A 144,179-nucleotide genomic window follows, 5' to 3' on the forward strand; every position below is an offset into this window, starting at 1 on the left:
AGGGGAGGTCACCAAATTTAGAGGAGGAATTGTCTACCAAGCAGATTGAGGGAGCGGACAACTCTTCAAGCTCAGTTAAATCTCTTAGTCTAAAAACTTTGAGGACGTCATCATACCTTACAGCAGAAGTTAAGGCAAAGAGAGGAAGGAAACGTAACAAAGCTAAGCTCCTTGCAGAATCCAGCGCCAAAGTCACCCCCTCCCTGCGGTCCTACTTTAAGGTTGTCCCACAAGTTTTAGAAATAGGACAAGACCACCCACAGAGAGATTTCACCTTTCGGAAGCATAACTTTGGGTTAAGGGCTATGGCATCTTCCGAGCAGGACTCTGCCCTAGTCTCAGTCTTAGCCACAGCTACAGCCACAGCCTTAGCCTCAGCCTCAGCCTCTCTTCCAGTCTCTGAACATATTGATCCTATCAATCCCATAGACGACATGGTGCTACTGGAAGAACTACAGGAAGAACTTGATGCTGATTCTACATCACAAACAGTAGCACACCCCAGCCTAATAGAAGGTGAAGGAGTACACGGTGTACACAGTGATCAACCCGGGACTCTGGTCCATAAGGGGGAGCCCACTGTCATGACGAGCAAACAGGGAGACCCCTCAAATAATCCAACTTCCGTTACTAACGGAGGAAAAGAGAATGTCGAATCCCTCTCTGCTTCACATACAGTCCCGAGTACACTGGATGATAATCATCAACCATGTCAGAGAGAAGAGGGAACTCTAGTCTCCACCCTGGTACCTATTTCAATGGCATCCTTGCAACAGATGTTTGCTTCATTGTCTGCCGAGATCAAGGAAGGTTTTGCAGAGTCTGCATCAAATCAAAGGGACATAAGGAGTTTTTGTGAGACTCTTGATGAAAAGATTTGTAACTTGTCTATAAGAACACAAGCCCTGGAAGAAACTGTAGGCCAAATATCTATGCGGGCAGAAGGTGCTCAGGAAGACATACAAAAGCTAAAAAGGGAAGATCTGGCCATCTCAGAAAGAATGGAGGTCTTGGAAAATAACGCCAGGCGCAGTAACCTGCGTATTTTGAACGTTCCGGAGGGCAGTGAAGGAACAGACATCAAAGGATATATAATCTCGTTATTAAAAGATTCTCTTAACCTCCCTCATACTCCTGAGGAACTTGCTTTGGATATTCAACGAATTCATAGGGATCCTTTCAGACACAATCCACAAAGGGCCAAGCCAAGGAAAATCCTTGTCAATTTTCATACCTATTCTGTCAAGGAACACATCTTGAATTTAGCCCTAAAGCAAAAGTCGCTAGCAGGTAAAGGCTTTAATTTTCAGATACGCTCTGACCTGTCAAGATATACCCTAGAAAAGCAGTGGGAGCTAGGAAGAAGAATGGAAGCCTTTCGCAAACTAGGAGCAACAGTGCAGATGGGCTTTCCCGCATCTCTAAAAATAATGATGAACAATAAAATGCATAATGTTCGATCGGTACAGGCAGCGGACGAGCTTCTAATGTCGTTAGGTGGTAGGAAGGAGCAATAAAGGTTCTAGCTCGGATCTGTGAAGAGGTAGGAAATAAAAGGGAAAACAAATCACAAATGTACACTATTCACAAATAAAAAAAATAAAAAAAATAAAAAAAAGGGGTGGATAGGAAAAGGGACATTCAACATAAAAAAATAAATAAATAAATAAATAAATAAATAAATAAATAAATAAAAATATATATATATATATATATATATATATATATATAAAATAAATCTACATATTGTCACTTACTAATCAAACGTAATAGCACTAAGTAATTCATGCTTGTTATACTTATAATAAGGCGAGCTATCACATTCTAATAAATAGCGGGGCACATGAGGTGGGGTCGGGGGAGAGCTAGGAGCACTTACTTCCGGAATCTTCCGGGTAGTGAGTTCAGGGGTTTCCCAAGGGAGGGATGGTCACAGGGTGGTAGCGGGGGGTGGTGAAAAAAGAAAAATATCCATTTCCAATAATGCTCCAGTCGACACACTTTGTAGCTTTGTTCTTTTTTCTGTTCTTTTTTCTGTTCCTGTTTTTCATAGACGGAAACATTTGTTAGGTTTAATGGTTAACATTTATTTTGGAAGACATGAGTAGGCCTAGAATCTTGTCCTGGAATGTTAATGGTCTCCGCACCAAACCTCGAGCTAATAAAATCATACAATACCTTCGGGATGTGGATGCCGAGATCATTATGCTCCAGGAGACACATTTAACCGAAATTGAGATATTCGAATTAGTGAAAAAAAATAGGTGGATAAATTTTCCAATTACAACGTCTCAATCACTAAATACGCGGGGGGTTACAATCTTTTTTAAAAAATCTCTAAATTTAAATTTGAAGATTTTACAACAAAAAGTGGATAAGGGAGGGAGATGGGCCATAACAGCGGTAGAGATAAGAGGGGCGGTCATAACATTGCTGGTTACTATGGGCCTAACTGCGATGATACTTCCGCACTAGAATCCTTATTTCAACACCTCTTGAATTTCCCAGAGCCGGTGATCATAACTGGCGATTTTAATATTACCATTAACCCTCTACTGGATAAATCAACAAATAACAGACAACTAGTTCCCTCCAAATCTAGAAATTGTCTACTGGGACTAATGAAACAATATGGTTATGTCGATATTTGGAGGCTGAGAGAGGGCCAAAAGCAGTGTTTTTCTTTTAAAAATCTAAAATACAGACACAGCTCAAGAATAGACTTTATCCTAACAAGTAGATCTCTGGTGGACTCCATAACTTTAGTAGAGTATATTCCATCTCATCTATCGGACCACTCAGCAATGAAGCTAGAAATGGAGTGGGGAACTAAGTCTTCTTCCCCGAAACTCTGGTCATTTGACAGGTCATTTCTCGCATCGACAGAAGATATAGAATTCCTTCAATCCGAGACTCGTGAATTCTTTACTTTCAATAGGGATTCAGCCCCAGTAGGTATTGTATGGGACGCTTTCAAATGTTCTCTTAGAGGAACAGTTAAAAACAGGGTAGCTCACAGAAGAAGGCAGTATAGGGAAGAAATTTCTTCTATTGAGAACAGTATGTCAGATATTCAGTCCTGTATAGACACTGACCGATCTCTAGACGATCACAATCTAGCCCTAAAACTATCAGAGCTCAATGTGCTTAAGAATAACCTGTCCTCTCTAATGGAGAAACGAGTATTGCAAAAATGGGAGACAAGCAAACTCTCTCATTTCCAGTATGGTGAGGGAGCGGGAAGGTTGTTGGCCTGGAAAGTTAAATCAGACCGGTTTTCGGAATAATATTGCCTCAGTAACTTCGGATAAGGGGACCTTCACCAGTGACGCAGAAATTAGAGAGACCTTTAAATCATTCTTCCAGTCAATATATCGGGAAAATCTTAATATCAATACCAATGATATTAGTAACTGGTTTGAGGGTATTTCCCTTCCCTCTCTATCAATAGAACAGAGCAAATTTTTGGAAGAGGAAATAAGTCTTGTCGAGGTAGAACAGGCCATAAAAGGTTCTAAAGGGGGAAAGGCGGCAGGTACCGACGGGTTGCCGAGCGAGGTATACAAACACTTGATCTTAGAGATAACCCCAATTCTAACAGTTTTGTTTAACCAAATATTGAGGGAAGGGGTAGCACCGCCAGCCTCCTGGGATAAAGCCACTATAACGCTTATTCTAAAGCCAGGGAAGCCCCCATCTGACTGTGGCTCATATCGGCCTATCTTAAATGCCGACTATAAAATCTTTGCCACTATATTAGCCAAGCGGCTTGGCCAGGTTGCCCCTAATATACTTCATTTGAACCAAAAAGGGTTTATAAAAGGGAGACAACTAAATGAGCTTACATACGAGTTAATTGGATCTATTGATGTGGCGATAAAGGAGACTCTCCCGTTGTCTGTTCTGACGTTGGACGCCACCAAGGCCTTCGACAGGGTAAATTGGTTGTACCTGTCGGAGGCCTTGAGGGGGTTCAACGTTGGCGAGAGATTTCGAAGGGCGATAGATCTGTTATATAGAAGTCCTTCTGCTTCAATTTTGATCAATGGGGGTCTTACAGCGCCATTTGATATAACCAGAGGAACCCGGCAGGGTTGTCCCTTGTCTCCTCTCCTTTTTGATTTATACATAGAACCTTTTGCACAAACATTAAGAGACAGCACACTTATTAAACCTTTTATTTTTGGTGAGTGGGAAAAAAAGGTGGCACTCTATGCAGACGACATAATGATTTTCACGTCAGACATTGATACAGCCTATCCAGAAGCGATAGATCTTGCTCTTAAATTTGGGAAAGTTTCTGGATACGAAGTTAATGCTTCTAAGACGGAATCCATGACATGGAACGCAGTCTTGGATACGGTTAACGAGTCATCTAGACCTCAATTACGCTACTTAGGGTTAAATATAGTTAAAGACATTGATCGTATCGCTTCATTAAACTTTTCCACAATAGCAGCACAGTGTCGTAAAAACATGAGGGATTGGTCGCATCTTCCACTTACCATCCTAGGTAAAGTTAATCTAGTAAAAATGTGTATCTTACCTAAGGTTTCCTTTTTATTTAACTCAATCCCACTCTTTTTTGATGCTAAATTAATCTCTAAACTACAAAGTGCGATTTCAACTTTCATTTGGAACAGTAAAAACCCAAGAATATCTTGGAAGAAAATACGACGCCGCAGAGAGAAGGGAGGGCTAGCGGGACCAGATCTTCAGATCTACGCATGGGCTTTTCAGCTCTCACACACCCGTATGTTGCTAAAAGTGCCAGCAGCAACAGGGGTAGGCCAAATGTTCTCTATGTTATTAAACTCAGAGGGTATCGGACAGAGCAGCTTCTTGCTTAAATTTGGAGACCCAAAATTTTAAAAAAAAATAAAACTAAAGACCTTAAAGGGGATAGCTACTACATGGTACAGAATGAGGCAGGCAATTAAACTAGGTTATTATTCAGAGAGAACTCCAATATGGGATTTACCATCTCCCCCAGCTTGGGCAGAAGATACTTTAACCCAACCATTAAGAGTAGCAGGCATCAACACCTGGGGTGATTTGTTCATGGACGGTATACTACTGCCTTGGGACTACTTAATAAATAAGGTGGGGCCAAATTTATCCAGATTTAAATTTATACAAATTTCAAGCTGGTCCACAGCATATAATACACAGACATCCCGAAATAGCAGATTACCTATTGGAGTCAGCAGCGATTTAGTAACGTGTCTGCTAGACAGCCCCCCTGCAAAAAAAGAAGTTACTTTGTGGTACAAGAAGATAATGGAGGAAATAGATGGTAACTTCTGCCTCCCAGTAACACTATAGGCCGACGCATTGCCGGATGTTGACTTGGAGGAGCTTTGGTTAGCTTCATGTGAAACACTGTGGGACCTGGTGAAGCCAGCATGGCTGCGTCGTAATCACATCTTCACTATCCACAGGGCCTAATATTCTCCTTTGAGACTGTCAAAATTTTCATCGACAGGCCCGGATTCGTGCCCAAGATGTCAGATGGTCGAAGCATCTGATATTCATATGTTTTTTGAATGCCCAGAAATTACATCATACTGGGAGTCAATAGGAAACGATCTATCCCTGGCCTTGGGTTCTCATCTTTCTATAGATCTTGCTCTTGTCATTTTTGGCCTGAAGAACAAAATACGGAACGCAGCTTCAAACCTCATTTTTTACTCCATCTTGGCAGCCCGGAGAGAAATCTGTAGACATTGGAAGGATGCCCAGCCTCCTACAATTCAAGAATGGCGAACCTCGGTGCTTCAGATCTCTAAATTAGATCTAGCTAGAGGTGGAAATATAAGTCGTAGGGCTTTTTGGTTACAGTTGGCACGGTCACATTGAGCCTGGGTTTTTTTTTTTTTTCCCCAGGAGTCTATGATTAATGCGAGCATTTCCAGCCATTGTTTTTTAATAAGGAACAAATGGGGCTACGGTGTCACGGGCACTATCTTCCAACGAATAGCCCTATACGGGAATTTCCAGGTCTGTGTGAATGTACTGATGGGATTTGGTCTCTACTCCCCCCAATTAAGATTTCCCTCCCAGCTTACGCTGAGATGGTATTGAAGCACAGCCGGTTCTTCCTATCTCTGTGGCATATTCTGGTTTGGATAGATTGGAGCTATGCACGCAAATGAGGATAAAAAAAAAAAAAAAGAGTTCAATCATTTCATCCTCTTGTTTCCCTCCACTTACTAAGGGGAGCCCAGATTTTTTCCCCAAATACTTTCTTCTTCTGTCCCTTAAATTTATATAAACATTCCTCGATATTATGAATTCCAAGCAATCTAGTCAGCCAAATCTGGAATGAGGGGGCAAGTGAGTCTTTCCATGCCGCCGCTATTAAAATTCTTAACACTGCAACACACAGAAAGACAAAAGCTTCCGCTTCGTGTGTAATTTTCAGATTTTCATCCCTGCCAATTAACACAGCCGTTGGGGATAGAGAGATTTGTCCCTCTAGCAGCCCCGATACAAATTTCTCCATTTCAGTTAAAACAGGTTTCAAGCTTGGACAAGAATAAAACATATGAGTTAAATCAGCTGGGCTTTGGTCACATCTTGGGCATCTATCTGTATCCCTTTTACCCCATTGGAACAGCTTTGCTGGGGTGTAGTATAGATTAAAAATCATTTTATAATGTTGTGTTTTTAAATTAGTTGCTCTTAAAATTTTCTTGCTCAATGCCAATGCATAATCCACATCTACATTTGGATCCCCAATTCTAAGAGCCCATGCGTTTTCCACTTGCACCACATCATCTTCCAGACTCTGTAACAAAAAACCATAGCCTATTTTAATCTTCCTACCCCCATTCCTTATATATTGAACAATCGGATTCATCTCCTGGATAGAGATCCTAGGTCTTATGGATTTCACTGATTGTTCTAATTGATTGTACAACATCCAGTGGTTCGCTGAGATGTCATATCTTTGTTGTAGAATCTCAAACCCCAGCAGCTCTTCCTTACTCATAACATCACCCAAATGTCGGATACCCAGCCTTTTCCAAAGGGCGCTATTCCTATTCTGTCCAAGATGTTTAAATGGGTTTGAATCCCAGAGGTCTAGAATGCCATTAATCTTCGGGATCTTAAGAAATTTCAACATTTGCTTCCATACACCCCATGCACCTAACATCAGTTTACTTTTACTCTTCTTATAAAATTGCACATTTACTTCCCGTGCTAAAATCCCCTTGGCTTTTTCACCTATTACTAATTCATAGATTGTGGGAATTCCGGGAAAGCCAGGCTGACATACGGGAGTGTTAAGGCATAATAGCTGTTTCATATGCAACGCTAAACAGACCCAGTGATATAGTCTGAGATTAGGGGCTGCTAGCCCTCCTCTCTCTAAGGGTAGTGACAATTTAGCTAGCGATCTTCTTACTTTACCATATTGCCATAGAAACTGTGAGAAGACTGATTCCATTTTTTTTATCAGAGTTTCTTCAATTAGTAAGGGAATAGCACAGAATAAATACAGCAATTTCGGAAACATTGTCATTTTAAGAACATTAACTCGTCCAATCAAAGATAGATGTAGAACATCGATTCTCCTCAAATCTTTCTCTATCACCGCCAATACTGACAAATAATTTTCCTGAATTATCTTTCCCACATCTACATTTATTTTAACTCCTAAATAAATTGCAGCATCGACGTATCTTTGATCTCTTTTCCGGATATTCTTTGTACAGATTATTATAGTTTTCTCCGTGTTGAGTTTATACCCTGAATATACCCCGAACTGGTGAGCAAAATTATTTAGTTCCTGTATTGCCATATCCGGCTTATTTGTAACAATTGCCAAATCGTCCGCATACGCTAATATCTTAGTAGTGTGACCATGTGAAATAACAGGGGATATTCTATCTGAGGCCAAAATTTTCCTAATCAACGGATCTATATATAATGCGAATAATATAGGTGAACAGGGACAGCCCTGGTGTGTACCTCTTTTGATTGTTACCTCCTCTGATTGAAGCCCCATAGTAGTGATTCTGGCAACTGGGTCTGCATACATAGCCTTAATATCTTTCCTACAGTTTTCTCCGAAACCTCTTTTCTCCAACACTTCCCACATAAAATCCCATACTACACGGTCAAACGCCTTCTCGGCATCTAATAAAATCATAGCCATATCACTCCCTGTAATAGTAGCAGCATCAAATAATGAAATAGCCCTTGCAGTGTGTTCGGTGGTACAACGCCCTGGGACAAACCCATGTTGCCAGGGCGATACAAGTTGATCTATAATCACTCCTAATCTTTTAGCCCAAACTTTTGAATATAGTTTCGCATCTGTATTAATTAAAGAAATCGGCCTATATGAGCCCGGGTTCTCCTCTGGCTTTCCCTTTTACTACTCACTCTCTGCTACTCTCTACTACTCACTCTCTGCTACTCACTCTCTACTACTCACTCTACTACTCTCTACTACTCACTCTCGTACTCTCTACTACTCACTCTCTACTACTCACTCTCTACTACGCACTCTACTACTCACTCTACTTTCTACTACTCACTCTCTACTACTCACTCTACTGCTCTCTACTACTCTCTACTACTCACTCTCTACTACTCTCTACTACTCTCTCTACTACTCTCTACCACTCTCTACTACTCTCTACAACTCATTCTCTGCTACTCACTCTCTACTACTCACTCTCTGCTACTCTCTACTACTCACTCTCTGCTACTCACTCTCTACTACTCACTCTACTGCTCTCTACTACTCACTCTCCTACTCTCTACTACTCACTCTCTACTACTCACTCTCTACTACGCACTCTACTACTCACTCTACTCTCTACTACTCACTCTCTACTACTCACTCTCCACTCTCTCTACTCTCTACCTCTACCTCTCTCTACCCGCACACATATGCACACACACACACACACACATATATATATATATATATATATATGTATATATATATATATATATATATATATATATATCACTGAAAAAACCATAGGTTATAGACCATATATAGTTAGGAATTAGCATTTACAAAACCTTATTTTACTCGCACAAAACCATTGAAATTCCATATATAGTTAGTTGCACTAACTATATATCGCGCACCCGCAATCCACTGCTGATGATGTCACATATTACATCATTCATGACATGGTCAGTGACATCACTGATGACATCACTGATGACATCTCAAATGACATCACTGATGACATCACTGAAAACATCTCATTTGACATGACTGATAACATCACTGATGATATCATTCATGTGATAATACCATGAACCTCTTCAGACTCTAATATAACCTTAGATACAATCAGTGTAAACAGACAGTCACAGACTGTCACTCATCCATGGAGTTACTCACACACCTAGTCAGTTATGCCAAAAATCAATCACACCTCCATTTTCTCAACTATACAGTTATACACACCTTACTTATTCAAACATATACTAACACATATTTACTTTACTCTCTTATACAATCTCTGATACATGTTCACAATGATCCATACAGCCACTCACACATTCACTGGCTCTTATGCACAGTTATTTATAGATGTCAACTCTCACATGTACTGTGTTTTACATATGTACTTATTTTGACATGTAGCACTGAGATATCCATTCACTCACTAATACACTCATGCACAGTCAACCGCCCATACAGCTGTTTGCACATGCACTTTTGAATCTATACATATAGTGAATCAACTACTCACACATCTATGTACAGAGTCACACACCTTCCAGCCACCCATACACACACACTCAGTTTCCCATACAAATACTTGGACAACCAATCAACCCATACAGTTACTCATATAGCTACTGATCAACATATGCAGCAGTTTGTAGAACAACAGATATAATGATGCACAAATTAAAACAGTTTAGTCACTAACCCATGCACTCAGTGAGACACATTTAATCACTCACTCAATCAGTCAGTCATGCACCTACTAAATCCTTCATCCAGACACTTATACATCCACTCATTCTTCAAAATATAAGACATATTTTAACTTTACAGAAACATACAGTCACTGGATGTTGTCATCAGTGATGTCATCAGTGATGTCATTTGAGATGTCATCAGTGATGTCATCAGTGATGTCACTGACCATGTCATGAATGATGTAATATGTGACATCATCAGCAGTGGATTGCGGGTGCGCGATATATAGTTAGTGCAACTAACTATATATGGAATTTCAATGGTTTTGTGCGAGTAAAATAAGGTTTTGTAAATGCTAATTCCTAACTATATATGGTCTATAACCTATGGTTTTTTCAGTGAATTTTCAAGGTTTTGTAAATGCTAATTCCTAACTATATATAGTCTATAACCTGTGGTTTTTTCATTGAATTTCATTGGTTTTTTAAAAGCTAATATCTGTAGCTGTAAAATATACTCTTTATTACGTGACGTATCACGTAGCCACGTGAGACGCCTCATGACGCGTCGCCTCTGCAGCGCAAACCAAACCCGTAACGTAAGCGCGCCGGAGCACGCTTACAGATATATATATTTTTTTAACCTTAATTAGACAAAATCCACACATGCACATATCTTGAGGCCTTGCAAAGGCACATCAAACAAACAATCCCTACCGCTCTGGACTGTTTAGAATGTTGACAGACACCGGAGAGCCAATCAGCTCCGCTTCGCAAAGTTCCGATACGCGAAAAGTTCGCGAACCGGAGCGCTACCCGGAGCGCTGTTACAGATATAGCTGCCCGGTTAGCTGCCGGTTAGCTGCCTGGTTAGCTGCCCGGTTAGCTGCCCGGTTCGCGTACCAAGACGCGTCTCTACGGCGAAAAAATCGAATCTTTTTTTTTTTTTTTTTTAGCTTAGCTGCCGGTTAGCTGCCTGGTTAGCTGCCCGGTTAGCTGCCCGGTTAGCTGCCCGGTTAGCTGCCCGGTTCGCGAACCAAGACGCGTCTTTACGGCGAAAAAATCGGATTTTTTTTTTTTGCCCCGCGTGGCTCTATAATATCCCCCTCATCAATCCTAGGGGGTCAGGAGGGGTCTACCTTGCCCCCTTTCCTTCATTTCCCCCTTCGTTTTTCACCACATCTTGTCTCTCGAGAGACAAGATGGCAGCCGCTCCGGACTGTTTACAATGTTGACAGCCAATCAGCTACTCCTCCGACTCACGTTACGCTGCCGGTTAGCTGCCCGGTTAGCTGCCCGGTTAGCTGCCCGGTTCGCGAACCAAGACGCGTCTTTACGGCGAAAAAATCGGATTTTTTTTTTTTGCCCCGCGTGGCTCTATAATATCCCCCTCATCAATCCTAGGGGGTCAGAAGGGGTCTACATTGCCCCCTTTCCTACATTTCCCCCTTTGTTTTGGCCTCCTCTTGTCTCTCGATCCTACCGAGAGACAAGATGGCGGCCGCTACGGACTGTTTAGAATGTTGACAGACACCGGAGAGCCAATCAGCTTCGCATCGCAAAGTTCCGATACGCGAAAAGTTCGCGAACCGGATCGCTGCCCGGAGCGCTGTTACAGATATATATCTTGATTTAAACGTTAATTTCTCAAAATCCACTGAAGCACATATATTGAGACCTAGCAAAGGCACATCGGGCTAACAGTCCCTACAATTTTGCCAAGTTTCGTGTAAATCCATTCAGCCGTTCGGGCTAAAAGTGAGTCCAACCGCCCTATGGAAATTAACATGGGAAAATCGCGTTTTGGGACCCCCCTTTTTTCTCAGCCCCCCCTTGACGAACCCCCCCCAAATTTCCAGGAGCTGCTCAGAAACAAAATGTGCCATTTTCCTGAAAATTTCAGCCGATTCCGTCCACAAACGCCAAAGTTATTAGGCATAGAATTTTCAAAAGTCCCATAGAGAAAAAATCCTAACTATATATACCTACTGGCTATCGCCAGTAGGTAATATATATATATATATATATATTTGCATATGCATTTATATATATATATGTATATGTATGTGTATATATATATTTACATATATAAACAAATATCAGGTTACGCTCCAAAATGCATTGCAGGCACCATCAGAGAAAACGGACACTTGGATGCTCTGTAGGTTGCTGGTGAAATAGGTTTTTTATTTTAAACTACTCAGTGTAAAGTGGTAAGACGCATTTCAGCGATCCCAGTCGCCTTGTTCACATAAACACCGGTCACGTGTTACACAAAATATTTAAGCCCTCCCAGATCATCATGTGATGTGCTGTCACCTGACTGTTAATTAACATGGCAAACATACTATATATGTTAAACATAGTTCAAAGCAGGGCACTGGCAACATAAATGCAAATAAATTATAACAATAGTGAAAACGCAATATAACAGTACAAATACTACAACCAGGTCTCCTTAGTATGTTCGTACCTGGAATAAATAAATGTAAAATTCAAAATTGCTGTACAAATACTTGAAATCATGAATAAATGCACGATCACTAAAATATACACCCACTACAAACAACATGTAAAACGCAGGTGTATACACAATAAAATATAAGCTATGGTAGCCCTACCTATAGTTGACAGCCACAAAGTGTATAAAGTGCAAGTGCTAAAAAAGTTAAAAAAATCCCATCTGGGGAAAATTCATGTAAACCTATATATAATAAGAGAGAAAACAAGCAGTGGCTATTTAATTATATGCATTTCATATTGGAAAACTTCCCAATACACCACAGTATAAACATATATATATATACATCTGCATAACTATATAAATACAAATATGAATGCATGCATACATATACATATATGCATACTTATGCAAGTTATGTACATGAAAGTTTGAAAAACACTAATAAAAGCAAAGCTAAAAAGCCACCTAATTACAAACAGAATTGCTTTAACTTAAACGAGGGCGAGACCTATTGCATTTTCAATGCTTGTTTTCTGTATAGGCGAGCCACAGCATTCTTGGCAAAAGTGAACTGGTTATTAAGATTTATTTGCCTTGCAGTAATAGACCTTCTTTAGCAACCAAGAATTCTTCTCATACATTTAAGAGGACTTGTTTTGCGTCTGACTTGTAGTTGCAGTGCCCTTGTGCTCGTATTACTAATTGCCATGTGTTGTTGAGGGTAGAATACTGTGCAGCCTCAAGGCTAAGCAGCCGCCATTCTTTCCTCCATTTTCAGTGAACGAGGCTTTGAAGCACCAATTGCAATTCGTACATGGTCTTCAGTGTCTGTAGCCTGTTAGAGAGTTGTGAGCTGTGAAACACAAACGTGACTTTCTCAAAGATTTGTAGGAAGATATTTGCACTCCCATAGAAATGCCAGAATATTTTATTTGACGTTAATATTGTTGTTGTGCTTGAGTGACGTTTGTCACCGGAGTCTACTGTTCATTTTCCTATTGCTGAAGGAGGACGATGCTTAACCCAGTAGTACTAGCATTGACTGACAGCTCTGTCAGTTTAGAGGGGGGCGTGCATTTTTAGGGCTCGTCCCTTTCCTATTCTGCAGGAATAGGAAAAGAGCCCTAATGCAGCCAAACCATACTTAAGGCCAAGGGCTCTCCAGCGGATTTTGGGAAGTGCACGCCTCGTACACGAGCTTGCCGCCTGCCTCCACATCAAAGCCATCTGTTGCTTTGCGCTCGGCCTCAGGCCGGCATTTCTCCTCCCCTAAATATTCACTGCATGGCCGGCCGGCACATCAAAGGCTGCTGCTCGCCATGCGTCTCGTCAGCCCCCCATTAAACAGCAGAAAGCCCTCCTCATCTATTGGTGTCTTGTAATTCAGGGTTTCTCCCGACCACTACAGCGCACAACATGGGGCAATGGGTCAGCCCATTTTAGCCATTAGCTAACTTGTCTGTGAGTGATAGCACTCTGCCACTTCAGAAGGAGCATATTTGCTTCCAAAGAAGATCTTTTGTGTTAGGGACAACTGTGGCAATATCTGCTCTTTAAAACAAAACAATATATTTAGCTGTTAGCCACTTTTTGATTTGTTTGTTGACGGCACAGCAGCTTCCCCAACAATACAGTTTTACAAAGAGCATGACAAAGCAAAGTATTGACAAAGCCAAACATCCTGCTGGAATTAATTTACTGGGTTACATATATCGTATTATTCTCCATTGCAAAGTCCTGTAGGTGAATTGCATCAGATGTATTTTCTTTTGGGAATCTTTACTAATACCAAATTTCTTTTTTGGGAGGGTATGAGGTACTATCCCCCGCGCTCTCTCTCCACTGAGTCTGCTGGAGGTCTCTCTATGACTGTCTGTCACCCCCCTCGCGCGCTCTCTCATCTGCAGCCCGTGTCTGCCCCGCTCCCCATGCCGCAGTCTCTCCCTTTATCTTTCATTTATGGCCGAGGCGCCGCCAGCCAGAACCAAAACAAACCGCAGAAATATTTCCTGTTTCCATCTCTCCTCCTCTTTCTCTCTCTTTCGCCGTTCTTTCTACTCTAATTTATCTGCCTCTCTCGTGCCCTCTTTTCCACTGTCTAGCGCTCTCTCTCTCTCTGCCTTTGCTTCTCTATCTTTTCCACTAAGCCTGTCTCTGTCTCTCTCTTTTCAGCTGTCGCTATCTGCGCCCCTCTCCCATGCGTCTCGTCAGCCCCCCATTAAACAGCAGAAAGCCCTCCTCATCTATTGGTGTCTTGTAATTCAGCGTTTCTCCCGACCACTACAGCGCACAGCATGGGGCAATGGGTCAGCCCATTTTAGCCATTAGCTACCTTGTCTGTGAGTGATAGCACTCTGCCATTTCAGAAGGAGCATATTTGCTTCCAAAGAAGTTTCTTTTGTGTTAAGGACAACTGTGGCAATATCTGCTCTTTAAGACAAAACAATATATTGAGCTGTTAGACACTTTTTGATTTGATTGTTGACGGCACAGCAGCTTCCCCAACAATACAGTTTTACAAATAGCATGACAAAGTAAAGTATTGACAAAGCCAAACATCTTCCTGGAATTAATTTATTGGGTTACATATATCAAATTATTCTCCATTAGAAAGTCCTGCAGGTGAATTGCATCAGATGTATTATCTTTTGGGCATCTTTCCTAATACCAAATTTCTCATTTATTGGGTTACATATATCGAATTATTCTCCATTGCAAAGTCCTGCAGGTGAATTGCATCAGATGTATTTCTTTTGGGGATCTTTACTAATACCAAATTTCTTTTTTGGGAGGTGTCGTGTCTTAACCCAAAGAAGGACAAACACCTCTTTCATATTTTAAGGAGCCCTATTCATTGCATCCTTCTCTGTCCCTGTCCCTATCCTATCTGCCTCTTTCCTGCCTACACTCCTCCTCTTCCCCTGGCCCCGGCTAACTCCATCCACCCAACTACTAGACTGCTGACTCTGTTACATCTCCACCTTTCTTAACAAACAAACAAAATAACAAACTGCCTCAAATTTCTTCAATGAGTCTTCTTGGTCGTTGAATGTCTCGGCAGTGTCGCAGAGACACACTTCCATTGTCAGTCCCGGAGTTCACTGGAGGATCTCTTGTTTGACCCACACTCTCTGGGTCAGATCGATCATGTCCTTCGTTGACCGGCACTTCAGTCATCTTTGTGAGAGCTCCTCTCATATCTGGAGTGCACTTCTTAAAATGTGACACATTCCTGGTGATTCGTCGATGATCGGACTCCGCTGTTATCATGGTGCCCTTCTGCTGGGTAATCAGTAAAGGTTCCGCTCGAAAACGGCAATCAGTCTTTCTTTGCTGTTCTTGTTTGACAATGACACAGTCTCCTTCATGTAAAGATGGTGATCGCGCTCTCCTCCTGGCATCTGCGTATGATTTCATTTTGTCTTTGCCGTGACTGTCCGCCGGCATCACCTCTCGATGGATACAAAGAGGCAACACTGCTCGTAGGGCTCCTTCCCATGTCGGTATGCGTGTTCGTATGGGTCGCCCTAGCATCAGAGTGGCCGGACACTTTCCAGTGGTGGCATGAGGGGTTGTTCTGTATGCCCTGAGAACTTCGTTCAGAGCCACTTGGAAGTCCTTTTTCTCAGTGGTGGCCTGTTGAAAAGTCTTTTTGAGTGTGGCCATAAACCGTTCAATGGTGCCATTGGCCTGCGGCCATAGAGGTGTGACTTTTCTGTGTTTGAAATTCAAATGCTTTGCAAAGGCACAGAGCTCATGTCCATTGAAAGGAGGGCCGTTATCTGTTTTCAGCTCTTTGGGAACAGCCCATGCCGCAAACACTTCATCCAACACGGTGAGGGTGCTGGAAGCACTTGTTGATGACACAAACTGAGCAATGGGGAACCGGGAATATTCGTCAATTATGGCCAAGATATATTTGCCTGATTGCAGAGGTCCATAAAAATCTTTGGCGAGTTCTTGCCACGCTCCACTAGGTAGCGGGGTCATTTGCAATGGAGCTGGAGGATCTCCACGACTGACCAACTGACACTGGGGACAGTCTTTCAGGGTTAGCTCTACCATCTGGTCAAGGAGGGGAAACCACACCCGTTCCCGGAGAGCTCGTTTTGTTGACACCACTCCTCTGTGACCTTCATGAGCAAGGTTAACAACACCCTGTCGTAGTTGCCTTGGAATAACGATCCGCTGACCTCGCAGTATCAACCCATCTGTGATAGCAGAAAGTTCATCACAGACATGTCGGAAAGCTTGCATTTCTTGCTTGACAGTCGGATCACCAGCTTCTTCTTCACTTTCATGTCTCCACCTGTTTGTCTGGAGCCGACGTAGCACCTTCTGTAAAATGACGTCTTGTGCAGTGGCCTCCTGAATGGCTTCCACGGGAATGGCGGGTGGCTGTGCTTGGTCTACCACGAAGTGGATATACTCCTCTGCAATGGAGGACTTGGACTCAGACGATGCTTGCGGGTGTCGTGACATGTAGTCCGCTGGGTTCTCTGATTTCCCGGGCTTATGTATGATGGTAAATGTATATTCTTGTAACCTCAGACCCCATCGTTCAATCCTCGGTGGCATCTTGGATCTTGGGTTGCCAAAGATTGTGACCAGCGCCTGATGATCGGTGATCATGGTAAAGTCCTTGCCATAAATAAAGACCTGGAAATGTTCACACGCCCATACCACCGCAAGACTCTCCTTCTCGGGTTGAGAATATGCTTTTTCAGAATCTGAAAGGCTGCGACTGGCATAGGCAACAATACGTCTCTGATCAGAGTCATTTTCATACTGAGCCAGAATCTCACCCAAACCCACGGGCTGGCATCTACTGTTATCTCTGTTTTCCTGTGGGGACTGAAGTATGAAAGATTATCGACAGACTCCACCGCCTGCTTGATTTCTCTGAAGGTCTGTTCACACTGGGGGGACCACTCAAACGGTTGACTTTGTTTTGTGAGAGTTCGAAGTGGAAGGCTAATGGTTGCATAGTCTTTTATGTAGCGAGCAATATAGCTGGCCATGATCTTAGTTCGCTAACATCTTGAGGGCTCTTGGTCTCGTTCAGAGCAGTTATCTTTCCTGGGTCGGGTTTCATCCCTGCACCGGAGAATATGCGACTGAAAATTTTTAGAGTGGATTGGTGAAACTCACACTTGTCTTTGTTAAGTGTCAAGTTGGCTTCTAGGAGGGCATGGCACACCCGATATAGAGCATGAACAAAACAGGGATTGGAGGGTCCAAGGGAATATTTATTGACCACACACTGCTATAGCCCCCAGGAATACAGTAACAACAAATAATAGCGGTGGGTCAAGGCAAAAGGGAGTGACTAACTATGCAACTGACAGACTGTGCCCTCAAACCATGTGGTGTAAACTAACAAAACTAGAATTAACAGGGGTAATTCATTCAGGTTTGAAGGAAATACCCATCAGTATTCGACCTGTACCACCCTTTTCATCATATGGGTTCCTCCATACCACGAAGGAAGACTACAATAGTTGTTTTTTGTTGGTAGACTAAAGTGTAACCCAGTGATGTATAGCCAAATAGTTAGGGCGACAGGAGACTACTGTCAAGCAGTGCATGTGAAAAAAGTGTGAAAATAAACAAAAAAGTGTTATTAAAATTAGATAGACAGGAGGAAAAGAACTTTAATAAACACCTCGCTGCTTCTAAGTCAATAAAAAAGTAGTGCGAATCTAGTAGTTTTAACTAATAGCTACTAGTAAATTCTTAACTGGTCAACATGTTTCTGCAGATTTACTAGACCCAAGTGGTGTCTACTGCATTCTTCAGGACCGGCGACGCTACTGCTTATAACACAAAACTGTGAAACTCATAATGAAAAGTTATCACCTGGGAATTTTTTGAACATCATTCTTCCAGCAATTTGTACAGGAGAGAAAGACTCCACCTCACCTGGCTATGGCTCAGGTAGTTGAAGCACCGCTCTGGCCGTCGGTACTCCAGGCGTCCCTCCGAGCCATTTGGGGAGGTACAATTGCTGGGAGAATGATGTTCAAAAAATACCCAGGTGATAACTTTTCATTATGAGTTTCACAGTTTTGTGTTATAAGCAGTAGCGTCGCATGCACTGCTTGTTGTTACTGTACACCCGATCTAGACACATCACACATGGAGCTAAGAGGGAAATACAGACCTAGGTCGCCCTCCACTCAGAAAGTCATCAATACACAAATGACCTAGGTCAGTTTAGGGCATTCAATTTTGAAAGAGCTGGTGTATTGCTTATTGCATTTTTTTCCCTCAACACACACCTCCCACTTCTTGTCAGTAAGGGGTAGGGAATACACCAATCAGTAGCCCATCTTAAGAAAAGCCCGCTCCCTATCCAGACAGAAGCGAAACCCACACCCAAATGTGATAGAAAAAAATTGATAGAAAAAAATATGTGATAGCGCGATAACACCTCGTGGGCGCACCACCAATGGGACCCCTGGTAGGTACTCTCCAGGACGGCCCTTTTATCATCATCGGTGCTATCGGGCTTAAAGAAACGTGTCCAAATGAAAACCAACTGTGTTACCAGTAATAGGTGCAGTGGAAAAACATACAAAAACAGTGATGTCACACAACATAAAACATATATACACAAAACCACGCACACAGCATGAACAGATAACTTTATTCTTGTTCTTCTATGCTGTTTGCGTATATTAAAAAAGTGAAAATGGCTACTACCTATAGAGCCAAGTTCTCCTTGCCAACATGTTTCATTGCCATGGTGATATTCAGGCAATTTCTTCAGGGCAACAACTTTTTATGCCACTGCATTGGACACCAGGGTTTCAAATTACCTCTATCGGCAGAAGTTTCTCATACCAGCCGAGAGGTCTTAAACAAAGGGTTTTTGGTTATCTCCATTCGTGAGTAACCTAGCCACTCCTTCCGTTATCCTTAGCGGTAATTGGAGTGCGGTCGGAGTTCTATCATCCCTCAAGCCTACTGACCCCTTACTGACAAGAAGTGGGAGGTGTGTTGTTGAGAGAAAAAATTGCAATAAGCAATACACCAGCTCTTTCAAAATTGAATGCCCTAAACTGACCTAGCAATTTAGAAGGTACACGAGTGCACACCTCCCCTTCGAGTTGATTTTCGACTTTTAAACAAGAACTCCTCAATTATGTGCGTGCGGTCGGAACTGTGAGCCGTCCCAACTCACAGAAGTTTACATAACGGGCGAAAGTGGTGCGGTCCTTTCCACACCACTCCGTCGCACTGCTGAGTATCGGGATTGTCCCTTTCATTAGGTTGAGCTTTGTTATCTTGTCAGTATACATCTCGTCAACCATTGTTAATCATCCGTCTTCATCCAAATCTTAAACCATGTATTTAAGACCACTACAGAGACTGCATAGTTCCACTTGAATGTTTTATTTATCATTTTCAAATGCCACCTGGCGTCATCTTGACTTTTACAAGCAGCACGTGTTCACAAGGCATCCATATAGAGCAGGTACTTTACAATCCACCCAATGCATTTCGAACCTTATCTGGTTCTTCGTCAGGGGTTACTACAAGAATGAAAATGAAAAAAGTGACTATGTCATATATGCGATAAACTTATTGCAAAATCATACAAACGATCTGTGTTTCCTTAATTACCCACCCTCGTTGTTGTCATGATTATTACACAGAAACTACCCAAAATTTTCAATGCGAATGATGAACAGTTCTACCTGACAGTGGGCGCTCGTCATCATAAATATCTAGTCAATGCATCTTACAAAGAACGTCCCTTAACAAGAACAGTTAAAAAATGACGTGAATGCTCTATTACTTTCTCCTGCTACCTCCCCTAGGATTCTACTAAGTAACGGCCCATTCAGTTATAAGCGTAACCCTCCTCACATTTTACCTTTAAAGCCACATTTTGGCGCTACGTCTTTTTCTTTCCAGTTGCGCTCTGACTGAACTCGGTTGCTTTTCACCGTTATATAGTCAAATCCCGTTAACCTGTGAGTAATCAGTATCACGTGGGACGTTCTTTGTAAGATGCATTGACTAGATATTTATGATGACGAGCGCCCACTGTCAGGTAGAACTGTTCATCATTCGCATTGAAAAATTTGGGTAGTTTCTGTGTAATAATCATGACAACAACGAGGGTGGGTAATTAAGGAAACACAGATCGTTTGTATGATTTTGCAATAAGTTTATCGCATATATGACATAGTCACTTTTTTCATTTTCATTCTTGTAGTAACCCCTGACGAAGAACCAGATAAGGTTCGAAATGCATTGGGTGGATTGTAAAGTACCTGCTCTATATGGATGCTTTGTGAACACGTGCTGCTTGTAAAAGTCAAGATGACGCCAGGTGGCATTTGAAAATGATAAATAAAACATTCAAGTGGAACTATGCAGTCTCTGTAGTGGTCTTCAATACATGGTTTAAGATTTGGATGAAGACGGATGATTAACAATGGTTGACGAGATGTATACTGACAAGATAACAAAGCTCAACCTAATGAAAGGGACAATCCCGATACTCAGCAGTGCGACGGATGGGTGCGGAATGGACCGCACCACTTTCGCCCGTTATCTAAACTGACCTAGGTCATTTGTGTACACCCGATCTAGAGCCTTGTCATGCTCTTGAATGGTAGATCCATACACAAGGATGTTGTCAATGTAATTTAAAGTGTTGGGGATGTGTTGAATGACTTGTCGAATTGCCTCCTGAAAGATTTCTGCAGCCGAGGAAACGCCAAAGCTTAGCCGTTTGTACCTAAATAGTCCAAGGTGGGTTGCGAATGTAGTGATGTAGCGAGATTTGGCCTGCAACTCTAGCTGGTGATACCCCTTGTTCAAATGAAGCTTTGAGAACACCCTTGCTCCATTCAGTGCAGAGATCATGTCGCTGAGGTGTGGCCCAGGGTGACGTTCCCTCTCAATGGCTGTGTTGGGGAGCCGCATGTCGACACACAGCCTCACTTTGCCAGGGGTGCCTTTCTTCGGTACGATGACCACCGGCGACACCCATGGAGTTGGACCGTCGGTCCTTTCAATGATGTCTGCTGATAACAGTTCTTGAAGTTCATCCTCTACAGCTTGCTGGAGGTGAAATGGTACACGTCGGGGATGTTGTGCCACTGGTCTGATCTGTTCATTTATGTGAAGACGAATTTGACACCCTTTCATTTTCCTAATCCGTGGAATAGTTTGGGGAATTTATGGATAATGTCCGGATCATCGCTGACCCTATAAAGAATCAAGACAAGTCGGAGGCCCTCTGCAGACTTCCTAGCGCTCCTTAGCGCTTCGTTGCTCATTCACCCCTCCCCTACCCCCGGACCGCCCTCGGCCGAGCATCGACGCCGAGGGTTGGGATCTTTGCTTTGGCGGCCATATTGGGTGTGGGCCAGGCCGTTCACGCGCTCTAGCAGCGCTATAAAAAGGGAATTGAATCCTCGCCCAGGGATTACCATCTGCAGTGACCTTTTTCCCTTCTAAGGCGGAAGCCGGGAGGTCTCGCTCTCTTCTTTCCATTTTTAAATTGTGTGTTGGACATTTTAATGCTGTGCTTCTCTGCGCTTGACTAATAAGCGCCAGAGACTTGAGACCCTGAGACTTCCTAGCGCTCCTCACCGCTTCGTTGCTCCTTCACCCCTCCCCTACCCCCGGACCGCCCTCGGCCGAGCATCGACGCCGAGGGTTGGGATCTTTGCTTTTGCAGCCATATTGGGTGTGGGCCAGGCCGTTCCCGCGCTCTAGCAGCGCTATAAAAAGAACGTACACGTCTCCGCGCAGCGGACGTGTTCAGCGGACGCGCCGGATCTGCGCCGGAGTCGTGCCAGAGTTCTGCCCGTCTGCGCCCGTCAGCGTCCCGGAGGCGTACGGAGCGGCGGGCAGGCTCGGCCTTTCTGCGTACACTTCCTTTGGCGCTACTATGATGTGCTATTTGTCCCTGGAGCTCCGTTCACTCCAAAAGGCCTCTTGCGCCTGTCATACAGTTTTCCCTGGTCGATATAGGGGCAAGAGGAAATGTCCGGGCTGCGGCTGGTCTCTGGTCAGTGTCCCGCCCTCTACATCAATCAGGGAGGCGGTTAGTGTGAAGCATCTCTGCCTACTTTTAAATACCAGATCTGTCCGCAGACATGCCCAGGAAATCTTTGATCTCCTTGCCATCGAAAAACCGGTATGCCTGATGTTGACAGAGACTTGGTTAGGTGAGTCATCAAACCCCGATATTGCTACAGCTATCCCCCCTGAATACAACATTTTTAGGCAAGACAGAGTGGAAGGGAGAGGTGGGGCGTGGCACTCGTGGTGAACAAAGCCTTTGCATGTTCTATCATCCCTATGGAAACCATCACAGGTTCTGAATCCCTTGCCTTCTCCATATCACTGACACCCCAACAATCTCTTAAAGGGCTCCTAGTTTATAGGCCCCCTGGCCCGGCAGGGTCCATCTTTGAGGAGCTTCAGTCGATAATTTCGACGCTGACCCTAAGAACGGAGCACTGCGTACTGGCCGGAGATTTCAATTTTCATATGGATGAGAGTTCTGACCCTGACACAACTAAATTGATCGACATTACGGCTCCCTTAGGCCTGACTCCCTATCTCTCTGGACCGACCCATGAAAAGGGCCACACTCTGAATCAGGTCTTTTCCACATCCCCTATCGAGGTGACGGCATTGTTGCCGGTGCTTTGGTCAGATCATCGGCTGGCCTACTTTTACATACCGTACATTAAGAAACCATCTAGCACTGCTATGAGACATCAGGGACCAGCACCAGGGCGTATCATCGGGTGACTCTGGAGATGCTGGCCCAGGCCTCTCTGGACCATCCCTTCCCTTTTACGGGTGATCTGGACAAAGATCTAGAATCTCTGCAGATGTGGCTAACGGACAGGCTGAACGATCTAGCCCCTGTGATTCCCCCCCGTCCTACATCTAAACGGGTTTCTGCCCCTTGGTTCACCGAAGCGCTGGCGCACTCCCGAAGGCAGTGTAAAGTGGCCGAAAGGGCTTGGCGGTCTCAGTATGATGCTGAGGCGAGGCTTGCCTACAGGTCAACGGTTAAAGCATATCACCGGGAAATTCTCCAGGAAAAAAAAGGCTATTTTGCCAGGAGAATTGAGGCCGCAGCCAACTCCTGTAAGGAGATCTTTACGATCGTTAGAGAATTCACGACCCCGCGATCTAATTCGACTTAGGCCGCTCCTTCTGAGTCATGGGTGTCTGCCCTCACCAACTTCTTCACCACTAAGATTAAGTTGATTCAGGACTCCTTCCCTTCAAGGCTGGTCGATGTTCATCCCAGCCTCGCGGAGGGGCCAGTTCCTTCAATTCCCCTAGGTCCAGTCTTAGCAGCTTTTCCACCACTTTCGGCACCCTCGTCATTGGCACTTATGGCTAATCTTAAATCTGGGTCGCCTCTTGATCCATGCCCGGCCAAATTTTTGGCGAAAATGACGGCTGCCGTAAATCCTCTGGCAAATCCGCTCTTGAATCTCTCCCTGAGCCGGGGGGTGGTCCCGCAGGCGTGGAAACAGGCAATGGTCATCCCCCTCCTTAAGAAGCCGGGCCTTTCCCCGGAGGCTCCCGCCAACTATAGGCCCATCTCGCTCCTCCCTGCATTGGCTAAGATCTTGGAGAAACATGTACATATCGTGCTCTCCAATTCTTTGGAGTCTCACGATCTGTTACACTCCTCCCAATCTGGCTTCCGCCCCAATTTAAGCACCGAGACGGCGCTGTTGGAGTTGTCTGAAGCCATTAAAGAGTCGCTGGATTCAGGAGGCAAAGCTATGCTGGTCATGCTTGATTTGTCGGCGGCTTTTGACACCGTCCCCCATGAGGGTCTCCTCGCTAGACTTTATGAGATCGGTCTGAGGGGGACGGTGTTCAGCTGGTTTAGATCTTTCTTGGCTGACCGTCGACAAACGGTCTGGGCCTCTTCTAGCTCCGCCGAGATGCCGCCATTGGGATACGGAGTCCCTCAGGGCTCCGTGTTGAGCCCGACTCTCTTTAACATCTTTATGACCCCTTTGGCGACATTGGTGGAGTCTTTTGGGGCCCAGATCGTATCCTATGCCGACGATACCCAGCTCCTCTTTACATGCCAGAAGGGAGAAGATTTTGATGGAGAGAGTATCCGTGAGTGCCTTGGGGCTGTTTTTAAATGGTTCCAGCTAAACAGCCTCAAGTGCAACTCAGATAAATCTGAGATAATCTTCTTCGGCTGCCCATCTGACCCGGATTGGCATGGATGGTGACCTGCCGACATGTTCCCTCCAGCACACTCGTCCCAGTTAGCTAAGAACCTGGGAATTAAGATTGACAACGGGCTGACGTTAAGATCCCAGGTTTTGGCTCTCACGGGAACCTGTTTTGGAATCCTCAGGATGCTCCGGAAGTTCTTCCCTCTGCTCTCAGAAGAACATAGGAGGACTACGGTTCAGGCCTTAATCGGCTCAAGATTAGATTATTCCAACATACTATATCTTGGCCTGCCGGAGTATCTCCTGCAATGTTTGCAGGTGGTCCAGAACACGGCCGCGCGGGCCATCTTTGGCCTCCACAGGCGGGCCAGAGTCTCTAGCCTATTGCAGTCGCTCCATTGGCTGCCTATCCGGAAGCGGATAGTGTTTAAGGCTCTGACACTGGCCCACAAGGCTTTGTACGCCTCGGGAGCGCAATATCTCCAAAGGAGGCTCGCCTTTTACCATCCGGCCCGATCTTTGAGATCGGAGTCCCTGTTTCTGGCTGTGGTTCCCCGAGTAAAAAAGGCCCGCATTGGAGGCCCCTCATTTAGGCTGAGAGCTCCGCAACTCTGTAACTCTCTCCCTTTGACTCTACGCAGTACATCTAATCTACTGGCCTTTAGGAAGGGCCTTAAGACATGGCTCTTTGCCTGTTAGAGCGCTCTCTCTATAGTGCTGGATCCCCTTAGTCCTCTGTAGTGGACCTGTTTCTTGTTGTGTGTTGTCTGTCTTTTCTGGTCACTAATAAAAAGCGCCGGGACACTCCTTTGGAGTAGCCGTGCGCTATAGAAGACCAATTTAACATAACATAACATAACATAAACTAAGAAGACAGTCTGCTTCCGGGCCTTCAATAACATGAATGAAGGCTGGTATGGATACAGTTTTGTGTCGGAGTGTTGTTGGAAACTTTCCCAAGCAGGGAAGTGGCTTCTTGGACATCCAGGTGAATACCCGGACGTGTGCAGGAGTCAAAGGTGGCTGGGGCTTCATCCTCTCATATTCAGTGACCGGAATGTAATTTAGTGAGGCTCCGCTGTCTAGTACAAATTTGGTTTCGTGATTCCCCACACTGATGTCCAAACGTGGATATTTTTTGAGTTGGTCAGGGTCTGCGATCATGTTTGCATATTCAACTGTATATTCAGAATCTCTGGATGTTGATCTAGATTCCCGGGACATCGATCTTCGTTCCCACTGAGATCTTCGTGATTCCCGACTGGCCCGAGGACAACTTCGGCCTGTCCTGGACTGCTCTTATGTGGTGTTTTCTGGCGTCAGAGCGAGATGGCCTCGCTGTTCCACTCCGTTTCTCCTTTTGATAGTCCCCACACCACTTCAAAGTGATTCGTCCGCCCACATCTTCGGCATCGCTGACCCATGGCGGGGCATGCGTCGACGTGTGGATAGTCGTATCCGCATCTATAGCACCTTTTCGTTCTCTCTGGCTTCCTTTCCCTTCCACCTGGGTCACGCCTCCTATGCTCGGTGTGTCGTCGGTGGCACGACGATTGAGGCCTCCATTGTCTCTCTCTTGAGTTTCGACGACTGCTGCTGCTGGCCTGTACTCGACACACCTGTTCTCGGCTTGCATTCCGTCCAGTCTCAATGCTCTTAGCATGTTCTTCCGCCTGGTCATAGACGCGAGTCATTTCTTCGATATCATCTAGTTCATGATGTTTTCTCATCAGTCGCCTCCTGAGTGTCTCAGAGTGGCATCCATCGATGATCTGTGATTTGATAGCAGCATCTGTTGAAAAAGTGTCAAACTCACAGTGTCTCGATAATTGCCGCAGTCTGGTAATGAATGTGCTCATTGCTTCTTCTTTTCCTTGACATGCCTGATGGAATGCATGTCGCTCATAATCAACATTCCTTTTGTGGAGGAATTTCTTGTTCAGGGCTTCACGCACCTTGTCATAGGTTCCTACGTCCGCAGGAGGAAGGTCTTTGATTATCTTACTAATTTCTCGGCCCGCCAAATTGCGAAGGGCAATCAATTTTTCTTCATCTGCTGTCACTTTCGATCGCTTAATGTAGTCCTCAAAATCCTCAAACCACTCCAGCCATCTGGGGCCCATGCTCCCTCCAGTGGTCAGAGTTAAAGGTTCTGGAGGCCGCAGATGTGACACCCCCGTGATGATTGGTTTGACTTTGTTCCGTTGTGGGGAGGTGTTTGGAGTCACCATTGCTAGGGCACGTCTTTTCTTTGGCTTGTGCTGGCTTATTGGTTCTTATTTGCAGGTACTCGTGCTTGTTTGCTGTTTCTTATTTGCTTTGGCTTGTGCTTGTTTATTATCTGCTGCTTGCATTAACTCGTGCTTGTTTCTTTTCAACTGTTTGTGTGCACCAATGCTTGTTTGTCAATGGAGCGCCTGACTTCAAAATGGCCGCTCCCAAATTGCACGGGGCCGTCCCTTTAGGCTGCCTGGCTCCAAGATGGCCGCTCACTTGAAACTACCATGCACCACGAGGTTTTGGGGCTGCATTTGATTTCCAGGCTCACAGGGCTCACACGGCACTCACCAGCAGCTTTCCTGGCAGGCACAGTCCTTCTTGTGCTTCTTATCCACTTGCACCCTCAGGTAGGCTCGGGGTCAGCTCCCGATTTCTTTCAATTGTCTGCGTGCTGTTCCTCACGCATCGGGGGTGAGCTCCGACTTTCGGCAATCTCAACACGGGGTTTCTAAACTCCCCCGCGACTCTTCACACCTCTCCAGACGGTCTCAGCCTTCAGGGCTCTTCAGGAAGTCTGGGGTGGGCTCCCAGTTTCTTCATTAGCCTCGCACGGCTCCCGGGCTCACCTTTACTTTTGGGCGCGAAACGGCGCCAGGTTTAAAATTTCATTTAGCGCTCAACCGCGCTCCTCTCACACGGCTCCACGCGATCGCCAGATCGCGGAACTGGCTGCTGGCCTCTTCTTTTAGGCGGCAGTTTCCTCGGGGCACATATGTCGTGACCGCGACTATTCTTCACACGATGCCCCAGGGACAGGACGCTGTTTCCAGGGTTCAGGGAGAGCAGGCTGCTCATCCCACCCTCGTCGCCAGTTGTCGTATCTTGACCCAAAGAACGACAAACACTTCTTTCATATTTTAAGGAGCTTTATTCATTGCATCCTTCTCTGTCCCTGTCCCTATCCTATCTGCCCCTTTCCTGCCTACACTCCTCCTCTTCCCCTGGCCCCGGCTAACTCCACCCACCCAACTACTGGACTGCTGACTGTGTTACAGGAGGGTATAATGTACTATCCCCCGCGCTCTCTCTCCTCTGAGTCTGCTGAAGGTCTCTCTATGACTGTCTGTCACCACCCCCCTCGCACGCTCTCTCCTCTGCAGCCCGTCTCTGCCCCGCTCCCCATGCCGCAGTCTCTCCCTTTAGCTTTCATTTATGGCCAAGGCGCCGCCAGCCAGAACCAAAACAAACCCCAGAAATATTTCCTGTTTCTGTCTCTCCTCCTCTTTCTCTCTCTTTCGCCACTCTTTCTCCTCTAATATATCTGCCTCTCTCGTGCCCTTTTTTCCACTGTCTATCGCTCTCTCTCTCTGTGCCTTTGCTTCTCTATCTTTTCCTTTGAGCCTGTCTCTGCCTCTCTCTTTTCAGCTGTCGCTATCTGCCTCTCTCTGTACCTCAGTCTGCGCCTGTTGGACTTGGCCCTTCTGGCAGGTTCACCCCTAGACTTTTTGCTTGTAATGGTGACCTGGTGATGGTGATTTTTGGGTTCTGCGCACTTTCACTGTGTCCCAGTGGAAAGTGCGTGCGCACTCTGAGTGCATGTGATGAGATAGGCCTGCCCTCCCATAGGAATGCATGGGGAATGTATGTGTCACTGGTAGTTCCTGATGCGTGGGGTGTACAGGTTCGAATCTGATATGTGCGAACTCGTGAGAGTGAATGCCTTGCAATGGTGTATGTGGCATGAGTGTATCTTGTGCGGAAATGCCACTTCTAGGACTTGGCATATTAATGTAAAATATGCTTGGCGTGTGATTGGCTGGAGCTGGCTGGTGAGCCTGGCTCCAGGAAGGCTGGATGGGTCTCCCCGGTGGTGAGTGTGAGATTATCATGTTGATGGCTGGGGAGGGCGGCACCTGGTCCCTGATGGGCCTGGACTTTCCCCACACAATGCTGGCTCTGCCCCCTGTGGTGCGACTGATGACCCTAGCCCTGCCAGTGAATGAAATGGGTGGTTAAGCTATCATGGGTACTCCAAAACCAGCTGCAACTGGTTTTCCCCCCACCCTGCACCCTTAGAGAAAGGAATGTGGTGTATAAAAATGGGGCTGTGTCCCCACAGATGTTGTTCTCTTCCAGGCTCCTGAGGGGGCTGCTGCTGCTGTCGCTGGGCCAGAGGACCGCCACTTGGAGTGTCTCCCTGCCTGGAGACCCAGTGTGCAGGCTCTGGGCCCAGCCTTGCCCCCCCTGCCTGCCTACAAGGACTTTTGCTGGACTTTGTTGTCCTATAGCGCCCGGGGGCGCTGCATTTGATTGATAGCACTGGGAGCGCTTTTCTAACCCCTTCTAGCGCTTAAGAGCGCTTTATTTTGCATTTAGCGCAGGGAGCGCTTTACTTTTGGAAGCCGGAGTCCACCCGGCGTTTGCCCCGCTGCGTGACGATTTTCGAGTCCTGTGGCAGGTGCCCGCCCTGCCAGGGACATTGCCGCCTTTGAGCGAGTGCCACCTCACTTTGTATATTAATTCAAGCCGGTGCCCACCCGGCATTGCCCCTCGAAGTTCGCCGCGTTGATCTTAGCAGCGCGCCCCAGAGCCTGGAGGCTTGCCCAAGGGGTCGTGCTGCCATTGGCTGCCAGACCGGAAGTCAGGCAAGCTGCAGCAGGACGTGGACCGGCCCACAGGCGAGCCGGAAGTCCTGCCCCCCACAGCCCGAGGAAGCCTGAAGCTGTCCGGGGAAGAGAGAGGGCGGTGCCTGCCTTCCCGGGGCTCCCGGGACTGTGGTAGAGCCCCGGAGTGCAGCCAGGAGGCTGACAGAGAGCCCCGCAGCCAGTGAGGGACCGGCCGGAGCAGGCGGGTCTCCGGTGCTGGCAGAGAGCCCTGCGCTGTCCAGGGAAGCCCCGCAACCCCAGAGAGGAGTCCTGCAGCGAGCCGGTGGGTGCAGGTGATCGCAGAGGAGAGGGGGGCGTCGGGGCACATTGCTGGTGCCCGCCCCTCCCCTCCAGAGCAAAGGCCGCATTCTGGTTTGGCCCACGAGGGCCCCAAGGCATTTTTTTTGTTTCGAGCCCAGAGAGGCTCTGGGGGCATTCCTGTGTTCTGAGTCCCCCGTGAGGGACTCCAACGACAGCCATTCCTGTGTAGAGCCCTGAGAGGGCTCAGGGGGCATTTGTAATTAGGAGCCCCTAGCCTCCAGGGCCCACATTGTGTTTAGAGCCCCAGAAAGGCTCAGGAGCAGTGGGTATTGTAGAGCTCATCGAGGCTCTTTGGGGGACAGTAGATTTGGTCAGAGCCTGCGAGGCTCCCACGTTGGCCCCATCCTTTGCCTCAGTTGCCCAGCACTTCGTGGGCAACTGCCACGTTTAGGCCCCCTGACTTTGGACACAGGGCGACCTAGCCCTAGAGAGGCCAGTTGGCCTAGGGACTGCCACAGGTGGTGGCTAATGTGATTTTTGTGCAATTGCTCGTGCTTGCACCTCTGAATGTGTTTTTATACGTCATGTGCCTTGTTCTACACCGCTGAATGTTTTTATGCATCATGTGCCTTGCTCTTACACCGCTGAATGTATTTTATGCATCATGTGTTATTTGCACCTCTGAATGTGTTTAGGCGTCATGTGTTTCCTCCCTTACACCTCTGAATGTATGTTATGCATCATGTGTTATGTGATTACACCCCTACAGGTATTGTGATACTTAGGTGGTTGTTTTTCTCCTAGTGCAGGTGGTGCTAGTGAGGTCCTGGTTACCAGTAGTTACTGGTTGTGTACTACAGTGATTTTACATTCTATGTGCTATGTTCTAAAAGTGTTAGTTCTAAAAGTGCTGATTCCTGACAGTGGTCCATGTGGCCCTGTCTTGTACATATCCCCTGTAAATTCTGCCCGTGCCTGTTGGCACATTGTAAAGAGTGTGTTTTATCTATATGTTTTGGTGTAATACAAAGGCTATTTTTATATATAACCTTTTGTGGAGTTTCCTTTGTGGTGGGCCTTGGGTGTTGTTGCTGGGGTGCGTGCGCAAATACGTAACTCATATCGCCTCCAAGTTTAGCCTTGCTGCTCGCGCCACGTTACCTAGAGGGTGAGCAGGGGTTATCTTGGCGTGTAACTCCCTTGCCCTGACTTAGGAGTGGTGGTCTCTGACTGACTTTGGCGCAAGCCCTGGCAAGCCAAGGATCCCATTTCTAACATTGGACGCAGCGGTGAGGATAAGGATTTGTGTTTGCGTTGTACCACAGTGGCAACTGGCCACACTACAAAACTCTGCATTTTAGATGACCACATTTTAGGGGATTATTGTTTTTGAAGTTCCATTATTTTCTTCTCCTAAAGGTATCATTGTGCAATTGTGTCAAGTACATTTATTCCCCTGCCCCCCGCCCAGAGTTTGGTACCTGTGTCACATGTGGTCAGGTTGAGGAATCAGGGGTGGTAGAAACTGCCTTACCAGTCCAAGGGGGGCGTTGTGTGTGAATGAATGGTGTGTGGCACTAGGCAAGTGAGTGTGAGTTCTCTGGGATAGGGAACTTGCTGAACCTTTGTGAATTGTGTACTCCTGTGTTAAGCTCAGACCCCTAAATTCCCTGTGTAATCTTTTCTCTAGAACGTCCGCCAGAATGGAGCCTGCTTTTGATTTCTGTGATCTGTTTGGATACAGTATGGGAGAGTTGGTAAGGTTCTGTGAAGAGAGAGACATAGGGGTGGATGAGTCAGACACTCAGTCCGAACTTAGGAGCAGCCTGATCCTATGGCAAAAGGGTCAGTGGGATCTTGAGCGCAGTGAGGAAAGGGCCCGGGTCTCACACCATGAGGGTGGTGGGTCTGAGGGGAGCCCTGAAGAGTCTGAGGAGGAGGAAGAAAATGATAGCACAGGGACGCCAGCAGATAGTGAGGACCCCATAGGTAGGGAGTCCCTTGCTGGGTCCAGCGTAGGAGGCAGCGCCTCATCCCTGTCCCCAGAAGATTGGGTAGATAGGAGGGAAGAGAGGGAGCACCAGCTGGCTATGGAGAAGCTCAGGTTAGAGCATGCCAGGGAGATAGCGCAGCTGGGTGTTCATGAGAGGATGGCGGAGGCTGAGAGGGCCTTTGCCAGAGACAGATTCGCTCAGGAGGGTAGATTGTCCCCTGAGCGCAGTTTTAATTGTCTGGACTCCCCAGGGCGGGGTGGGTCCAGTGGTGGCAGCTATTTAGATTTCAGTGTAGGAAATCCCAGTCCCAGTTCCCCCAGTCTGGTACCTGTTTCCCAGGAAGAGGAGTATAGGTTGAAATTCAGGGACAGTAGGAAGCTGTCTCACCAGTCTTGGGAAGATTTTGAGGAGGAATGTTGTGGGACACTGTTTGATTGGGTAAAGGTTCACACGAAAGATGATTTTGACGTCTTGTTTGATCTGATTGTCAAAGAGCACCTGCTCAGTTGTTGTTCACCAGGGTTGCGCCAACACCTGTTGGGGTGTGGAGTGTCTGAGGCATGTGAGCTTGCAGATGAAGCAGACCACTGGGAGAGGGCCAGGGGTTCTTTAGAGTCCCTAGTGAGTGAGTCCAACAGTAGTGGTACAGGTATCTTCCAGCCCAGCGTGGTGGAAGAGGCTCAGTGTAGCCCAGCTAGGTCCCAGTATAGTGAGAGGGGTGGAGGGGCTGACTACCTGGCTCAGTGGAGCAGGAGTCAGTGGGAGGCTGTGAGTCCCCAGAGGCCCGAAGCCCTATCTCAGAACCTGGGTGGTTTCTTGAGGGAACACCAGGTTGGGGACCTAGGCTGTCCTGTTAGTACACTTGAAGAGGATCTCCTAGTGTCTAGGGAACCTGGAGCATCTGTAACTAGAGCTCCAGGGGTTCCAGTGTCCGGCAGTGCTACTCCAGGAGGGAGTGCACAGAAGTCCGAAGTAAGGAGTGATTGCGGGATGAGTTTCCCAGTGGATGCACCAGTGGACCAGGGACTAGCCAGTTGGGCTAGATCTTCTTGGGGGGACCCGGGTGGTGCCACTTCTGTTCTGAGGGATCTTCACGCACTGTCAGGTGGACAGGGGACGGGAGATCTGCGCCAGACAGACAGTCACACGACACATGGGTCATGTGTCAGCCTCAGGGGGATGGTGTGTGAGTCCCCAGAAGTCCTGGAGTGCCAGGCAATTATTCCGCCAAAGGTTTTAGACCGGAGTTTGGGAGGCCAGGTTCAGGTTCAGCCTGACCTGAAGGGTAGGACGACTGTAACCAGTGTCCTGACCGGTTCTTCTTCCAGAGGAACTTCTCCAGTTGAGAGAGGGCAGACCTCTGGAAGGGGGTGCAGAGGGTGGGAGAGCCCACCTTTGACCCAGGTGCAACTTGAGTGGATAAGCCCTGGGTTGGAATGGCGTTCTAGGTGTACCCCTCGTTGGAGGTGGAGGAACCCTAGAAGAAGAGGTAGGGGGAGGAGAGCCTTCCCCGAGACTCCTGGTCCGCCTGAGGTTGTAGGCCCTAGGCTGGAGAACCAGTGGCAGTCTAGTCCTGTCTTGCAGACAGGAAGAGTGGAGAATGGCTCCTATGTGCCAGGGGTTACTACCCCCCGCTCTGCGAATAGGCAAGGACCAGTGGCACCTGGGTGGCCCAGGGCCTGGTCCTGGCCGCGGACAGCTTGGGAGTACCAGTGGAGTAGCCCAGTCGGTCCAGACAGTGGTTTTAGAAGGAACCCCAGGGGTTTGCCGTGGCGTAGAACAGGAGGGTGTCCCTGCAGTTGCAGGCCCGCGTCCGTGTTCTATCGCCCCAAGCAGGGAAGTCCATCACGGTGGTGATTGGTCTGCCCTGCGTTTTGGCTGGAAGAGGGTTGTGTTGGACTTGGCCCTTTTGGCAGGTTCACCCCTAGACTTTTTGCTTGTAATGGTGACCTGGTGATGGTGATTTTTGGGTTCTGCGCACTTTCACTGTGTCCCAGTGGAAGGTGCGTGCGCACTCTGAGTGCATGTGATGAGATAGGCCTGCCCTCCCATAGGAATGCATGGGGAATGTATGTGTCCCTGGTAGTTCCTGATGCGTGGGGTGTACAGGTTCGAATCTGATATGTGCGAACTCGTGAGAGTGAATGCTTCGCAATGGTGTATGTGGCATAAGTGTGTCTTGTGCAGAAATGCCACTTCTAGGACTTGGCATATTAATGTAAAATATGCCTGGCGTGTGATTGGCTGGAGCTGGCTGGTGAGCCTGGCTCCAGGAAGGATGGATGGGTCTGCCCGGTGGTGAGTGTGAGATTAGCATGTTGATGGCTGGGGAGGGCTGCACCTGGTCCCTGATGGGTCTGGACTTTCCCCACACAATGCTGGCTCCGCCCCCTGTGGTGCGACTGATGACCCTAGCCCTGCCAGTGAATGAAATGGGTGGTTGAGCTATCATGGGTACTCCAAAACCAGCTGAAACTGGTTTTCCCCCCACCCTGCACCCTTAGAGAAAGGAATGTGGTGTATTAAAATGGGGCTGTGTCCCCACAGATGTTGTTCTCTTCCAGGATCCTGAGGGGGCTGCTGCTGCTGTTGCTGGGCCAGAGGACAGCCACTTGGAGTGTCTCCCTGCCTGGAGACCCAGTGTGCTGGCTCTGGGCCCAGCCTTGCCCCCCCTGCCTGCCAACAAGGACTTTTGCTGGACTTTGTTGTCCTATAGCGCCTGGGGGCGCTGCATTTGATTGATAGCGCTGGGAGCGCTTTTCTATCCCCTTCTAGCGCTTAAGAGCGCTTTATTTTGCATTTAGCGCAGGGAGCGCTTTACTTTTGGAAGCCGGAGTCCACCCGGCGTTTGCCCCGCTGCGTGACAATTTTCGAGTTCTGTGGTAGGTGCCCGCCCTGCCAGGGACATTGCCGCCTTTGAGCGAGTGCCACCTCGCTTTGTATATTAATTCAAGCCGGTGCCCACCCGGCATTGCCCCTCGAAGTTCGCCACGTTGATCTTCGCAGCGCGCCTCAGAGCCTTGAGGCTCTCCCAAGGGGTCGCGCTGCCATTGGCTGCCAGACCGGAAGTTAGGCAAGCTGCAGCAGGACGTGGACCGGCCCACAGGCGAGCCGGAAGTCCTGCCCCCCACAGCCCGAGGAAGCCTGAAGCTGTCCGGGGAAGAGAGAGGGCGGTGCCTGCCTTCCCGGGGATCCCGGGACCGTGGGAGAGCCCCGGAGTGCAGCCAGGAGGCTGACAGAGAGCCCCGCAGCCAGTGAGGGACCGGCCGGAGCAGGCGGGTCTCCGGTGCTGGCAGAGAGCCCTGCGCTGTCCAGGGAAGCCCCGCAACCCCAGAGAGGAGTCCTGCAGCGAGCCGGTGAGTGCAGGTGATCGCAGAGGAGAGGGGGGCGTCGGGGCACATTGCCGGTGCCCGCCCCTCCCCTCCAGAGCAAAGGCCGCATTCTGGTTTGGCCCACGAGGGCCCCAGGGCATTTTTGTTGTTTCGAGCCCAGAGAGGCTCTGGGGGCATTCCTGTGTTCTGAGTCCCCCGTGAGGGACTCCAACGACGGCCATTCCTGTGTAGAGCCCTGAGAGGGCTCAGGGGGCATTTGTAATTAGGAGCCCCGAGGCTCCAGGGCCCACATTGTGTTTAGAGCTCCAGAAAGGCTCAGGAGCAGTGCGTATTGTAGAGCCCATCGAGGCTCTTTGGGGGACAGTAGATTTGGTCAGAGCCTGTGAGGCTCCCACGTTGGCCCCATCCTTTGCCTCAGTTGCCCAGCACTTCGTGGGCAACTGCCACGTTTAGGCCCCCTGACTTTGGACACAGGGCGTCCTAGCCCTAGAGAGGCCAGTTGGCCTAGGGACTGCCACAGGTGGTGGCTAATGTGATTTTTGCGCAATTGCTCGTGCTTGCACCTCTGAATGTGTTTTTATACGTCATGTGCCTTGTTCTACACCGCTGAATGTTTTTATGCATCATGTGCCTTGCTCTTACACAGCTGAATGTATTTTATGCATCATGTCTTATTTGCACCTCGGAATGTGTTTAGGCCTCATGTGTTTCCTCCCTTACACCTCTGAATGCATGTTATGCATCATGTGTTATGTGATTACACCCCTACAGGTATTGTGATACTTAGGTGGTTGTTGTTCTCCTAGTGCAGGTGGTGCTAGTGAGGTCCTGGTTACCAGTAGTTACTGGTTGTGTACTACAGTGATTTTACATTCTATGTGCTATGTTCTAAAAGTGTTAGTTCTAAAATTGCTGATTCCTGACAGTGGTCCATGTGGCCCTGTCTTGTACATATCCCCTGTAAATTCTGCCCGTGCCTGTTGGCACATTGTAAAGTGTGTGTTTTATCTAATGTGTTTTGGTGTAATACAAAGGCTATTTTTATATATAACCTTGTGTGGAGTTTCCTTTGTGGTGGGCCTTGGGTGTTGTTGCTGGGGTGCGTGCGCAAATACTTAACTCATATCGCCTCCAAGTTTAGCCTTGCTGCTCGCGCCACGTTACCTAGAGGGTGAGCAGGGGTTATCTTGGCGTGTAACTCCCTTGCCCTGACTTAGGAGTGGTGGTCTCTGACTGACTTTGGCGCAAGGCCTGGCCAGCCAGGGATCCCATTTCTAACAGCGCCCCTCTCCCATGCGTCTCATTATTCCCCCATTAAACAGCAGAAAGCCCTCCTCATCTATTGGTGTCTTGTAATTCAGTGTTTCTCCCGACCACTACAGCGCACAACATGGGGCAATGGGTCAGCCCATTTTAGCCATTAGCTAACTTGTCTGTGAGTGATAGCACTCTGCCATTTCAGAAGGAGCATATTTGCTTCCAAAGAAGTTTCTTTTGTGTTGGAGACAACTGTGGCAATATCTGCTCTTTAAGACAAAACAATATATTTAGCTGTTAGCCACTTTTTGATTTGTTTGTTGACGGCACAGCAGCTTCCCCAACAATACAGTTTTATAAAGAGCATGACAAAGCAAAGTATTGACAAAGCCAAACATCCTCCTGGAATTCATTTATTGGGTTACATATATCGAATTATTCTCCATTGCAAAGTCCTGCAGGTGAATTGCATCAGATGTATTTTATTTTGGGGATCTTTACTAATACCAAATTTCCTTTTTGGGAGGGTATGAGGTACTATCCCGCTCGCTCTTTCTCCTCTGAGTCTGCTGGAGGTCTCTCTATGACTGTCTGTCACCCCCCTCGCGCGCTCTCTTCTCTGCAGCCCGTCTCTGCAGCTGCCCGAGGCCACGCAGTGTCCATCAGGAGGGCGGCCCCTTAGACACTGAGGGCTTCCCACCCGCCCCTCTCTAGCCTCTCTCCTCCCCCGGGGCAGGCGGGGTCCCGAGGGGAGCTAGGAGGAGCTGGGCGGTCACGTCCGGTGCGGCAGGCAGGGCACGGGGGTTCTTAAGCCCCCCTCGCCATTTTCTCTGCCTCTTTGCCACACCGGACGCGTCATAGTGTCCTCGTGGGGGGACACACATTTTCCCTCCCGACCTCTCACCCTGTGTGTCAGCTTGTGGAGGACAGTTTGAACGTTTTAATGTGCTAATTTTCGTTGCAGGCGGAGTTACAGAGCAATCCGGAAGCAGAGAAGTTCGGCACTGGACCTCAGCGGGCACATAGGGGTGCCAGAGCCTAAGACCTGGGGCCTCATGGGAGGTTCCGGGAACACGTGTCGGTGCCCCATTCGTCCTTCGGGCGGTTGTGGGCCTGCGCAACCAGGGGTTTGCCTAGTACGCCCCGCAAGGGGCGTGAGTATTATGTTTACCATAAGGGGCAGCACATGGTGGTTCGCCACGGTGCTGCCTGGCTCATCAGGCGGGCAGGTGGCGAGAATGCGGCCTGCCCTTGGATTGCCCGTAAGATAACCCACTATGATTACATAACATTGTAATGTAATAAAATAAACCTGCAGCAGTTTATTCCCAATCTCACACTGGTGTCTAGTGTGTTATTTGCTGGATGCATGCTAAGTGTGGGATGGGGGGGTCCTGTTGCCCTGAAGTGTCTATGCCCCGCTCCCCATGCCGCAGTCTCTCCCTTTATCTTTCATTTATGGCCGAGGCGCCGCCAGCCAGAACCAAAACAAACCGCAGAAATATTTCCTGCTTCTGTCTCTCCTCCTCTTTCTCTCTCTTTCGCCGCTCTTTCTCCTCTAATATATCTGCCTCTCTCGTGCCCTCTTTTCCGCTGTCTATCGCTCTCCCTCTCTGTGCCTTTGTTTCTCTATCTTTTCCACTGAGCCTGTCTCTACCTTTCTCTTTTCAGCTGTCGCTATCTGCCTCTCTCTGTGCCCTAGTCTGCGCCCCTGTCTTTTCCAATGTCATTATTCGCTTCTCTCTATCTTTGCCCCTGAATGTCTCTGTCTTTTCAATTGTGTCTGTCTCTGTATCTAGCTTTCCACAGTCCGCCTCTGCCTTGCTCTCTTTATCAGCCTCCCTGTCTCTGTGATTTCCACTGTATCTGTCTCTGCCCCTGCATCGTTTCCCCTGTATTTCCCTCCCTCTCTGATCCGCTCTCTGCTTCTGCTGCTTCTCTTTCTTTGTCAATGTGTCTGTCTCTGCCCCTCTTTCTCTCTTCCCCTGCCTGTCCCTGCCTCTCTCTCTCCACTGTCTGTCTCAGCCTCTCTCTCTGACTGCCCGTCTCTCTTTCTGTCCCGCTGTCTCTCTTTTCTACTTTGCCTCTCTCACTTTTCCACGTTCTATCTCTGCCCCGCTCTCTCTTTTTGACTTGCTCTCTCTGCCTGTTTCATTGTTTTATTGCCCTGACTGTCTCACGCTTTCTGACTTTGAATGCCTGCCTCCATTTCTCTTTCGTTGACTCTCTGTCTGCCTGCCTTTTCTACTTTGCCTCTCTCCTTTCTCTCTTATGCTTCTATCTGATTCCACTGCCCGTCTCTGCCTCTCTCTCACTATCCACTGCCTGCCTTTGCCTCTCTCTGTGACTGCCTCTCTCACCCTCTCTTGTTTTTCGTGCCTTCTTCTCCCCTGATTGCACTCGTTTTTCGTGCCTTCTGCTCCCCTGATTGTACTCATTTTTTGTGCCTTCTTCTCCTCTGATTGTACTAGTTTTTTTCGTGCCTTCTGCTCCCCTGATTTTTCTTGTCTTCTGCTTCCCTGATTGTACTCGTTGTTTCTTGCCTTCGGCTCCCCCACTCCATCCATCCATCCCCCCACTCCATCCATCCATCCCCCCACTCCATCCACCCATCCATCCATCCCACTTCATCCATCCATCCATCCCACTCCATCCATCCATTCCCCCATCCATCCATTCATCCATCCATCCATCCATCCATCCATCCCCCCACTCCATCCATCCATCCATACCACTCCATCCATCCCACTCCATCCATCCATTCATCCATCCATCCCACTCCATCCATCCCACTCCATCCATCCAACCATCCCACTCCATCCATCCATCCATCCATCCCACTCCATCCATCCACCCCCCCACTCCATCCATCCCCCCACTCCATCCATCCATCCATCCCCCCACTCCATTCATCCGCCCACTCCATCCATCCTACCCCCCCACTCCATCCATCCATCCATCCACCCACTCATCCATCCATCCCCCACTCCATCCATCCATCCATCCCACTCCATCCATCCCACTCCATCCATCCATCCATCCATCCATCCCACTCCATCCATTCATCCCACTCCATCCATCCATCCATCCCACTCCATCCATCCATCCATCCATCCATCCATCCATCCATCCATCCCACTCCATCCATCCCACTCCATCCATCCACCCCCCACTCCAACCATCCCCCCACTCCTTCCATCCATCCATCCCCCCACTCCATTCATCCCCCCACTCCTTCCATCCTTCCCCCCACTCCATCCATCCATCCATCCATCCCACTCCATCCATCCATCCATCCATCTATCCCACTCCATACATCCATCCCCCCACTCCATCCATCCATCCCCCAACTCCATCCATCCATCCATTCCCCCACTCCATCCATCCATCCCCCCACTTCATCCATCCATCCCCACTCCATCCATCCATCCCACTCCATCCATCCATCCCACTATCCCACTCCATCCATCCATCCCCCCACTCCATCCATCCATCCCCCCACTCCATCCATCCACCCCTACTCCATCCATCCATCCATCCCACTCCATCCATCCATCCATCCATCCATCCATCCATCCATCCATCCCACTCCATTCATCCCCCACTCCATCCATCCTTCCCCCCACTCCATCCATCCATCCACCTACTCCATCCATCCATCCACCCCTCCACTCCATCCATCCATCCATCCCACTCCATCCATCCCACTCCATCCATCCATCCATCCATCCCACTCCATCCATCCATCCCACTCCATCCATCCATCCATCCCACTCCATCCATCCATCCATCCATCCATCCCACTCCATCCATCCCACTCCATCCATTCATCCATCCATCCCACTCCATCCATCCCACTCCATCCATCCACCCCCACACTCCATCCATCCCCCCACTCCATCCGTCCATCCATCCCCCCACTCCATTCATCTCCCCACTCCATCCATCCATCCATCCATCCCACTCCATCCATCCATCCATCCATCCCACTCCATCCATCCATCCCCCCACTCCATCCATCCATCCCCCAACTCCATCCATCCATCCATTCCCCCACTCCATCCATCCATCCCCACTCCATCCATCCATCCCACTCCATCCATCCATCCATCCATCCCACTATCCCACTCCATCCATCCATCCCCCCCCCACTCCATCCATCCATCCCCCCACTCCATCCATCCACCCCCACTCCATCCATCCATCCATCCATCCCACTCCATCCATCCATCCATCCATCCATCCATCCCACTCCATCCATCCATGCACCCCAATCCATCCATCCACCCCCCACTCCATCCATCCATCCCCCCACTCCATCCATTCATCCATCCATCCCCCCACTCCATCCATCCATCCCCCTACTCCTATCCATCCATCCCACTCCGTCCATCTGTCCCACCCCATCCATCCATCCCCCCACTCCATCCATCCATCCATCCATCCACCCCACTCCATCCATCCATCCCACTCCATCCATCTCCATCCATCCCACTCCATCCATCCATTACCCCACTCCATCCATCCCCCAATTCCATCCATCCATCCATCCATCCCATTCCATCCATCCATCCCACTCCATCCATCCATCCATCCCCCCACTCCATCCATCCATCCCCCCCTCCATCCATCCATCCCCCCACTCCAACCATCCATCCCCCCCACTCCATCCATCCATCCCCCCACTCCTTCCATCCATCCCCCCACTCCATCCATCCTTCCCCCCACTCCATCCATCCATCCCCGCACTCCATCCATCCATCCCCCCCACTCCATCCATCCTTCCCGCACTCCATCCATCCATCCCCGTACTCCATCCATCAATCCCCGCACTCCTTTCTTCCATCCATCCATCCATCCATTTCCACGACTTCATCCATCCCTCCCCGCCCCACACTCCAGCCCTCCCCCGCCCCACACTCCATCCCTCCCCTGCCCCACACTCCATCCCTCCCCTGCCCCACACTCCATCCCTCCCCGCCCCACACTCCATCCCTCCCCCGCCCCACACTCCATCCCTCCCCCGCCCCACATTCCATCCCTCCCCCGCCCCACACTCCATCCCTCCCCGCCCCACACTCCATCCCTCCCCCAGCCCACACTACATCCCTTCCCCGGCCCACACTCCATCGCTTCCCCGGCCCACACTCCATCCCTCGCCCACACTCCATCCCTCGCCCTCTTGCCCTGCCTCTATCTCTCACCCTGCCTCTATCTCTCGCCCTCCCTCTATCTTTCGCCCTACCACTATCTATCAATCACCCTCACTATCCATCGCATCACCACAGCATCACTCAGGGGCACTACAACATCACTGTGCGCTACCACAGCATCACTGAAAGCTACAGCATCACTCGTCGCCGCCACAACATCATTCAGAGCCACCACGGCATCAATCTGTGCAACCATTCAACAACAACTCATTCAAATATGTTCTCTCAATGTTTCAAACTTTATTACAAATGTCACAAAAAATGTTCATATTTCACTTCTGTTCTTGTATTTTAATCACAATAAAATACACTAAACATAGTCCCAAAAAGTTATTTGCAAAAGTTTAAGCTATTGCCATTATAAATTACAATAACCTTTATTTAAGTATTAAGGGCCCGATGTAGGTAAATCTTTTTTACCACTTCATAAATACCGATTCATACCGAATCGGTATTTAAGAAGTGGTAAAAAAGAGAAGGGCAGATGTAGGTAATATTATTTTAAAAATTACCGAATCGGAAGGAATCGGTATTTACCGATTCGGTAAATACCGAATCGGTAATGCCCATTGATTCCTATGGGCATTGAAGCCCATAGGAATCAATGGGCATTACCGAATCGGTATTTACCGATTCGGTAATTACCGATTTCTGCAAGGGTGCAGGGGGTGTCACTTTGACACCCTCTAGCACCCCCAATACTGGCTTGTGTGCCATGCGGCACACAGACATGCCCTAAGGGCATGTCTGTCTGTCACATGGCATAGGTGTGCATGCACACATGTGCATGCACACCTGGATTCGGTATTTTAACACCCAATTGGATTGGGTGTTAAAATCCCGAATCTGAAGGGCCTGTGGGACTGAAAGTAGTCCCACCTACATCCCGAATTTAAAAAATCGGTAAACTTACCGATTCGGTATTTTTCCGATTCGGTAATTTTACCGAATTGGTAAAATACCGAATCGGACAAAAAAAGGTCCCCTACATCTCAGTAGGCCAAATACCGGTCGGAAACGGCCGAAATCGGCCGAAATCGGCCGTTTCCGACCGGTATTTGGTACCTACATCGGGCCCTAAATATTGAAAAAAATACAACCCATTGGTATTTTTAATATTAATACATCTAAGTCATGTAAATACAACACATATTGCATTACAATTGCTATAGGTGTCACGTTTGCAAAAGTTAACACTATTGGCATTGTAAATGACAAAGTTATTAATTTCGCTATTTTCAAAACAAAAACATAAATAAAAAATGTGTCATCTACAATACTAATACCTCTAACTTTACTAATGCGAGCCCTATTGCATTTCAAATGCTTGTTGTTGTAGCTGTTTTACATAGCGCGAACCAGGGGCGTAACACAGGCCCTTGCAGCCCCCGTGGTGGGGGGGCCCTCCCCCTCCAGGGGGGCCCATCAGACCCGCCACTGGCGCGAACTCGCCCCAAAGTATTTGAGCGCTTTACATGAGCACCAGTTACATTACACAAGGACATATTAATTTTTGTTTGGAAAGGGGAGATTAAGTAATCTGCCCAGAATCACTGGATGTTGAGCCGACACCGAGACCTAAAGCCGGTACTCCTGTCCAAATCCAAAGTCAGCAATTCTGGCTATTATGCCACATCCATCAATTTTGTCATGGCCTCGGCTGTAACTCGTCTTTTGAAATGCAGTCACTTCTTAGTCAATCCAGATATACACAGCTTCTGACTTCTAAAGGTTGTGCGGTGGTTTTGTGAGGTTCTGAATGAAACCTCTACAGTACAATGGTGTGATGATATATATTATCTTGACAACAGGGAAAACTCCTTCAGAGGTGAACTTGTACCGAAAAACCTGTATCTCCAATATGAGCAGTTCACTTTTGCTCTGATGTAGAGTGAGCCTACATTCATGGATTCTTTGGAGTAGAGCTTGCAGGCGCATTGACGTTATTCAGTTTGTCATCACTGACATTTAGTACTCCCTGAGGCCCAAAACAGCACTTTCCTGATACAATTCTGTAACACCTCTGCTGCACCTGAGATGCTGAAGTTGAGCCATATGTGTATTGTTGGCATAATGTGGGGTAACCTTTGTGATCTATCCTGAAGTTTTGTGTAATATCGGGTGGTGGTCTTTGGGTTTAAGGCCAATTTTAGAGAACCACATGGCTCCATCCACCTCTGTTAAAAGATTGTCAGCAGTTTAGTGATGAGGCGTTCACTCTTCACTGCCCTGTTTGGCATCCATATGTCTACATGGCTGACATACACTAGATGGACAGGCAGTACAACACTTCAGCAATCCATTTGTTGACCGTTTACTTCACAAAAAGGAAACCCCTCTAAACTCCACTTTATATATCTCTACCAAAACCCATTAGAAGGTTGCCCATGTCTTACTATATTCTCCCTGCAGCCGGAAAATGACCTGCTACAAATTAAAATTCGGCTTGTGGCGTCTATAAACACCACCTTAATCCATCACTCTGCAAGCTATCTACCTATCACCATGCTAATAATTCTCAATCTATCTTTTTTCCTTCTGTCAATTCACTACTTTATTCCTCTCAGCACTTTACTCCAGGGCATCGATTCAATGATGGATTCTTACCCACATACCTTACAGAATCATATAGAATGTACTCTACCAACACACTCCAATCTTATTTCCCAGGCTGAGTCACAGACTCTTTATTAGTAATAATTTTTCCTGCGGTATACCAAGCCTGAGAACTCGGTATTCACTATTATATCTCAAGATTTAGTTTTTATTAAACACTTAGAAATCTAAATATACCCAGTATGTTATGTTACTTTCAATCAATCAAATATAAATTTATTTCGACAAAGTCCAAAAAGTTTCCAATAAGATACAATAAATATACAGTTATAAAACTACAACCCATTGTACGTAAGGCAGTGTCACAAGTAGCAGCCTGAAGTCAATGAAAAACAGGAGTTATTAAAAAATGTCTCACATGCAATTAAAATGAACAAGGTTCCGAATCCGATACCAAGCAGAGTTCCCGCTTATCAATAATAAAATCATACACATTTAATGACAGTTCTTCTTTTCGCCCACATCAAACCCAACCATTTTGCTACTGCACATGCATACAATGAGAACAAGTCTGTCTTCAGAAGCCCCAACGCAGCACAATGACTAAACGTGTCCAGTTGTCTACAAATGGGAGCCAGCCATGCCGAACGAAACTGGGCATAATCTAGGCACGCAAGCAAAACATGCGGCACAGACTCGGTTTGATCAGTGAAGAAGGGGCGGAATCGGATCTCGACCATTTAAAAGTACATGATTTCAAGGAGAGTTTTCCTACTCTGAATTGATGGTATAGTTTCCTATATAATGGAACTGTGATCAGATCCCAATACTTCCCTAAGCCATGAACAGATTTAAAATTCAAAAAATCCCGCGTCAATGAGGCGTCTACAACTTGTTTATCCTCTCTATGTAATGTGAATGCCCAGTACTGTTTTTCAATGCCCCCTTAGAGGGGATTTGGGCTATAGTGGGATGAAACCATAAATCACAGAGGCCTAAGGAAACCAACAATCTTTTAATCAATGTCAACCAAGAGATTTTGTTGCATCTATCTACCTTGATGATATCTTGTAGAACAACAGCATAGTGGGCCAACTCTCGAGCAGCCCATACTCTTTGCCAAAATACTTTAAATATAGCCAGAGGGAGATGTATTCAAAGTGTTATCTCCCACTCTTTTGCATAAATCGCTCCAAGTGTTTGACTGTCTCCCTGTTAGATTTGAAGAAATAATAAGGATCAAAGGGTCTGTCAATTGTTAAAACAAGATTGGTGGATGAATTCATTGATGTTTCGTGTTGTATGTTGTAAATATGTATTGATTATTGGCTAAAAGATACTAAAAGTTTCTGGGCAGTTATTAGCCGCCCCCACTTTACAGAGGAGGTAGGGAAAGTGGAGTGCAAGATTCTGGGTGATACTTGAGTAACACATTTTACTTCAATTTTTATTCCAAATGGTAGGGAACTAGCTGTAGGGGACGAGGATCCAATAGTTGACATGGTACAAGCAATAGAACTCAGTAGTTTACTTACGGTGGCAGAGGTGGAGGAAGCACTTCTAAAGGGAATAGGTAGAAAGGCCCCAGGCCCAGATGGAGTCCCACTGAATCTTTTTAAGTTGGCGGTAAATCTCTGGGCTCCCCTGCTGACCAACCTGTTTAAATCCATTATTGTTGGACCAATCCCTCTGTCGTGGAAAGAGGCTATAGTTGTCCCAGTGTTTAAAAAAGGGAAGAGAGATTACCCCGCCTGCTATAGGCCCATTTCACTAATCGATTCCACAGTGAAGGTACTGGGCAGGGTAATCCTGGCACGACTGGAGACATGGGTCAGTGGTAGGGGGGTCATCTCAAAAACGCAATACGGATTTCGTAAAGGATTGGGAATTACAGAACAGTGTCTGAATCTGTCCTTGATCATGGGCAAGTACATGAAGGCAAAGAGTGGCTCTATTCGGTACACAGTCAAAATATCGAGTCCTAATTGTCGACCTACACAAATATCGTGTTGCAAATATCGAAGGTGCAGAATTCCGATGTCAAGAATATCGTTGGACAGAATATCGACCCTAAGGTAAGTAATATTGAATTCATTTATATCGATGTAAGTAATATCGAAGTTAGTAATATCTATAGCATATATATCGATGTAACTCATTTCGATGTTACTAATATCGATATTTGTATTATTTTTATGTTTTTAATTATGTATGTGTACTATGTTTTTGTTAAATATTTTAATTATTTTAAATTATATGTGTATTATTTTTATATATTAAAAATGTTATTTTTAAGTAAATGTAATGTTTTAGTACAGGAGCGGGTTGTGGGTTTATAGGGGAATAGGGTGGGAAGTAATTTAAATATATAATATTAATTATACATTTTTAGGAATTATAAATTAATTCTAAATAATGTATGTTTTTACTTCTGTAGCGGGTTGTGAGTTTATAGGGAAATTGGGTGGGAAGTTATTTAATTGTAATTAATTAATTATTTTTTTATTTTTATGGATAAGTAATTTTTTTATTTAATTATTAATTGGCAATTAATTATTTTAATTGATTAATTAATTATTAATTGGCAATTAATTTTTTTAATTGATAAATTAATTATTTAATTGATATTTAATGTTATTTTTAAGTACATTTTATGTTTTAGTACCGGAGCGGGTTGTGTGTTTATAGGGGAATATGGAGGGAAGTAATTTAAATATACTAAATTAATTAATAATTTATGAGAATTATACATTATTTTTTATGAATTTTGTTTCTATTTTTGTAGTTGGTTGTGGGTTTATAGGGGAATTGGGTGGTAAGTAATTTAATTGTAACTAATTACTGATTTATAATTTTTTTGTTATGGATAAATAATTTATTTTAAAATAATTATTAATTGACAATTAATTATGTTAATTGATAATTTCTTTTTTTTAATTGGTAATTGATGTTTTTAATTGTTAACTCATTTTTGTAATTGGTAATTCATGTTTGTAATTGGGAAATAATTTTTTTAATTGGTAATTCATTTTTTAATAGGTAAATAATTGTGTTCATTGGAATTAATATTTTTAATTGTTAATTATTTCTTATTAATTGGAAAATATTTATTGGAATTTGTTGATAAGTTATTGTTAATTAATTATCAAATGTAATTGCTTTTAATAATTATTAATTGTTTGTAAATGATGTAGATTTATTTAAAAATGTAATTATACATTATTTAAAATATAAAAATTATGTATAAGTACGTTAAATTTAAATTCTATGCTATCAAACGCTTTCCCTAATGTTGCACCCTTTAGAGTTGGAATAGTAATTTTTATCCCTACGCTATCCAACGCTTTCCCTACTGTTGCACCCTTTGGAGTTGGAATAGTAATTTTTACCCTTGCGCTATCAAACGCTTTCCCTACTGTTGCTCCCTCTAGAGTTGGAATAGTACGTTTTACCCTTACGCTATCCAACACTCTCCCGACTGTTGCACTCACTGAAGTGGGAATAGTAATTTTTACCCAACTGCTATTCAACGTTTTCTCTACTGTTGCACTCTCTGGAGTGGGAATAGTAATTTTTACCCCTACGCTATCCAACGCTTTCCCTACTGTTGTACCTTCTGGAGTTGGAATAGAATTTTTAACCCCTACGCTATCCAACGCTTTCTCTACTGTTACACCCTCTGGAGTTGGAATAGTTATTTTTATCCCTACGCTATTCCACGCTTTCCCTACTGTTGCACCCTTTGGAGTTGGAATAGTAATTTTTACCCTTACGCTATCCAACGCTTTCTACACTGTTGCACTTTCTGGAGTTGGAATAGTAATTTTTACCCTTACGCTATCCAACACTTTCCCTACTGTTGCACTCACTGGAGTGGGAATAGTAATTTTTAACGACCCGCTATCCAACGTTTTCCCTACTGTTGCACTCTCTGGTGTGGGAATAGTAATTTTCCCCCTATGCTATCCAACGCTTTCCCTACTGTGGCACCCTCTGGAGTTGGAATAGTAATTTTTAACCTTACGCTATCCAACGCTTTACCTACTGTTGCACCCTCTGAAGTTGGGATAGTAATTTTCACCCCTACGCTATCCAACGCTTTCCCTACTGTTAAACCCTCTGGAGTTGGAATAGTAATTTTTATCCCTACGCTATCCAACGCTTTCCCTACTGTTGTACTCACTGGAGTGGGAATAGTAATTTTTAACCACCCGCTATCCACCGTTTTCCCTACTGTTGCACTCTCTGCAGTGGGAATAGTAATTTTTCCCCCTACGCTATCCAACGCTTTCCCTACTGTTGCACCCTCGGGAGTTGGAACAGTAATTTTTACCCTTACGCTATCCAGCGCTTTCCCTACTGTTGCACCCTCTGGAGTTGGAATAGTAATTTTTACCCCTACGCTATCCAACGCTTTCCCTACTATTACACCCTCTGGAGTTGGAATAGTAATTTTTATCCCTACGCTATCCAATGCTTTCCCAACTGTTGCACCCTCTGGAGTTGGAATAGTAATTTTTACCCTTAAGCTATCCAACGCTTTCTTACTCTTGCACCCTCTAGAGTTGGAATAGTAATTTTTACCCTTACGCTATCCAACGCTTTCCCTACTGTTGCACTTACTGGAGTTGGAATAGTAATTTTTACCCACCCACTATGCAACGTTTTCCCTACTGTTGCACACTCGGGAGTGGGAATAGTAATTTTTCCCCCTACGCTATCCAACGATTTCCCTACTGTTGCACCCTCTGGAGTTGGAATAGTAATTTTAACCTGGCGCTATCCAACACTTTCCATACTGTTGCACCCTCTGGAGTGGGAATAATAATTTTTACCCACCCGCTATCCAACGCTTTCCCTACTGTTGCACCCTCTGGAGTTGGAATAGTAATTTTTACCCTTACGCTATCCAATGCTTTCCCTACTGTTGCACTCACTGGAGTGGGAATAGAGTGGTACAACTTTATTGTTTAGTTAATTAAAACCATAACAAAAATGAACATGGAAGACATTTTAACATTACAGTGAAATCAATTAAATTTCTGCATCGTACAGTTTAAATTGCAAAAGTTAAAATGATGCTGGTAGGAGCTGTGTCCAATTGTTTGTCTTTAAAATAGTTAATGAAACTGAGCATCTTATTTTAAAATATCAAGAGCTTTCAGCCGCTTTTCAAAGGCTATCAAGAATTTTATAAATTTGCAATTAATTATTGGGTCGGTTGAGTCTAAGGCACCAATAATTGCAGATCTACAGGTGCGTAGACCTTTGGCCTTAAAAATGTTCTTTAGAAAAAGTGTTCGCTCCTGGGTCAGTGATTTGCAGTGGCATATAATGTGGATTATATCTTCTTTTATAGTGCCACATAGTCGGCAGGTATTTGCTTCTGAGCGTTTCCAGACAGGTCCATCAGCCACAGTTGGTGGATTACCGAATCTCACTGCCATCAGCCTTTTTTTTATAAACACAGAGTATGTTGATGCAAGGTAGGTAGCCGGGATGAGATTGTTATAGCTGTTAATCACGGTCCAAGCGTGGGATCGGGCTGCAAAGATGGCTTTATCCGTGATTAATGAATGGAATTTGGCCGCTTTTTTTAGGACCTGTTTAAAGGACGTGAATGGTAGATTTTTTTCCCACAAGGTTACCATGCGTGTTTGCTCCAAAGCGCCTGTCAGATATTTCTTTGCGGCAGAATTTTGTTGATTTTGTAATTCCTGCCATAACAAGCTGTCCAAGGTGTTATTTGTAGAGTTCAATTTAATTCTATACCATACTCTAATACTTGTGTAGAGTCTTCCGAGTGTCTCGTTCATCAGGCCAAATTCTAAACGCGTCTGGGCAGGAGAAGATGAGCGTGGAAGTTGCAAGACCTTCTTGTAGATTTTTGCAGTAAGGCTGTTTAAAGTAATATCATCCTTGCCCTGCATAACTATGCTTGCGTAGGATAGTGTTGGAAGTACTTTGGTTGCCATTACTGTTAGTAGAGGTTTCAGTGAGGGGCCTTGCAGCTTTTTTGCCAATGAGCTAAGTGCAAAAATTAGTGCTCCGGCTCTCTGCTTCATATAGTTTTTTTGGGCGTTCAGGGTGAGCTTGTCATCGAGATAGTATCCTAAGTATTTATAGTCTGTGACTCTTTCAAGTGATTTTCCCTCAAATGATATGTTAAGTTTCACAGAACGATGATTGGTTATTGACATAGTTTTTGTCTTAGATAAATTCAGAGTAAGGTTATTTTCCTTCAGAAATTGTGATGTTACTGCCAGTAACCTGGACAGGCCCACTTTTGTTTGGCTCAAAAGAACGATGTCATCAGCATAAGCCAGATGGGTAAGATGACGGTTGCCAAGTTTTGGTGCATGCGCATTACAAATGTTTAAAGTTCCTGACAGGTCTGATATGAATAGATTAAAAAGCTGTGGTGCTAAGACGCAGCCCTGTTTTAAGCCAATCGATGTGTATACTTTTCTTGATAGATGTGATCCATCCCCTAACTTGATTTGTGTCCAAGTATCTGTGTAGAATAGGAGTAGCCCCCTCAGTACTTTCTCGGGAATGGCCCAGGCTTTCAGCTTCGCCCATAATAGCTTGCGGTCAACGCTATCGAAGGCCACCTTCAGGTCGATAAAACAGAGATTCAGGTCCTGCTTCGAGCGCTGGCATTTTTCCGCTATCATTGTTATTGTTAGTATATTAGACGTAGTTCCGATACCCGCTCTAAAGCCGGTTTGATTTATTGGAATTATTGCTTTATCGTCTGCCCAATTTACCAGGTCTTTTAAAAGGAGAGAGGCAAAGTATTTGGCTTCGATGTCCTGGAGTGTTATTAGGCGGTAATTTAAAGGGTTTGCCCTGTCTCCTCCTTTGTGTATTGGGGTGATGATAGAGCCTTTCCAGCTTTCTGGGATGCGATTATACCTTTGAACGTCTGTAAAGAGCTCTTCGAGATGTTGTGCCCAAAGGTCTGGTGAATCCTTAAAGGCAATTTGTGGGATGCCATTCGGGCCCGGCGCTCCATTACTTTTTCCCTTTCTGATGATGGCTATGATCTCGTCAGCAGTGTACCAGCCTTCTGTGGCTTCAGTGCACGTATGTATCCTTTGTGCTATTGTCGTGCGGTTAATGTGATGATGTTCATCGCAACTGTTTAAATATGGCTCCGCAGTTCCCAATGTCTGTTCTGGAGCTTTCCGCCGGTTTTCTTCAAATTTTGTCGACAGGAAAGTTGACCATACCGTTTCTTGAATATTCGAGGACAGAACATTTCGTGGCCTTGTTAGCTGGTTTATTATGGTCCAGAATTTGTTCGAGTCCTGTAACTTAGAGCTAGCCAATAAGTTAATCCAAAAGTCATCGTTCGCCTTCTTTTGCAGCTCCCAGATTCCTTTTTTATATAATTTTCTGTGGACACGAAACGTATTCAAGCAGCTCGGGTCATTCAATTTTAATTGCAGATTTTTTTGGCTTCTACGCAAGGCCCTTCTTTGTTCATTTAGTGCCCAGGGCAGTTTCTTGGTCGCATGCTTAGTTTTTACCGATGTTTTTGTTGGTTTCATTCTTAACTTTAATTTTGCAAGAAAGAGAGACCAGGCTTGTATCTTATCTGTTGTAGCTCTGTTTGCCTCTTGGAGAGCGTCCTTTATTATTAAGGTCCAATTCAGTTTAGTCGAACTGTTCCAGTGTATTCGTTTCTGGTTGGTTGTTCCCACTGGAGTGGGAATAGTAATTTTTACCTCTACCCTATCCAACACTTTCCCTACTTTTGCACTCTATGGAGCGGGAATAGTAATTTTTACCCCTATGTTATTTAATGCTTTCCCTACTATTTAATTTTCTGGAGTTTGAAAAGTAATTTTACATTTTACGCTATCCAATGTTTTCATTAATGTAGTTTTTTTGGGACTTTAAATAGTATTTTTATTTATTTATGTATTTAATATTTTTTGTATTCTTTTAGATAATGTATTTAATTAACTTTTAAAATATTGAAAGTATATTTAATTTTTTAATTTATTAAATATATTTAAATATTTTCATTTATGTTATTATTTTATGTGTGTAGATGTAATTGTAATTTATGGTATTTGTTATTAATTTATAATTAATTAAAATAATTTATAAATATTGTTATTAAGTTAGTATGTATTATATATTGTATGTTTATTTTTAAATAAAGTTTTATTATTAAATATGTATTATATATTAATTTTAAACATTATTAAATATGTTTAAATATGTTTAATTTATTTATAAGTATTATTTACTTTATGTAACTTATTTCTTTTTACAGAAAAAAACCCGATATTTATAATTACGATATTTTTAACATCGATATTTTAGTTTCGATATTTTTGTACTTAACATGTTGTAGATAGGGTGTCGATATACTTGCCTTCGATATTCCCTCATCGATGTTGCTGTAGGCCGATATTCTGTCCGTCGATAATCTGTCAGAGATTCGCTCTGTTCACCTTGCCTTCATGGACTTGTCAAGTGCCTTTGACACTGTCAAAAGGGAGAAACTGTGGGTACTGATGGCAGAGATGGGTTTCGAAAGTGCATTAATTCACCTCCTAAAAAGATTACATTCGAATACCTCTGTCTCAATAAGATTTGGCACTCACTGGGAAAGAACCAAACCTACTGCTTCAACAGAAGGAGTGCGCCAAGGGTGCATTTTAGCCCCTTTCCTCTTTTTAGTATACACAAATGGTCTGGAGGATTTCCTGTTGAAGCAGAAAATTGATTTCCCCCAAGTTAAGGGGCAACCGGTTGCGTTACTTTCGTACACGGATGACACTGTCCTTATGTCCCTGACAGCGAACGATTTACAAATTTCCCTGGACGCCTTTACAAATTATATGGCGACACTAGACTTAAATGTTAACTTTTCAAAGTCTTATATAATGGTCTGTGGCCCAAAACACGCAAAAAACAGGAGTTTTAATGTTAGAGGTAAACCGGTCGAAAGGGTGGAAAACTTTATATATCTAGGAAATATGTTCAGCAGGGATCTTATATGGGATTTTTTAATTACAATGGGGGCCCAACAAACCAATAGAGTAGCAGAGGGCCTTTTTAGGTTTCCTTGTAAGCTGGGTCATAGGCCGGTGCCACAGCTTGTCACTCTATATAATGCAAAATGTGTATCTTGGCATCACACGCGGCAGGGGTTTGGGGTCATCAAAAAAGCCGCTTGTTACAAGTGGTAAAAAATAAATTCATAAAATGCTTACTGATGATCCCAACCAGTATGGCCACCTCTTTCTCTCATCGAGAGATAGGGTTGGATTACCTGAAGGATCGTATTAGCTCTGCCCCTTTGCTTTTATGGGCTAAAATTTGGTTGAAAGAAGAACTACAGTTTACTAGGGAAATAATGGAAGACTGCCTGAACCTTGATAAGGTGATGACTATTCCCTGGTTTCGGTACGTTAAGAAAAGATTTTATGACATTGGGCAGGGTGAGTTTTATGAAAATCCGACAAATATCCCCATAAATGCCAAAAGCATAATCAAGAAGCAATACGAGGACTGGGCACATGTGAAACATTTTGAGCAAGAGACGCCTGGCCCGAAATGTGCCTATCTGTCTAACCAGCAGCACTATCTAGCCTTTTCTACAAATTGTCTGATGCGTTTTTATTTAACCAGATTTCGCCTTGGCACATTGCACTTTTTGCTTTCTTTTCCTAGACAAACTGGGTAGGTGGAAACCCTTAGTTTCTGTCCCAGTGATAATAGTACTCCCCAGAGCACTATGCACCTTATACTCTTTTGCACACTCTATGATGATCCGAGAAGGAGATTTTTGAGACTAATACTAAAAAATATCTCTCTGTGTACATATCTAGTGGGATATGAGTGTTTGCAATTATTGGAAAATTCTACTGTTTATTCGGCAATGATGAGTTTCATTAAAGAAGCACTAGGTATTAGGAGACGATATGGAATGAATTAATTGAATTGAGCAGGAAAATGAAATTATTTTAGTCTACGGAAATTATACTGTTTTTAGTATAACTAGTGTTTTAAATTCCCAGGCGAAATTATTTTCTTTCTTGGCTTCAAAGATAAATATAGTCTTCTTCTCAAAATGCACTTAGCACTTTATGTATAATGATACCTGGCTTGTAATTGAACCTTACTTGAATTTTTATTATTTCCCACCGTGATAAATTATTTATATCCCATTGTGATGATTTATGATAAATGTTTTAATGCTTTTATATTTGAAGTGTTTTAGAATGCTTTTATGGTTGTATACTAACCGAATAAAGCTTATTTTGAATTGAAAAAATTGTATTGATTATTGTTAATTTGTTGTCTTTAAATGTATGTATTTCTTTTGTATGGTTCTCTGGAATGAATAGGTGGTGTTCCTATTCATACATTTAAGAAATTACATAACTAAAATAGTTTACTAAAAGAAAGAAAAGGTTTAATAAACAACCAACAAAATCGAATCATTATCTTTTTGAACCTTGCTGAAAATAGGAGGCATAAAAGATTTAAGATATCCAGGTCTTCATTTTTCTTCACTTTCAGAAAGTTGGCATCTTCTTGCCCTACCCATTTGGAGCCTGCTGCCAGTGCCCCATGTCACATTGACTGTTAATGGATCTGCTGTTAGGGTTTGTGTATTCCTGCCAGATAGTGGGACAAAGGGGACTAGATGTAGACAGGATGGACCATCCTGCCAGTATGGCTGGGACTGAGCTGTTCCCTGCCCCACCTACTCTTCTAAGGGCTTGCCTCCAGCACACACCAAGAAACCTGACACCAGACTTTTGTCACCTCAGACTTCTTGGAGCCTTTGCACAGGAAGGGAAGACATTTCCACAACCAAATGTGAGAGTAGCCCAGGATATCCACGACTTCAAAGGCTGGCACCAGGTATAAAGATTGGACCCTCTGCACAACTCTTCAGTACACTCCTGGACCTATGAAACTCTTCAGAAGGGCTGCCTCGTTCCCCAGAGGACTGCTCTGCTGCTTAAAGTCCTGTCTTGTTGCCTGAAAGAGAAGTGGACCATCTTCTTGAACCCAGGACCACTAAACGTGACTCCAAGGGCTAGTTGGGTGGCCTCCTGTGTGGGCTACAGGACCATAACAAGCTCCAAAGACCTTGAACTTATCATCGGCTGGAGTGAGTCCTAATAACCCAAGTGGTGCCCCCAGGTCCTGGACCCTTAGAAGTGATGTTAGAGGTACTGCTCCTGCCTAACCCTAAACCTTGGGATTACAACCTTTTTCACCAAAAAAATGCCATAAGAACCAGCATAAAACTAAGACCTACATGCCAGCCGATCCATCTAAGGTACATCGTCAGTCGGCCTCATCTCATAGTATCTCCTCTGCGTTCTTCTCCACTGCATAAAATCCTGTTCAGTGGGACCTCTTGAAATCGGTATCCACCCTCATAGAGCCGTCTTCGGCTACAGCTTTCAGTTTCATTATGCTGGAGGTTTTCTGCTCCCAAAAAGTTGTCTAAGCCCAAAGCTAAAACTTTTCACTGGGATAGGCTCCCCATCAACGATGACTTCTACAACTTTTTCAGTTCTGACCTCTTTCTCACCATCATCAAGGCTTCACAGAGATTTTGTTTAGTGGCTCCCTGACAGACTTTGGCTGCTGCATTGCCTCTTAAAAACTCTACCTTCTCCTGGACTTTTCTTCAAGAAATGTCATAAATTCGAAGGTAAGCTGTGACCAGCCCAATAGACTATTTGGATCCACAGAGCGCTCCATTGTGGTCAGGCTTTACTTTTGACTTTGCCCGGTCTCGCAAAATCAGATAGATGCTGTTTGCGCTTTGATCTTTAAGGTGCTCTATTACACTAATAACGTAAAAAAAAATCATAACTCTGATTCCACTGATTGGATTTAATTTGTTTTAGTGTCATTTTATTTATTAAAAGATTCTCTGTGTTTCTAAATTGGTTTGGGATGTTTCTTGCTTTGTGGTTTCACTTTATTCTTGTTTGGGTGCTGCATAAATACTTGACACAGGGCCTCTAAGCTAAGCCTGATTGCTTTTTTTTGCCAAGCTACCAGAGGGTTAAGCACAGGTTAATTTAGTGATTTGTGCGGTTCACCCGGACAAGGATTGTGGTTGTTGCTTGAGAAGGGTTCTCACCCCCCTAAACCAATAACCCAATTTCTTACAGGCACCTATGATGATGCGACAAGAGGTAGAGATAGTGTCTTACTTTGTATCAAAGTATTGGAACTGTAACAATTTTTGGTCATGCCATCGAGCCTGCAAAAATGCTGGAATTGAGTGCCTACTTCATTAGACAGATATTCAAGGGAGTCAGTGCACAAAAATGAGTTACCCCCAGTGGAAGTCTTTTCTAGACAAATGTCTTTATTTGATGAAGTCAGAAAGTGCCATGATTTTTGAAAGGATGTATATATAAAGGCCAGACCTCAAGTCTGACTCTTGAATGAGACTAACATTGGGAGGTTGGCTTGAGTTGTGGCATGTGTTGAGACTGCAGGAGTCCCCTCCCTACCACAGGGCATCCCTCCAACAGGTCCCTGAGTTCACAAGAGGATCTGATTTGGACACATCACAGCACATTAGAAGGGGATAATAACTGGCAAAGTGTAATCTGGACTTCAGCGTGTAGTATACATTCAGTGAATCTGCAAGTCAGAAATCTGCAGAACTATGGTTTTAGTCTTATGTTTTTAATATTACATTTAAAAAAATTGTTCGCTGATTTTGCTTTCCAAATAGCTAATGTGGCGTTACTTGGTCTCGTGACATCACATATGCTAATTAGACCAAACCTTTAAGAATTCAAACTTATAGTGGCCCAATGTCAGGGGTGAAATCCTACCTCTTTAGCTAGAATCGCTTTTAACAAAACTGGATAAGGATTTAAAGTAAAACTCTGTTATTCTATTTTCCTATAACGTTTAAAATCGCCACCCACTCTCCATTCTGAAATATGTCAGAACAACCTTGTGGTCATCCACAAATAGATAATACCAAAATACAACACCGATGCATTCTGAGGTTTTAGGTCCACACGCATAATGCTAAAAAATCAGGAAGTCCCAGAGTGGAAACTGTTTGGAACTAAAACACATGAAATTGCTAAAGGTGTCTTATATGACTTGGAAATTATTAGTATATTGCTATCATATTACAGTAATACTTGTATGCTAATTTGAGTATGAAATTATTGAACACTTAGCATTGTCTTTTATTGATAAAAGGGAGCAAGAACGAGATATTTATGCAGTGGCTGAATTCCATAATGCAGAATCAGGAAACCTCTAATCTTGGCATCTCCACTTGAATAAACTGCATGATCCATTGCAAATCACTAGGTGTCACTGTTCCTCATTTTGGGTAAATATCAAATCTGAGGCCACTCTGAAGGAGTTCGGTTCAGGATGTGCGCTATATAGGAAGCTGTTATGTATGATGTGTCCATATGCATTATTACCTCCTCGTAAGTCTTCCTCGCCACATGATTTACATAGTGAGCTTTAGCTCCACCACAGAACCCTCCAAAGCAAAAGAAAAAACCTCCCACCCCCTCCCAACATGGCCGACCAGTCCCACCTGACCTCTATAAGAGGCGGACCGGCCCCACCAACAGCCTGATCTACCAAGCAAACAATGAAGCCGATAGCCAGACAGGGAGGGGGGGAGGGAACTCATGTGGCGAGGAAGACTATACTCGGAGTAATGAAGATTACCGGTAAGTAACCGGGGCATTACTCCACATATAGCTCTAATGGCATTATTTACAGCTCAATTGAGAAACTGACATCTCGGTTGAATTATGGAAGTGTTGTCAGGGCACTGGGGGTTGGGAAAAGTTTGTGTTTGTCAGGGCACTGGGGGTTGGGAAAAGTTTGTGTTTGAAAACTATTACTTTTAATAGAGGTCAGTGGTGTGATATAAACTAATGCATCAAAGTTATTCAAAGGCATTCAAAACATGTAGTTTACAGTTTGTTTACCGTTTGCGTACCGATGCAGATAAAAAATACTTCATAAAAGATATTACGTTACTTTTAATTAACTCTTCTTGGGTTAAACATGATCCCGGTATAAGGGATTGCGGGCAAGATGTACAAAGTTTTTTGAGGTCGCAAATAGCCCCAATCAAAAAATCGGGCCATTTGCAACTGCAAGAAAACATTTTTTAATTGTACACAGCCCTATTTGTGATTTGGTAACCTATTACAGAATTGAACATTGGGTTTGCGAGTTGGTATTAGGAAGGGGCATGTTCAGGGTGTCCCTTTCTAATACCGAATCGCATTGGTATGTGCGAATGTTTTGCAAACAAAATAAGGGAGCAAAACATTCATTTTACCACCTACTTCAAGTATGTGGTAACCCATTCACAAATAGGAAGGGCCCTTTGAGAATGTTTGTAAAAACATTTTTTAAGAGCAGGCAGTGGCACCACGGACCACTGCCTACTCTTAAAACTTTTCATTTTCTTTTTGAAACGCATCTTGTTTTCCTTTAAGGAAAATGGGCTGCATTTGGAAAAAAAATTGCTTCATTGAAAAGCAATCACATGGTGGTCTGCTGATTTTTCTGATTCCCAATGGGTCGCAAACAGAGATCTACCTCATGAATATTAATGAGGTAGGTCTATTTGTGACCCACTGGGAATAGCAAAAAGTGTAAATGACACTTCTGTACATTGGTCTTTGCGATTACCAAATAGTGAATTGAAAAAATTCGCAATTTGGTAACCACAAACGTTGAGCTACGTACATCTGTCCTCAGGAGCTAGATATACTAAGGGATTTTGCGATTGCCAACTTCGTGATTTATAAAAAACTCAGGGTTTGCCTCCACAGAATCCCTTTTTCATATGTATTAACCCCATTTTGCATTTCGGAAATTTTTCCAAATTGCAAAATGTGGCTACCGACAATAAAGAATCACAATTTGATAGGGGTGTTGCTTCCAAGTTGCGAGTTCCAAGTTGGGGTGGGACCGAATTCTCAGAAAGCAAGAGATCCCTTTATTACCCATTCACTTTTCTGAATTGGGATGGTAGATTCAGGTGGAGAAGAAAGTTGTCCAGGGGAACAGTGCCTGCTACCGGAAAGTTTTCCAAAAACAAAACTTTTTTTTGATGAAGCCCATGTAATCACGGGGATGGTGCTCTGCCGTCACTTGCAGGCCACCATCCTTGTGATTTAAATCAGTCACATTTGGTAACAAATAGTGACCTGTTTAATGAACATTAATGAGATTGATCTTTCCAAGTCCCTCCGATTCCCTTTTTTGCAAACCAACCTAATAGTGCATAGGCTGGTTTAAAAAAACGGCTTCAATTTGCCAAAAGTCTGTGACATTTTGCAACCACTGTGAATCTTAGTACATCTGGCCCCTAATCTTTTGACTTAAGCAAGGCACTTTGCATCGCTGAGGCCTGACTAAAAGAATAGCTTGAGGCTAATATTAAAGACATCTTGCACATGGCTATACTATTCTTAGACATGCATGACCCAGGGCCCAGCCCCAAGAGAGGTGGAGTAGAGGTAAACATCGTTTACCACGCATGCGAGACAACACATGCTATTACAACGCAGTCATTACTACAACCGCATTGTTAATTCGCATACCATTACAAAGCAAGTCGAAACAATGACTTGCTGTAGGGGGGCAGAAGGTGTTGCATTTAAAATCCTTACTATTCCAACATCCAGCACCGCGCGCCCCCTACAGCAAGTCGTTGTTCCGACTTGCGGTGCAAAGGTATGCGATGTAAGAATGCGGTTGTTATAACGAAAGCTAAACAAACGGCACCCATGCACAATTTGAAGATAAACCTAAAAATTGTAGTCTTAGTTAGCAATTTTTGTAGAGACAAAGGTTAGTGAAAAAAACACATGTGAACAGTATATAACAGGAGTGCTCCAGCCTAGATGTGGTGTCTTTATTGTTCAGACATGAAGAGAACCAGCCGACACGTGTTTCGTCGTATATGGCACAGTCAGTCTACGACTCTTCAGGGCTGTACCGAATAGGTACAAAAGGAAAAGGTAGCTCTGTCGGTGATAATTCCGACTCGATAGGGCCCAGGACCGATGAAAATAGATGTCACATCTGTATGTAGAGGCTCTCATGCGGAATCCGAGTGAGAATCCGAGTCAAAAACATCCAAAACAGGGCAAATAATACGTGGTAATCAGAATAAATGGTAAATATGTCTCCGTGGAGTAAGGAGCACGGCAGAATAAAGGCACGTGACTCCTGGTGATCGTTATGTAGAGCGAGTAAGAGGACGGGTGCGTCCAGAAAACTTTCCAATGCGAGCCGGATAAGCCTGTTGTAACGAAAGCGTTGTAATGGCATGCGTGGTTAATGCATGCAAACTAACGTGTCATTTTCGTAGTAGAGCATCTAATCTTTAGGGATCAGGGCTCGAGTCGGGGTACCACGCGGGTGGACGGCGTCCCCCCACTTATTTGACCGGGAGCTCGATAACTGGAGCAAATGGAGCCACACATTCACTCTTAGGCCTCTGTGGGGAGAGATCGGACCCCATTCAGAACGCTTCTCACGCGCTGGCTTCTCTGATGCAATCACATCTAAGGGGTGAGTGAGGGGAGGCAATTAGTGATGGTGCAAGCCACATTTTGTGACATCACTTGCTGTCGTGACGTCAGTGTCCCCCCACTTCCTCTTTTAGGACTTCTGCACTGTTAGGGATGATACTAAAGCGCATAACACTGCCAATCTGTGGATTATGAATGTTGAAAGTATACAAGCTCTTTTACAATCTCCATTAATCTATTGCCCTCCGGCGCCTTTTTGTTTCTGAAATAAACAATGTCATTACAAGTTTTACTGCAAATAATAAATATTTCCTTATTTTTAGGCATATTAATCTCAATGTAGGTCAAAAAAGAAGATAAAATCATTAAACAGTTGCTTACTCACGGCAACAAGTTAAAATTGCGGTTGATATCAAGTAATTGACTCTACCACACATACTGCTGGCCACACCTTAAAGGTATTATGGGGTCCACTTGATACTACCTTCTCCTTAAGAAATATTCTGCGCACATGGACAAACCAGTCACTTATCACTTTATTACTCAAAAACTTTCAGAGGGCTAAACCCTCACTCAAACCTTTTATTATGTCTAGATCATGTCACAAACTCAATGGTTCTGAACAACTGAAGGAATCTTTTTCTGATCCTTATGTGTTTGGATGTCCCAAATCTCTTTTTTCTAATTACCTGTATCCGTCCACTTTAGCAACCAACAACATAATAATTATGTCAGACACCATTCACAGGGCCACAAGGCAAGTGGGAACTTTTGGGCCTCAACCACGGAAGGCTATTTGCTGAAGATTTCGCGGAGTATGCCCTATTATGAGTATGAAAGCTGCATCAAGTATAACCCCTTCTGCACTTGACTTAGTGGCAGCGATGGCGAGCAGTCACAAGCTTCTCAGGGAGGTAGTGTGTCGGTGCTTAAGCTCAGTGCTCAAAAATCACACAACACAATACCAATTGTATAGTTCACTGCTTATCTTTACAAGAAAGAAAACAACTTTAATACACACCAAAACAAACTACTAGAAACTATGGGGCAGATGTATCAAGATTCCATTTTGCGATTCCTAAATAGCGATTTTTAAGGAATCGCTATTTAGAATTCGCAAAATGGAATGCATGAAAAAAATCGCTATTTTTTGCGATTCCTTAATCTTCCTTATTTGCGAATTCGCATTTTGCGAATTCGCAAATAAGGAATAATTTCCCATGTTTTCCTATGGGCCAGGAGGCCCATAGGAATGATTGTGAAGTAATTCTCAAATTGCGAATTCGCAATTTTCTAATCGCAATTTGAGAATTATTTCAAGGGTGCAGGGGTGTCTCAAAGATACCCTGCTGCACCCCTGAAATGTACATGTGTGTGCATATGGCGCACATACATGCCCTATGGGCATGTGTGTGCCTCACATGCCACCATCAAAAATGCTAAATTGTGCATTTTTTAAAGACTTCGCAAATTACCATCAAATACAACTTGGTGGTAATTTGCGAATTCTTAAACAAAAATCGCAATTCAAAAATGCTACATACATAGCATTTAAGGAATCGCAAAATTGCGATTCCTTAAATACTATGGCAAAATAAGGAATCACAAATTTTTGCTATTTCTTATTTTGCTAATTTTTGATGCATGCCAAAACATGCAAAAAGACCTTTTGCGATTCGCAAAGGCCGAAATTCTGCGATTTTCAGCCTTTGCGAGTCGCAAAAGGCTTGATACATCTGCCCCCAGGTGAACAAAATGCAATGTAGTGTCTATGTGTGCTTTCCAGGCAACAATGAACCTCTGTCTACTATGTTCCTACTTCCCAGTGACACAGGCTCGCTCCTCGGGTCTCAATGCCCACCGTAGTACGGGGTGTCACATAGTAGCATGAACAAAGCTCAGGTGCATTTTGTATCAATTCAGTGGAAGGCAACAGAAATGGATCGGGTGTCTGGAAAAGCAGTGTGGAATGAGCGATGATGTACACTAGTAGCAAGCATGAAAATAAAAGGCAAAAATAACGTTGCAAACTGTGTAGCAGGTCTCTCCTGATCAGATCCAATCACACAATAACATTAATCTGAGAGTCAGTTCAGCTCTTCCTTTCCCACGAGATAACATGCAACTCGCAAAGTTTTATCACGAAGTTTGTTAAAGACACCTTAGGTATTTAGCTTCTCCATTCATAACCCTTTGTTCCCATAGGCATCAAACACAGTTTAACCTTCCAATGTTAAATGTTTCATTGCATAAACAATGAACTATTGCAGAACACTGTTTAGATTAAATTTAAATGTTTAATGCATTTCATTAGCACAAACAATAAATATTGTTTTAAAATATACAACTATTCTATTCATGCATTATGTGAAATATGGGGTAAAAATGAAGTTTAGTTATCACAAACAGATGTTTCTTAGCAAAAGTTTACCACATTTGTTAAACTGGAACATTTTGCAGTTATAACAAATACTTTTAAGCATGTCACATTAAAGTCAAGCCTCTAAATTCCATTGTGCACATTTCAGCATTGTCAAGTTCACGTCTAGTTTAAAAAAAACTTGTATTTAAGCGTTTCTGTGGCCTATCGAATAACTATATCAACCTAGTGCAGTTTTCACATTCAAACTGCATGTTCTTTCATCTTTATGTTTTCTCCTTTTCGTTAATCATTGCACATATGGCTGTTATTCTACATAATGTGCATCTTAATTAGTTAGCTTCTTCACCTTGATTTGATGACTTAGGTGGCTGTTGCAAATGTACCCTTTTTGCAAGGCCACCCCGGATTTTATTTACCTTTTTACTGAGCCATATTTTTGCTTGCTATAGTACTTGCATTTTACCCCTGATATCTAGTGGTAAAGTGCTTCGTCTCCCCCTTTGAAAATGGTAAAATTGGTATACACCTGATTGGTTTCTTGACTTTGCCTAAAAGCCTCTAGTGTGTGGTACCAAGGGTACCCAGGGTCTGTAAATTAAAAGCTACCAGTGGACTGCAGCACTCATTGTGCCATCTACTGCAGTGGCAATGTAAAGCATGTCTGCAGGCCTACTATCGTAGCAGTAGCGGCAGTAGCTTGGCTCTGCCGGTTTATACTGCGAATTCGACATGTCACAATAACTCTTAAACCCTCCTTTTAAATATTGATAAGTCACCACTAAGTATGCTTTACTTCCCTTAAGGCAGAATGGTAATTAAAAGTAGGACGGACATGTCAAAGTTTATTGTTAAACATGTCCTGACAGTGAAGGAACCCTTAAAGCCATTTTCACTGTAGTAGACTTGGCTGTTCCATAGGAAAGTATTGGAATGCAATATTAGGTTTAATAAATGTTATTTCTGGCTAAACACAGCTACAAATTAAATTCTTGGGCTCTTGGAAATATTTATTGTAAGTACAAATCACTGTGAAGTCGAATTTGTAATAAATATTTTAGAAAGATGATTTTTAGAAAGCCAGTCCCTGAAAATTTACTCTTCATTTTGCTCTCCTACTTCTGCCAGCTGGGAATTTGCATTTAGTGTAGTTATTTGCCAGAGGGATGGTCGTAAGCAGAAGCGAGGAGGCCGTATGCAGTCAATAGTGAGGGTTTATTATAGGTGAGTGACACACCTTGGAAATACAAAACAGTCCGGGTAACAGTATAAGAGTTGAAAAGAGGTCTGTTTAGCAGCAAGTTGTCACGTAGGCGGCTTTCCCGGGAACTTGATTGTAGGTCTGTCTTCTGTATGGTTCAAGAAACCTGTTACGGGTCGCTGGGGTTCTGCCGGGATCCCGGGATGCTCCAAAAGAAACAAAAAGAAAGGCAGCGGTCAATCTGGTGTACTGTTTGAATTGGGCACTGTCACCATATCACGTGAAAAGGAAGGGAAAGCAAAGTGCGATTCAATTGTGAGCATTTTATGCAGGGTTTTAAGGGGAAGGGCGTGAGGGTTTTGACTACGGTCAAGGCCAGGAGTTCCTCAGCGATAGGGAGAGCAAGCGGGAGTAATTCAGGTGTTTGCTAAGTCAGAGCCCCCTCCTCGAAAGCTCTCAGCCCCTTATCTCCCAACTCTTTCAGCCTCCTGTTGACTGTTCTCAGACCGCCTGTTACTCTCCCCCCCTTCCGTAGGTCCCCTGCCCCGGCACGTACCTCTAGGAGCCACAACTCTCCTGAGTTGTGGTGGCTCGTACGTCCTCTGGGATCCACCACTCTTCAGTCCACGTCTCGAGACCCTCTTCTTCGGTTCCTCCTGCTCAGGTAACCGCGTTGCTCCTGGACAGTGTCTCGGTCTCTCGATCGTCTGTTTCTGGATTCTCCTTTGCTGACACGCTTGACGTTGTGTCTCCTTCCTTTTTCTGTTGACCTTGACCTTCCATCAGGGTTCCTGATTGGCTACAATGTATTTCTTTCCTGCCTTCCAGGATACTGATCACATCCGGGTTACTTCCGGCGTTCTGTGGGAAGAGGGAAGAGGCGTCCATTAGCTGTAGCATTCCGGATGTTTTCTCCTCTTCAGTATGGTAAGGGATCCAGGCTGGACGCTTCGGAGTTTTACTAACGCTGGCGGGTTTGGCCCTGGGAACTCCCTCACAATGTTAGAATTGGGGGTCTCTGGTTGGCGCAAGTATTCACTTGTGACAAGCAGGTACCCTCTCCTCTAAGTCAGGGCGAAGGATGACCCCTTAGAATTACCCTTGCTCACCCTCTAGGTGCGTGGCGTGAGCAGCCAAGGCTATTCTTCAGGCGTTAATTAGTTAAGCATTTGTAATAACACACACAGTAAAATATACCAATCCCCCCACAAATGGACACCAGGCTGTGAATATATAAAAAAAAATACGCTTCTTTATGTAAAAACATATATATGTATCTCAGCAGACTTATCACAAGACCAATAACGTTTTCTTAGCCACCAGATTATCAATATAGGCAATGTTCTCTTTGTTGCACTTCAAAGGTGTACTCTTAGCCTTTTGAAATAGTTCTCTTCTTCAGTGTACTTTCAAGAACAGTTCTCTTAGTTCCTGTGATTTAGGGACAGTTCTCTTGGTCCCTGGGGGGTGCTTCACTCAACAATGCCCTCCTTTTTCTCTCTTAAGACTGCCCAGGGGCTCCTTGACGCTTTTAGCCCGTTCCTGGCCGAGATCCGGGCCCGACCGGCCAAAGCTCACGCTTCCCGCGTGGGGCGCGTTCGGCCCAGCCGGGTCTGTTGGTGCGCACGGCCCCCCCACTGGTCTGCGGGACCCACACGAGGGGAGCTCCGACCTCAGAGCTGCCAAGGGGGGGGAAGGCCAAAGAACCCAGAGCAGCCCAAGTCACTCTGGCAGGGGCTCGGATTGCAGCCTGCGGCTTCCCCTTCCTGGCTCTCGTCAAATTCCGACGGGAGGGGGTGGAGCGCTCTCACAGAGCAGAGCGGCGCTCACAGATAGGCGCTGCAGGCAGAGGCACACAGAGCGGTGCGAGTCAGCTGGAGAGGGCGGCTCGCACCACAGCTGATTCTAGTACCTGGTCACTTGCAGCAGGAGCGGCGGGCGGCCAAAGGGGAAAACAAAAACGTTGCGGGCCTCTAGCCCGGGGTGAAGCTTCTCCGATGGCTTCAATCTTCTTCAATCCTCTTGAGGGCGAGTCGTGCACGGGCAGTGCGACTCATCCAGTTCAGGGTGGCACCTTTGGATCCTGGACGTCAGCGGGTGTGGGCACACAGGCAGGCGCGGCCCTCGACCCCCAGTACGACGGTACGGGGGTCTCCACAAGGGGGCGTCGCGGCCTGTACTCACTTAGGGGGCAGTGAAGCGGAGACGGCAGGGCACGGCTGTGCAGGCTGCAGTCTCGGCGGAGATCACAATCTCCCAGGGAATTCCGGCGGGAGGGGCGAGAGCGTTTCAACGCGCTCCAGTAACAAACAGTGGCAGAGGAGCAGGCAGCCTGACCCGGGGGCAGAGAGCGACTCTAATTAGAGCGAGGCTCTCAAGGGTGAAGAGGCAGGCAAGCTCCCGAGTGCCACAGCCCTAGGAGGGGGTGATGAGGGGCGCAGTCTTACTCCGGCGGGAGGCACACACAGCTTGGCATCCAAAGACGAGCAAAGGCGCCAAGAACCCACTAGTCCTGGGGTTCAGTTCAGGGAGCTTGCTCAATCAAGCCCTTGGAGAATGTTTCTTAGCACAAAGCAGCAAAGTCTTTTTTAAAGTCTTCTTCCTCTCCTTTCTCAGCAAGGCAAGCAGCAGGCCAGTCCTTCCAGCGTCTTCTTCTCCTTCTAGTCGGGCAGAGGTTCTTCGTGGGGAAACAGGATTCTGATTTCTTAGGAGCAGAGCTCCTACCTTTATACTGCATTTCTTTTGTTCTTACAGGCCAGGGGGGCCTTTGCATAACTACTTTCAGTCTCTGAGCACTGTGTTGGGGGTACTCTGACTTCTGCTTTCAGTGTGAGGGGCAGGCACATCAGACGCTCCACAGGAGGTGGAGCCAGCATTGTGTGGACAGGGGCAGCCAGGAGTACCTTGTTGATGGTGCTTCGCCCTTCCTGGGCCAGGTGCCGGCTGAGTCATCAATCGCTCCCCAGGGGGCGGATCCAGCATTGTGGTGGCAGAGCACAGCCTGATTAAGAGTCCAGGGCCACTCCTACCTCCCACTAAGGTGTAATCCTTGCATTCACCACCTGTCATCCCCCAGCCCTGTCACTCACACATCCCAGACAGTCAGATACACATACTGCAGAGGCGGGCTGAAATGGTTAGGCAAGCAAATGCTAACTTTCTAAAAGTAGCATTTGCAAACACAGGATATTAAAATAAACTTTACTAAAAGAAGTATTTTATTATTCTGAGTTCAGGCATACTAAACATGACTCTCTACAGTGTTCCCTGAGCCTGCTGGTATTATAGAGTGTAATAATTCCAGCAGCCCATCTGGCCTAAAGGGAGCAGGTAGCCTTACAATAGTGAAAAACGAATTTGGCTGTATTTCACTATTAGGACATGCCACACACATCAGGGCTTGTCCTACCTTACACTTACAATGCACCCTGCCCTAGGGCCTACCATAGGGGTGACTAATATGAAGTTAAGGGAAGGTTTAGGGGCTGGCAAGTGTGTGCACTTGCCCAGCCAGCATGACAGTACCAGACTGCATGCAGGTTCTGCAATGGCAGACCCTAGACACATTTTAAGGCTGCTTGTGTGGGTGGCGCAACCAGCGCTGCAGGCCCACTAGCAGTATTGGCATTTACAAGCCCTGGCACTCCTGGTGCACTTTACTGGGGACTGACAGTAAATCCAATGAACCAATCAGGACATCAATCACAGTTACACTTTACATTGGGAGAGCATATGCACTTTAGCACTGGTCAGCAGTGGTAAAGTGCCCAGAGTCATTAAACCAACAAAAACAGGTCAGAGAGAATATTGGAGGAAGGCAAAAAGTTTAGGGATGACCCTGCCAAGAGGGCCAGGTCCAACACAACCTCCTTCCAGCCAAAACGCAGGGTAGACCCATCACCACTGTGATGGGCTTCCCTGCTTTGGGCGATAGAACCTGGACCTGGCCCGCAACAGCAGGGGTACATTCCAGTTCTACACCAATCTGAACCTATTTCAAATCCTCTGTCCATACTCTAAGGGTCCACCCAGCTAATCCATGGGGCACCCTTTTCTTCCTCTGTGGACACCACCTGTACAGCCTCTAACCTTAACTTGCTCACAGGTGTGTCCCAACAGGCAGACATCAACTCACAGTGGCCACTGACAGTAGTCAGGGTGGAGACCCAGGCCTCATGCATCTCAGGGCTCCCAAACCTCTGTGGCCTCAGAGAGCGGGGGGCAGTGGCCCCAGGTGCTTGGCACCTTTTGTCCATTCTCTCTTCTGTCAGTCCAGGTATGATATCCTGGCACTGACCCACCAGCCCCAGGCCTGTACCTGGTGACTGGACCAAAGACTGGGGAGGGCTCTCCCGCACCCGGTCCTCCTCCTTGGGGCTCTGTACTCTCCCACCTGGAGTGGTACCCCCTTCCAGAATTGTCAAGGCACCTGTGGTAGGTGACCTGCACAATTCGCCCACCAGTTCAGGGGTGCTACCCTGCAACTGGGGCACCAGGGCAGGGGGGACACCCTGCACCTGGCCCTCTATCCTAGGGTCTAAACCCTCAAACTGCACCGGGGTCAGAGGCAAGGACTCCCTCCCTCTGCACCCCCTTCCAGAGTACTGCCCACTCCCCACTGGAGTGGTACCCCTAGAAGTGACATGGGTCAGGACACTGATTACAGTGTTCCCACCCTCCAGGTCAGACAACACCTGAACCTGGCTCTCCAACTCAGGGACCCAACCCTGCAGTTGAACCCTTGCCTGGCGCACCAGGACTTCCCGGGGAGAATGCATGCCCCCCCTGAGGGTGGCACATAGCTCATGTGCCGTGCGACAGTCTTCCTGGCGCAGATCTCCCAGCCTCTGTCCCTCTGACAGTGCGGGAAGATCCCCCAGGACAGAAGTGGTGTCCCCATGGTCATTCACTGGGGACGCAGCCCTGCTGGCTGGCCCCTGACCCACTGGTTCTTCCACTGGGGACTCTTTCCCCCTCTCGCCCCTCCATCTGGACCTCTGCACCCTCCCAACTGGAGCCGTACTGCCAGATACCAGAACTACTGGACCTCTGTTTACAGAGCCTCCACGTTCTCTACCCACTGGGGGATCCCCCTCAGAGGGTGACTCCTCCGGACAGCCTAGGCTCCCCACCTGGTGTTCCCTTAATGAACTATCCAGGCTCTGAGACTGAGGTTGGGCACTACCGGGACAAAACCCATTCTCACTCCTTCCCCTTAAGGACAGGACGTGAGGCCCTACACCCCTCTCACTACTACAGGACCTAGCTGGGCTACTCTGCGCCACTTCTACCACTCTGGGCTGGAAGTTACCTGAGCCACTCCCAACAGGATCACACCCCAATGCCTCTCCAGACCCTCTGGAATCCACCACAAGGTCTGCCTCCAACGTGAGCTCCCTGGGGTCAGAGAACTCACTCTCAAACAGGTGTTGGCATAGCTCTGGAAAACTGGGACTTAAAGTATGCTCTCCCACAATTGGATTACACAGCCCCCTAGCAGGGTTAACCAAACTATCCTTCACCTCTCCATCCAGTGCCTCACACACATACTCCACACCATTCTTCTGAGACTGGCCAGACAGTAGCGGACTGTCTCTGTCACACAACCCACACTCTTCTGGGTGGTCTTTACACTCACCCAACAGGACCTCAACCATGGGAGAATCCATCCCACCACTAGGACCATGAACTCCTACGCCAGCTACCCTATTCCCTTCAGGGACGCTGCGCACTACTGGAGCTACCTCATGCCCTTGAACCTCCTGGTGTAAGTTAACCCCCTCCAAGTCAAGTGCCATATCTCTAGGTGCGCGCACTATGCTGTCAGCACTAGATACCTGAATGTTGCTGCCACCAGCTGAGCTGGACTCCACCTCCAACTCAGCAAAGCTCAATCTGTGAGCTACACATATCTCTGGATGTTGGGCTGAAGCCCTCCTGGCTTCAAGCTCCAAATCAAGTTCTCTCATCCTCAAGTAGTGAGCTCTTTGGCGTTTTTGCGCTTCAATTGCCAATTTCTGCTTCTCTATTTCCAATTGTCCTTTTAATCTCGCCATCTCCATTTCATGTGCCCTGGTTGCTGCCCTGTCTGCCAACTCCTCCGGCGACAGGCATCTGGTTGCTGCCTTTTCCATCCTCACTGAACCAGGCATGACGTTTTACCAGCACATGGAGATCTCCCAGTAAAATTAAACAAAATGGATATCTGTGGCTGCGTTATAGGTCTGCTCTCACTATGTGGTGATCAGCAATTCACTGTATGTCAACTGCAAATGCAAATTCGCAAATCCTCACCGCTGCGTCCAATGTTAGAATTGGGGGTCTCTGGTTGGCGCAAGTATTCACTTGTGACAAGCAGGTACCCTCTCCTCTAAGTCAGGGTGAAGGATGACCCCTTAGAATTACCCTTGCTCACCCTCTAGGTGCGTGGCGTGAGCAGCCAAGGCTATTCTTCAGGCGTTAATTAGTTAAGCATTTGTAATAACACACACAGTAAAATATAACAATCCCCCCACAAATGGACACCAGGCTGTGAATATATAAAAAAAAATACGCTTCTTTATGTAAAAATATATATATGTATCTCAGCAGACTTATCACAAGACCAATAACGTTTTCTTAGCCACCAGATTATCAATATAGGCAATGTTCTCTTTATTGCACTTCAAAGGTGTACTCTTAGCCTTTTGAAATAGTTCTCTTCTTCAGTGTACTTTCAAGAACAGTTCTCTTAGTTCCTGTGATTTAGGGACAGTTCTCTTGGTCCCTGGGGGGTGCTTCACTCAACAATGCCCTCCTTTTTCTCTCTTAAGACTGCCCAGGGGCTCCTTGACGCTTTTAGCCCATTCCTGGCCGAGATCCGGGCCCGACCGGCCAAAGCTCACGCTTCCCGCGTGGGGCGCGTTCGGCCCAGCCGGGTCTGTTGGTGCGCACGCCCCCCCACTGGTCTGCGGGACCCACACGGGGAGCGCCGACCTCAGAGCTGCCAAGGGGGGGGGGAAGGCCAAAGAACCCAGAGCAGCCCCAGTCACTCTGGCAGGGGCTCGGATTGCAGCCTGCGGCTTCCTCTTCCCGGCTCTCGTCAAATTCCGGCGGGAGGGGGTGGAGCGCTCTCACAGAGCAGAGCGGCGCTCACGGAGAGGCGCTGCAGGCAGAGGCACACAGAGCGGTGTGAGTCAGTTGGAGAGGGCGGCTCGCACCACAGCTGATTCTAGTACCTGGTCACTTGCAGCAGGAGCGGCGGGCGGCCAAAGGGGAAAACAAACGTTGCGGGCCCCTAGCCCGGGGTGAAGCTTCTCCGATGGCTTCAATCTTCTTCAATCCTCTTGAGGGCGAGTCGTGCACGGGCAGTGCGACTCGTCCAGTTCAGGGTGGCACCTTTGGATCCTGGACGTCAGCGGGTGTGGGCACAAAGGCAGGCTCGGCCCTCGACCCCCAGTACGACAGTACGGGGGTCTCCACAAGGGGGCGGCGCGGCCTGTACTCACTTAGAGGGCAGTGAAGCAGAGACGGCAGGGCACGGCTGTGCAGGCTGCAGTCTCGGCGGAGATCACAATCTCCCAGGGAATCCCGGCGGGAGGGGCGAGAGCGTTTCAACGTGCTCCAGTAACAGACAGTGGCAGAGGAGCAGGCAGCCTGACCCGGGGGCAGAGAGCGACTCTAATTAGAGCGAGGCTCTCAAGGGTGAAGAGGCAGGCAAGCTCCCGAGTGCCACAGCCCTAGGAGTCAAGTCAAGTCAAGTCAGAGAATTTATATAGCGCGCTACATACCCAGAGGGTCTCAAGGCGCTTGAGGAGGGGTGGGGAATTACTTGTCAAATATCCACGTTTTAAGTTGCTTTCTGAATGCTAGGTGGTTCTGGGTAAGGCGAAGGTAAGTGGGAAGTGAGTTCCAGGTTTTAGCTGCCAGGTAGGAGAAGGATCTGCCTCCCATAGTGGTTTTGTTGATGCGAGGTACCGTGGCGAGGGCTTGGTTGGATGATCGTAGCTGGCGGGAGGGGGTGTAGAAGGACAGTCGTGTGTTGAGGCATTCTGGTCCGATTTCGTAGAGTGATTTGTGTGCGTGGGTTAGGAGTCGGAAAATGATCCTCTTATTGACGGGAAGCCAGTGGAGGTTCTTCAGGTGACCAGAGATATGTTCTTTACGTGGGATGTCTAATATGAGCCTGGCTGAGGCGTTCTGGATTCATTGGAGTTTTTTCAGGAGTTTAGAGGTAGTACCGGCGTAGAGGGTGTTTCCATAGTCCAGTCGGCTTGTGACCAGAGCGTGGGTGACCGTTTTCCTAGTTTCGGTGGGGATCCAACGAAATGTTTTTTTGAGCATGCGAAGAATGTTGAAGCAGGATGAAGAGACGGCGTTGACTTGTCTGTTCATTGAAAGTGAGGAATCCAGGATGACGCCCAGGTTCCGTGCGTGGTCTGTCGGGATGGGTGCTTTTCCAAGGGCTTCTGGCCACCACGAGTCGTCCCATGCAGAGGGGGAGGTACCTAAGATGAGGACTTCTGTTTTATCTGAGTTCAGTTTCAGACGGCTGTCTTTCATCCATTCGGCTACTTCTTTCATTCCTTCGTGTAGGTTAGTTTTGGCGGTGCTAGGGTCATTGGTGAGTGATAGGATCAGTTGAGTGTCATCCGCGTAGGAGATGATGTTGAGGTTGTGTTGGCGTGCGATGGCCGCGAGGGGGCTCATGTATACGTTGAAGAGGGTGGGGCTGAGTGAAGATCCTTGTGGTACGCCGCAGATGACTTCAGTGGCCTCTGACTTGAATGGTGGAAGGCGGACTCTCTGGGTTCTTCCGGTGAGGAACGAGGTGATCCATTCTAGTGCTTTTCCTTGGATTCCAATGTTTCTGAGGCGCTGTATGAGGGTGCTATGGCAGACTGTGTCGAAGGCTGCGGAGAGGTCGAGGATGATGAGGGCGACTGTGTCTCCATTGTCCAGTAGAGTTCGAATGTCGTCCGTTGCTGCGATGAGGGCGGTCTCCGTGCTGTGTTTTGCTCGGAAGCCAGACTGTGAGGAGTCGAGGGAGTTGTTGGCTTCGAGGAAGGCGGCGAGTTGGTTGTTGACAGCTTTCTCGATGACTTTGGCCGGGAATGGAAGGAGCGAGATGGGACGGTAGTTTTTGAGTTCGGTGGGGTCCGCTGTGGGTTTTTTCAGAAGGGCGCTGAGTTCAGCGTGTTTCCAGCTTTCCGGGAAGGTGGCGGAGTTGAAGGAGCAGTTGATGACGTCTCGGAGGTGCGGTGCTATGATGGAGTCCGCTTTGTTGAAGATGTGGTGAGGGCATGGGTCTGTGGGGGATCCTGAGTGGATAGAGTTCATCAGGCGGATGGTGTCCTCGGTGGAGATTGGGTTCCAGTCGTTAAGGGTGTTCGAGGGGGGTGAAGGTCCAGCATGTGGTTCGGTGGGTTGGTCTCCGGGTTGGTTGTCGAAGCTGTTGTGGATGTCTGCAATTTTGTTGTGGAAGAATGAGGCTAGGGAGTCGCAGAGGGCTTGAGAGGGGGTGATGTCGTTAGAGTTGGCCGGGGGATTGGTAAATTCCTTGACAATGTTGAAAAGTTCCTTGCTGTTGTGGGCGTTGTTATCTAATCGGTCCTTGAAGGCGGTTTTCTTGGCCTTTCGGATCAGTTGGTGGTGTATGCGGGTGGCGTTCTTGAAGGCGTCCTTGGTGCTGGAGGTTGGGTCTTTTTTCCAGGCCTTCTCAAGGGAGCGGCAGAGTTTCTTGGATTTCTTAAGATCCTCGTTGAACCAGGAGGCCTTCTTGCTGCCAAGTTTGATTTGTCGTTTTTTCAGTGGTGCTAGGATGTCGGCGCTGTTGGATAACCATAGTGTGAGGTTGGTGGCGGCTTGGTCCGGGTTTGAGGAGTGGGCTGGGGGGTTTAGAAGAAGCGATGAGGAGATCTGGTCAATGGTGATTTTGTTCCAGGTTCTTTGTAGAGTTGGTTGGGGGTGGTTGTAGGGTTTGAGCTTGTTGTAGGTAAAGTGAACGCAGCTGTGGTCGGTCCAGAGGAGAGTCGTAGTGTGTTTGAAGGAGACATGATTGCTGGAGGTGAAGATTGGGTCAAGTGTGTGACCTGCGATGTGGGTGGGGGAAGTGACCAGTTGTTTAAGTCCGAGGTTGGCGAGGTTGTCCAGAAGGGTGGTGGAGTTGTGGTCGTTGTTCTTTTCAAGGTGAAAATTGAGGTCTCCCAGAAGGATGTAATCTTTGGAGGGGAGCGCGTGTGGGGTGATGAAGTCCGTGATGTCCTCCCTAAATTGTGCGCGGGGTCCTGGGGGTCTGTAAAGGAGGGTGCCTCTGAGTGTGGTCTTGGGGTCGATGTAGATCTGGAAGTGAAGGTGTTCAGAGTTGCCGAGATTGGCGTCTGAGCTGGTTGAGATGCGGATGGATTTTTTATGGACGATAGCGATGCCTCCTCCTGTGTGGCCGGTACGGTCCTTGCGAATGATCTTATAGCCTTCCGGGATGGCAATGGTGATGTCTGGGGCTGAAGAGGCATTCATCCATGTTTCTGTTAGGAAGGCGACGTCCGGAGAGATGGTGTCGAGTAGATTCCAGAGGTCAATGGCGTGTCTGTGGACCGAGCGGGTGTTGAGCAGGATGCATTGTAGGTGGTTGGAATTGGATATCTGTTGTGTGTTCGTAGATGAGGAATTGTTCTTGGTGCCGTCGAACTTGCAGGAGTAGCAGGAGAAGGGTCCATGAGTGTGTCCAGGAGCGGCTTGGACGCAGTTGGGGAAGCGGCCGGGGTTAAGGGCTAGGAGGGTGGTGGCATCGTAGGTAATGCGGGAGGGCTGGGCAGTGTGAGGGCCAGGGGGTCTGGCGCTGGGCGCGGTCCAGGCGCGGACAGGCGTAGACGGGCTTACCTTTGGCGCACCTTCGGCGCGAGTTGGGCGCGATCGCTGCGCGTGGACGCTGCACGCGAATGTGACGGTCATATATGGATAGTGGGAAGGGGGAGGGGCGAGGGCGGCTCAGCTGGGAGGCGGGGCGGGCTCAAGTGACCGCAAACGGAGCACAACAACAACAGCAACAAAATGGAGGGGGGAGCAGAGCAGGGCGCCGGGGGATATCGCGCAATGAACTACAGGTCACAAATAAATAAAGTAATCACAGTGCAGCGAGCGCTATGAACAGCAGGACACAAATAAATAAATAAACAACGTTAAGCACAATGCAGCGAGTGCTATGAACAACAGGACACAAATAAATAAATAAACAAAGTTAATCACAAAGCAGCGAGCGCTATGAACAGCAGGACACGAATAAATAAATAAACAAAGTTAATCACAATGCAGCGAGCGCTATGAACGGCAGGACACAAATACTCAAGTTAATCACAGTTAAGCACAATGCAGCGCAGTGTACGATACCGTGGAGGGGGCGATGAGGGGCGCAGTCTTACTCCGGCGGGAGGCACACACGGCTTGGCATCCAAAGACGAGCAAAGGCGCCAAGAACCCACTAGTCCTGGGGTTCAGTTCAGGGAGCTTGCTTAATCAAGCCCTTGGAGAATGTTTCTTAGCACAAAGCAGCAAAGTCTTTTTTAAAGTCTTCTTCCTCTCCTTTCTCAGCAAGGCAAGCAGCAGGCCAGTCCTTCCAGCGTCTTCTTCTCCTTCTAGTCGGGCAGAGGTTCTTCGTGGGGAAACAGGATTCTGATTTCTTAGGAGCAGAGCTGTGTTGGGGGTACTCTGACTTCTGCTTTCAGTGTGAGGGGCAGGCACATCAGACGCTCCACAGGAGGTGGAGCCAGCATTGTGTGGACAGGGGCAGCCAGGAGTACCTTGTTGATGGTGCTTCACCCTTCCTGGGCCAGGTGCCGGCTGAGTCATCAATCGCTCTCCAGGGGGCGGAGCCAGCATTGTGGTGGCAGGGCACAGCCTGATTAAGAGTCCAGGGCCACTGCTACCTCCCACTAAGGTGTAATCCTTGGATTCACCACCTGTCATCGCCCAGCCCTGTCACTCACACATCCCAGACAGTCAGATACACATACTGCAGAGGCAGGCTGAAATGGTTAGGCAAGCAAATGCTAACCTTCTAAAAGTAGCATTTGCAAACACAGGATATTAAAATAAACTTTACTAAAAGAAGTATTTTATTATTCTGAGTTCAGGCATACTAAACATGACTCTTTACCATGTTCCCTGAGCCTGCTGGGATTATAGAGTGTGATAATTCCAGCAGCCCATCTGGCCTAAAGGGAGCAGGTAGCCTTACAATAGTGAAAAACGAATTTGGCTGTAATTCACTATTAGGACATGCCACACACACCAGGGCTTGTCCTACCTTACACTTACAATGCACCCTGCCCTAGGGCCTACCATAGGGGTGACTAATATGAAGTTAAGGGAAGGTTTAGGGGCTGGCAAGTGTGTGCACTTGCCCAGCCAGCATGACAGTACCAGACTGCACGCAGGTTCTGCAATCGCAGACCCTAGACACATTTTAAGGCTGCTTCTGTGGGTGGCGCAACCAGCGCTGCAGGCCCACTAGCAGTATTGGCATTTACAAGCCCTGGCACTCCTGGTGTACTTTACTGGGGACTGACAGTAAATCCAATGAACCAATCAGGACATCAATCACAGTTACACTTTACATTGGGAGAGCATATGCACTTTAGCACTGGTCAGCAGTGGTAAAGTGCCCAGAGTCATTAAACCAACAAAAACAGGTCAGAGAGAGTATTGGAGGAAGGCAAAAAGTTTAGGGATGACCCTGCCAAGCGGGCCAGGTCCAACACTCACATTCCCCTTCCCTAACTTTCTTGTGTACAAGAAAAGGTTCATAGGGATATCTGGACATAAAATCTGCATTGGCATGGTCTTTCCCTTTTCTGTGAGTCGAAAAGGTTGAAGGGCCAGGAATCATCTCAGGATTCTTTGATTTTTACCTTTATTCAGAGAAAGCCATTCGAGGGGAGCATGATCGGTATACAATAGGAACTCCCGTCTAGATAATAACAAAGGGTCTCCACAGCCCATTTAATGGCTAAGGCCTTTTTTTCCATGACTGCATATCGGGTTGCTCTCAGAAACAACTTCCGACTAATAAAGAGAATGGGGTGTTCTTGCCTTGTCTCATCTTCCTGGGATTACACTGTGCCTATACTATGGTCAGATGCGTCTGTCTGTAGTATTAAGGGTTTCGCATAGTTAGGATTGGTAAGCAGCGGTTTGGAAGTGATGATATGTTTCAATCGTTGGAATGCGTGTAGTGCTAAGGGAGAGGGGTTTCTCAAACAGCTTTCTGTTTGACTGGTTTTCTTTAACAGGTCTTTTAAGGGAGTAGCTATTTCAGAAAAGCAATGGATGAACCGTCTGTAATAGCTGAGTAGGTCAAAAAAGGCCCTGAGGTCTCTCTTGGTTTTGGGGAAGGAAAATTGGGCTATTGTTGCAACTTTTTCTTCCTGGGATCTCATGCACCCCCGTCCCAGGAGGAACCCTAGGTACTTTACAGTTCTGTTTGCCACGTGACTTTTGCTGTGTTGATGGTCAGACCTGCGTCTCTTGAGGACTGGATAACTAGGGTCATATGATGAAGGTGTTCTACCCAGGAGTTAATGTAGATGATGATGTCATCTAAGTAAGCGGCGGCATCATTTTGGTGGGGTTGTAGGATTTTTTTCATAAGCCGCTGAAACGTTGCAGGGGCACCATGTAACCCAAAGGGCAAAACTTTAAAGTGATATAATCCTTTGGGTGTGCAAAACGCAGTTTTTTCCCGGTCTTGACGCCTCAAGAGTACTTGCCAATATCCCTTGCATAAATCAAGAGTACTGACGTACTGAGATTTTCCGAGTCTTTCAACTATTTAATGGACTCTAGGGCAAGGGATACGCATCAAACTGTGAAATTGTATTCGCCCCCCTAAAGTCGATACAGAAACGTATAGACCCATCTGGTTTGGGTACTAATACCACTGGCGAACAGCATTCACTTTTGGAGGGTTCAATAATGTCCATCTGTACCATTTGATGGATTTCTTGGTCAATGGTCTCTCTTCTGGCTTCAGGTATATGGTAGGGTTTTAACAATACGGTTTTTCTGGGTGGCGTGTGGATCTCATGTTCTACTAAGGAAGTTTTACCAGGTGTCAGGGAGAACACTTCTTGTAGTGGGGCCAACGTTTCTCTTAGTCTTGTTTAAGCTTTTCTGACAGTTCTGCATTTATTCTTTGATCTGTCAGGGGACTCGTTGAGTGTGACATCAATACCGGTGTAGATCCTTCCCATTTTGTTAATAGGTTTATGTGGAAAATATGAGTGGGGTTACCCGCGGGATCCATTTCAAGCTTATAGGTAACGGGGATTATTGTATCTATTACCTTATAGGGACCCTGCTATTGACTAAGCAGTTTATATTTTGAGGAAGAACGTAAGAATAGGACCTGGTCCACGATTTCTAAGGAACTCTCTTTGGTGAACTTGTAATAATGTTTCTTTTGTGCTATTTGTGATTGTTCTAGGTTGGTGCACACAATCCCCTGTACCTGATTCAAATAGGATTTAAGACCAATTACATAATCCAACAGAGGTTTGGAGGTATCAGTTTTTCTCCTCCCATTCCCCCCGGGCCATATCGATCAGGGTACGCGGAGGTCTTCCATACAATAGCTCAAATGGGGAATACCATAGACTTTTCTGTTGAATGCATCTAATAGCAAAAAGAGCTAAGGGAAGCATGTCCTCCCATTTACGGGCTTCGAGGTTTAACAGCTTCCTTAAGGTGGTTTTCAAGGTTGAGTTATAACGTTCCACCAACCTATAAGTTTGAGGGCGGTAGGCTGCTGTATGAATCTGTTTGATGTGCAACTGCTGACATACCTGTATCATAAGTCTAGAGGTAAAGGGAGTGCCCTAATCAGTTAGGATTTCTTTCCGGAATCCTACTCGGGCAAAGATATTAATCATGGCTTTGGCGATCTGGGTAGTGTTGGGTTGTTTTAGGGCCACAGCCTCTGGAAATCTTGTGGCATAGCCCACTAGTACAAGGACATAGCAGCACCCACTTCGGGAGGGTAGAAGAGGGCCTATAATATCCATTCCTACCCTTGAGAAAGTAACGTCAATTTCCTGTAATGGTTTCAGGGGTACTCGGGTGGAATAGAGTGACTGTTTTTTTGACACACAGCACATTCTGTACAGTATTTTCTAACTTGATGATAGATACGCGGCCAATAAAACCTCACTAGGATAGCCTTTTCAGTTTTATCCCCCCAAAATGACCTCCCAGTAAGTGATTAGGGGCTACGTATAAAACCTTCTCTCGGAAGGGTATGGAGACTAGCAGTTGTGAAGGAAGTGTTTTTCCTCCTTTTCGGTATGATAACCCTTTGTAAGTAAAGAACTGGGGACCTACTTGGAGTGGGTCTTCCTGTTCCTGGGCTTGTTTCCAGGCCTCTTGCAAGGTACTGTCCTCCCTTTGAGTTGAGCGGAAATTCCTGTCACGTTTCCATAGAGCTGATTCTGTATTTGTCGGAAGGACAGACTTTCCCTTTTTCTTCTCTCTTCTTCTTTGTTGTTTGCTTTTTCTGTCTTTTCCAGGTTCCCAACCGGGATTGGATTTTGAAAAGAACGGTGCTTCTTCTCTCCACTCTGTCTTTTCTGTCTCTGGGTCTACCAATAGGGTATTGATATGGGTATAGTCAGTTCCCAGGATCATGGGTTCAGGTAGATGGGGAAGAAGACCTACTCACATTTTTATTGGAATCTGAGCTGGCTGATGTTGTATAGTGACATCAGTCATGGGGTACATCTTACAATCACTGTGAATACATTGTATGTTTATCACTCCTGTGGTAATGGGTGTTCCTCCAGGGATAACTTGAGGCCTCATAAGGGACTGTTTACTTCCTTATTCACCAGGGCATCTCTGGGTTCCCCATTTATAGCGAATTGTCGGTGGAACAGCCAAGGTTCATTGTCTAGGCCACAATATAGAACCCGGGTATAACCAACCTCCATAGGTTCTTCTTTTTGGGGGCACAGCCGTGCTATATGCCCAAAAGTTCCACAGCGGAAACATTGTGGTCCCAAGGGAACGGTGGGTCTGGGAATGACTGGTAATGGGTTCGGCATCATGGTTACAGTTTCTGTTTTCCTAGCACACAAGGATGGTCGAGGTGGTCTTACAGGGGGATGACTGGATTGCTTCCAAGAGGCCTCATCTTTGCCTTTCTGTAATTCTTGGGCCCTTAAATATGCTGCTGCCACCTCTACTGCTTGTCTAAGGACAAGTCGGTGTGCTATCGGACCCACCTCTGGATCGGGGAATGCAAGGAGGTAAGAAACTGTTTGAGGTATATTTTCTCTAATATGGCCTCTTTGGGGGTGGTTAAAGGCTTTAACCATCGGTCCGCTGCATCTTTTATGCGGTAACAAAGGGCCCGGGATTCTCTTTAGGACCTTCTTTAATATGACAAAGCCGCATTCTGTAGGTTTCTTCATCTATGCCCATTCTTTCTAGGACACCGCTTGATGTCGAGATAGGGATTGGTTCCGAGGGGTTTTGTGGCTTGATAGGCTGCTTGTATATTCCCACTCAGAAGGGGTCCAAGATACTGTCCCCTCCTGACTTCCGGCCATTGGGCGACCCGAGCCATCCTCTTGAAATTGGTGAGAAAGAAATCTGGGTCTTCCCCTTGAACATATTTCTGTACTACTACTGAGGGTGGTGCAGTGTAACCTCCGGGTTGTCCAAGCTTCTTGGCCAGTTTCCCCATGGTGGCTTCTTGGGTCTGCCCTTTGCTAGTAATAGTCTTGTGTAGGGCTTCCCTCTCAGATTCTGCGGTTTCTAAAAACCGTGCCATGATTTTCTCAAGGCGGTCTTGTCCTTCCTCCATCTTTTTAACTACGGCCTCCATTTCCTTCGATTCCACTTCTGACACCAAATGTCGGAGGGATGGTCGGATGCAGAAGCGAGGAGGCCCTATATGGTCAATAGTGAGGGTTTATTATAAGTGAGTGACACACCTTGGAAATACAAAACAGTCCGGGAAACAGTATTAGAGTTGAAAAGAGGTCTGTTTAGCAGCAAGTTGTTGCGTAGGCTGCTTTCCCGGGAACTTGATTGTAGGTCTGTCTTCTGTATGGTTCAAGAAACCTGTTAGGGGTCTCTGGAGTTCTGCTGAGATCCTGGGAAACTCCAAAATAAACAAAAAGAAACGCAGCGGTCAATCTGGTGTACTGTTTACATTGGGCACCGCCACCATGCCGCGTGGAAAGAAGGGAAAGAAAAGTGCGATTCAATTGACATCGTTTATGCAGGGTTTTAAGGGAAAGGGCGTGATGGTTTTGATTACGGGTCAAGGCCAGGAGTTCCACAGTGATAGGGAGAGCAAGCGCAAGTCATTCAGGTGTTTGCTATGTCAGAGCCCCCCCTTTGAAAGCTCTCAGCCCCTTATCTCCCACCTCTTTCAGCCTCCTGTTAACTGTTCTCTCCACCCCTTCCCTAGGTTCCCCTGCCCCGGCATGTACCGCTAGGATCCACAACTCTCCTGAGTTGTGGTGGCTCGTACGTCCTCCAGGATCCACCACTCTTCAGTTCACGTCTCGGGACCCTCTTCTTTGGTTCCTCCTGCTCCGGCATCCGTGTTGCTCCTGGACAGCGTCTCGGTCTCTCGATCGTCTGTTTATGGATTCTCCTTTGCTGACGCGCTTGACGTTGGGTCTCCTCCCTTTTTCTGTCGACCATGACCTTCCGTCGGGTTTCCTGATTGGCGGCAATGTATTTCCTTCCCGCCTTCCAGGATACTGATCACATCTGGGTTGCTTCTGGCGTTCTGCGGGAGGAGGGAAGAGGCGTCCATTAGCTGTGGCATTCCGGATGTTACCTCCTCTTCAGTACGGTAAGGGATCCAGGCTGGACGCTTTGGGGTCTTACTAACGCTGGCGGGTTTGGCCCCGGGGACTCCCTCATGTACCTTTATTAACAGTTTGATATCATGCCAATATCAATACAAACAATTGATACTCCATGCATTTCATTAAAATGTATTATACAAAACATAACTTAAATTCCCCATTCACGTATAAATAAATTATTCCTCAAAACGATATACATATGCATGTCTAACTGCACACAAGTCATTAGGAAAAAACATTCTAAAACCACAAACAATAAAACAATATAATTATTGTTACATTAAAAAAATTAATTCCACAAAATCCCTAATATAATCAGCTTATAATAATTCTAATGACAGGGCGTAGCGGACCACATCTTCTAAAAAGGTTTTTAAAGCATGTGCATATTACAATTATAGTGGGGTGTTACGGACCTTATCTTCTTATGTATTTTTAAAAAAAACAAGCATATGCAGAATATATTTATAGGTGGTAAAACAGTAAGTGACCAACAAAGTTTATACTTCATATCTATAATATACCATGGCATTAGTAATTAGAATCCACTACTTAAAAACCTCAATTCCTGAATAGATAGATCATTCATCCTCACACCAGGGGGATACCACCATAGCTATGAGCTACTCAAATCAACTAGCTATTTGTAAACCACGGACAGGAATTTTGCTATGGCAAAACACAATATCATATTGTTACACTTTAAAATGACTGTCACTTATACGATGGACCTGTAATATACTAAAAACAGGCAGTAGCAGACTTCCTATTTTGTCAAAGCATGAGCAAAATACAATTATATGCTGGAGAAACAATGGAGCATACTGACAGAAGGGTAGAGACCACTATCTCCCCCAGCTAGTTTGACCAACTGCCATCTTAAAAAGGGCAGGGCCTGTTCCAGGCGAACCTTCAGAGCCCGCTTCCTAATATTAATGTTTTTTATATCATGTAAGCATGGATGGATATACCCACCAAAGTCTGACTCCAATAAGTGTTGCAGGTTTTCTCTATTCACCACATCCTCTAGTCAACCTTGCTCAAACTCACTTTTATCAGTTGTTTTACAATTTGTGTCTGCTGTAATACAGACATATTTTACTGATCTGACCCTGATGGAATATCCAGGTAGACATTGATGGCTTGGAAGTTAGCTATCCATTAGCCTGAGTACTTCTTCAGTTGGTACGTTTTAATTGTTTGCCTCAGGGAGCCCTCTGACGACTTTAAATGACAGGCCCAATACTTAAGAATCCTCTGCTTGTCTTGAAATAACATGTTAGTGAGGCTCAGCTCGAGCCTCAGGGCACTATTCACTAATCCTCTGAGCAGGCCAAGGCATTTTTTCAGATGTTCTTTTCTATGATCTGCAGCCACTTTATGTTCTTTACTGACACAACCTCACAACCATACAATAATATATTAACAATTTTTGCACTGTAAGTGTCCCTTACGATTTAACATAACATGTGTATTTGCAAACCACATGTTCGCTCAGAAGGGTATCTTGTTACCCAACTCAATGGTACTCATTTTAATCGATCTCAGAAGGATGAAAGGATGAGTGGACCAGCTGGAATTTGAACCTATGACCATGAGGTCAAACACAGGCCCCTACAATGGATGCATTCGTCCACTTAGCCACCAGATCCGACCTTCAACAGACTTATGGCCCAGCATCCATGCTCCCTAGACCAGGCTTCTGTTACCGCTGATATGGATGGTAAGACCTACAGCAATGTCTGAGCATGCAGAGTGACTGGTGCACACATTAAAGTGCAGGAGTGGTTTGGGGGCTAGAGCCTGGCCCTGCGGGTGGCAACAGTGTAGGGGATCAGAGAGGGCTTTCCAGTGATTGCCTAAGCCCCTGGAACATCTGAGGCGGGATCCCACTGCATAAGAGTTTGGAATCCCCATGGCCTTGAGGGGCACATGTAGCTGAGACGAAAGTGGCACTGCATTTGAGGCCATAGGAAGCACCATGAAGAGCCTGCTCAATGTCTGGCAGGATGGAGAACCAGGGCATCTTGCAGTGCAGGGACTTTCACAATGACGCCCACAGAAGGGGTGACCCTGGTCAGACCAGAAACCCCATGGGGGAAGTAGTGCAGCACCTGCGGGAATGGAGCATCCACTACCTGCGGACTAGAGCATCAATCTCAGGGCACTCTCTGCCTTCTCAATTAAGTGAGGCTGCTCGCGGCCCACGCAAGAGGCCCCCCTTAGAGGGAGGCCACCTTAGTGCCACATTTGGCACAACCTAACCGGTCTAGTGGTCAGACCTCCGGAGTCCCGAGGTCCGGCATATTGCTTGCATCATTTCCAGTGCATCCGTGTAGGTGGGGGGCAAGGTACTTATACCTCCCTTGCCCATCTGGCATTCTTTTGCACCTAAGTCCATACACCGTCACCCTCCCTACTGCTCACTCGGTGTGTCTGCAGGATGGGTGGCTAAGGTAGGAAGGTCATTAACTTGTTGTTTTGTGTTGCAGGCGGAGGTTATCCAGAGGCTGAGTGGTACATAGGGGTACCCTCTTTAGGAGCACAAGGAGGGTGCAAATGCCAAGCAACCCTAGGAAGACCTTAAGGCAGGACCCTGGAAGAACAACTACACCCCGTTAGTCCTTTAGGCGGTTGTAAACCTGAGCAACCGGGTGCTTGCCTGGATATGCTCTGCCCCCTCAAGAGGGGTGAGTAAATGGGTGGACTAAAGATCCACAGGATGTAAGGGGGAAATTCCCCCCAAAATGGTTAGCACCAATTGGTTAGGCCACTGTGCAATTTGGCTCATTAGGTGGGCAGGCCAGCCTAGGGAGTCACTGCTGCTTTCCCTTGGATCGCACGTAAGTTGACCCACCATGTTGGCATTTCTTGTACGAAATAAACCTGCAACAATATTTTCTCCATCAATTACTGCGTCTTGTATGTTTCTTTATTAGGAGATTGCTGTGTTTTTTTAGGTTGGGTGAGTTGCTGATATTGGCACTATGCGCTTGGCCTCAGGGCGCCTGCAGAGACCCTTGGGCACCCTTGCCATGTTAGCTTCATGTAAGATGGAGTTTGACCTTTGAGCCTTGGTGTTATTCCTAATGGGAGACTGCATGGGTGATGGAGCTGCTGGAGAACTCGCCTGGATGCCTGGTACAGTGGTGCCTGCCTGTCAGACTCCTCACCCTCAGGGTAACCTCAAGAAGCTACATTTGCCACGCACCTCAACAAAAAGATACCACTTTGAATGATGTCAGGACTTGGTATCTCACAACCACACAGGAGCAGACTGATGCCGTTTCCCAGCTCACCTCTCAATACTTTCTGCTAGGTATTTTTGATATCCTTCGCAGGTAAGTACCAGAGGGGGAAAGGGGAATGGGATAGAGATAGAGAAGAGACTGCCCTGTAATCTTCTTTAGTTCTCTGCCTCTTCTTCTTCTTCCTTCTTGAAGGGACTGTAAGTAAATGTACATATAAAATACTTTTTCCTTACCCCTTTTGATCTCAATGCATACACTTTTAAATAATAATATTTATCTTACCAGGAACCTTCTAATGACTTGCCTCTCTTCTGTTGAATTATGTTCGTTATTTATTTTTTATTGATGTATTTTCTTTTTCTTTTCTTTATCCTCAGGTAAACCTGCATACAGATACACTTCTCAAGAGGAAAAGACAAGGTAAGTATTTATTCCCTATAACCCTACTCTATAGCACTGGTTCTCTTCTTGACTTACTTAGTATTTTTTATTCTTCTTCTTACATCTATTTCTTCTCATGTTATTCAGTAGTGAATGTGCAAGGAATGTTGCTAAGGGTTCTTGATTGTGAACTCAAAAAACATAAACTTCAACGGACTTCCCTGAGCCCAAAAATGAGTCACTTTGCTATATGATAACTCTCACCAGCATTAAAGAAGGACCAACTCTGCTAATCCTCTCAAAACAATATTACTAACTTACTGTGTGATACTGCTCACACACGCAGTTAGAACTCCTAGTACATTAGCATGGAAGCGTAATAGCACACAACAAAATAGTCCACCAGCTAGACTCACATGGACTCTAATTTTCAGTTTTCTGGCTTGTCAATACTTAATGCAGAAGCCTTCCTGTTTAAACTCGTATTGAGTGTCTCCGTTCGGAAATGCTACTCTTTCAGACCTGCGCACTGCTTCCAAACACTAGGGAGTATGCGGCTGACTAAGAATACTGCGCAGGTTCCCAGCCTGAAACGTCTTCTTCGAAGGCTTGCGCACAACTTTTAATTGAAGAGAGCATGCGCCTCGTTACAACACTAACCTGCAGTCTTGGGGTTTCTAAGATTCCCGACGTCGAAGAATTGAAGACTCTCACGACGCCACCTGACTAACTAAGCACAATGAAATGTAGGTAGGTCTGAACCTGGGGAAAGTCTCAGTGAAGTGCGCCAGAGAACGTTGATGTGCGCTTCACCTGGACTACAGAAATCAGGGGCTGACAACTAGACCGCTAAACAGCGGATGTGCTGGCGGCCATCTTAGATGTCCAACGTCGCCAGCACACTCGCCAACTCCAGGCATAATGAACCCTGTGATTAGACTGTTGTGCAGAAGGGGCATATGTAAGGGCCACAACAGGGCTGCGAGGAGGAAACCTCCTGTGAGCCCTCACAAAGGACATGCTCAGCAAACATACCAGCAAAAGAACTGACCAATCCTGGGATGTCTCAACCACGATGCTCTCACATGTGGCCGCAACTACCCCAGATCAGTCAGAGGAAGAAGCCCTGGTTACCCGTGCCTTCCTGGAGAGTATATTTGGCACCCTGAAAGATGACTTTGCTGCCCTCAAGCAAGACATGGCAGCGGACGTCAATGACATTGAAAAAGACCTGGGTACGCTGGGCCAAAGGGTTGTGACCCTGGAACAAGCTAGCGACTCACGTGAAGATGAACTCGATGCCAGCAGATGTGAATTAATGACACTGCGTGACACAAATAAGGAACTACGCTGCCAGCTTGAAGATCTTGTTCAACATCAGAATTAATTGAGTCCCATTGCCGGCAGATTCCGGACAGGGACATTGTGATGGATCGCCCCACAGAGTGGGCCATCCTACTAAGTCCCCAGGAATACTGCAAGATAGCTTCATCTGCCTGCACTACTACAGACCGAAAGAAATCATCATGGCAGTGGTACAATATCAGAATGCAATTAAATTACTTTTGAGGGCTCTAAGGTGTGGCTGTTACAAGACCTGTCCCCAAAAATGCTACATCAGCATAGAGTGCTTTGCCAGACAACTGCATTTGTACAAGAGAAAGGGATCCACTATAAATGGGGGCACTGTTTTCAACCTATCTTGGTCAGGAACAAGGAGACCCATGATGTTTGCACACTGGATGAAGCGCACTCTATATTGGGCTTTAAGATACCCCAAGAAGAGGAGAACAAGCAAGCCAAGTGACCAACCTCATTCCTCTAGCAACTTGCAACACCCCCAAGATCAGTGAAAAAACGTTTTACCAAGCCTACAGAAGTGGAAAGTCACCTTGAAAGAAAGGCCTTGATACGCCAATTACAATGCCGAATGGCATGTCAGACTCTGACAATGACTAACAACAGACTGCGCTATCTATGCCCTATTTGGTGGACATTCCGCCCAAGGATTCTTATCCCCAGTGTAGTACATGGCAACCCCGGCTGTACCACCACCCCTTAATTGATGCTTCCATTTCAAAAAGAGGAGTTCCAACTTCCTGTCCAGCTTGACACAGCGATGGCCAATCGTCGATGACAAGGACCCCCTTCCCGCGGTTTATGGTGTTTCCAGGAGAAGGAATGGCCCAGTTGTACCACTTTGTCTTTCCCTTCCTTAGCCGCTACTTGACATCCCATTCAAACTCCAAACGAGGATGTCTTTACAAAAGTGCTGGGCAAACAGTGTCAGTGGTCTACCAGGCCCCACCTCATTAGCCTAGAAGATGTCATCTGCCACATGGTTAAGGTACTCAGTTCTGAATGTCCGGGTCTCAATGCTCCGGTGAAGCCTCTGGACTTCTCTCCCTACTTAGAGACTCCAGGTGTGACATTTGCCTCCTTCAAGAAACTCACCTCCTCAAGGTAGACTGGTATGCTTACTATCCCGGTGGTTTGATCACTAATACTCTTCATCCAGCACAGAGAAACAAGTTGGTGTAGTAGTCCTATTGGATACACACTGCCCAGGCTGAGTCACACAGACACAAGCAAAGATACCAGGTAGACTGCTTGCCCTCTGCATTACAATCAACACATATACTTCACACTAGCTAACATATACACCCAAATGATCATCAGGAGACCTTCTTATTGGAAGCAAATGGGCAGGGTGAGGGCCACCTGGATGCAGACACCCTTAGAGAGGGATACTTTAATCTGACCCTGGACACCGTCATGGATTCACTGGTCCAGAAAACGGGGAAATAGGGGCATTCACTTCTACAGACCTCCAGTGGTTGAGGGAAATGGGGCGCCTGCGTCACCCAACTAGAAGATTACACATTTTTTTCTGCGGTACACCAAACCTATGCCAGGATAGACCTCTTCATTACTTCACCAAGCTTCACAGCAGTAGACATCAGCATTGCTGCCTGTTGGACCTGGCCCTCTTGGCAGGGTCATCCCTAAACTTTTTGCCTTCCTCCAATACTCTCTCTGACCTTTTTTGTTGGTTTAATGACTCTGGGCACTTTACCACTGCTGACCAGTGCTAAAGTGTATATGCTCTCCCAATGTAAAGTGTAACTGTGATTGATGTCCTGATTGGTTCATTGGATTTACTGTCAGTCCCCAGTAAAGTGCACCAGGAGTGCCAGGGCTTGTAAATGCCAATACTGCTAGTGGGCCTGCAGCGCTGGTTGCGCCACCCACACAAGCAGCCTTTTAAAATGTGTCTAGGGTCTGCCATTGCAGAACCTGCGTGCAGTCTGGTACTGTCATGCTGGCTGGGCAAGTGCACACACTTGCCAGCCTCTAAACCTTCCCTTAACTTCATATTAGTCACCCCTATGGTAGGCCCTAGGGCAGGGTGCATTGTAAGTGTAAGGTAGGACATGCTCTGATGAGTGTGGCATGTCCTAATAGTGAATTACAGCCAAATTCGTTTTTCACTATTGTAAGGCTACCTGTTTCCTTTAGGCCAGATGGGCTGCTGGAATTATTACACTCTATAATCCCAGCAGGCTCAGGGAACATGGTAGAAATTAATGTTTAGTATGCCTGAACTCAGAATAATAAAATACTTCTTTTAGTAAAGTTTATTTTAATATCCTGTGTTTGCAAATGCTACTTTTAGAAAGCTAGCATTTGCTTGCCTAACCATTTCAGCCCGCCTCTGCAGTATGCGTATCTGACTGTCTGGGTAGTGTGAGTGACAGGGCTGGGGGATGACAGGTGGTGAATGCAAGGATTACACCTTAGTGGGAGGTAGGAGTGGCCCTGGACTCTTCATCAGGCTGTGCTCTGCCACCACAATGCTGGCTCCGCCCCCCTGGGGAGCGACTGATGACTCAGCCGGCACCTGGCCCAGGAAGGGCGAAGCACCATCAACAAGGTACTCCTGGCTGCCCCTGTCCACACAATGCTGGCTCCACCTCCTGTGGAGCGTCTGATGTGCCTGCCCCTCACACTGAAAGCAGAAGTCAGAGTACCCCCAACACAGTGCTCAGAGACTGAAAGTAGTTATGCAAAGGCCCCCCTGGCCTGTAAGAACAAAAGAAATGCAGTGTAAAGGTAGGAGCTCTGCTCCTAAGAAATCAGAATCCTGTTTCCCCACGAAGAACCTCTGCCCGACTAGAAGGAGAAGAAGACGCTGGAAGGACTGGCCTGCTGCTTGCCTTGCTGAGAAAGGAGAGGAAGAAGACTTTAAAAAAGACTTTGCTGCTTTGTGCTATGAAACATTCTCCAAGGGCTTGATTGAGCAAACTCCCTGAACTGAACCCCAGGACTAGTGGGTTCTTGGCGCCTTTGCTCGTCTTTGGATGCCAAGCCGTGTGTGCCTCCCGCCGGAGTAAGACTGCGCCCCTCATCGCCCCCTCCTAGGGCTGTGGCACTCGGGAGCTTGCCTGCCTCTTCCCCCTTGAGAGCCTCGCTCTAATTAGAGTCGCTCTCTGCCCCCGGGTCAGGCTGCCTGCTCCTCTGCCACTGTCTGTTACTGGAGCGCGTTGAAACGCTCTCGCCCCTCCCGCCGGAATTCCCTGGGAGATTGTGATCTCCGCCGAGACTGCAGCCTGCACATGCGTGCCCTGCCGTCTCCGCTTCACTGCCCCCTAAGTGAGTACAGGCCGCGCCGCCCCCTTGTGGAGACCCCCGTACCGTCGTACTGGGGGTCGAGGGCCGCGCCTGCCTGTGTGCCCACACCCGCTGACGTCCAGGATCCAAAGGGGCCACCCTGAACTGGACGAGTCGCACTGCCCGTGCACGACTCGCCCTCAAGAGGATTGAAGAAGATTGAAGCCATCGGAGAAGCTTCACCCCTTGCTAGGGGCCCGCAACGTTTGTTTTCCCCTTTGGCCGCCCGCCGCTCCTGCTGCAAGTGACCAGGTACTAGAATCAGCTGTGGTGCGAGCCCCCCTCTCCAGCTGACTCGCACCGCTCTGTGTGCCTCTGCCTGCAGCGCCTCTCCGTGAGCGCCGCTCTGCTCTGTGAGAGCGCTCCACCCCCTCCCGTCGGAATTTGACGAGAGCCGGGAAGGGGAAGCCGCAGGCTGCAATCCGAGCCCCTGCCAGAGTGACTGGGGCTGCTCTGGGTTCTTTGGCCTTCCCCCCCCTTGGCAGCTCTGAGGTCGGCGCTCCCCCCCGTGTGGGTCCCGCAGACCAGTGGGGGGCCGTGCGCACCAACAGACCCGGCTGGGCCGAACGTGCCCCACGCTGGAAGCGTGAGCTTTGGCCGGTCGGGCCCGGATCTCGGCCAGGAACGGGCTAAAAGCGTCAAGGAGCCCCTGGGCAGTCTTAAGAGAGAAAAAGGAGGGCATTGTTGAGTGAAGCACCCCCCAGGGACCAAGAGAACTGTCCCTAAATCACAGGAACTAAGAGAACTGTTCTTGAAAGTACACTGAAGAAGAGAACTATTTCAAAAGGCTAAGAGTACACCTTTGAAGTGCAACAAAGAGAACATTGCCTATATTGATAATCTGGTGGCTAAGAAAACGTTATTGGTCTTGTGATAAGTCTGCTGAGATACATATATATATTTTTACATAAAGAAGCGTATTTTTTTTATATATTCACAGCCTGGTGTCCATTTGTGGGGGGATTGGTATATTTTACTGTGTGTGTTATTACAAATGCTTAACTAATTAACGCCTGAAGAATAGCCTTGGCTGCTCACGCCACGCACCTAGAGGGTGAGCAAGGGTAATTCTAAGGGGTCATCCTTCGCCCTGACTTAGAGGAGAGGGTACCTGCTTGTCACAAGTGAATACTTGCGCCAACCAGAGACCCCCAATTCTAACACTGCCCTTTCCGTTTATTCACCTACCACCATTACGATACGTATTCCAGACATTGACCTCAGATTCACACCTGGCGCCTCAATCACAGGCTACTAACACACAAATCCACTGTCACTGAAATTAATTCTATAATCTGCTCCTTTCTCAGCACTAACGCCACACCTGGAACCTCCATTGCCCTCCTATGGGAAAGACAGAAAGCGGTGATACGGGGTATGCACACAGCTTCTGCTGCCGAGCTCAATAGGGAAAGAAAGGACAAATGGTCACAACTGGAGGGACGGGTACAAGCACAAGAGGAGGCCCATAAGCAGTCAGGTTCCCATACTGTGCGGCATAGGCTCACCCTGGCTTGCAAAGAAGTTAAGGACTTAGACATTGACAGAGCAGAGTATTACTTCTTCTTACTAAACAAAAACAGTATGCTGGAGGCAATAATATGGGGCGCTTTCTGGCGCATGGGCTACGAGTCCAAGTGCTTTAGTACCAATATCGACCACACTCACCAGCCCTCCCGCAGGAACATACAGGTAGCATAAATAAGCAGACAAGACAACTTTTTGGTGGAGAAAATTGCTGCAGGTTTATTAGCATACCAAATATGCCAACATAGTGGGTTATCTTACAGGCGATCCAAAGGCAAGCCGATCCTCGCGGCCTACCACCTGATGAGCCAACTTGCATTGTGGCCATAGCCAATCGGTGCTTAGGGGTTGTGGTGAGGGGATAGCCCCTCCCACTTCCGGTGAACTGTCAGTCCACCACCTTACTCACGCCCCCCCTATGAGGGGCGGAGCATTCAAGCAACCCCGGGTTGCACAGGTTTCCAACCGTTCGTAGGACAGACGGGACACCGTCGCACCTCAGGGTCCACCACAAAGACTTCTTGGGGATATTCGGCCTCAGCACACTTTGTGCTCTTGAAGAGGGTACACCTGAGTACCTTTCCGCTTCTGAATTGCCCTGTACCTCTGCCACAGCCCTGGGTGTGGCGACCGTCGCAGCCAGGGCCCCCCCACCAAGGCCGGCATTCCTACTTACACCCTGCTATCTCTAGGGCCTCTCCCAAATCCAGCAAGAAAAGGTCATTGCCTATTCTGGACAGGTGAACCCCATCGTCCTCGAAACACCCTGTCGATTTGACGTGAAGCAACCCATGTCTGATGAAGCCAAATCCCCGCTGCTCAGTGAATTTCTGCATAGCGACATTAACCCTCCTACGAGCAGCCTCCATTGCCTCCCCTGACCTGGCTCCCTGCCATAGAAGCCGAGGGGTGATCTCGGACCACCAAAGTTCACATGTCCCTAACTGGTAACTCAATTTGCACATTGTAGATGTCATGCTTTGAAGCAATGTCCTTTTATCCAAGGTAGTCAGGTCGTTCCCACCCAGATGTATAACTAGGACATTGGGAGGCAGGTTGTCTTCACCCAGTCTCTGTTGCAGCTTGCCCAACAACCCATTCCATCGCATGCCCGGAGACCCCATCCCAATTATCTCAGTGTTGGAAAAGCCATGCCTCCACTTCCTGCGTTCAGCCCATTGTGCCAGTCTCAAGACGCCTGCATGGCCAATCACCCAGACCTTTGTTCCTGGCAATTAAAGAAATGTGATGTTGCAAAAAAAAAGTTTATTGACACCATAGCACACAAAATTGTAAACAGTAAATTACACTCCACAACACATGACTGTCAGTCCAGTGACTCCGGTGACTGGCCATATCAAAGTTTGTAGGCCGATGGCCGAATGTATCTCTTAAAACAGTGGGATTCCCACCTCCCTACTCCCAGGGCCCCACCACTGACGCGAATTTGGCAACAAAAGACCTGTATCTCTTGTTGGTCTTGGGTGCTAGGGACAGCTCACCCAACCCCCTCAGTCTGTTTTCCACTTCAGCAGGAACCAGAGATGTGGTGGGAAAGGGATCATCTCCTCTCTCGCTCTCGGTCACGCCTCCTGGAACCGGCACCACTGAAAATGAGAGAGAGCATTAGCCACTGTCTTCTGAATGCCGTGAATGTGTCGTGCTCTGCATTCAACGATATTGTGCAGACTGACCCGCACCAACTCTCTCAAGAGGCACAAGACCAGGGAGCATCTTGCTGACTGGGAGTTGATGGCCTGCACTACTGCTAGGTTGTCACACCAAAAGAGGACCCTCTTAGCCACCAGTACTGCAGGCCACAGGTGAAATGCTACCACAATGGGGAACAACTCCCAATCCGTGATGTTAGCTGTGATCTTCCTCTTGTGCTAAGAGTTAGGCCATTTCTCCGCACACCATTCTCTATCCAGGATAGCCCCAAAACCTTCTCTGCCTGATGCGTCTGTAAAATAGGTCTAGGTCGGGATTACCTGCCCAGGGAGCCTTCCAAATTACTGAGTCGTTGAAACTAGCCAGGAACTCCGCCCACATGGATACTAGAGATCTTCTGGCCCTAACTTTGCTGCCTGTCCTGGTTGGCTGTGTGTTGGTCCTGCTTCTTGTGGCAAGAATACTCTGGGTGTGGGCCGCCACATATGTTGCATGTGTGTTAAAACTTGCACGTCTTTCCCCAGGACCTCCTGAAACCTCCCCTCTGTCTCCCCCTTGTGTGCTCCCTGAAGTCTGCTTGAACCCTTGTGAGCCTACCTGAAAAGACCCTCAGGAAGAGGCCTGTCCCCCCTGTGTTCAACCTGGGCGCCTATGTTCTGATGAGTGCTCTGATGAGCCCATGTGTTCCATCCAAAGTTGCACCTCCTTTTGATCCCACCCCATTTCCGGGTACTGGGACATTTTCCTCCTGAACTCTCTATCATAGTTCAACCAACCACTTCCCCCCACTTCATAGCCTTGTTGTGTATCGTCCTGGAGTACTGTACCAGCCTGGGGCCCAACTCTGGGAATCTTTCCATTGTTGCGGCAGCTAAGATTGAGAACGCTTCGAGCCAGTTCTCTATGTTCTTTTCCGGCCAAGGCTGGTACTTCACTTTTTTGTCGTCTTCCTTTGCCCCAAATTTCCTGGCGCCTAAGCCCATCCTGACCCAGAATGAGTAGTGTAAAGATGTCTATGAAATTGTGCCTCCAAATACCTTCTTTGGCTGCCTGGGGCACTTGCCAGGCCAGTGAGCAACGGCCTGAGAGCAGAGGTGCAGAGGGAACTTGCGGGACCGTTGAGGTGGGTATTGTGGTCGGCGCACTCAACGTGGGAGCTAGAGCAGACACTATGCTTGCGGCCGCAATAGTGGTGCCCAGAAGTGGAACCGGGATGCAAGTTGGGATGGGGAGTAAAACTGGCGAAGGCGCGCTGATATCTCTCCCAGCGGCAGGGATTGCACAACTATTCCCGGGATGGCTGACCCCATCCTTGGCTAACTCTATTTGCAGCAGAAGTGGCCCCCCACTGCCCCAATGGATCACAAACACCTGCTGACCATACGCTTGCTGCCGCTAGCGTGCCCCCTTCCTGTGAGCTATTAGATTTACATGGAAACGCAGGACTTGGGCCAACAGCACCCGCTTTAAGTTGAGACATAAAACTGTTCATAGTGTCCATGAGCTTGGCAAGCACGTCCCTAGTGGCGTAATTACCTGGGGTTACATTACTGTCCAAAGGGGTGGGCAGGCACGGGGGAGTCGCCAGCGCCGGAACGACTTCCTTGGGGATCTGAACTGCTCTGCTTCTGGTTGGTGGCAGCGGATCTGCTGGGAAATGCCTGATCATGGGCTTGTGGACCCGCTTGGGCCTGCCTCAGAGCTGGGCTGCTGTTTTGTTGCGATGGAATCACTGACGATGCCTGAGTCCTCCTGCTCTGCAGCGTTCATAATGGCATTGGCCCATGTCAGGCCTTTGACCTTGGCCATCTCGAGGAAATTTTCCTATTGTGCGTCTTGGTTGCCCGGCATTGAGTCCTCCACCTGGGACCTCTCCGGGAAAAAAAGGGGGGGGGTCTTTGGCTATCCATGCTGACCTCTGACGTCACACAGGCCACCAATCTGAGGAGAAAATTATGTGGATCAGCAAAAGGGATTCACTGCATTGCCTCGGGAGGACCTCTAAGTCCCCTGTTGTGCAGAAGCTCCGTGGCCCCACCTTACCCCTATACTTACTTATCGTGTGGTAGCGTAAGTGACCTTGGGCGCAACGTGCGCAAGAGTCGGTTCGGTTTGTCCTCTGCGTGTGAGGATGGAGGGGGCTAGGATGAGAAAAGCAGACGTTAGCTGTTACCGTGACGTGAGGTTCGCAAACCTTCAGTGCACGCCATCCTTAAGCTCCTGGTACCCCACCTGTGGGCCAGATGCTATCTCTCCTGCTCCCTCCCGCCTGCCGACAGTTGACCCATACCTGCTCCTAATCCCTGCTGTTCCTCCCTTTCTTTGCGGGACTGCCTGCATCCTTGCCTCAGTAGCGATTTATTCTTCGTCCTGAAAATAGAAAGGAAAGTTTTAATGCGCTCCGGGACGAGCCCTGTGTTCCTGAACCCTTTGAACACTGCAGCGTTGCCGTCGGTGGCCCATGGTCCCAGTACCTGCTGCGTGCACGTGCATCGCCAAATCCTTTGAGGCGCGAAACGAGCTTGCAAAACACAGCCCCTGAAAGTAAACAAAATGTTAGCCATGTACATGCTTAGTGTGTATTGCCTCCCTGATACTGCCTGTGCGTCCAATCTTTTAAAACAATCAGGAGCAGGCCTCAAATTAGTGAATCACTTTTAACATGCACACATGTTTGTGGTACTAAGTGGTGTTTTAACTCCTTAATGTGAATAACTATGTCTATAAAGCCGATTATTGCACAACAATCTTCACTCAAAACTTTCCAGCTTAGAAAATTGTGAAACACCTGCTGATTGGGCCACTGTGTCAAAAAATGCTTTAATTTGTGATACATGAGAAAGAAACAATAATACCACAACAATGTAAGCTAAGAAAAATAAAAGAGAGATATTGTTACAAACACACCAACCAGGGCAATAAACACCGATTTTTACAAAATATTTGTGATATGTTTGAAAATCACATTGTCAATTAAATATTGTGTGATTAACACAGTCAATCTATGGTGCACTCCTAACAGTGTGTTCTACATGTTCACAATGAAATACTATGGAGGTTCTAACCGGTTCAATCCAAGTTCTACTGGACCCTGCTCATTGCGCTGCAACCCTCCCCCCAGCAAGGAGGGGACAGCACCAAGCCTAGGAGGAAATGCAAAGGCCCACGCGGGCCAGAGCGGGAAGAGCCGGCACTAAATTAACACCTCCAACCTATGCGGAGTGCTACTGGCCCCTGCGCATTGTGCTGCAACCCCTCACCTCCCTAGCAAAAGGGGAGGGCAGCACCGAGCCTAGTAGAGAAATTGAAAAGGCCCCCATGGGCCGGAGCGGGAAGGGCCGGCAGTTTGTCATCCCCCCCAACCTATACGTCATACATAAGCGGAGGGAGATTCCCTCTGAGAGAAGCCGCTGCAGCCATAAACCTGCCGCCCACGTGACCTGAGACGCCGCGCCGGGTTGCTCCCGGACCTGTAAACGTAGTGCATATGAAATGCCCGGGCCCAATGGAAAGGGCGGAAGGCGCAGCAAATGAGGCCCGGGTCCGGCATTAGGAGACGGGAGGCTGAAAGCGAGTTGCGTGCCGACAATGGCTGCCACGACCTCTCCCAGAGCGATCCTCCCCCCCTCTATCCACCGTGTCAGGCCTTGCCTCCCGACAGCCAGGGTCAATGGTGCAGTGGCAGACGACGCACCGGAACCAATCACCGGGGAAATTCGGAGCGCCCACTCCCTCAGGTATGTCTCTGCGGAACTATAATTTTGGCATTTGTAGTTGGAAAACCCGACCTGGGGTGTCAGGGCGCTAAACTTAATCCGCAGGATGCATTGACGCGGTCACCCTGCTGCGCCTCCCGCCTCTCAAAATCGCCCGGGTGGCCTAACCATAAACCCCAACATGCCGCCATTTTGGGGGGTGGAGTGATGGTAAGAGGTCAGCATTGCAACATTCCGGTGACCCAGGTGCCCCACCCCTCCAACCGACATTACTCTGGGCACAAGGAAAAGGCCCGGACGATCGTAGCTACCTCCCAACACCTGGCACAGAGGGCGCTGAACTACCGTTAGGGGATAAGGAGGGAAACCAGTTGTCTCCCCGGAAATGAGGCCCGGACGAACGTATTAACCATATGCAATACCTAGGCCCGGTGCGCACTGCCCTTATGGACTGGGCCCAGACGCGAGTCCTGTCTGCCCCCACTACCAAAACGGAGAGGAGGAGCGCCCTAGTCCTTAACAATGGTAGCTACAGTGCAGGATATGGGGACCATAAAGCCAATTGTGTCCCCTGTAATCCCCAATCAGGAGCCCCCGCTGGGCCGGGGGCAGCCCGGCGAGACACTGTGCATGCTCTATGGGTGCTGCTCTCAAACCCCCCCCCCCCCAAAGGTGGCCTCCAGCCCTGGCCAGACCGCACTGCGCACTGCCCATGATGCCCTCTGATGGAAGTTCGGGTGAGGGGGGGGGGCAAAAATGCACTAACCGTGCTAATGGATGCAGCAGCTCCCAAGGGACACGTCCAACGGTGTCAGGGTGAGGGGACAAAGAGGCCGCCAGGTGGGCGGGGGAGGAATTTATACCGCTTCCTGTCCCCCACCCCGGCCGGAAGTGACGACTAGGCTGCCCAGTGTGCCATCCTGTGGCACTAAAGGGGCCACCCTCTTATGAGGGTCCCCTGCGGTGACGTTGTCGGTCAGCCCACAAAACAGAGAATAACTGAGATCAAGGAGGAGCTGGGTAGATCAGGACACACAAATTGCGCAAGAATTTAAATAATTATACTCAACACTCTATACAGCAGTGACATTAGTAACAGAAGACATACTTTGCCCAGGTTCAAGCGGACTGCATTCCTAATGAGGATGCCAAACATGTAGATATAGATATCCATCTTTACTAGGTGATCATAGCTATATCATGCCTGCAGCTGTGTAAAGCACCCAGCCAGGATGGCTACACCTCTGACTTCTATAAGAGCTCTGCAACAGCCTTGGCCTCCAGATTGACCCATCTGTGTAACTCCTTTAGCACCTCAGGGACCCTTACAGACACTATGAGAGAAGCTATAATCACGGTGCTCCCCAAAGCCGGGAAGGACCCCGCTTACTGCACATCATATTGTCCCATCTCATTATTGAACGTGGATGCCAAGATTTTCACTAGCACATTGGTGGCCCGTCTTGTCCCCTATATGCAGGGTCTGGTAAAACCAGATCAGACCAGGTTCATCTCCGAGAGAGGCTAAAGTGACAACACCAAGCGCCTCTGTCTTCTCATAGATAAAATTCACTGCTCCTGCACGCCTATTATCGGTTGATGCAGAGAAGGCATTTCACCATGTACACTGGCCGCATCTTCAGTTGGTGCTGGCCAAGGCGGGCCTTGGAACCAGATTTTGGTGATGGGTCTGGTGCAGTTACACAAAATCCAAGGCTAAGGTCAGGGCTAACAGACTGATGTCACACTCCTTTAATGTAACACGCAGCACGAGACAGAGCTGACCTGTCACGGCTCCTCTTTGCTTCCTACATGGAGCCATAGGCTGAGCGAGTGCACAGGGACCCCCAAATAGCGAGAGTCACCATGGGAGGCAGGAAGCACAAACTAGCCCTCTACGCAGTCGACATCATGATTGGTGTCACACAACCCTTTGTGTCACTTCCCCCACTGGTGCAGGGGCTGGAAGCCTTTGGGAAAGCCTCTGGCTTTAAGGTTAATCTTCAAAAATCTAAGGATCTTGGCCTTACCATCCCTTATACTGATCCGCTTCAATCAGAATGTCTCTTACTTTTCACTTGGGCTACCCAGAGGGTCACATATCAAGGCCTTCAAATAGACCACACATCGGAAGGTACAGCAGAACAAAACTATGCCGCACTACTTTCCACAACTAGATCAGATTTGCGTTCATGGGAGGGAGGCACCCTTTCCAGCCTGGGAAGACTCATAGCAGTTAAAATTGCTCTACTACCTAAGATGCTCTACGTGATGCAGACTTTGCCGCTAAAGCCCCCCCCCCCCCCCCCCCACACATGCACGCTACTACAAAGCAGAACACAGCTTAGATGCTTAGTAGAATTGTCCAGACTGAGCACTGAGAAGCACTGGTGCATTATAGACCAAGCAATAGCAGGGATTCACATTTGGAAAATGCCCTGGCTCCCCAAGCTGCACCGACCACCAGGGATTTACATTTCCTCCATAGTCAGGGTGACAGTGGGCACATGGGACAGGGTACAGGTGACACGGAAACTCTCCACCCACATATCACCACAGACACTGATTTTAGGGAATTCTGACATCCCACCTGCTCTTCATGGGACAGCATTCTCACACTGGCAGGTTGCCAATTGTAAGAGGGTAGGGAATCTGTTATATCACGAAAGCTTTATGGACTCTACATGAGTTCAGTCCAATTATGGCGTTCCTTTCAGTGCAAATTGGCAATATGTCGCCATCAGACATTGGGATACACAGCCCCACATACAACCACATGCAAGCAAAGCCTTCACACCTTTTGAGAAATGGATTCTCACTTGCACCATCTCCTCTCTGATTTATATGCCTTCCTGAATGCTCCGACAGGTAATGCCAAATCCCCAGCACAGCAACACTAGTAATTAGAGGGGGAACCCCCTTTCACCCCTAGTGAATGGACAAATATTCTACTTCACGCTCACACCTCTGCATTTAGTGCCTCTGGCAAGGAAACCTTGCTAAAAATGGTAAATTACTGGTATTACACTCCTGCTAGAACAGCTAAATGGAAGCCAGGTGGAGAGGATGGCTATTGAAGGCAATGTGGTCATGTGGGTAAATTGAACCACATTCTTTGGCTCTGCCCTAAACTACAACAATATTGGTTGGACGTATTAACAGACATTAATGAGGTTTATGGCACTGACCTACCATGTTCCCCAACTACATTCTGTTGGGCCTGCCCAATGCACTAACATAATCCTTATGGTCTGCGAGGGACCGAGCTATCACCCATGCCCTCTGCGCATCAAAACAAGTAATACTGTCTAAATAATGAACCGACAAAGCTGGATTGGCAGCATACACTTTGAGGGCTCCTTGGCATGTGGATGTGAACGGCGGTGGTAGAAAGCAAATTGCCGCAAATTAACAGGTACTGGGGACCATGTATACGGGTCCTATCTCAGGAGTTCAGGGTACTTTCCTGTCCAGCTTACCTCTGTTGGACTTGGCCCTTCTGGCAGGTTCACCCCTGAACTTTTTGCCTAGTGACTTCTGGTCTTTGCGCACTTTGACACTGTGGCGCAGTGTAAAGTGCGTGCGCTCTCTGAGTGCGTGTGTGAGATTGGCCCGCTCTCCCATAGGAATGCATGGGGAATGTCTGTGTCCCTGGTAGTTCCTGATGCGTGAGGCGTGCATGCTCAAGTTTGGTATGTGCGAACTCGTGAGAGTGAATGCTGCGCAATGGTATGTGTGGCGTGTATGTGTCTTGTGCGGAAGCGCCACTTCTAGGAGTTGGCTTATTAGTGTCAAATATGCCTAGCGTGTGATTGGCTGGAGCTGGCTGGGATGCCAGGCTCCAGGAAGTCTGTGAGGGTCTGCCCCGGTGGTGAATGGAGAGATTAGCATGCTGATGTGAGGGAGGGGCTGTGCCTGTGTCCTGAATGAGGCTGGGTTTCCCCCACACAATGCTGGCTCCGCCCCCTGTGGTGCGACTGATGACCCTAGCCTGCCTGATGAATGAAAGGGGTGGTTGAGCCATAAACAGTGCTCACAGACCAGCTGCGACTGGTTCTGCCCCCACCCTGCACCTACAGACAAAAGAAAAGGTGTATAAAAGAGAGGCTGTGCCCCCATGAAAATATTATTGTTCCCAATTTGAATCTACCAGGGGCATGCTGCTGCTTGGGCTCAGGGGAAGGCTTGCCTCCCTGAGCCCTGCCCAGCCCCTGGACTGCTGAGATGCTGGATTACCTGAAGGACTTGGTTGCTTTCTGTGCCTTCCTAGCGCCTGGGAGCACTGTATTTCTGTCCTAGCGCTTGGGAGCGCTTTATCCTGCTTTTAAGCGCTAGGAGCGCTCCATTTTCACTTATAGCGCTTTCCATCTGCCCTAGCGCTGGGAGTGCCGTATTGCTGACCTAGCACCTGGGAGCGCTGTTTTGTTCATAGCCGGAGCCCACCCGGCATTTGCCCCCCAGATCGCATCCGAGCGAGTGCCTTCCTCGCGGCATATTTAAATTAGGGAGGGAGCCCACCCCTCGTGTGCCTCTAATTCACTGCCGCAGCCCAGGAGTTTGTTCAAGTCCCCGCCGGGCCGCCGCGCTGCCTGCGACGACCCGGAAGCGGTTGGGCAGCCGGCCAATCCCAGCGCGGCCCCAACCGGAAGTCCCGCCCCATCGCGGTGAGAGAGAGAAACTACTGCCCGAGGAGCCACGAAGGCTCCTTATTGAGTCCCGTTCCCGAGATGGGGGACCGGGTGAAGAGCAGCCGGGCGCATGGGAAAGGCGGGGCTCTCATGTGGTGAGAGAGCCCCGCAAAGCGCTACCGCCCGAGAGGCAGAACCGCCGCCGAGCACCGCCAGAACCAGTGAGTGTGTTGGGGGAGAGGAGGGGCGTCGGGGCACATTGCTGGTGCCCGCCCCTCCCCTCCAGAGCGAGTATCGTTGTGCTGAGAGGCCCGTGAGGCCTCAAGTGATTCCGAGTCCCCCGAGAGGGGCTCCGCCTACCTCCAGTGACGCTGAGTCCCCAGAGAGGGACTCCGCTTGCCCCCCTCCATCGTTCACGAGCCCGAGAGGCTCCCCAGGGCCCCACATTGCTTCCGAGCCCATGAGAGGCTTGTTGCCCAGTTTGGCCATGTCGAGTCCCCAGAGGGGGGACTCCGCTTGCCCCCACCTTGTTCTCGAGCCCTGAGAGGCTCCAATGTTGGCTGCAGTTTCTGGAGAGCCCGAGAGGCTCAGGGGGCATCCCTGTCTTACGAGCCCAGAGAGGCTCAAGTGCCAGACCTTTGTTTTGAGAGTCCAGAGAGGCTCTCCCTTTGCATATTTATTCCTCAGAGCCTGCGAGGCTCCCACAATGCCCCACATCATCATCTACAGCTGCCCAGCACTTTGTGGGCAGCTGCCACGTTTAGGTTTTGGCGCAGTGGCGTAACCTGGACCCTGGACTGTGATGTAAGTTTTGTGTTAATGTGATTTATGCGAAGTGTTCTTTGCTGCACCTCTGAATGTGTTGTAGATGCATCATGTGCCTTGTTCCTTACACCGCTGAACGTGTGTTGATGCGTCATGTGTTCCTTACACCGCTGAATGTGTTGTTGATACATCATGTGTTTTCCTTCCCTGCACCTCTGAATGTATGTTTATGCATCATGTGTTTTGTCCCCAGGTCTATACCCCTAAATGTATGGTGATATTTAGTTGGTTGTTCTTGCTAGTACAGGTGGTGCTAGTGAGGTCCTGGTTCCCTGCGTGGCCTGTTCCTAGGGTGGTTAGGATTGCGTAGGTGGTACTTACCTGATTACCAGTAGTTACTTATTTTGTGCTACAGTGATTTTCTGTTATGTTCTAAGTGATATTCCAAGGGCTTGATACTGAGCTCGCCCCCTGACCAGAGTCCCAGGACCAGTGGACTCTATTGTGCCTTCCCTGACAAATTGCTGGGACTTGTCTGATCTCCTTGGGCTCCTGGAGCCTCGCTGAAGTGTGCCTCGCTCACTCCCCTCGGCCGCTCGTGCATGGCAGCCCGTCCAAGCCTCGAGCAGCGCCGCTCTCCCCTAAGCCGCGCCGCTTCGCTGCGTCGCCCGCATCCTGCCTTCCCCTCCTCTTCTGAGCCGCACACATTGGTCGCCCCAGAGAAACGCTTGTAGCTAGCCGGCCGCCCGCTCAAGTTTACTAAGGAGGTCACTCGCATTATCCCTGCAACCAGGCCGGAAGGTACTGTCCGATAGGCTCTATGTTCTAAGTTCTAGGCCTACAAGTATTGTATTCTAAGTTCTAAAAGTGCTGATTCCTGACAGTGGTCCAGGTGGCCTGTCTTGTACATATCCCCTGTAAATTCTGCCCGTGCCTGTTGGCACATTGTAAAGTGTGTGTTTTTATCTAATGTGTTTTGGTGTAATACAAAGGCTATTTTTATATATAACCTTGTGTGGAGTTTCCTTTGTGGTGGGCCTTGGGTGTTGTTGCTGGGGTGCGTGCGCAAATACTTAACTCACATCGCCTCCAAGTTTAGCCTTGCTGCTCGCGCCACGTTACCTAGAGGGTGAGCAGGGGTTATCTTGGCATGTAACTCCCTTGCCCTGACTTGGGAGTGGTGGTCTCTGACTGACTTTGGCGCAAGCCCTGGCCAGCCAGGGATCCCATTTCTAACAACCTCTGAATACTTTGCCTCACACAGACGGAACACGGCATTGACTTGGACGTACAGCCGAACTCCCAGCATGTACCTCTCGCCCCATAACACGGACACATTGCATGCTTAGCACGTGGATTTGTTGAGTAGACCCTCACTTTTCCCCCGTTACTGCCTTTGGTATAGCTTACCCTACACTCTAACTGACTTCTTCTTTCCATTTCCAGCCTTTAATTACTCATTCTTCTTATTCTACCTCGCTCAGCCTCTGAATGTAGGTGAGGAGTCCCTCTGCACTGCTGTTTCATACACATTCAGTAAGACATTTAAACCTAATTAGACACTCCCAATTAACCCCACCTACGTTATGTAGTGTAGCGCTCTAGTGTTCCTGTCACGTGGGTGACAGGGAACGCTGGGAACGCATGCAGCCATTTTGGGAGAGAGAGCCCAGCCACGTTACGTGCTGATTTGTTCCCCGCGCTCCCCGGGCTAATAAATAACTTCAAGCAAAACATACTGTGTCCGCCTCGTAATTAACCCCACAGCCGCACTCTACAAATTGGCGCCGAGGCTGGGGTGGCGGACACAGCGAACTGCGGTCCCGTCACACGGCACGCATGCACGCGCTTGCCCATTCCTAGACTCGGTGACGGCCAGCGAACCACGAGAGCGTGACAGCAGAACAAGCAGCTGCCTTCCTGACGGCGAGGTAAGCCTAGTCCCCCGCTGAGCGGTGAACATGGTGGAGGGGGAGCAAGACGCTGCATATCCAGCACCACCCACTCCTCTGGAGCCACCATGCCAGGCAACGGAAACCGTGAGTACAGAAGTGTACCACCAGTGCAGGGGTGATAAGGGTGCGCAGGAGGATATCGCTAGGCGGCATTAGAAAACAAGGAAACGGGGGTGCGTAGGAGGAGTTCCCTGGACAGCCTGCATAGTACCTGTCTCTTTCCAGGCCAGCAAGGGCAGACAGCCACACCCATTGATGCCAAACTGCCCTGCAAGCACCGGCACATAGCCTCCATCTGCCCCAGCCCCACAGATACCCCTGTGGACACCTGGTGGACACTGTGTCGCAGCAGCAATTACTTATGGTGTCCCCACGCTCCAGCATCCCCTGCAGGCGAAAACAGCTTTGGGACACCCGATCCTGGCGCACCAAAGCTAAGACCACGGGGGCAATGACCTCACGTCCCAAGTAGAGCCAGTGGATCAGTACGATCAGGGCATGCATGGAAGCCCCCCACCCAGGACAGACGAAGCGCCACCACAAAGGCAGGCAAATATGTGTGCACAAACCTCCCTCATAAACCCAGTTCCATTCCTGCCAGAACCCGGGGAGCCTGCCATGAAATGGGATGATTGGAAGGAGTACTTTCTGAACTATCTGTTGGCACTGGAAGATGAAGGAGACTAAGTCTTTCCGAGTAAGCGGAAATAGAAGATCCTATTGCACAATTTGGGCCCAGAAGGCATCAAAGTGTACATGAACTTGTTAAGGAAAACCAGGCCCCAAGATGATGACGATGTATTCCAACACGCGATAAAGGACCTTGACAGTCAATATCAGCCAGTAGTGTGCACCGCAATAGACCCTTTCAACTTCTTTCAATGGAAGCAGACCGCAGGGGAGTCCGTGGATGACTATGTGGCGGCGCTAAAGAGGTTAGCCGTTACTTGCTAATTCAGGGTGCTTCATGATGACTTCATACATGACCAAATCATCATGCACACAGTGAACACGTCCATACAGGAAAAGCTATGGGCTAGTGGCGACGCCCCTCTCAAGAAGATTGTGGCCATGGTCAAGAAGGCGGAACTCACTAAACCTTGTGCAGAAGCAGATAAAAAGCACAATGCTAGTAAAGCCACAGTGAGCAAGGTAACAGATGCAACCTCCCAGGAGCGCAATCCACCGCCCACAGTGGGCACTAGGCAGCCCAAGAAATATACATCCAAGACGTCTGCACCCCTGAGGACCCAGGGGGAGGGCAAGAACAATTGCTACAGATGCGGCAGCCGGGCACATGCAGCCAACGACAAGCGATGCCCGGCCTTCAGAGTGAAATGCTTGTACTGCAGGATTATGGGACACTTCGAGAAAGTGTGTAGATGCAAACCCCGCAAAACATCAGAGAAGTATGTAACGCAGGACTCAGAAACAGAAGAGGGGGCGGGTGAGGAAGAAGACAGCGTGCTGTGCATAGATGACCAGATTTTGGGCATAGACTGTTCCAGAACACGTAAGCCGTTGTGTGAACTATCCATCGGGGGGATACAAGTGTCCATGGTTGCAGATTCAGGTTCCCCATACACCGTCATACAATGCAGCATTTGGACCGAGATTTTGCACATGTCATAGGCACACACCTACACCCCATGGACATCCACCCAGTCACCTTCACAGGGGAACCAATTCCCATGGTGGGATTCCGCCCACTGCAATTTAAATTCAAGGGCCGTACCGCAGAAGGGAAGCTATATGTGGCAGAAAAGGGGCCCTCAGTGTTGGGGCGGGTGGACCAGGGAGCATTAGGGATTCAACTAAACCCTGGTAGCACAACGCAAGTACGTATGACAGCCCTTGTGCAAACGTATGAAACCAACACATGGAAAGCAGAATTCCTGGCCGTCTTTGGCGGCACCATTGGCAAGCTAACGAAGTTTACACACAAGATATGCCTCAAAGAAGGTGGCAGACCAGTAAGTCACAAAGTGAGGAACATTCTATTTAATTGTAGAGATGCAGTGCAACAATAATTGCAACGCCTAGAGGACAACAGAGTAATTGAGCCCATAGAGAGCGCAGAATGGCTGGCACCCTTAGTGGTAGCCCGGAAGCCAAATGGAAAAGTGTGCATTTGCTTAGACTTGCGAGAATTCAACAAAAATATAATAATGGATAAGTTTCCGTTGCCCAAAATAAATGAGATGTTGGCCCAGACAAAAGGCATCAAATGGTTCTCCACAATAGACCTCATGTCGGCGTACCACCAGATCTTGCTACACCCAACCTGCAAGAAACTAACTTCATTTATCACACCATTTGGGTGCTACCGGTTCCGGCGGATGCCCTTTGGACTAGCATCCGCCGCAGCAGTGTTTCAGAAGTTGGTGCAAAAGGTCTTCAAAGACACAGAAGGGGTGCAGTATTTCCAGGACAACATCCTAATCATGGGGAGGACCAAAGTGGACCACGACACTAAGCTGACTACAGTGTTGCGCATACTGACACAGAACGGCCTCACTGCAGAATGGGACAAATGCAACTTTGGCTCAAGCTCCGTCACTTACCTGGGCCACGAAATAAGTGATAAAGGAGTCTCACCCAAACAGGCGAATGTTAAGGCCATCAAAGACGCACCCACACCCAGAAACAAAGACGATGTCTATTCCTTCCTGGGAATGGCGGAATTCTAAAGTAAATTTGTGACACATTTTGCCACCAAAACGCACAATCTGCACCAGATACTAAAGGAAAAGAACGCCTTCACATGGTCAGAGGCCTCCCAGGAAGAATTTCAACAAATCAAAGATGACATCTGTGCGGCTGTGCCCCTACACGGTTTTGACCAAAAGGCATTATCTGTCCTCACCACCGACGCAAGTGACAGAGGGTTGGGAGCAGCGGAATGCAGAGATCCACGGAAGGTGAAATGACTACGGTCAGCTTCGCGTCTCGATCCCTGGCCCCAATGAAGAAAAATTTTGTGTCATAGAGAAAGAGATGCTAGCGGCAGTCTGGACGATGGAAAGATTTTGCCAGTTCCTCTGGGGCTCCAGATTCCTCGTTAGAACGGACCATAAGCCGTTGGTCAAGGTGCTCACATCCAGCAGACATGCCAGGGCCATGCCACGCATCGTAAAAATGACTCTTCAGCTGCTGGACTTTGTGTACGACGTGGAATAGCTCCCGGGTACAAAGAACAAAGCCGCACACTACCTCAGCAGAGCGGCAGCAATGGAGGAAGCACCAAAGCATTCAGAATGAGGTGACTACACCACAGCATTCGCGGAGGACCAGGAGGCAGTCACCCAGGCCCTCGTCACCAGCCGACTGGACTACGGCAACGCCCTCTACGCAGGAACCACCGCCAAGCTCCAGAAGAGACTCCAGCGGATCCAGAACGCCTCAGCCAGACTCATCCTCGACATCCCCCGAAGCAGCCACATCTCCGGACATCTGAGAGTCCTGCACTGGCTCCCCGTCAACAAGAGAGTCACCTTCCGCCTCCTCACCCACGCACACAAAGCTCTACACGACCAAGGCCCGAGCTACCTCAACAACCGCCTCAACTTCTACGCTCCCAAACGCCACCTCCGATCGACCTACCACGCCCTCGCCGCCGTCCCCCGCATCCGAAGAGCGACAACAGGAGGAAGGTCCTTCTCCTACCTGGCCGCCAAGTCCTGGAACACCCTCCCGACCGACCTTCGCCTGACCCAAGACCACCTCTCCTTCAGGAAGAAACTCAAGACCTGGCTGTTCGAGCAGTAGCGGCACCCCCCCCCCCCCCCCAAGCGCCTTGAGACCCTCCGGGTAAGTAGTTCGCTCTATAAATGCCTTGATTGATTGATTGATTGATAAGTGCACAAGAGTGGAAAACTGCCTATGAAAACGATGCATGCCTCACTACAGTCAAACGATTCATTGTGACAGGGTGGCCAGAGAAGAAGCACTTGGACACAGAACACAGGAAATTCTGGGAGGCCTGAGAAGAACTGTTGGTAGGAGACAAAGACATATTCCTACTACGAGGAGACAAAGTAATCCCTCCAGGCCAACTGGTACACCGCCTACTCACGATCATGCACAAAGGACATTTAGGGATAGTCAAAATGAAGCAAAGAGTCAAACAAGCGTACTGGTGGCCAACAATGGACAACCAAGTGGAGAAGCATGTCAGAGTGTGTGTGCAGTGCAGCAACAAAGACAAAACGCAAACCACACTGCAACCTCCATTAGGGAAGTTCACCAATCCAGTCAACCCATGGGACGAGTTGTCAGTGGACATCCTGGGCCCCATTTTGGATGCGCAGAGTGTTCCCAAGTATGCCATCGTGCTTATAGACCGGTATTCCAAGTGGCCTGAAATCAATATATGCTAAACGGTAGACACAGATACCGTCCTTGCTGTTCTTATCACCACATTATTGAGAGAAGGCATACCAAGGGTCATCACATGTGACAACGGGCCCCAATTCACGTCTGACAAATGGAAAGCATTCATATAACGCAATGGAATAGACCAAACATACCCCGGTGTATCACCCGGCGGGGAATGGCCTAGCAGAAAGATTCAAAGCTAGAAGGATGTTCCTGCAGTGGCCGTATAATTCAATATTGTGAGTGCATCTCTAATGAATCAACACAAATAGTGACAGATGGAGATCCCTGGGGACGCGTAGCTGCTAGCACGCCACTCGCCGAATTCAAAGGGTCGAGTTGGACTTAAAGTATCCAATTACCTCGCAGAGTGCCTGCCCTTCGGAAAAATAATCGCCATTTAGAAATAAATCGAAATAACATTGGAATTTATGCACTACGCGGACCTCAGTACCCTGGGACTCTATATTTAATAGGAGTACTTCTACAGAACCCACCATGTAATGGGAACATCTTGCCCACTTCGAATCTGATATTTAAAAGACATCAAGATGAAGCTTTGAGGGTCACCCAGCACCTCCTACTTGGCAATTGGATGCAGTGCCATACGAGTGACCCCACCATTCTACTCCTTCAAAAGAACCTGTTTTCTGATGATAGCTGATCTATCACTTTGCCAATTACTCTCTTACTTGATCCCCTGTTATCTGCACTAATTCGATGTACAAGGTCCTGATGAAGGTGGCTTGTCCACCGAAACGCGCGTAGACCCGCCACAAGGGCCAACAACTACACCTTGGAGCCCTTGCACCACATTAGCGCAGCCATCTTGCTAATTGGAATCCAGTTCCTTCTCTCATCTGTGGATGTGGTATGAATGCAGTATGATTGTTAGCACGTAAGTGAGTTGTTGTGTATGATTGTCCTTCAGGGGAATTCCCATTAATTTGTTATGGATTTTAAAACTGGTTGTCTTTCTTTATGAATTTTTTCAGACACTTTGTGTATTCCTTATGAATTGTATAAAGAAGATTCGCTGATCAAAAATTTATATGTATTTATACCCACATAAAAACAAAATAGAATAAGTAAATAAATAATAAAAAATATATATTTTTTGAAGTAACTTCGTTGGTACCTTTTCTCTTTCTGTCACTATTTGTGTTGATTCATTAGAGATGCACTCACAATATTGAATTATACGGCCACTGCAGGAACATCCTTCTAGCTTTGTGTTTTTCTTTCCCCTCGGTTCCTGGGCCATAATCTATTTGTTTGAGGGGGTCCCCTTACTCATGTTGTACATACTAGCAGAAAGATTCAACAAAGTAATCATGGGGTCAGTACAACCAGACATCAATGCGTGGAAGAATTCTGAGTCAGAACTCAGATGCACAGTATAGGCCTACCGCATTACTCCCACTAAGACAGGATACAGCACATTTAAGATACTGCGGGCTGTGACCCGTTCACTAGAGACAATGTGACGTGGAAGCAACTCACAATACAAAGCAAATGGACCCCAGCTGTTGTGCGCAGTAACCTAGAAAAAGCACAAAAGATCTACAGGGAACACTTTAACAAGCGCCACAATGTCAAAGAAACGTCGCTGGAGAGAGGGGAATGGGTCAGAGTGAAGCTGGCCCAGCTGCGGAGAAAAGGTGACAGCAAGTTCAGCGCTCCCCTGCAAGTACGAGATATTTATGCCAGATCTGCCCTATTGAGTGACGGAAAGATATGGTCCCAAGACAGAATGGCCAGGTGCAACAGAGTGATGAAGTGGGACAAGACAGGAGTGAAGCAACTAGAAAAGAATGACAGTTGGAACCTGGAGGAGGAGGAAATGACACCAGAAACAGAAGCGCCGAGTAGGAGAACCACAAGCACCAGTGAAGAAGAGATGGACAACACCAGAACACAGAGGAATCAGGAAGACACAGGCCGACACATATCGCAAGAGAACCAAGGCACTAGTTGGCTGGATACAAGGAGTCAAACACCTGAGATACCTAGTAATGACCAACCCACTAATAGTGGGGAAACCAGAACACGCACCCCCTCAAAACACACAGGCACAGGCAGGGCCGTAGTACTACCTAGGAGGTACCGGGAGTATGAAATGAAAGTATAGCCACACTCCCCCTGTTACCTATCACCTACCCAGGCCTTTCGCCTTGTCCACCTAACCCCTCAGCAGCATTCCACATTGTTAATCTTTGTATTGGGGTATTGTAAAGGGGGGAGATATGTAGTGTAGGGCTCTAGTGTTCCTGTCACGTGGGTGACAGGGAACGCTGGGAGCGCATGCGGCCATTTTGGGAGAGAGAGCCCAGCCGCGTTATCAGCTGGTTTGTTCCCGGCGCTCTCCGGGTGAATAAATATCTTCAAGCAAAACCTACATTGTCTGCCTCATAATTAACCCCACAGCCGCACTCTACACGTTATAAGCTTCCTTTATGTTCTTATTTAATGCAGACTTTGCCTTGGCAGAACCATATATATTCCCATCGCTGGCCGGCTACAGTTGGGAGCACACCCTCGATGGGCCCCAAATAGAGACAAGTAGGTTCTCATAATCCTTCAGGGTGGACTGAGGCATTTGATGAATCAGGGATTTCAAAAGCTCAAGAATTCAATAATAGTTAGATTTTTTTAATTTAGCTGATCACACTAATCTATGCTCATTCCTACAGAAAATATGCTGACTATTCTGCCAATGCTTACTTAAATTTACACCACTGTACAGTAAGCACCAGACAGGTTTGTGGTGGCTGCCTACTAATTCCCCTATAACTAGGTCCTTTACTATGCCTACATTTTTGGTGGAGATTATGCATAGTCAATCAGTGTAGCCACCCTTCCAATGTCAAAAGTGAACTGGGTCTGCATCTGCCATTAATGATAGTCATGTTCAAGCTATCACACAGTGTATCTTATTGCCTACCAGTCCCATCCCTCCTCTGACAAGGCGTGACCTGGCATGGAATCCCAAAAGCATTTTCCTTATCCAATTGTGACTCATCTTTCGAGGAAGTAGGGGGAATCTTCTCATGAAATACACCCACCAGTAAGTTTGGCACATTGAGGAAGGGCTGGTTAACCTTATCCATTAATACAACCTGCTCTTTTCTCTGTTTTCCCAACTTTTTTCTTTGACCATCTATGGTTTTCAGTAGGAATATTATCCATAGAACCCTTTGCAGAATTACTTTCTCCATGGGTATCTTGACTTACTTTGTTTTCACCCACTTTTTTTGTTTCCAACCGGTTACTTTACTAAATCGGGATTAAACCTAAGCACATTTCTTGCTTCTACACTTTCTTTTTACTTATGTTTGAATTTGATCACTGCATGCATTAGCTTTAGTTTCTTTTGGAAGAGCGGAAACTTCCTTTCCTTTGGAGCCACTTCATCCTCTACCCCAATGTTATTATTTCCTAGTTTTTTTTATGTCGGTGGTGTAGTTGGGACCATTGCAAGAAGCTTGGGGACCTTCACTGAGGGCTACCGCTCAGGATGCAGCATCCTTCAGATCAGTCTGAATTGTTACATCACACATCTCAATGCATGGCACATATATACTTTGCACCTTTTGGAACTGCTTCCAAGGCAGCATTACTGGTCACACCATCCCACCTTGTTATAACGCTGAATTAGTATCAATCAATCAACCAATCAGGGAATTGTAAGCGCACTACTCACCTGTGAGGGTCTCAAGGCGCTGGGGCCGGAAAGGGGGGTCCATAGATCTGTTTAGCCGAAGAGCCAGGTCTTGATGGTCTTCCTGAAGGTTTTCAGGGAGGGGCCGCGTCTGATGTCTGCCGGTAGCTCATTCCAGGTCTTGGCTGTAATGTGAGAGAAGGATCTTCCCCCAGCTCTGGCTTTGTGGTCGCACAGGGTTTCAGCCAGTGCAAGGTTGAAAGATCAGAGGTTTCTTTTGGGTACGTGGAAGTTGATTCTGTCGTTGAGGTATTTGGGTCTGTTGTTGTGCAGGCATTTGTAGGCATGAGTGAGGATTTTGAAAGTGACTCTTTTCTCCACGGGGAGCAAGTGAAGACTTCGTAGGTGTTGGCTGATGTGTTTGTGTCGGGGGATGCCGAGGACAAGTCTGGCAGTGGTGTTCTATATAGTCTGGAGTTTGCGGAGTAGGGACTTGTTGATGCCGGCATACAGTCTGTTTCCATAGTCCAGTCTGCTGGTGATGAGTGCGTGGGTGACTGTCTTCCTTGACTCAGGGTGGATCCACTTCTTGTGCAGGGTGTTGAAGCAGCTGGAGGTGATGCCGTTGACCTGTTGGTTCATGGTGAGGGATAAGTCGAGTATGATGCCGAGGTTCTTGGCGTGGTCTGAGGTGATAGGTGGCCTACCAAGGGCTGTCAGCCACCAGGTGCTGTCCCATGCTGAAGGGATGGTACTGAGGACGAAGACTTCTGTCTTCTCGGCGTTCAGCTTCATGGAGATGTTGGTTGTCCAGACTGCAACGTCTTGCATTCCTTTCTGGAACTTGAGTTTGGCAGTGGTGGGGTCTTTGGTGAGAAAGAGGAGGAGCTGGGTGTCATCGGCGCAGGATACGATGTTGAGTCAGTTTTGTTGGACAATGGCTGTGAGGGAGGCCATGTAGATGTTGAAGAGGGAGGGCTTAGTGATGAACCATGTGGGACTCCGCAGGTGATTTTCGTGTGGTCGCAGAGAAAGGGTGGGAGTCTGATCCTTTTACTTTTTCCGGTGAGGAATGATCGGATCCAGTCCAGGACTGTTTCTTGTATGCCTGCGTCATGTAGTCTGGCGACTATTGTGTAGTGGGAGACGGTGCCGAAAATTGCTGATAGGACGAGTAGGATGAGGGCTGCAGAGTGGCCTTGGTCCAGGAGGATGCTGATGTCATCTGTGGCGGCGAGTAGGGTGGTCTCTGTGCTGTGGTTGCTTCGGAATCCGGATTGGGACAGGTCGAGGACGGCGTTCTCTTCAATGAATCGTGTCAGTTTCCTGTTGACTGTTTTCTCTGCAACTTTGGCTGTGAAGGGGAGGAGCGAGATGGCCGATAGTTCTTGAGGTCGGTGGGTTCAGCTGTGGGGTTCTTGAGCAGCGGTCTGACTTCTGCCCACTTCCAGTCGTCTGGGAAGGTGCCTGTTTTGAAGGTGGTGTTGATGGTGCATTGTAGTTTGGGTGCGATGGCGGCCACGGCGCTGTGGTAGAAGTGAGGGGCGCAGGGGTCGGTGGGGACCCCCAAGAGGATGCTTTTCCTGGTTGAGGCGGTGTCTTCGCCGTAATTGGTGTCCAGTTGGAGATGGTGGGCTGGCTGGTGTTTCTGGGGGGCGGGGGGCCATCTATGGTGCCTGATGAATGGTTGATGAAGTTGTCATAGAGGTTTTTGATCTTGAGGTGGAAATAGGTTCCAAGCTTGACGCAGAGGTCTTGTGATGGGGTGATGTCTGTGGCTTTGCTGCGTGGGTTGGTGAATTAAATATTGTAATCAGTGTCTCTCACGAGTTTAGACAGAAGTTGGACAACTAATTCCAATATTTTATTTATTGTTGCCATACAATTGAAATTAATAGTAACTTGCTCCCCTTGAGGACGATTTCTGTTTTGGACCTTAGTGGTCTGTCTGTTGATGAGCCCAAAATCACAATGTGCCTTTCGTTAAGTAACAAAATGCTGTCCTGCAGCGTTGATGATAGATCAATTGATTAAAATGTGGAAGAGAGCCTCTATTTTCTTTGGTCCTTTCCTTGGATCCACTTTGTGCCTCATCTTCAAGAGCTGCGCAGGGACTTAATGTCTGATTTAAGTCCCACAGGCTCACATTATCTAGCAAAAAAGCACAGGGGCATATCCATTTTATCCTCCCTGCCCTCTTCCCTCTCCAAATTTTCCAAGATTGATTTCATACTTAGTTGATTCATGAAGGAACTCGGCATCCCTTCTATACCGTGGGACTCAGCTGCTCCTGGCTCACCAGCCACTTGTTTTACCTAAAGAAATCCCTTCATGGCAGACACTCCTTATTTACCTTCCAATCTACAGCATTTATTTCCAGGTTTGAATTATGGCATGGGGAATCTAACAAGATTTTCTCTATAGCCTCTTGGCCCTGCTCAGGTGACTTGTGCAAACTATCCATATTAAGCACGGGTTCCTTGACCGCATTGTGGTGAACTTCGGCAGTCACCACCAGTTCACCCTTTTTGCACAGGGCATTGGCAGCCAGCAAATTCCTGCTAATATCTACAGCGATCTAACCACTGAGCCCCTTGGTAAGAGGTACTCAGGGGGCAATTATTGGCCAGCCTGTACGTCAGCTCCGCTCTGCTCTTTGCAGATCGAGCGGCTTGCTCCAGCTCCACGCACAGCGACTTTGACTCATGACATCAGTAACTTCTGCAGAGTTGAACAGAAACTACAGAGTGTGGATTGAGCCTATCTGGATCAAAGGAAATTAAGTTCAGCATTTGAATCAGCGCAAATGAGGTGGGAACATAGTCCCAGGAGTAAACAATAGTGATGGAGCAAGGTTGCACACGTAAAGTGACTTGCTTGTATTCAGCCCTCTCGAAAATAATATTAATGTACTAAGTAACATGTTTTGTCATATTAATATTGCATTACACGACATTTAGGTATCTAGGGGAAGCTAGACAATGTGCTTTTACTAACTATATTCTGCTTGCATTAAAATGGCTGCTGCTACGCGGGATTTTCTAATGTGCATGTGTCTGTCACAATCACGTGTTATCTCGCTAGGTGGGAAACTTTTGCTTATGCGCACTAGAACTAAGAAGGCTGTTCTGTGTCCTAACGTGCAAGAAGCTTGCATCGCTGCTTTGCTAAGCTGTTTGTTTTGCTTAACATTTAATGCAATAGTTAAAATAAAATAACGTGAAAAGAGTAGAAAGAAGTGGTATACAGTGCTTTCGTTTTATTCTGTGACTCTAAAACTGTTTCTTTTCTATTCTTGCATGTATCTTATTTGGGCCTAAATGTAACTCTGAGCTCCATCTTGGAGAGACTGCGCCTGTGCGAAGGAAACCCCAAGCCGCTGAAGCTGTGGCATTGAAACTGTACCAAATCTGACATGAATGGAAAGAACTATGGGAAGAGTGAACTCCTCACCCTGCCAGAGGAAGCTGAATTGAATAAAATGTTTAAATGTCTTATTGTTATATTCACTACCGGGCGGAATAAAAAGTACATGGAAGATAAAGTTATGGGAGGGAACATTTAAATACATGATTGACAAGTTACCCCATATCAATATGGTGTGATGACTACTCCTCGTCTTTTGTCCAATAAAATTGTGGGATTCACACATTTGCAACATTTGGGGGTGGTACACTGACCTGGAAAATAGTATAACTATGGTAGACTTAGCTAGTTAGATTGTCCGACTTGTCCGAATAGCTGACCTGTCACTGACCCAACACGCTCAATAGGTGATCGAGAACAGATTTGCTGGCGGAGCACTCTGTCAGAAGATTCGATAACCCAATCGGGGTTCTTCGAAGGAGTTTAATGACCCAATCGGGGTTCGGCTGTTAACTGCAGAGAGGGTTGTGACGCAGACGTTGCACTTTAGCTGTGGGTGCCGGTCTTAGCCTGTGGTGGTCCTGTCCTGATCCAATTTGGTCCGTAACCTGTCCTGATTCTGATCTGCACCTATTCTTTCTTGCTGGCACCTGCATGGTTTCAAACATTGAACGATTTACTTAGATAAAAGAACTTCCACCTTTCCTGAGTTTGTGGTTATTTATGAAATGCTAAATGATATTATACTACCTGTTTTCTTGCTAACTCCTTTGATCCTTAGGACTATAGGTAAAGATGGCTTGGATTAGTAAGACAAATGGTATAGATGCCGAATGGGAAATACAAAATTGATTGAGTATAGGTTTACCTGTTGAATGTGTATATATAGTATATGGGCCCAGATGAGTATGGTAAATTGAGCAGGTGAGCCCGCGCTCTATCAGTTATTTTGGTAGCAGAGGTAAGGTTAGGGATTAGTTAAGATAGGTAGTTAGTTATGTATTGAATATTGAACGATTATTGATTATTGATTGTATTGATTTTATGTAGTAACCAAAACTGTTCGTACCTGTTTTATGTTTTGTTTGGAAACCCCAGAGGCAGAATATCAGGTGGTAAATGGAAGCCACTCTGAGGTGAGGTCACTTGTCCGAGGAAGTAAGTGCATGGTTAGGTAAAGCCGGAAGCACGGTTTTAGGGACGTTTCTGTATAAATGTGTGAATAATTGATAGCAAAGAGTTGCTAGTAAAACTTTGGTGTGATATCACCTAGAAAGGGTCACACTGAAGGAGTAGCATGTTCTTCTGAGCTTGATTGATAGGAAAGGGGTTCGCTGGTAAAACTTGGGCCTTACATTACCTAGAAAAGGGTAAGCCAGGGGGAGTAACAGGTTCTCTGATGCTTGTGTGAGAGGTACACGGAAGGGATCTACTTGTAGTGTATGAAGAGTAAACGGAAGGGAGTTACTCGCAGTGAAAGCAAATCATCTTTTCTTTGAATTAGTTACTCAGGCACAGTGGCGAATGTTTTTAATTAATGAAAATGAACATTTAAAGTGAAGAAAAGGAAGTTCTCGTATTACCTTGCAAAGGAGGGAGTCAGTTGCGGAGCTGCACTGACGTCACTCAGAGCCGCGCTGGTATTGGTTGAGACAGCGGGTGTGTAGCTGAGGTAATATTGTAACAGAGGGGTGAGTACAAGAGCGTGAGAATTTGTCTCACGAGAAAAAACACACAATTATTGGCTGGATTTATTTGAATTCTAAGCGTTGATTGGTCATTGAAAATAAGAAACGCATTTGTATTGGAGGTTTTTCGTAAACAACTGAATGTCATCACGAAGTAAAGCGGCATAAAATATATGTGGCATTTAGATCCAGGATTCATAGGAAACAGACCTGATAGTAAATATCTAGGTTTTGCTAAAGAACAGATGATTAGAGGGAGACCTTATATCATGTACGGAGATAATAGAAAAATGTCATTTGTTAAGAAAGTTAAACATTCCTTTAAAAAGGATAAACCGATTAAAACCAGAGAAGATTAATTTCACACTCATCATTTACGAATTAACATGAATAATGGTGTTGAAGTGTCTACACACCATCGATTTCTGTGTCTGTGGCGACAAAGGTGCCATTGGCTTTCGTGATTGTATTCCATACCTGAGCAGTCAGGCTTGGCACCAGGTTTAGGTCAGTGTTTTTCCATTTGACCTTACTGCTGTGACCACACACATAGCGCCTTGTCTAATCAGCATTCTGAACCCGTAGGTATCCACATACCCCGTCCTGATGAAGACTCGCAGCTGAGGCCCAAGTTACCCTCCCAGCATCAGCCGAGTCAAAACGTCGACGCCTTCCACTGTACAAGACCTGTACCTGTTCCCCATCTTATATCCCCGGAAGATGCATTATGTGCACGTTGTAAAATGTACAGATTACATGTAAATGAATGTTATACACCGAACAGGTCATTTGAACTGGGTTTGACTACCAGTGTTTTGTAAAGCATCAAATTGTTATTTTTTCCTTATTCCTTTGATTTACACTCTTACCACCCACCACTACCACTCCCCTCCCTATTGTCCTCTTCTGCTCGCAACCTTTATTCATTGAACAAAATCACCTTGAACTAATAAATGTTTTATGAGTAATTATGGTCTTTCTGGCGCTTCTACTTGTGTGGTCTATCAATACATGCATTCTTAATTGTGATTGAAGTTCATGGATGAAAAACGTTGAGATATTTATTACCAGTATTGTAGTAGTCTACACAATACAGACTGTTTAATGTATTGAAGTTAACTCATGACAAATCAGTAAGTAGCTCAGCTAGGAAAACTACACCTGTAAATTCCAGAGAGGTACAAATAGAAACTTCTTCAGGTACGAGAAGTACTACTGTAGTTACCCCAGAAGAAATTGAAAGATGGTCTCGTAAAATACAAAAACCAAAATCACAGCCAAAGACTTTGGATATTTTTAAATTAAGAGTTGAATTGGAAGAACGGCTTGCTGGGAATGTGGGGTTAGACCGATTAAATGCATTAAATGAAAATGAATTGCTGTTTATATGTCGAAGTATCACTCGAAATAGAAAAACATCTCATGAAAAGTTAACAAGTTTGGCAAATGAAATGGGAATTGCCATTGGTAAATCGAAAGTGTTACAGAAACCACATCGAGCTGAATTTTCTGACAAAGATCTAGAAAATAGGAATGTGTCAGGTCCTAAATTACAGAGCAAAGAGTTATTATCACTGTTGCAAAAATGGGGTGATTTAGATAGATGGAAAGCTAGATGGATAAAGAAAAAGGAAGAAGCTCAAGGGAAAAGCACTGCATCAGAATATATGTTGAAAGAAACAGAAAAAGTAAGAGGTTGTGTCCAATGAGAGAAGTGCCAGGTGGAGGTTATGTACATATCCCATGGTCCCAACAGGATATTTTGACATTTTCAAATGATTTCCCAAAACTCAGAGAGAAACCTGTAGTATCATACAGACAGGTCGAGAGATTTGTAAAAGTCTCAAAAGTGTTGTTAAAAGATCTAGATGGGTTATTCGACATTGTTGTTCCTGTCGATTTATGGACAGAATGCAAAATTTCAGTAGACTGGCCAAGTGATGAGTATCCTAGAGACCCAAAAACAGGAGCACCATCAGATGAGGTGATGAAGAAGTATAATCAGGTAATATTGTATTTGAAAGGGAAGGTTCTCAGTTGGGTGAAATCATTCCTGAGCAATCAGACCCAGGCAGTCAAACTTGGGAACCTTACCGTGCCCAAATTGTTTACTACCTGTGGTGTCCCCCAAGGTTCGTCATTGTCCACCCTCCTGTTCAATTTATATCTCAAACCCCTTTTACATTCCTTAAAGAACAGGAGGGTAACGATCTACAACTATGCTGACGACCTGCAGCTAATTTTCCCACTGGACTCTACTGACTGTCTTGGAATTCCAGGCGACCATGCAGCACATTCAACGGTGGATGGAGTGGAACCATCTAAAACTCAATCCAGGGAAGACTGAGTTAGTAGTCCCGGGCAAAAGTTCGATCAGCTGGGGCCCCCACTATTGGCCGTCAACAATGGGATCTCCTCCCTCCCCCTCTCTCTCGGTGAAAAGCCTCGGGATCACCATTAACTCTGATCTCTCTCTTAAAGGCCATGTGGGAGCTATGATTTCTTCCAGCTTCCACTAACTGCGCAAAATCAGAAAAAACGCTCATTTACTTACTCACTCTGCGCTCATTCAAGTGGTACTCACCCTGGTCTTGTCCCGATTAGACTTTTCTAATTCTATTTACTTAGGCCTCCCCTTGTTTTTGTCTAAACGCTTGCAAATTGTGCAAAACCAAGCTGCCAGATTGATCTTCAAGCACCGCGGTGGGAGTTCAGCGAAACCATTGCTGGCTACTCTCCACTGGTTACCCATAGCCCAACGGGTAATATTTAAAGTAGGATGTCTGGCTTTTAAGGCTCTTCGCGGGAAAAGACCCATGTTCATCAATAACCTAATCGTCAAGCATGAGCCTACCCGCAATCTTCGTTTTGCCCATCTGTCCCTTCTTACCCTACCCTCCTTCAAACGGAAGCGCCAGGGCTGGTGTCGATTTGCCTTTCTTGCCCCAAAGGTGTGGAACTCTTTCCCTCTGTTGCTCAGGAAATGTACTAATCTTATGGAGTTTCGGGAAGCCTTGAAGACCTGGCTATTCAAGCAAGCTTCTGGATAGGTTAACTGCTTTTCAATCTTTCCTCACTGCTAGCGCCATGAAACCCCTGGGTGCCCGTGCGCTTAAAAAGTTTAGAATAACATAACATAACATAACAAGGTACCTCCAAAAGAGACTGATTGGACTGGAATAGTCCAGACACAGATTCAACTATACAGAATAAAGTTGAATCTGTGCATGAATATTATGAATGCCTTTTACAAGTTTTTAAACAGTATAGTGGATTAGAAAACATTGACACTAAGGATATGATGCATTTTATCTATCGGTTTGTGTCTGGACTAAAACCAGAAATTTCACAATGGATTAAAGATCTAAGATCTGCTGGCAGGCCAACCCTATTGATGAAATACTCAAATATGCAAAATATTGTGAAGATGAATTAGACAATAAGCGAAAGAATTTAGAAGAAAAAGTAATGTGGGCACAAGTAAAATTAGCAGAACAACAAGAACTTCAAATTAAAAATATTCAGACCCAAGGAGATGGAAATCGTAGTAAACCTAGGGGAAAGTATAACAGAGATGAAGTTAAAAAGAAATTTCCGTGTCATTGGTGCAGCAAGTTGGGGCATTGGAAAACGAGTGTAAGGCTGTATTAAATAATAATGTACAAAATAATAATTTGAATTCACAAACGCAGAATGAGGTATCGAAACAGCAGTAACAACAGGTAATACAAAACCAGTTACCATTGGCGCCTATGCCAAACCCTGGGAGTCAGCCTACATACAGTGTAGATATCACAAGTTGGGAAGGAAGTGGTAAAAGTGATACAGAGACCCCTCAATTTCTTTTGAGTGACTCATACTTTGATTGAGACAGTTTCTGACGGTGCCTAAGGGGGGAGAACGAGGAGTGCCTACTTGGCGCATCCTTGCAGGTAGATCAGTCAGGTCCATACATTGAGGGAAAGGTTGAAGGAAATTATGTTACCTTTCTGTTGGATACTGGCGCTACCCGTTCTACTGTGAGAACAGCAGACGTTCCAAACCTACCACTCTCGGGAGAAGAGATCCAAGTATTTGGCGTTTCTAATAAACAAATTAGTACCCCAGTTACAGAACCAATGGAAGTCAAAAAAGGCAATTTTAAAGAAATGCACACATTTGTTGTTTGTGACTCCAGTTCAGTAAACCTGTTAGGTAGGGATTTGCTGTGCAGAATGAATTGCACTATCTTTTGTACACCAAATGGTGTTGAAATTGAAGATGGAATTTATAAAATTATGTTAGCAAAACAAGAAACTGAAAAACAAAAATTTACATTAGACGACTTGCCAAAAGAATTATAACATACGCTAGATCCTAATGTGTGGGATTTCACAGGAAAAGATGTAGGATTTATGGCAGATGTTGACCCAGTAAAGGTGGCAGTAAAATAAGGTGCAGTTTACCCAAATATTCGACAGTATAAAATGAGCCCAGAAATAAAAGCAGGAGTTGCACTAGAAATAAAACGTCTAGTTGAGGCAGGAATTTTGCAGGAAATAATGAGTGGTCCATGTAATTCACCAATAATTGGCATAAAGAAACCGAGCGGAAAGTACAAGTACAAGACCTTCGCAAAATTAATAAAATTGATGTCCCATATTTTCCAGTTGTGCCAAACCCTGCTGTGATTCTGTATCAAATACCGTGGGCAGCAGGTAGGTTCACTGTGATAGTTTTATGCCATGCGTTTTTCTCCATACCATTACATCCATATAGCAAGTATCTTTTCTCGTTCAAATTCGATGACCATATCTACGATTGGAATCGCGTCCCTCAGGGGTACACGGAAAGTCCATCAATTTTTAATCAGATTTTGAAAAAGTGCCTTGAATATTAGATATTGCCTGGACAATCAGTCCTGGTGCAATATATAGATGACCTGTTGGTGGCATCTAAGAATCAAAATGACTGTGTTACTGATACTATTGCTTTACTAAATCATTTAGGTAAAGGAGGACACAAAGTATCACCTGAGAAACTGTAATATTGTACCACATCAGTGAAATATCTAGGGCATGGTGATGCTCTCTGTGCTGGATGAATTAAGAGGCTTGGCTGACATTAAGAAACCGAGCGCCCTGATTCTTTTAGATCTGTTGGCGGCGTTCGACACTGTCAGCCATGCCCTGCTCCTGGAAAGACTAGATAACTTCGGGGTAAAAGGCGTAGCCTTTAACTGGCTGAAATCCTTTCTTCTGGGAAGAACATAGAGGATACAACTGGGGGACCTGAAATCAGACGTGGGGACTTTAGAGTGTGGGGTACCTCAGGGCTCCGCATTGTCCCCACTACTATTTAATCTATACCTTCAACCTCTGATTGCATCTCTGGCCAGTTTGGGTTGTAGAGTCTTTAACTACGCTGACGATATTCAGCTCGTACTGAGTATCGATAACACTGAGGCAGCGCAATTTCAAGCGCAGAAAATCCTGAGGTATACGGTCGGGTGGATGACGAGAAATCTGCTGAAGATCAATCCAGACAAGACTGAGGTATTGGTAATTCCATCTACCGCCTCACCTTGGAGTGATCTCTACTGGCCACAGGAGTTAGGGCCAACTCCGAATCCAAGTGCAAATGTAAAGAGCTTAGGGATCAAGCTGGACTATGACCTGTCAATGGGAAGCCAAATCTCCGCTGTTTTTGGGAGCTGCACGAACATCATCAGGCAGCTACGGAAATTAGTACCCGTTCTATCCCAGGCCATGTTGCGAACAATTGTAGCGGCGACCATCATGTCAAGAATAGACTATGGGAATGTCCTTTATTTAGGCCTCCCTAAAACCCTGATGAACAGATTGCAGGTTGTGATGAACGACGCAGCGCGAATAATCTTTAGACTCCCCAGAAGGACCAAGGCCTCTCCCTTACTACAGAGCCTACACTGGCTCCCCATAAAAGAGAGGGTTGAGTTTAAGAGTCTATGCACGGCCCATAAGGCAATTTATGGCCATGCGCCTGTCTATATCAGAGACCGTTTGGAAGTGTATAGTCCAAAAAGAACACTTAGATCCTCTGATTCTCAGTTGTTGATCTGCCCTCGGTACAAACTGGTAACCAAGGGAGGAAGAGCCTTCTCCGTGTTGGTCCCTCAATTATGGAATAAGCTGCCTGAGGGGCTATGCATAGAGGTGAATCTCCTGCGGTTTAGAAAGTCTCTAAAGACATTACTGTTTCGGAGGGTCCTGGGTGCAATGCAGGCTGGCTGCTGCACTGCCTCCTTGTGGGATACGTAGTTATTGTACGAATTCCATCGATTTCCGAGCGCCTAGAGACCTGTAGGTGATTGGCGCGATATAAATCCAACATAACAATAACAATCAGATAGAGAGAGGTGTCAGAAGGGTTACTTCTGAAAGAATCAGAATGATTAACAAGCATTGGAAATGCAATAGGTCTCGTATTAGGAAAGTTTGAGCGATTGGTATTGTAAATGACACTTTTTTTATTTATGTGTTGGTTTTGAAAATAGCAAAATTAATAGCTTTGTCAGTTACAATGTCAATAGTTTTAACTTTCGCAAATGTGACACCTATAGCATTTGTAATGCAATGTGTGTTGTATTTACGTGACTTAGATGTATTGATATTACAAATTACAATGGCTTTTAATTTTGTAAATAATTAATACTTAAATAAAAGTTATTGTAATTTATAATGGCAATACCTTAAACGTTTGTAAATAACTTTTGTGAAGATTATGTTCAGTGTATTTTATTGTGATGAAAATCCAAGAACATTGCTTTTGCACCTAAACACACACACACACATAGATGTGGTGGTGGTGGATCTGGGGGATATGGTGGTGGTGGATGTGGTGGTAGTTGCGGTGGTGGATGCGGTGGTGGTGGTGGTGGATGTGGTGTTGGTGGATGCGGTGGTGGTGGATGCGGTGGTGGTGGATGCGGTGGTGGTGGATGCGGTGGTGGTGGATGTGGTGGTGGATGCGGTGGTGGTGGAAGTGGTGGTGGATGTGTTGGATGTGGTGGTGGATGTGGTGGTGGTGGGTGTGGTGGTGGATGTGGTGTTGGTGGATGCGGTGGTGGTGGTGGATGTGGTGGTGGTGGTGGTGGTGGATGTGGTGGTGGTGGATGCAGTGGTGGTGGAAGTGGTGGTGGATGTGTTGGATGTGGTGGTGGTGGATGTGGTGAAAGTGGTGGTGGATATGTTGGATGTGGTGGTGGATGTGGTGGTGGTGGGTGTGGTGGTGGATGTGGTGGTGGATGTGGTGTTGGTGGATGCGGTGGTGGTGGTGGATGTGGTGGTGGTGGATACGGTGGTGGATGTGGTGGTGGATGTGGTGGTGGTGGATGCGGTGGTGGTGGAAGTGGTGGCGGATGTATTGGATGTGGTGGTGGTAGATGTGGTGAAAGTGGTGGTGGATGTGGTGGTGGTGGATGTGGTGGTGGTGGATGCGGTGGATGTGGCAGTGGATGTCATGGTGGATGTGGAGGTGATGCTGGATGTGGTGGTGGATGTGGTGGTGGATGTGGTGGTGATGGTGGATGTGGTGGTGGATGCGGTGGATGTGGTGGTGGTGGATGCGGTGGTGGTGGTGGATTCAGTGGTGGTGGATGGGGTGGTGGTGGTGGTGGGTGGGGTGGTGGATGTAGTGGTGGTGGGTGTGGTGGATGTAGTGGTGGTGGGTGTGGTGGATGTGGAGGTGGTGGGTGTGGTTAAAGTGTTGGTGGATGTGGTGGTGGTGGATGCGGTGGTGGTGGATGCGGTGGTGGATGTAGTGGTGGTGGAAGTGGTGGTGGACGTGTTAGATGTGGTGCTGAATGTGGTGGTGGTGGATGTGTTGAAAGTGGTGGTGGATGTGGTGGTGGTGGTGGATGTGGTGGTGGATGTGGTGGATGTGGTGGTGGATGCGGCGGTGGATGTCATGGTGGATGTGGAGGTGATGGTGGATATGGTGGTGGATGTGGTGGTGGATGTGGTGATGGTGGATGCAGTGGATGTGGTGGTGGTGGTGGATGCGGTGATGGTGGTGGATGCAGTGGTGGTGGTGGATGGGGTGTGGTGGTGGTGGATGGGGTGGTGGTGGTGGATGGGGTGGTGGATGTAGTGGTGCTGGGTGTGGTGGGTGTGGTGGATGTGGTGGTGGTGGGTGTGGTGAAAGTGGTGGTGGATGTGGTGGTGGATGTGGTGGTGTATGTGGGGGTGGTGGATGCGGCGGTGGATGTGGTGGTGGTGGTGGATGTGGTGTTGGTGGATGCGGTGGTGGTGGTGGATGTGGTGGTGGTGGAAGTGGTGGTGGATGAGTTGGATGTGGTGGTGGATGTGGTGGTGGATGTGGTGGATGCGGTGGTGGGTGTGGATGTGGTGGTGGATGCGGTGGTGGTGGTGGTGGTGGATGCGGTGGTGGTGGAAGTGGTGGTGGATGTGTTGGATGTGGTGGTGGATGTGTTGGATGTGGTGCTGGATGTGGTGGTGGATGTGGTGGATGTGGTGGTGGGTGTGGTGGTGGTGGAAGTGTTGGATGTGGTGGTGGATGTGGTGGTGGGTGTGGTGGTGGATGTGGTGGTGGATGTGGTGGTGGTGGTGGATGCGGTGGATGTGGATGTGGTGGATGTGGATGTGGTGGTGGTGGATGCGGTGTATGTGGATGTGGTGGTGGATGTAGAGGTGGATGTCATGGTGGATGTGGAGGTGGTGGTGATGGTGGATGTGGTGGTGGATGCGGTGGATGTGGTGGTGGTGGATGTGGTGGTGGTGGATGCAGTGGTGGTGGATGCGGTGGTGGTGGATGCAGTGGATGTGGATGTGGTGGATGTGGTGGTGGATGTGGCGGTGGATGTCATGGTAGATGTGCAGGTGATGGTGGATGTGGTGGTGGATGTGGTGGTGGTGGATGCGGTGGTGATGGTGGATGCAGTGGTGGTGGATGGGGTGGTGGTGGATGGGGTGGTGGATGTAGTGGTGGTGGGTGTGGTGGATGTGGTGGTGGTGGGTGTGGTTAAAGTGTTGGTGGATGTGGTGGATGTGGTGGTGTGTGTGTGGTGTATGTGGTGGTGGTGGATGTGGTGGTGGATGTGGTGGCGGTGGTGGATGTGGTGTTGGTGGATGCGGTGGTGGATGTGGTGGTGGTGGATGCGGTGGTGGATGTGGTGGTGGTGGATGTGGTGGTGGATATGGTGGTGGCTGTGGATGTGGTGGTGGTGGATGTGGTGGATGTGGTGGATATGGTGGTGGATGTGGTGGTGGATGTGGTGGTGGATGTGGTGGTGGTGGGTGTGGTGGTGGATGTGCTGGTGGATGTGGTGGTGTGTGTGTGGTGTATGTGGTGGTGGTGGATGTGGTGGTGGATGTGGTGGCGGTGGTGGATGTGGTGTTGGTGGATGCGGTGGTGGATGTGGTGGTGGTGGATGCGGTGGATGTGGATGTGGTGGATGTGGTGGATATGGTGGTGGATGTGGCGGTAGATGTCATGGTGGATGTGGAGGTGATGGTGGATGTGGTGGTGGGGGTGGTGGTAGTGGATGTGGTTTTGGTGGATGCGTGGTGGTGGTGGATGCGGTGGTGGTGGTGGTGGATGCGGTGGTGGTGGATGTGGTGGTGGATCTGGTGGTGGATGTGGTGGATGTGGTGGTGGGTGTGGATGTGGTGTTGGTGGATGCGGTGGTGGATGTGGTGGTGGTGGAAGTGGTGGATGTGGTGGTGGTGGGTGTGGTGGTGGATGTGGTGGTGGATGTGGTAGTGGTGGATGCAGTGGATGTGGATGTGGTGGTGGTGGATGCGGTGCATGCGGATGTGGTGGTGGGGGATGCGGTGCATGCGGATGTGGTGGTGGATGTGGAGGTGGATGTCATGGTGGATGTGGAGGTGGTGGATGTGGTGGTGGTGGATGCTGTGGTGGTGGATGCGGTGGTGGTGGATGCGGTGGTGGTGGATGCGGTGGAGGTGGATGCGGTGGATGTGGTTGTGGTGGATGTGGTGGTGGATGTGGCGGTGGATGTCATGGTGGATGTGCAGGTGATGGTGGATGTGGTGGTGGATGTGGTGGATGTAGTGGTGGTGGATGCGGTGGTGATGGTGGATGCAGTGGTGGTGGATGGGGTGGTGGTGGTGGTGGATGGGGTGGTGGATGTAGTGGTGGTGGGTGTGGTGGATGTGGTGGTGGATCTGGTGGTGGATGTGGTGGATGTGGTGGTGGGTGTGGATGTGGTGTTGGTGGATGTGGTGGTGGTGGAAGTGTTGGATGTGTTGGTGGATGTGGTGGTGGATGTGGTGGTGGTGGGTGTGGTGGTGGATGTGGTAGTGGTGGATGCAGTGGATGTGGATGTGGTGGTGGTGGATGCGGTGCATGCGGATGTGGTGGTGGATGTGGATGTCATGGTGGATGTGGAGGTGATGGATGTGGTGGCGGTGGATGCTGTGGTGGTGGATGCGGTGGTGGTGGATGCGGTGGTGGTGGATGCGGTGGAGGTGGATGCGGTGGATGTGGATGTGGTGGATGTGGCGGTGGATGTCATGGTGGATGTGCAGGTGATGGTGGATGTGGTGGTGGATGTGGTGGTGGATGTGGTGGATGTAGTGGTGGTGGATGCGGTGGTGATGGTGGATGCAGTGGTGGTGGATGGGGTGGTGGTGGTGGTGGATGGGGTGGTGGATGTAGTGGTGGTGGGTGTGGTGGATGTGGTGGTGGTGGGTGTGGTTAAAGTGTTGGTGGATGTGGTGGTGGATGTGGTGGTGGATGTGGTGGTGGATGTGGTTGTAGATGTGGTGGTGGTGGATGTGGTGGTGGTGGTGGATGTGGTGTTGGTGGATGCGGTGGTGGTGGTGGATGTGGTGGTAGTGGATGCGGTGGGGGATGTGGTGGTGGTGGACGTGTTAGATGTGGTGGTAGATGTGGTGGTGGTGGATGTGGTGAAAGTGGTGGTGGATGTGGTGGTGGATGAGGTGGTGGTGGATGTGGTGGTGGTGGATGTGGTGGTGGATGTCATGGTGGATGTGGAGGTGATGGTGGATGTGGTGGTGGATGTCATGGTGGATGTGGAGGTGATGGTGGGGATGGTGGTGGTGGATGCAGTGGATGTGGTGGTGGTGGATGCGGTGGTGGTGGTGGATGCAGTGGTGGTGGTGGATGGGGTGGTGGTGGTGGTTGGGGTGGTGGATGTAGTGGTGGTGGGTGTGGTGGATGTAGTGGTGGTGGGTGTGGTGGATATAGTGGTGGTGGGTGTGGTGGATGTGGTGGTGGATGTGGTGGTGGTGGATGCGGTGGATGTGGATGTGGTGGATGTGGTGGTGGTGGATGCGGTGCATGCGGATGTGGTGGTGGATGTGGAGGTGGTGGTGATGGTGGATGTGGTGGTGGATGCGGTGGATGTGGTGGTGGTGGATGCGGTGGTGGTGGATGCTGTGGTGGTGGATGCGGTGGTGCTGGATGCGGTGGAGGTGGATGCGGTGGAGGTGGATGCGGTTGATGTGGTGGATGTGGTGGTGGATGTGGCGGTGGATGTCATGGTGGATGTGCAGGTGATGGTGGATGTGGTGGTGGATGTGGTGGATGTAGTGGTGGTGGATGCGGTGGTGATGGTGGATGCAGTGGTGGTGGTGGATGCAGTGGTGGTGGATGGGGTGGTGGTGGTGGTGGATGGGGTGGTGGATGTAGTGGTGGTGGGTGTGGTGGATGTGGTGGTGGTGGTGGGTGTGGTTAAAGTGTTGGTGGATGTGGTGGTGGATGTGGTGGTGTATGTGGTGGTGGTGGATGTGGTGGTGGTGGATGTGGTGGTGGATGTGGTGGTGGTGGTGGATGTGGTGTTGGTGGATGTGGTGGTGGATGTGGTGCTGGTGGATGCGGTGGGGGATGTGGTGGTGGAAGTGGTGGTGGACGTGTTAGATGTGGTGGTGGATGTGGTGGTGGTGGATGTGGTGAAAGTGGTGGTGGATGTGGTGGTGGATGTGGTGGTGGTGGTGGATGTGGTGGTGGTGGATGCGGTGGATGTGGTGGATGTGGTGGTGGATGTCATGGTGGATGTGGAGGTGATGGTGGATGTGGTGGTGGATGTCATGGTGGATGTGGAGGTGATGGTGGGGATGGTGGTGGTGGATGCAGTGGATGTGGTGGTGGTGGATGTGGTGGTGGTGGTGGATGCAGTGGTGGTGGTGGATGGGGTGGTGGTGGTGGATGGGGTGGTGGATGTAGTGGTGGTGGGTGTGGTGATTGTAGTGGTGGTGGGTGTGGTGGATGTAGTGGTGGTGGGTGTGGTGGATGTGGTGGTGGATGAGGTGTTGGATGTGGTGGTGGTGGTGGATGTGTTGGATGTGGTGGTGGATGTGGTGGTGGATGTGGTGGTGGTGGATGTGGTGGTGGTGGATGCGGTGGATGTGGTGGATGTGGTGGTGGATGTGGTGGTGGATGTCATGGTGGATGTGGAGGTGATAGTGGATGTGATGGTGGATGAGGTGGTGGATGTGGTGGTGATGGTAGATGTGGTGGTGGATGCGGTGGATGTGGTGGTGGTGGATGCAGTGTTGATGGTGGATGCAGTGGTGGTGGATGGGCTGGTGGTGGTGGTGGATGGGGTGGTGGATGTAGTGGTGGTTAGTGTGGTGGATGTAGTGGTGGTGGGTGTGGTTAAAGTGTTGGTGGATGTGGTGGTGGATGTGGTGGTGTAAGTGGTGGTGGTGGATGCGGTGGTGGATGTGGTGGTGGAAGTGGTGGTGGATGTGTTAGATGTGGTGGTGGATGTGGTGGTGGTGGATGTGGTGAAAGTGGTGGTGGATGTGGTGGTGGATGTGGTGGTGGTGGTGGTGGTGGATGTGGTGGTGGTGGTGGTGGATGCGGTGGTGGTGGTGGATGTGGTGGTGGATGTCATGGTGGATGTGGAGGTGATGGTGGATGTGGTGGTGGATGTCCTGGTGGATGTGGAGGTGATGGTGGGGATGGTGGTGGTGGATGCAGTGGATGTGGTGGTGGTGGATGCGGTGGTGGTGGTGGATGCAGTGGTGGTGGTGGATGGGGTGGTGGATGAAGTGGTGGTGGGTGTGGTGGATGTAGTGGTGGTGGGTGTGGTGGATATAGTGGTGGTGGGTGTGGTGGATGTGGTGGTGGATGTGGTGGTGGTGGATGCGGTGGATGTGGATGTGGTGGATGTGGTGGTGGTGGATGCGGTGCATGCGGATGTGGTGGTGGATGTGGATGTGGAGGTGGAGGTGGTGGTGATGGTGGATGTGGTGGTGGATGCGGTACATGTGGTGGTGGTGGATGTGGTGGTGGTGGATGCTGTGGTGGTGGATGCTGTGGTGCTGGATGCGGTGGTGGTGGATGCGGTGGAGGTGGATGTGGATGTGGTGGATGTGGTGGTGGATATGGCGGTGGATGTCATGGTGGATGTGCAGGTGATGGTGGATGTGGTGGATGTAGTGGTGGTGGATGCGGTGGTGATGGTGGATGCAGTGGTGGTGGATGGGGTGGTGGTGGTGGTGGATGGGGTGGTGGATGTAGTGGTGGTGGGTGTGGTGGATGTGGTGGTGGTGGGTGTGGTTAAAGTGGTGGTGGATGTGGTGGTGTATGTGGTGTTGGATGTGGTGGTGGTGGATGTGGTGGTGGTGGTGGATGTGGTGTTGGTGGATGCGGTGGTGGTGGTGGATGTGGTGGTGGTGGATGTGGTGGGGGATGTGGTGGTGGTGAAAGTGGTGGTGGACGTGTTAGATGTGGTGGTGGATGTGGTGGTGGTGAATGTGGTGAAAGTGGTGGTGGATGTGGTGGTGGATGTGGTGGTGGTGGTGGATGTGGTGGTGGTGGATGCGGTGGATGTGGATGTGGTGGATGTGGTGGTGGATGTCATGGTGGATGTGGAGGTGATGGTGGATGTGGTGGTGGATGTCATGGTGGATGTGGAGGTGATGGTGGGGATGGTGGTGGTGGATGCAGTGGATGTGGTGGTGGTGGATGCGGTGGTGGTGGTGGATGCGGTGGTGGTGGTGGATGGGGTGGTGGATGTAGTGGTGGTGGGTGTGGTGATTGTAGTGGTGGTGGGTGTGGTGGATGTGGTGGTGGATGAGGTGTTGGATGTGGTGGTGGTGGTGGATGTGTTGGATGTGGTGGTGGATGTGGTGGTGGATGTGGTGGTGGTGGGTGTGGTGGTGGATGTGGTGGTGGTGGATGCGGTGGATGTGGTGGATGTGGTGGTGGATGTGGTGGTGGATGTCATGGTGGATGTGGAGGTGATAGTGGATGTGATGGTGGATGAGGTGGTGGATGTGGTGGTGATGGTAGATGTGGTGGTGGATGCGGTGGATGTGGTGGTGGTGGATGCAGTGTTGATGGTGGATGCAGTGGTGGTGGATGGGGTGGTGGTGGTGGATGGGGTGGTGGATGTAGTGGTGGTGGGTGTGGTGGATGTAGTGGTGGTGGGTGTGGTTAAAGTGTTGGTGGATGTGGTGGTGGATGTGGTGGTGTAAGTGGTGGTGGTGGATGTGGTGGTGGATGTGGTGGTGGTGGATGCGGTGGTGGTGGTGGTGGATGCAGTGGTGATGGTGGATGCAGTGGATGTGTTGGATGTGGTGGTGGATGTGGTGGTGGATGTGGTGGTGGATGTGGTGGATGTGGTGGTGGGTGTGGATGTGGTGGTGGATGTGGTGTTGGATTACATTGAACCCGCATGCATCAAGTGCAGATTATACAATATAAAATAATGATTTATTTTGCGCTGACTCGCAACCTTAACTAGCCATGATCATTTAGAAATAAATAAGACTATCCACTTAGCTGTGTGAATACAGCACATTCTACAGCCGATTAATAAAAAGTCACCAACACAACTAAATAAAGAGCATGAAAAGACAAATAAGAAAGCTGGTGAAAAAGAAAACACATTGCCCAAAAAATAGTGCTTCTGCAAACTGCATATATTGTGCAAAAAGAAACGGAGCATTACTGACAAAGACCAATAACTTACTTAACAATTCTTTTAAGCTAAAGAAATCCATTGCAGCGCACGTTCAGTGGCTAAAAATTGAAATCAAAGCAACCACATTCATCCATCAAAAGAACAGCTCAAGAAGGCTGTATGGTGGGCATCGTAAATAAAAAGTGCACTTTACACGGCAGGCCGGCCGTGAAACTGAAAGCACGGCCGGCCGGCCGTGAAAGCCTTTGATCTGGCAGGGGGTGGAGCGACACCAAGCTGGGCAACAGATGGCTGGCAATTTGATGCTGTGCACGTGCATTTTAGGTCAATGCGCTTGCGCATTGACCTAAAAGCGCACGGGCACAGCACCAAATCGCCAGTTAGTTAAAGTTTGTTTAAAGCCCTATAGTCTCGCTTCTCTATCAATGCGCATGCGCATTGATAGGTCACGAGACCTAAAAACATAAATCTACCTCAAACGCAGAAAGAAATCAGACTGTTTCTTGGAGTTGTAGGTTACTGCAGGCAATGGATTGTGAGATTCGCAGTCCTAGCAAAACCATTGATACAAATGACAAAGAAGAGAGCCAAAGACCCAGTAGAATGGGATGATGAAAGCATTTCATCTTTCTTAAAATTACGAGATTGTCTGTGTTCAGCTCCAGAATTAGGGATGCCTGACTATTCAAAAGATTTTGCATTGTTTTGTGATACACAAGACAATTGTGCACTTTCAGTTCTGACTCAGACCAATGATCTGATGAGACGTCCTGGTGCATACATTACTTCTGCACTAGATCCAGTGGCAGCAGCATTGCCAGGATGTCTGAATGCAGTAGCAGCAACTTGCATGAGTCTTGAGCAAAGTGAGTCCATTATTATGGGACATCCAGTAACCGTATATGTCCCACATGCAGTTGTAATTGTGTTGACAAGGACTAAAACTAAGTACCTAGCACCTAGTCGGCTGACTAAATATGAACGAATTCTTGTAGGTGCAGAAAATGTGACTATTGCTAGGTGTAATGTTCTGAATCCAGCAACATTACTACCTGATTCGCACTTTGCAGAAGTTAAAGATGAGATTGAACATAATTGCATTGATCTTACAGAATATTGTACTAAACCTCGCCCAGATAGAAGAGAAGAGCCACTAATAAATTCAGAACATGAGCGGTTTATATGCGACATGAGGAAGGAGGTTTGAGTGCTGCTTATGCTGTTTGTACTATATGCGGTCCAGTTGAAGCATCATATTTACCTGGAGTCAAATCTGCACAGGTAGCTGAACTAATTGCATTGACAAAGGCTTGTAAAATTGGAAAAAATTTGAAAGTGACTATACTGATAGCCAATATGGCTACGGAGTTGTGCATGATTTTGGTCAACTCTGGATGCAAAGGGAGTTTCTGACTTCATCAGGCACTCCTATTAAAAATGGAAATTTTGTGAAAGATTTGCTAAAATCAATCCAATTACCAGAAACAGTAGCTGTGGTCAAGTGTGCTGCTCACCAATCTGGCAACGACAGAGTGACAGCAGGTAATCGATATGCTGACCAATTAGCTCAATATTGTGCCACAAATAAAATGGCAATAAACAAGAAAATTGAAACAAACAATGGAAACAGCTGCCAACTTATGTTGCTTGAGAGAGTGAAATCGTGGGAAGAAGTGAGAAACTTGCAAAATTATGCAGAACAAGAAGAAAGGGAAGGATGGGCAAAAATAGGTTGTCAGAGAAGGGCTGGATATGGTGTCATTCTTTACCTTGATAGAAGACCTGTGTTGCCAAACTGTATGCTTGCTCCTATGGCTAGGATGTAACATTGTGATTCTCATGTAGGATGGGATGCCATGACTAGATTATTCAGACAAACTTGGTTGAATGCAAAGTTCAGGAATGTTGCAGAGAGTCTTTGCCATGGGTGCCTAATTTGCCAACAAATGAATCCTGGGAAGAGAACTGTAGTGTTGCCAGGAAAGATTAGGAAAGCAGAAGGTCCTTTTATTCATCTTCAGATTGATTTCATTCAGTTACCACCTTGCAGAGGAATGAAGTATATTCTTGTCATTGTCTGCCTATTTTCAAAATGGGTGGAAGCTTACCCTACATGCAGGAATGATAGCATCACAGTAGCAATACTACTACTTAGAGAGCTCATACCACGTTTCGGTTTTCCAGTAACAATTGAATGAGACCGAGGAAGACATTTTAATAATGAAATAATTGGTCTAATCTGTGAAGCATTGAAAATTGAGCAAAGGCTGCACTGTGCATACCGCCCAGAGGCTTCTGGAGTGGTAAAACAACTGAATGGCACAATCAAGTCAAGATTGGGAAAGACATATGAATCAACACGATTAGAATGGCCAGATGCTTTACCTCTTATTCTGATGGGACTCAGAAGCATTCCAGACAGAAACACAGGCTTGAGTCCTCATGAAATACTCATGGGAAGAGCAATGAGGCAGGCATGGGTGCCAGGGCACAAGATGATAAATATATCTGATGACTTAGTACTAGAGTACTGTAAAGAACTGGCTGACCAAGTGCGTTCTATCTCTCACCAGGTTGGAGAAGACGCTGTCACCAGACAATCAACTTCAGCACATGATCTGATTCCAGGTGACTGGGTTATGATAAAAGAACATACACAAGAATCTTACCTAGCTCCGAGGTGGGGAAAGCCAAAACAAGTGATATTGGTTACCACTACAGGAGTAAAATGCATAGGAATTCCGAACTGGATCCATGCAAGTCATACTAAAAGAGTAACTGAACCTGATGAAACGGAAGCTGAAGGTTGTGCAGCTGAGGAGTCCCAAGAAAGTGATTCCGAAGTAGTTGATGATGAACAACCGAGCACCAGTCAGGATGAATGGATTCTAGTGATTGACATTCCTGCAGATGTTGTGAGAACTAGAAGCCAGACTTATTTAGATAGACAGAGTGATAGTGAGGATGAGTCAAGAATAGAAGAAGTTACTCAGATAACAGAAATCAAACCCAATAGTAATTCTGAAGAGGAACAGATAAGGAGAGATCAATATACTCAGACATTCCAGATACCTGTCACAGTTCCAGAGTCTGAGGAGGGACAGATAGGTAATAGGGCAAAGGCTCAGGAAGAAAAAAAACAAAAGTTCGAGATACCTGAGCAGGATCAGATAGATGTAGAAAAACATGTCCGGGAAGAAGAAAGTGAACCAAATAAAAGTCAATTACAGCACACTCCTGAACAAGGCCAGATTAGCATCCAGGCAGAAGAAATAGAAGTAAGACCTGGACCAAGTCAGATAGAGAGGGATACAGACAACGAAGATGTACAAATTGTGCCACAACTGAACGAGAATAAAAAAGCAATTGAAAAAAAACACAGTACAGTGCCAGCTAAAAGACACGAAAAGGGGATAAGTGGCCTAGTTTTGTCAAAAGATTGACATTTCGCCTTAAATCAATAAATGAAGAACCAGAGCAAGTAAACGAAATATCAAGTCAAACTGGGCTTTCTACAGAACAACCAAGAAGGAGAAGTCCACGATTGAAAAGACTGAATAATACGTTCAGAGGTCCTGAATGGACTTATGTCATCCTTGAAGATTCTGAAAATCTAGAATTAAGTGATGAAAATGGTGACGAATTAATTGATGATCCAGCAGACGAAGAAGTAAGACCAACTTGAAAATTTCAAAGAGGTGCTAAGTCTCCTTGATCGAAAAATGGCTGATCATACTGTTAATGGTAAACCGAAAAGAAACTGCTTAAAAACATGCTGTAGAATATGCACATGTAGTGTAGTGATAGTACTCATAGTATGGTTAGGACTGGCAGTAACTATTCCTTACCTAATGGATAAAAGTGAGAAGAATAACACTGGTATTCATGAGAAAATAGATGTACCTGAAAAATTAAATATACATGGAAAAATAGTTTTAGACAGCAAAAGGTAGAATTAGAAGCATCAGATGAGGAAGAATTTCATTTTGATAAAGTTAAAAATAGAACACACTTGAACGTATTCGCAAATTTGTTAGTACATTATGTAGAGGCAATGGAAATAAGTGATTGCTATGCTTGTATGAAGCTACCATTGTCTGTAGCAGAAGGTGTCACTTAACACCATTTGCCCCTGACTTATGGTATTTGATGTAGGATTTTAGCTAGTTTATTTTATAGAAAATGACCCTGACAATATTATTATTCTAACTCAGACGTGATTTTCTCTGAACTTCTTATTCATAGTAACCTGAATCCTGTACATAGTAAGGGTGACATAACTCGTTATATGGGTGAACATTTTATAACAATAGGTACAATAGACTTAGCTGAAGTACACAAGAATAATTTAACATGCATTTTCCATGAAGAAGAAAAGATATTTTAGAATTTAGTAGAAAAAAGGAGAGAGAATTTCCAGTAGAAAGCTACAGAACAGAAACGAAAAAATCCTAAATGGGCAGAAAATAAAGAATACACCTTGAATGGCAAAACTCATGCTGCTATGTTGCTGGACTTTGAAAAGAAAGGGAAACTCTGTCTCCACAGAGAGAGAACAAGTTAATATGACAATATATTCATTGGTTCTAGTGAATATGAACACAATTATAAGGTAATTGGGAGTTGGGGTTTCAAAGATGGAACTGAGCCAGTATTTCCTGGAATTTATTATATATGTGGGAACAAAGGATATTACAAATTGCCTGATCATTGGTATGGGAGTTGCTATTTTGGAATAGTATTCCCAAAAGTATATCATGTAAGCACAATCACTGGAAACAATGAAGACACTAATGGACTAATACGTAGTAAAAGAGCTAGTTTTTCAGAAATTGTAGGTGATATATTTAGTGCATTGATACCTTCAGTGGGAGTGGTTCTGAATACTCAAAGAATTTGCAAATTGTCGACAGTGGTGGATCGTTTATCGACTGACACTGCTGGAGGACTGTTAATGATCAATACTGAACTGGTTGCGGTAAGGTCAATGGTTTTACAAAATCGACTTGCTCTTCTTGATACATTGTTAGCAAAAGAGGGCGGAGTCTGCAGAATGCTGGAAGCGCAACATTGTTGCACTGACATACCTGACAAAAGTATAGAACTGAAAGGGTATGTAAGGAATATTGCATATTTAGACAAAGAACTCAAACCACTGGAGGTTGATAGTGCATGGAAGAGACTAACAGATGGTCTCTCCTCTGTAGGTATTTGGTTTTCTAACGTAGGAGAAAGTTTGGTAGGTAGAATACTGATGCCAATGGTGGGAATAGCCCTAATGATTTTAGGGATAATAACTTGTTGCAAATGTTGCAAGCATAAAAAGATATATACAGTGAATAGGAGAGGAAAGAAAAGAAATATTAACGAAATTGAATTAGAAGAGCATAATGGACCTTTGTACAAGAAAGTGAAATACCCATGAACACTCTTTGTGTCACATTACCAACCATAGAGTGTGTCCTCTATGTAAACTCCAGTCTTAGGTACAACTTCCTCTTTCTTTGCTGCTCCGCAGCTAGTTAAGTTCCTTATTGTTTATTTGTTTTTTGATATAAGTATTATCTGTTATATGGTTATTTGCATGCTTACATTGTACTTGGTGGCGTGTAGCGCGTCTTTGTACTTGAGGTAATTTCCACTTAATTGCGGTTACGCTTTGTGTGTTAATTTTAAAATTGCTGCCCATTGTCATTTGCTTACATTTACTTGCATTTTGCATGCTCATACTCCGTCTCTGTCATTTGGGCTATTCCACCGCTGGACGCAGTTGATTTCCTTCTTGCTTCCTTCGCCGATTGTGCCGCTTGTGCCTCGGGAGCGTTTTACCTCCCTGACCGGGCACTTGCTGTGCCCGCGTCTTGATTGTGGAGTGGGAGATTATGGGAGCGAGGACGAGCGACTTTTAGATGCTTTGTCCTCTTTCTAGCTTTACGGGAGGTCTGTTCTGCGTATGTGTGGCAGCCATTTTACCCATCTTACACGCCGATATTTTTAAAAACGGGTTTAAACGAGCGCAGGAGCAGCTCTTAACTTGCTTTTGTCCCACTAGCTCGTTCCAGGCTCCCAGCGAAGCCCCGTCTATTTGGTTGAGTGGGGCTGGATAATTGCTGCATAGACTTTGCGTAGAGTGGATTTTGGCAAGCCCTCCCTCCACATTTTATTTCGTGTTGCACAAACAGTTTACACATTCTGTTTTTTCACTCATGTGCATTGGCTTGCCTGGGGTTTTCTCCACTCCCCCCTATTAAATTGCTGTTGCAATTTTTGCAGATATTGTCTGAGCAACTTGTGAGAAGTTGGCCTGGCATATGCTGTCCACTAATTAAAGTGGGCAGCTTGCACCAGTCCAAACGACCCTTATTGATGATTAGGTCAAAGACAACCTTTAAAGAAAGCTATCCTAGTGGTAGCTGTGGAGAGCGGCCTGCAGGCTAAATCTCGAAGGAATGTAAAGCAGCTTGTTTTACCAGATTAGAACCTTCTGAATAACCAAATGAAAGGAGAACCACACAAGATATAAAATATATGTATTTATTATTAAACACTCTCTACTAACCTCTTTATGAGATTAGAGCCCAAAGAGCACAATATTAAATCACTAGAGCAACAGTAAATAGCACAATACACAGTGGGCTCCAGGGGGAAACCAAACCATATACTAAGAAAGTGGTATAACACCACGACTTAACTCGACACAGTGCCTAGAACACGTAGAATCGCTGGGACCCCAAGGAACCACCCAAATTAGTGACACAGGGGACCCACCGAGGACGGGTGCAGTGTGAGAACACAGACGAGAGCTCCATACAACTCTATGGGAAAGACGTGGTTGGAAATTTAAAGATTAAGGACACTTCGGAGAGGACTTCAAGCAAACTCTTTGAAACATAGAAGGTTCTAAGGTCAGCACTGGAGTACCGGAGTACCCGTTTTACGTATCCCAGGACAGCTGGGTGCATAGGTGTCAAGTGATGTCAGAAACCTTCGTCGTTTTCAATAGCGTGATTCAAAGAAGTGCAGCTGCCGGGAAGATGAAAAGTGTCCGGTGGAATCCAAGCCTGGATCTGAGGTGAAAAGAACCTGAAAGCAGAGTGGACAGAGTCTGGGTCATTTCAGAGTGACCAGGGGCTCGGTAGAAGAATGCCCACCAATGTCGGGTGTTTCAGGTGAGATGACGGGGAGCTTGACTTTGCAGCCACGGGGACCAGGAGACATCGACAATGACCAAAGTCCAGAGGTGAGCTGTCCCACAAAGGATATCAAGTGCTGAGGGGTCAGTGTCCTGATTGAACACCTAAACGCCTTGGCAAATGCAACCCTTGGGGGGAGAGGAAAGCAGGCCCGGTGTGGCCAGCAAGGTCCAGGAGACTCTCCAAGCTATGGGGATGCAGGGCACATATGGAGCATTCAGGAAAGCTCAATAGAAGTCAAAGTTACCTTGACAGGGACCCACAGGCCAACGGACCAGGGATCGCAGAGGAACCATGAGCTGAATCACAAAATACCAGCCCACGGAACACTCGTGGAGTGTAGGCTGGAAATCTTGGGTGGAAATACTGCTCTGGGTCAGGACTACATGTAGCACAAAGCACATTCTCAGGGATTGCCAAAAAGCATAAGCTGCTGCAAAAGTACACATTGCACAGGGGTTCTGGTTGCACGGTCCCCAGAAGAAATACTGGTCTCAGAATTGCTGAGAGGGTAGATCGACCTCAGGGGCACTCAGGAACCCACCTCCTGTGTTGCAGAAGTCTTCAGAGTCCTCAGGAGCTTGGGAGATGCAAACCGGTCACATGCGTTAAAGGTGCCTAAAGCGCAGGGGAGTAACTCCTTTACTCCAAGGGAGATTCTTCAGTCATCCAGCGTAGTGTAGATCAACGAAGTACTTGGTTTCTGCTTGCAGAGTTTAGTCCAGGTAAAATATAAAGTCCTGTAGTTAGAGTTCCTACTTTATACCCAAGAAAGGGTGGGACAAACTCTGGGGACCCACCTATGGGAGGGTCAGGACAGAGGGGTGGCTACACCCATATCCTTTGTCCAATTTTGCGCCAGAGCAGAAGCAAATGGCTCCTGCAACCGGTTCGAATAGGGCTATGCACAGGGACACCAAATGTGCCCCCAGTGCAGACTTCAAACACTCTCAGAGTATACCCACCCAGCCCCAATACCTGTGACAGGAAACCTATTGTCAAGCCTTCCCTTGCTCGAGCTTGGCTCAGCAGCAGGAGGGCAGGCTCGTGTCTGTGGCTGGCAGCATCCATTTTGTGATGCTCAGGTCGAGAAAGCTGGTACCGGGGGGTACCGGTGTGTCGCGTATGTCCCTTTAGGAGGGTGGAAACTTACCTCCCCCGCTAGTTACTGGGGGGAGGTATGATTCCAAGGTGTTTGACACATAACGCAACATGTTTTCAAGCAGCCATTTTAAAGTTAGCATTTACCGCGAGGTTATAATGCACTTAAATATATATAGTTGGCTGCATCACAAACAACCCCAGAAAATAGGTGCCGAAGGCTGCAGAGGGCTCTGCTCATGCAGGAGCACCCTTTCACATAAAAATTAGCACCCTGCCTTCAGGATTGATAAGGCCTGCCATAGGGGTGACTGATAGGGTTATATGTGCAGTGATAAGGAGAGATAATGTGAACCTATATCTAAGTAAGGGGTGCATGCACCACCTTACACAGGCTGCAGTAGCAAACCTGTGGTGTCAGTTTGAATTGTCTCTCAGGGGTGGCTTAACCACATGCGCGCTAATGGAATTCTGCACCTATGCTGAGATTTTAAAAAACCCTTCTTATATGACGAGCTGGGCTCGTCATCAGCGTGCGAGGAGGCTACACCATGACGAGCCCAGCTCGTCATGAGCCTGGAAGGGGTTAATACATGCTGCAGCCCCTGGAAGGCCTCTGGGGTACCTATGCCCTGGGTACATAGTATACCATATACTAGGGACTTATAAGAGTACCCCAGAATCCAATCTGGAGTGTACCTAAAGTACATGCAATCAATTTAGAGGAGAAATCAGCTTGACTGGGGTCCTGGATAGCAGGATCCCAGTCAGTCTAAAAGTTGAAAACAGTGAAACATCAGCAAAAAGTGGGGGTAACTATAAGAAGCAGATCCTGCTCTCCTACACAACTTGGCCCTTATTGTGTGTTACAGGCAGTCCTCCTGTGGGAAGGTGTGTCACTTTAGTGTGACATTATGTCTGATGTTTATTTTGAGGAGGAATATTTTGATGAGAAACCCCCTGAGTCCATGGAGCAGGAGCTTGTTCAGGTGCTAGATGCAGGAGTACAACACTCAGTCAATAAGGCTCTGATCAGGGCTATTGAACCACTAAAGCGTCACTTACGTACTTACGTCCTTCAACTGGGCTGGCTTTCCAGCTCTGGAAGTTGTCCCACCGCCAGTAGAAAGGGGTCTAAGAATTCCCATCCTAAGACTTTGCCAGGCTGGCCAAAGTCATGTCTAATGACCATGACTATGGTACATCCTCTAAGGAAGCACCTATTTCAATGTCACCTTTAAGGGGATGGCGGTGATGCTTCCTCGGAACCTGCTTCTGAACAGGAAGAGTCCCCTAAGCCCGCCAAAGAATTGAGGAAAGAGCATTATGTTGGCGCACCTTTCTCATCCTAAACTCCCCACCTCTTAACCGACTGAGATAGTTCATCCTAATTCCTCCGCTTGGCTTCCACCTCCTGAGGTCGCTGAATAGTTCAAGTTCAAGTTCATGAATTTGTATAGCGCACTACTCACCCAGAGGGTCTCAAGGCGCTTGGGGAGGGGGTGCATTATTTATCGAATAGCCAGGTTTTAAGTTCCTTTCTGAAGGAGATGTGGTTCTGTGTAAGGCGGAGGTGAGTGGGGAGAGAGTTCCAGGTCTTGGCCGCCAAGTAGGAGAAGGATCTTCCTCCCATGGTGGATCTGTGGATGCGCTGAACTATGGCGAGGGCTTGATTGGAGGATCTTAGTTGGCGGGTGGGTGAGTAGAAGGACAGTCGTGTGTTGAGGCATTCGGGTCCTAGTTTGTAAAGGGCCTTGTGTGCGTGGGTGAGGAGACGGAATGTTATTCTCTTGTTGACGGGGAGCCAGTGGAGGTTTTTCCGGTGACCGGTAATGTGAGCTTGGCGAGGGATGTCCAATATGAGTCTGGCTGATGCGTTTTGGATGCGTTGGAGTTTTTTCTGTAATTTGGCTGTGGTTCCGGCGTAGAGGGTGTTTCCACAGTCCAGTCGGCTAGTGACCAGTGCGTGGGTGACGGTCTTTCTTGTTTCGGTGGGGATCCAACGAAAGATTTTCTTGAGCATACGAAGTACGTTGAAGCAAGAGGATGAGACGGCGTTGACTTGTCTGGTCATCGAGAGGGAGGAATCTAGGATGAAGCCTAGGTTACGTGCGTGGTCTGTGGGTATGGGTGCCGTGCCCTGGGCCGATGGCCACCATGAGTCGTCCCAGGTAGAGGGGGATGATCCTAGGATGAGGACTTCCATTTTGTCTGAGTTAAGTTTAAGGCGGCTGTTTTTCATCCATTCGGCTACTTCTTTCATGCCTTTGTGAAGATTGGTTTTGGCGGTGTTAGGGTCTTTGGTGAGGGAAAGGATCAGTTGGGTGTCGTCAGCGTATGAGATGATGTTAAGGTTGTGTTGTCGCGCGATGGATGCGAGGGGACTCATGTAAACGTTGAAGAAGGTGGGACTGAGTGATGATCCTTGTGGTACTCCACAGATGACTTCGGTGGCCTCTGATTTGAATGGAGGGAGTCGGACTCTCTGGATTCTCCCGGCGAGGAACGAGATGATCCAGTCCAAGGCTTTTCCTTGTATGCTGATGTTGCTGAGGCGTTGTATGAGGGTGCTATGGCAGACAGTGTCGAAGGTGGCGGAGAGGTCGAGTAGGATAAGGGCAACTGTTTCTCCGTTGTCCAGGAGCGTTCAGATGTCGTCTGTCGCTGCAATGAGGGTGGTTTCGGTGCTGTGTTTGGCTCGGAAGCTGGACTGTGAGGTGTCGAGGGAGTTGTTGGATTCAAGGAAGGCGGCGAGCTGGCTATTGACGGCTTTCTCGATGACTTTGGCAGGGAATGGGAGGAGGGAGATGGGGCGGTAGTTCTTAAGTTCAGAGGGGTCTGCTGTGGGTTTCTTCAGGAGGGCGCTGAGTTCGGCGTGTTTCCAGCTTTCTGGGAAGGTAGCGGAGTTGAAGGAGCAGTTGATGACATCACGGAGATGGGGTGCGATGATGGAGTCTGCTTTGTTGAAGATATGGTGGGGACAGGGGTCGGTTGGCGAACCTGAATGGATGGAGTTCATTAGGCGGATGGTGTCTTCAGTGGTGATTGGGTTCCAGGCGCTAAGGTTGTTGGAGGGCGGTTTAGGTTCGGAGGTGGGTGGAGTGGACTGTTCGTTGGAAATGTTCTCAAAGCTGTTATGTATGTCGGCTATTTTGTTGTAGAAGAAAGAGGATAACGAATCGCAGAGGTCTTGGGAGGGAGTAATGTCGTTTGAGGCTGCGGTGGGGTTGGTAAATTCTTTGACCATGTTGAATAGTTCCTTGCTGTTATGGGCGTTGTTGACGAGTCG

This window comes from Lissotriton vulgaris, chromosome 7 (assembly GCF_964263255.1).
Source record: "Lissotriton vulgaris chromosome 7, aLisVul1.2, whole genome shotgun sequence".
Taxonomy (NCBI): domain Eukaryota; kingdom Metazoa; phylum Chordata; class Amphibia; order Caudata; family Salamandridae; genus Lissotriton; species Lissotriton vulgaris.